This window comes from Neoarius graeffei, chromosome 1 (assembly GCF_027579695.1).
Source record: "Neoarius graeffei isolate fNeoGra1 chromosome 1, fNeoGra1.pri, whole genome shotgun sequence".
Lineage (NCBI taxonomy): Eukaryota > Metazoa > Chordata > Actinopteri > Siluriformes > Ariidae > Neoarius > Neoarius graeffei.
Window position 1 is genome coordinate 20,977,868 of NC_083569.1, and position 121,074 is coordinate 21,098,941.

At 43.1% G+C, this 121,074-nt stretch overlaps 31 non-coding genes and 3 pseudogenes across 31 annotated transcripts; 17 read left to right on the plus strand and 17 right to left on the minus strand.

Moving 5' to 3' along the window:
- The first annotated feature begins 14,622 nt into the window (after nt 1-14,622).
- Nucleotides 14,623-14,735, plus strand: LOC132896683 (U5 spliceosomal RNA). Its single transcript, XR_009656134.1, has one exon. It is a non-coding gene; the product is annotated as a U5 spliceosomal RNA (small nuclear RNA).
- An 8,986-nt stretch (nt 14,736-23,721) lies between these two features.
- On the minus strand, nt 23,722-23,896 carry LOC132898391 (U2 spliceosomal RNA; annotated as a pseudogene).
- Nucleotides 23,897-24,404: 508 nt separating this feature from the next.
- On the minus strand, nt 24,405-24,589 carry LOC132898649 (U2 spliceosomal RNA). The gene has a single exon (XR_009656568.1). It is a non-coding gene; the product is annotated as a U2 spliceosomal RNA (small nuclear RNA).
- Nucleotides 24,590-24,751: 162 nt separating this feature from the next.
- On the minus strand, nt 24,752-24,866 carry LOC132896075 (U5 spliceosomal RNA). The gene has a single exon (XR_009655922.1). It is a non-coding gene; the product is annotated as a U5 spliceosomal RNA (small nuclear RNA).
- Nucleotides 24,867-46,385: 21,519 nt separating this feature from the next.
- trnag-ucc (transfer RNA glycine (anticodon UCC)) lies at nt 46,386-46,457 on the minus strand. The gene has a single exon. It is a non-coding gene; the product is annotated as a tRNA-Gly (tRNA).
- An 87-nt stretch (nt 46,458-46,544) lies between these two features.
- Nucleotides 46,545-46,617, plus strand: trnav-aac (transfer RNA valine (anticodon AAC)). The gene has a single exon. It is a non-coding gene; the product is annotated as a tRNA-Val (tRNA).
- Nucleotides 46,618-48,160: 1,543 nt separating this feature from the next.
- Nucleotides 48,161-48,232, minus strand: trnag-ucc (transfer RNA glycine (anticodon UCC)). The gene has a single exon. It is a non-coding gene; the product is annotated as a tRNA-Gly (tRNA).
- Nucleotides 48,233-48,319: 87 nt separating this feature from the next.
- Nucleotides 48,320-48,392, plus strand: trnav-aac (transfer RNA valine (anticodon AAC)). The gene has a single exon. It is a non-coding gene; the product is annotated as a tRNA-Val (tRNA).
- Nucleotides 48,393-49,935: 1,543 nt separating this feature from the next.
- trnag-ucc (transfer RNA glycine (anticodon UCC)) lies at nt 49,936-50,007 on the minus strand. Its single transcript has one exon. It is a non-coding gene; the product is annotated as a tRNA-Gly (tRNA).
- Nucleotides 50,008-50,094: 87 nt separating this feature from the next.
- On the plus strand, nt 50,095-50,167 carry trnav-aac (transfer RNA valine (anticodon AAC)). The gene has a single exon. It is a non-coding gene; the product is annotated as a tRNA-Val (tRNA).
- A 1,543-nt stretch (nt 50,168-51,710) lies between these two features.
- On the minus strand, nt 51,711-51,782 carry trnag-ucc (transfer RNA glycine (anticodon UCC)). The gene has a single exon. It is a non-coding gene; the product is annotated as a tRNA-Gly (tRNA).
- An 87-nt stretch (nt 51,783-51,869) lies between these two features.
- trnav-aac (transfer RNA valine (anticodon AAC)) lies at nt 51,870-51,942 on the plus strand. The gene has a single exon. It is a non-coding gene; the product is annotated as a tRNA-Val (tRNA).
- A 1,547-nt stretch (nt 51,943-53,489) lies between these two features.
- trnag-ucc (transfer RNA glycine (anticodon UCC)) lies at nt 53,490-53,561 on the minus strand. The gene has a single exon. It is a non-coding gene; the product is annotated as a tRNA-Gly (tRNA).
- Nucleotides 53,562-53,648: 87 nt separating this feature from the next.
- On the plus strand, nt 53,649-53,721 carry trnav-aac (transfer RNA valine (anticodon AAC)). The gene has a single exon. It is a non-coding gene; the product is annotated as a tRNA-Val (tRNA).
- Nucleotides 53,722-55,264: 1,543 nt separating this feature from the next.
- On the minus strand, nt 55,265-55,336 carry trnag-ucc (transfer RNA glycine (anticodon UCC)). The gene has a single exon. It is a non-coding gene; the product is annotated as a tRNA-Gly (tRNA).
- An 87-nt stretch (nt 55,337-55,423) lies between these two features.
- On the plus strand, nt 55,424-55,496 carry trnav-aac (transfer RNA valine (anticodon AAC)). Its single transcript has one exon. It is a non-coding gene; the product is annotated as a tRNA-Val (tRNA).
- A 1,543-nt stretch (nt 55,497-57,039) lies between these two features.
- Nucleotides 57,040-57,111, minus strand: trnag-ucc (transfer RNA glycine (anticodon UCC)). Its single transcript has one exon. It is a non-coding gene; the product is annotated as a tRNA-Gly (tRNA).
- Nucleotides 57,112-57,198: 87 nt separating this feature from the next.
- On the plus strand, nt 57,199-57,271 carry trnav-aac (transfer RNA valine (anticodon AAC)). Its single transcript has one exon. It is a non-coding gene; the product is annotated as a tRNA-Val (tRNA).
- Nucleotides 57,272-67,844: 10,573 nt separating this feature from the next.
- On the plus strand, nt 67,845-67,917 carry trnaf-gaa (transfer RNA phenylalanine (anticodon GAA)). Its single transcript has one exon. It is a non-coding gene; the product is annotated as a tRNA-Phe (tRNA).
- A 10,705-nt stretch (nt 67,918-78,622) lies between these two features.
- On the plus strand, nt 78,623-78,735 carry LOC132896562 (U5 spliceosomal RNA). Its single transcript, XR_009656084.1, has one exon. It is a non-coding gene; the product is annotated as a U5 spliceosomal RNA (small nuclear RNA).
- Nucleotides 78,736-78,931: 196 nt separating this feature from the next.
- LOC132898216 (U2 spliceosomal RNA) lies at nt 78,932-79,096 on the plus strand (annotated as a pseudogene).
- A 2,756-nt stretch (nt 79,097-81,852) lies between these two features.
- trnat-agu (transfer RNA threonine (anticodon AGU)) lies at nt 81,853-81,925 on the minus strand. Its single transcript has one exon. It is a non-coding gene; the product is annotated as a tRNA-Thr (tRNA).
- Nucleotides 81,926-91,692: 9,767 nt separating this feature from the next.
- Nucleotides 91,693-91,868, minus strand: LOC132898981 (U2 spliceosomal RNA; annotated as a pseudogene).
- A 192-nt stretch (nt 91,869-92,060) lies between these two features.
- LOC132895890 (U5 spliceosomal RNA) lies at nt 92,061-92,173 on the minus strand. Its single transcript, XR_009655874.1, has one exon. It is a non-coding gene; the product is annotated as a U5 spliceosomal RNA (small nuclear RNA).
- A 374-nt stretch (nt 92,174-92,547) lies between these two features.
- On the plus strand, nt 92,548-92,619 carry trnad-guc (transfer RNA aspartic acid (anticodon GUC)). Its single transcript has one exon. It is a non-coding gene; the product is annotated as a tRNA-Asp (tRNA).
- A 2,735-nt stretch (nt 92,620-95,354) lies between these two features.
- Nucleotides 95,355-95,518, plus strand: LOC132896931 (U1 spliceosomal RNA). The gene has a single exon (XR_009656210.1). It is a non-coding gene; the product is annotated as a U1 spliceosomal RNA (small nuclear RNA).
- A 2,667-nt stretch (nt 95,519-98,185) lies between these two features.
- On the minus strand, nt 98,186-98,257 carry trnag-ucc (transfer RNA glycine (anticodon UCC)). Its single transcript has one exon. It is a non-coding gene; the product is annotated as a tRNA-Gly (tRNA).
- An 87-nt stretch (nt 98,258-98,344) lies between these two features.
- On the plus strand, nt 98,345-98,417 carry trnav-uac (transfer RNA valine (anticodon UAC)). The gene has a single exon. It is a non-coding gene; the product is annotated as a tRNA-Val (tRNA).
- A 1,696-nt stretch (nt 98,418-100,113) lies between these two features.
- On the plus strand, nt 100,114-100,186 carry trnav-aac (transfer RNA valine (anticodon AAC)). Its single transcript has one exon. It is a non-coding gene; the product is annotated as a tRNA-Val (tRNA).
- A 1,705-nt stretch (nt 100,187-101,891) lies between these two features.
- trnav-aac (transfer RNA valine (anticodon AAC)) lies at nt 101,892-101,964 on the plus strand. Its single transcript has one exon. It is a non-coding gene; the product is annotated as a tRNA-Val (tRNA).
- Nucleotides 101,965-103,628: 1,664 nt separating this feature from the next.
- On the minus strand, nt 103,629-103,700 carry trnaq-uug (transfer RNA glutamine (anticodon UUG)). Its single transcript has one exon. It is a non-coding gene; the product is annotated as a tRNA-Gln (tRNA).
- Nucleotides 103,701-105,006: 1,306 nt separating this feature from the next.
- LOC132898359 (U2 spliceosomal RNA) lies at nt 105,007-105,197 on the minus strand. Its single transcript, XR_009656497.1, has one exon. It is a non-coding gene; the product is annotated as a U2 spliceosomal RNA (small nuclear RNA).
- Nucleotides 105,198-117,356: 12,159 nt separating this feature from the next.
- On the minus strand, nt 117,357-117,541 carry LOC132898569 (U2 spliceosomal RNA). The gene has a single exon (XR_009656556.1). It is a non-coding gene; the product is annotated as a U2 spliceosomal RNA (small nuclear RNA).
- A 738-nt stretch (nt 117,542-118,279) lies between these two features.
- Nucleotides 118,280-118,351, plus strand: trnad-guc (transfer RNA aspartic acid (anticodon GUC)). Its single transcript has one exon. It is a non-coding gene; the product is annotated as a tRNA-Asp (tRNA).
- Nucleotides 118,352-121,074: the final 2,723 nt, after the last annotated feature.

Genomic DNA, 121,074 nt, shown 5'->3' on the forward strand with positions numbered 1-121,074 from the left:
GTGTGATCTGTCTAAGGAAAAAGTAGGGGAAAGAATTACTGCAGACTAACGGTCCAGCTGCTTGTTGAGCATGGAGAAAACCAGGAAATTGCTGGCACTAAATTCAAAAGGGGCATATATGCTGTATACTTAATAAAAAAAATGTAAAAAACCCTCAGTTTCAGCATTTGATATGTTGCCTTTTATTTGTTTGTTTGTTTGTTTGTGATTGATGCATGTCATGCCTTCGGGAATTCCATGCAATTCCATTGACATGTAATGAAATACATTTGTTAAATAAAGTGAAAATAAACAGTTACTGTATATTTGAATTAATTAACTGTTTATTAGTTCAATGCATGTGTAGCATTAATGAGCCTATAATGCTCCATAGAGAAGAAAATTATCGCACTGTCTGCTAATATCACATAAACTACAGAAGGTCCTTATACTATGAACTGTATATATATTATGAACTGTGTAATATTATCAGAACATTCAGCAACATGCGGAATTATCACACATGAGTAACTGTATTATCTACATTCAATATTTGTTTTAATGATTTGATTTAAATAATTATGACTCCATCTTTTTAATTTCTAATTAAAAGATGGCAGAATGCACAAGATTATTCACTGAGAGATTGATGCCAGAATTGATATGGCTGTGAAAGTAGGTGGAGCGAGATGTGGTGAGATGCAGTTTAGACAGTTACACAGAGTTACTGCCATTTATATCGACTGCAAGAGAGACACAGCAATCATGTTACTCTTCTTTGTTTTTATAGTCATTAATACCTTTGGTAAGTCATTTATATTATACACAAACTTCAGGTGGATGCTGGAGATTTGTACTGACACCTAAACATGATGATTTAGTTGGTTTAAAAAAAAAAGTCCCTAAATAATGAAAATAGAAATGTTGATGTTGTTGCAATGTCTTTACTGCAGGTGCTGTTGACAGCAGCATCACACCAGACCAAACCATTATATCTTCAGCTGAGGGCGGCAAAACCACACTGACCTGCACATATGATGACTCGGCTAGAGATCTCCACTGGTATCGACAAAAGCCTCAATCAGGACCAGAGTTTCTTCTGATGATTACTATATCTTCAAATTATGTCACTGAAGCTAAACAACCTGACCCAAGACTGTCTATCAGACTTCGTAAAAAGGAAAAGAAAGTAGATGTGGAGATCTTTCCTGCTGCAGTATCAGACTCTGCACTGTACTACTGCGCCATGGAGCCCACAGGGACACAAAACTCAAACACACTGTACAAAAAGTGCAGACTGATTTTTTTCCCTCAGGAGGGGGAGCTGTTTACCTGTTTCATTCAAATACAGTTTTCTGTCTGAGTTCCCAAAGTTTGATATTTATTTGCTTTGAATATCTACAGCCATCATCTTTGGTAATGCTTTCTTTGAACAATCAATGGGGGGAAAAGTTACACTTCCTATGACGATGTAACACAATGTTCAGACCTTAATATGAAGAAATAGTTTGAGATTCTGATTCATAATTTAACACGATGGTTTCCACCCTCATTATTTAACAGATTATAAAATAGCACTTGATCCAGTACACTGATGTTAGCAGTCAGCTTTCTCAGGCAGCTGTCTGTTCCTCCTATTGATCTGACGTCTGAAGAAGAAGAACTGACAGCCAAGTTAGCAGCTAACAAGCAATCTGTAACAGTCCCTGATGTGGCTGGAGCACAGAAGCACAGCAGGTGGGAGTTGATGTTCACACACACTCTTTATTGTTCCTATTTTCTTTGCTTTTCAGCTTTAATCTCATACAGTCACACACAACGCACACGTGTTCTGGTCGAGAGAGCTCCCCTTCTCTGCTCTCCCCCTCATTTTATACTCTGCCATCTCTGCAACACACACACACACACACACACACACACACACATTAACTGACAACAGGTGTAATGACGTGGCCACTCACCTTCCCCGACCCCGCCATACATGCACAAATTGATGCTTGGCCACGCCCCCGCTGCCACACTATCAAATTCAGTAAACACAAAGCCTTGTTTAATAGAAAAGAGCTCTCAGATGCAGTGTCTTGCAAAAGTATTCATCCCCCTGGTGTTTGTCCTGTTTTATTGCATTACAAGATGGAATTAAAATGGATTTTTGGAGGGTTAGCACCATTTGATTAGCACAACATGCCTACCACATTAAAGGTGAAAATTGTTGGCACAAACAATAATTAAGTTTAAAAAAAACAGAAATCTGGAGTGTACATACTGTAGGTCCCCCCCCCCCCCCCCCCAAAAAAAAAAAAAAAAAAACCTCAATACTTTGTCGAGCGACCTTTTGCTGTAATTCTCTATCGGAATCTATACTTATGACTTTTTGTTTATTCTATCAAAATAAATATATTATGGGGTGGCATGGTGGTGCAGTGGTTAGTACTGTCACTTCACGGCAAGTAGGTTATGGGTTTGAACCTTTCCGTTTGGAATTTGCATGTTTTCCCCGTGCCTGCGTGGGTTTCCTCTGGGTGCTCCAGTTTCTTCCCACAGTCCAAAGACATGCAGATTAGGTCAACTGGGGACTCTAATGCCGCTTTTCCACTACCAACGCGGCTGAGCCGTGCCGTGCTGAGCCAGGCTGAGTCAAGCTGAGCGGGGCTGTTGGAGTTGCATTTCGACTACAAGCGCGCTGAACCGTGCTGGCTGGAAGTGGGTGGACACATTGGGTGGAGTTAGCGAAAATGGGTGGACGTCACGTGATGTCGTGAGGCGGCGCAAACAGTGACATCAGTGAGCTTTTAAGCGGTAGTCTCACGACCCGGATAGTAAACAATAAACATGGAGGACATGGAGTCGTTAGTGTTGCTGGTCTTGGTGCTGTGGCTTGTTGTCACCGACAACGCCAGCAGATACTGGCAAGAGCGTATAGATGAGGCGAGGTGCATAAGGCTTCATAATTTTCGTAATTTGTAATTCTCCTTCTCCCGGGTTTACGGTGTTTACAGATCCCAGCGTGCTCGCGGAGCGTGTGAGGACACTCCTCCTCACCAATCAGTGCACAGGGGAGTGTCTGCTCACGCCCCCAGCCTCACTCAGCTCGGTTTGGCTCACTTCAGCCCCACTCCAAAACCGTGCGAGTTTTGGGGGCTAAGCAGGGCTGAAGCGAGCTGAGTCGTGCTGTTTTTAGATAGTCGAAACGCGAGCCGTGTCGGGCTGAAGTGAGCTGAAAAAGGGTAGTGGAAAAGGGCCATAACTTGCCCATAAGTGTGAATGTGAGTGTGAATGGCTGTTTCTCTGTGTTAGCCCCATGATAGATTGGCGATCTGTCCAAGGTATACCCCTCCACTGTCAACTGGTATTGGCTCCAGCTCACCCGACACCTGCAATGAATAAGTGGTATAGAAAATAAATGAATATATTATAGTGACTCATATTCGTCTATAACTCTTTTCCAACAATATTATCACAAATTTCAGCAAAATATGTACATTAACAGAATTAACATACATCATAAACTATATTATCCACAGTTAATATTTGTTTTAATGAATGTATTGTTACTCCATCTTTGTAATCCTGCTGCAGTATCAGACTCTGCACCGTCGTCCTGCACCCTGGAGCTCACAGTGACACAAAATTCAAACAGACGGCTTTCTCCAAACTCAGTCAGATTAGGCTGACGTCAGATTTAATTTAAACTTTATTATTGATATTAATGAGCCAATAAGAAGTCCATACAGTGTTCAACAGCAGCACTTCCTGGGTGTGCACTTCTTACAGATGTGTTCCCTCATGTGGAAAGTTCAGCACATACAGCACTATTATACAGAGTCCTCACAGAGCTGTGTTCAGAAATGGCTCAACCATACAATTTACTGTACACAGTGAGATACATCCCACTGATTCTCACTGTCGCAACAGGTAATTAACTTTCATCAGCTCATCATTACCTTAATTAGTACAATTATGAATTATTACAATATATTTTAACTGCTAAATTATTGTATTAATTAATACACGTTTGTTTTCATCTAGTAATTTCTTAATTTATTAGTCTGTATTTGGTTTAAAAAAATACTTCACTGATTTATTTATTTATATTCTCTTTTCCAACAGGCAGTTTTGCAGACAAAATTTGGCCGACAGATGAAGATGCCAAGATTGTCAGGAAAGAAACAGACACTGTTACTCTGAAATGTTCATATGAGTCAAGCAGTGAGAGCATTTTTCTTTACTGGTACAAACAATATCCGAACAGCGCACCACAGTTTTTACTGTATAAAGGTGCGAGGTTATATAGTTCTGAACAGAGCACTCCTGATGATCGTCGATTAGAGTCAAAAACAACCAGAGACTCCACTGAACTTACTATCAGAGGTCTAAAGCTCTCAGATTCTGCGCTCTATCACTGTGCTCTTAGAGATGTACCACAGTAATACAGAGTCATTGAAAGGCTTTACAAAAACATACAAATGGTATACATGAAGCTTCTAAAACCACAGATTAAAGATATTCCCTTTACCAACTTGTCAGTTAACCACAGACACAAACACCGTTTGTGGTACTGTAACATATGCAGCTGGAGGAAATAGAACAGAATAATAATGAGGGATTAACACAACAACTCCACATTAATCACAGTGAATTCACAAACCTACATATTTCATTCTCCAAAATATTTTAATGACACTTCCAGATCCATTGTGTCAGGTTTTGCTGGTTTGCACTGGAATAAAACTAATTAACTCTTTTCTGGGTTTCCCCATAACCTACTGTCATCAATTTTCATTTGTTCATTCATTCACTCATTCATTTGCTCATGTGTTTATTATGTATGTAGGTATATATGTATGAACAGATGTGACTTTGATCATACAGATACAAAAAAAATAATGAAATAGAAAAATAAGAAAATTCCCAGTGGAATTTGCTTTTCCTTTTTTCCATCGCAAGATTTGATTACACTGAACTTTGATGAATATGGGTCATGTATATCTCATCTCATTCATCTCATTATCTCTAGCCGCTTTATCCTTCTACAGGGTCGCAGGCAAGCTGGAGCCTATCCCAGCTGACTACGGGCGAAAGGCGGGGTACACCCTGGACAAGTTGCCAGGTCATCACAGGGCTGACACATAGACACAGACAACCATTCACACTCACATTCACACCTACGGTCAATTTAGAGTCATCAGTTAACCTAACCTGCATGTCTTTGGACTGTGGGGGAAACCGGAGCACCCGGAGGAAACCCACGCGGACACGGGGAGAACATGCAAACTCCGCACAGAAAGGCCCTCGCCGGCCCCAGGGCTCGAACCCAGGACCTTCTTGCTGTGAGGCGACAGCGCCAACCACTACACCACCGTGCCGCCCGTCATGTATATCATGTAAACAAAATTATGTGATTAAGGGATGATGACTCTAGACTTTTATCAAGCACTATTTTTTTCAGTTTATTCTGTGATTCAAATTTTCAAACATGCATTTAGGTGGATTGATCACACTAAATTTCCTATTAGGAACACCTGCACATTCTTGTAGTTATCTCATCTGCCAATCATGTGGCAGCAGCATAATACAAAAAAAAATCCTACAGATACAGGGCAAGAGCTTCAGGTAATGTTCACATCAAATATCAGAATGAAGAAAAAGTATCTCTGTGATTTTGATCATGGCATGGTTGTTGGTACCAGAAAGGCTGGCTTGAGTATTTCAGAGACTACTGAGCTTCTGGGATTTTCATACACACCAGTCTCTATAGATTACACAGGATGGTGAGAAAAACAAACAAACAAACAAACAAACTGAGTGAGCGACAGTTCTCTGGGTAGAAACACCTTGTTTATAACAGAGGAAAATGGCCAGATTAGTTTGAGGTGCAAGGAAGGATATGCTAACTCAAATAATCACTTTTTACAACTGTGGTGAGCAGAAAACCATCTCAGCATGGACAAAACACCAAACCTTGGGTTGGCTACAATAGCAGAAATCCACATCAGGTTCCACTCCTGTCTGCCAAGAGCAGGAATCTGAGGCTATCATGAGTTTTTGCACTCATTTCTAAGTCTCACATTTTTAAAAACTGTACATTGAGACACTACTATTTGTCTTTTGGATCCCTTGTTTTTTAGTCAGTCGTGGAACCCTTATTCAGCTCCAAGAAAAGAAAAAGAGGAGGGGATATTGATTTCCAGAAGTGCTTCATATGTCAACAAGACTGTGGAAGGAACAAGAATGACAAAACTTTACATCAAGCAAGTGAATCGGGAATGATGACTTTAAAGACCAAAGCTGAAGAACGCATAAGATACAAAGATGAGGAATATTTTGAGTTTTTTGAATATTTACAAAAGCACATGAATCTGGACCCCAATAGCATCAAGTGGCATAAAACATGCTATTCTCAATTCACAAATGCAACAGAAATAACAAGACTGAAAAAGCGGTTTGAAGCAACAAGGTCAAAACCCATGGCGAATGTGACTGGTCCGCCAACTGCATAAACAATTGTGACCCTGAGGATGAGCAGGGTATCTAGCGAAGAACATGCTCTTGGGTCAGTGATAATTAAGTGTTAGCTGTATAAATCTGTATAAAATGTACATTACTGAAGCTGTTTAAAAGCATATATTAGTGTTATTAATCTTCAGCCCTGTTAATATTGAAGACATTGCTATGATGTTCACAATAAACATTTCATACTTTGCAGAAATAAATGTTCTTGTATGTTCCTTAATTCTTAATTGGTGTCAGTACTGTTGATGTCACCAGTAAATTTATAAGCTGTTGAAACATGTGTTTAAACAACAAAATTCTTTATCTCTTTAAAAAACTTAATTTCATAATATCGTTATTCAGAAGCCATATTGGAATACTAACATGGCTGACATTTCATGAAAATGTAAAAACTATAATTTTGTCCTCTGTACAAGAAAGATTGTGCTTTGCAACATATTAATTGTTCTTCATTGCTCCCAAGATCTTATTTTGTTAAATTATAACAGTCATCTATGGCGGTTTCCAAAATGGCTGCCAAAGCAGAGTCATAGGCATTTTCAAAGATGCCAACCACCCTATTTCTACTTGTTAGGACCCCTTCTGACTAAAAAAAACAATTGGCAGCTTTTACCCCTACAGTAGATGTGCACGAAAGTGTTATGGAGCGCCCTATTGAGAAATAACCACCAGACTATGTGTTAGCGGAGCTCTGGCCCACGTGAGGGGAGCCCCATAGGCATAGAGTGTGGATACATAAAGAAACCCATCGGGTTGTTTTCTGATGGTTTCGGTCCTGTGTGTGCCTGCCACCACAGGAAACCCAACAACTAGTGGAGTGAGTAGTGAAGTGTGAAGTAGAGTAGTAGTCGGGACAGTATAGTAGTGAGTAACTTCTCGCTGTTGTTGCCCAACGTCGCTGTGTGTTGCGTACTCGTGTGCCTGCCATCACAGGCAACCCAATGATGGCGGGAAAATCTCCATGTACAACGTGCGCGCGTCATGCCTGAATTTTTATTTTTTTGGCAATTTTCGATATAAAACAAAAGTGGCTGGCTATGATATAAGAAAATTCTACAATGCAGAAACAGATGGGAGCTCCACTTTTAGGCAGTGCCTCAATCTATACAGTATATTGGTATTACCAAGACCAGCAGCTGTTTTTTCTCTCACTTTAATGAAATACTCCAGAAAATGTCTGTTATAAAATAAACAACCAAAATTATTTTGAATTTACTGTGAGATTACATTGCAGACTTCCAGTTTGAAATTGTGTGTATTTAGAGGAGGGTTTCTCTTTCCATCTCCCCAACCCCCTCTCTCTCTCGCTACACATGCGACTCCTGAGATACCAGTGACCTTGTCTTGCCACCATCGCCTTCTGGCTTCATCCTTCAGGATAAATTCTATATATGTAACATTTATATCCGGAATTTATATATTTCTGTCCCAACCAATATTTCTGATTGAAGAAAAAAAATCCCGCCCCGTGCGCGGGACACAAAGGGTTACTGTAGGTTTCCACTGGGCGAAACACCACGCCCAATTCACTCATGAATATTCACTCTGGGGGCGTGGTCACGAAAACAGAAAGCCCATGTCAATTAGCAAGTGCAGTTGCAGTGCAGTGAGCGGCTGCTTGCGAGCAAACTGTCCTTGAGGAACGCAGCATTAGATTAGCTTGTAAAATTAATCAGTGAACAACAGTCCGGATTCAGTGTGTAAAAACGACAACAGATGAACATGACTGTTTTCTAAGTTTGTGTGGCCTGTAAATAACAATCCAACTTGATACCGACAACAACTGGAGTTCATTAAGGTCACAAAGACATTATTAAATCATATCAGATTGTGCTAATGTTGGCTAATATCGCATCGAGTCTTGCTTGTGAAGTGCCTGCAAACTTTAGCAGCCCGCTAACCCTGAATTTGAAGCGCTTCAGTTAAGACCTGCAGAGCCCTGACCAAGTTCCTGTAACATGACACATGTAAACAACAACAACAACAGCCCGATGGTGATGTGGACATTGTTCGCGGCCCAAACACCTTTTAATCAAATCAAACATTTCCACGGAATCAGCAAAACAGCCTCCGCCTTCTTGATCAGAAATGTTTGGTTCCTCCGCCTCTCTTTTGAAAACTTTTTAAAGCGTGTTCTGAATTGAAGAAACACATTTTACACAATTTCCCTCGACCAGAACACTATGTGCGCTTCAGCAGAACCCTGTCCCTCCCTCCCCCCTCCGCTCTGGGCTCAAGGACACAACAGAAGGGCAATAATATAACAACAACCAATCAGAATTCAGATACATTCTGTTGCCAAGTAAAATTATAACCTTTCAACGTATCAAAAAAGTTCTCGAGCGCTCGTGCTATTTTACCGTTAGACCAATATTATGGTCTACCCATAATACTGAAATGTCATTATGTTGCAAGCGTTTGACTTTGGTACCGACCCAGAAAATTATTTCAAACTGAGCAAACCCAAAGGAAGTTTCTGTCATGGAGATGAGAGACAGCAGAGGAACGAGCCTAGCTATTTTTGAGTGGCTACCCTCTTTTGCCCTGTCATGGCAGCGCACCAGTGGCCTAATGGATAAGGCACTGGCCTCCTAAGCTAGGGACTGTGGGTTCAAGTCCCATCTGGGGGGTGAGGTCAGCAGAGTGGTGCAGTGGGAGAGTGCTGGGCCCATAATACAGAGGCCGATGGATTGAAACCATCCTCTGCTAGCTGGTGGTCTTTTTACTCCAACGTTTTCCAGAAGGCAGCTATTGCAGGCTCCAGACCCACAGAAAGTGAGAGGTCAGCAGCGGGACTGTGCCGGGCCTGGAGGTCGATGGATTGAAACCATCTTCTGCCGAGTCTGCCAACTTTTACTCCAACGTTTTCCATGACCCAGTGATTGTGGGTTCGAGACCTGTGTGGGGTGTGCAGAGTGGTGTACCGGAAGTGCGCTGGGCCCAGAGCCCAGATGCCGACACAGTCCACTGCTCTTTCTAGCCACTTTTCTTCCCAAAATTCCCAGCAGAGGCAATAAACGTCATCTATCTGTCTTACTAGAAATTTGGTGGCTGGCCTCGAAAATTGTCCATCAGGAGGCCTGATTTTCAGTGTTCTGTCACTAGTTTGCCATTGGTCAGTGCTTTCTATCACGCAGACAGGCACATAGGCTTTATGGGAGTGAAATAAGCCCCACCTCATCTGCCAATTGTTGTCACAGTATGTTACCCACGTCTACGACTCACAGATCAGAGCTCTTTGGGCAGCAAAGATCCTGGTCAGTGAATCAGGAAAAATCAGAGTGATTTCATGGTTTTCTAACTTTTTTCCACATGTTCTTCTTAAGCACAAGACATAAAACATATTTAATCAAGTGCCCTGAATTGTACACTTACAGTCGTTCATTTTCTGTACCCATGAGCTATCTCAGGGGTAACCCAGACACATTCAAACCTCTGGGCTATTCAGAGTTTTTGCTTGAGCTTCTCTAGGTCTTTGGACTGGGGCAGGAACCCAGAGCACCCAGTGCAACTCCTCACAGGCACGGAGAGAGCATGCATGCTCCAGACATAAAGGCTGCTGGTCAGCCAATAGGCTCAAGCCCAGACCCTGCTCGGTGTGAGTTGACACTGCTAACCACCGCAACATTATGCGGCCTATGTAAATTCAGTACAAAGCTGCACCAGTGTAAAATTGCTTGGCTGCGACTGGCAGTGTACATGCTTCCAAAGAAAAGTCTATTTACTTAAGTCGGGGTAAAATGCCTTGTAAGCAATTTGTGACTGGAATGAGGACATGCTGACATTAAAGCCAGACGTTGCAAGCATTTGACTTTGGTGCAGACCCAGCAAATTATTTCAAACTGAGCAAACACAAAAGAAGTTTCTGTCGCGGAGATGAGAGACGGCTGAGGGACGAGCCTAGCTATTTTTGAGTGACTGACCTTTTTCATGCAGTCACGGCAGAGCCCCAGTGGCCTAATGGATAAGGCACAGGCTTCCTAAGCCAGGGACTGTGGGTTTGAGTCCCATCTGGCATGTGAGGTTAGCAGAGTGGCGCAGTGGGAGTGTGCTGAGGCCAATGGATCAAAACCATCCTCTGCTAGCTGGTGGTCTTTTTACTCCAATGTTTTCCAGAAGACAGCTATTGCAGGCTCCAGACCCACAGAAAGTGAGAGGTCAGCAGCGGGAGTGTGCCGGGCCTGGAGGTTGATGGATCGAAACCATCTTCGGCCGAGTCTGCCAACTTTTACTCCAACGTTTTCCGTGACCCAGTGATTGTGGGTTAGAGACCCGTGTGGGGTGTGCAGAGTGGTGCACCGGAAGCGCGCTGGGCCCAGAGCCCAGACGCCGACACAGTCCGCTGCTTTTTCTAGCCACTTTTCGTCCCAAAATTCCCAGCAGAGGCAATAAACGTTATCTATCTGTCTTACTAGAAATTTGGTGGCTGGCCTCGAAAATTGTCCATCAGGAGGCCCGATTTTCAGTGCTCTGTCACTAGTTTGCCATTGGTCAGTGCTTTGTATCACGCAGACAGGCACACAGGCCTTATGGGAGTGAAATAAGGCCCACCGCATCTACCAATTGTTGTCACAGTATGTTACCCATGTGCACGACTCACAGATCAGAGCTCTTTGGGCAGCAAAGATCCTGGTCAGTGAATCAGGAAAAATCAGAGTGATTTCATGGTTTTCTAACTTTTTTCCACATGTTCTTCTTAAGCACAAGACATAAAACGTAATTAATCAAGTACCCTGAATTGTGCACGTACAGTCGTTCATTTTCTGTACCCATGAGCTATCTCAGGGGTAACCCAGACACATTCAAACCTCTGGGCTATTCAGAGTTTTTGCTTGACCTTCTCTAGGTCTTTGGATTGGGGCAGGAACCCGGAGCACCCAGTGCAAAGCCTCACAGGCACGAAGAGAACATGCATGTCTACACACAGGAAGTTGTATAGTTGAGCCATTTCTGAACACAGCTCTGTGAGGATCCTGTATAATAGTGCTTGTTGTATGTGCTGACCTTTACACATGAGAGAACACATTTCTAGAAGGCCACACCCAGGAAGTTCTGCTGTTGGAGCATAACTTTGTACAGATCATCACTTTACAGTATCAGTCACGGTGAACTAAATCACCAATACAACACAGAACAATCCCACTGTTGCTGATCAACTCACTGCATCCAACTTCACCTCTTAAATAGATCTTTTGGAGTTAGAGGACTGGGCTGTGTCTCAAGATTTAACATTTTGACAAAATTCTATCCCTCTTTACGGTTTTGTTTTACTTTACTGGTCCACAAACAAAGAATTATAATTATTGTCCTGTTTAAGTGGCAATTGGAGTAAATTATTATTATTATTTTAATCCTGAAAATAGTTCAGTGTCCAGTACAACCCTAAGTCAGAAAACATTTAGATTATATGTTGAAAATGAAACGTAGACTGAAAAAAAAGTAAATAATGTTTGACCTGTATTGCACTCAAAAAATTACAACAGCACAATATGTAATATTTTACCTCATGAATTTGACTGGGTTTTTTTTTTTTTTAATAAACATTTAAATTTTGAGTCTTACAACACATTTTCAAAAAAAGCTTGGACGGTCAAGCATTTGCGACTTTGTAATGTTGCTATTCCTTCACACAACACTTAAAAGATGTTTAGGTAGTGAAAACAGAAAACAGCAAGTGATGAAGTGTTTCAGGTGTTATTTTGTCCCATTCTTCCTGCAAACAGGTCATCAGGTGTGCAACAATATGAGGTCATCATGATCATATTTTTCAGTTCAAAATTCCCCACACATTCTCTATTGGGGACAGAGGGGACAGGCACCCTCTTCTTCCACAGCCATGCCTTTTTTAATGTGTCCAGAATGTGGATTTGCATTGTCTTCTTGAAATATCCTTGGAAAAGTTGTCATCTTGAAGGCAGGATATGTTGCTTCAAAATTTCAGTGTACTTTTCTGCATTAATGCTGCCATCACAGAAGTGTAAGTTACCTTTACCAAGGGCACTGACACAACCCCATACCATGACAGACCCTGGCTTTTGGACTTATGCCATATAAATTAATGTGACAAAACTTTAAATCGCACACACTGCAGTGGTAAATTACATGGGTAAACTCCATCCCAACAGAAGTGCCAAAGTGCGTGAGGTTTATCCATCCAGTGGCAGTTCTTGCTTGTATGGTGCCCTGAGCCAAATGGTAGAGCAGGAATCATAATCCAGAAACGAGCGAGGGTCAGTCAATCAGCAAACAATGCAACAGAGAGCAAGCAAAAGACAAGTTCGAGGATAAATGTAAACACGGGTCATACACTGGAAATCAGGCGGAAAACAAACAGCTCGGTAAAGTTAGACATGGGGGTACTAGACGATACTTTGCGAAGTGGGGAAGTGAGAGCTGAGTATTTGTAGGAGAGAGGAGGGTGTACCCCGTCTCTCACCCATAGTCAGCTGGGATGGGCTCCAGCTTGCCTGCGACCCTGTAGAAGGATGAAGCGGCTGGAGATAATGAGATGAGATGAGACATCTTAGCAGAGCTCCGGCCCGCGCGAGCAGAGCCCCAGAGGCATAGAGTGTGGATCCATAAAGAAACCCATCGAGTTGTTTTCTGATTTCTTGCCATGATGCATTTCATTGTACCACTTACCTTTAACTGACAAGCGTAAATTTATCATTTAAAGAAGTGGATGCTTGTTTACATATGTGATTTTCTTTCAGGTGGCATGGTGGTGTAGTGGTTAGCGCTGTCGCCTCACAGCAAGATGGTCTGGGTTCAAGCCCTGGGGCCGGTGAGGGCCTTTCTGCGCGGAGTTTGCATGTTGTCCGCGTGGGTTTCCTCCGGGTGCTCTGGTTTCCCCCACAGTCAAAAGACATGCAGATTAGGTTAACTGATGACTCTACAGTAAATTGACTGTGGGTGTGAATGGTTGCCTGCGTCTATGTGTCAGCCCTGTGATGACCTGGCGACTTGTCCAGGGTGTACCTTGCCTGTAGTCAGCTGGGATAGGCTCCAGCTTGCCTGCGACCCTGTAGAACAGGATAAAGCGGCTAGAGATGATGAGATGAGATGAGATTTTCTTTCAGCTCATCAACAACCAGTTGCTTTCTCTTTTGGATGAAATGATGCTAACATCATCTTGTGGTGACACTGAAAAATGTGGTATGGAAAGCATTTCCTGCTGTGGTCAACAGTGTTCCTGTCAATAGTCAAACTCCAGCTGATGTTTTCATATTTAATTTATAGGTACACATCTAGCAGCACGGTGGTGTAGTGGTTAGTGCTGGTGCCTCACAGCAAGAAGATCCGGGTTTGAGCCCTGTGGCTGGCGAGGGCCTTTCTGTGCGGAGTTTGCATGTTCTCCCCGTGGGTTTGCTCTGGTTTCCCCCAAAGACATGCAGGTTAGGTTAACTGATGACTCTAAATTGACTGTAGGTGTGAATGGTTGCCTGTGTTTATGTGTCAGCCCTGTGATGACTTGTCCAGGGTGTACCCCACCTTTTGCCCATAGTCAGCTGGGATAGGCTCCAGCTTGCTTGTGACCCTGTAGAACAGGATAAAGCGGTTCGAGATAATGAGATGAGGCCTACATCCATGACATTGGACAGATCACACAGCTCTCAACTGTTCCTTTTCAAAATTCAATACCCCCACCCCGCTTGCTTATCTTTCTTTCTTTCTTTCTTTCTTTCTTTCTTTCAAAAAAGCTCGTTGGTCAGACATTTCTCTGCCTGTGTGCAATCGTTAGCAAAGGTGTAAGAGATTGGCCCAGGCCACCTTACCCTCTACCAGCTTTCTGCACCTCCAATACAGTGTCACTATCCTGATCCAATCTTAAAGCCTCGGTTACAACCGGCCGTACGTGCTCCTACGGCCGGTCTACATGCAAAAAACGCAATAAACGCACAGAGGGCGCGCGTGTGACGTGCTGATTTTCAAGCCATAGACCGGCCGCAGAGGTTCTTTGTCATGTCAAACAAACTCTATGGGCACTTACATTTTTTTTCAGGTTGCAAGACAAACTTACGGCCAATGCGCGTCTTTCTCCATGAACAAAAAAAAACGCAGCGATTTGGGAAACGCCAAAAATCACACGGCCAAAAAATCGTACGTCCGGTTGTGACCTAGGCTTAAGTGTAGCTCAGGTTTCTCTTCATTGACGCATAAATCTTTTGTCTTTTATTAAAGACGTCTGTGGAGAGAAATGTTTATGAGAGAGATATTTCAGTGAAGCTGGCTTCTAAAGCTTCTTTTCAGAATTCCCAACAAAAACCACAAAATTGAATTTAAATTAAATTTATTTAAAACACAGTTTCCGTGGAAGAAAGAATAGTGTTGTCTTACTTTTTTTTGTCTTGAAACTATCGTATGATGTAGGTATTTGGTATATGCCTGGCTCTCACCCAGTGTTCCTATAACTGGTTCCAGATCCATTGTGACCCTGATCAGAATAAAGCCTTTATAATGATGAAGGAATTCATCTATCTATATATAAAAAACTAAAAACTCCTTCTCACCCCCGGGGGGGGGGGGGGGGGTATCCATGTCATCCTCAAGCTCGGGTCCTCTACCAGAGGCCTGGGAGTTTGAGGGTTCTGCGCAGTATCTTCGATGTTCCTAGGACTGCGCTCTTCTGGACTGAGGCTTCAGATGTTGTTCCTGGGATTTGCTGGAGCCACTCTCCCAGTTTGGGGGTTACTGCCCCAAGTGCCCCCACTACCACGGGGACCATGCAACCCTTGACCTTCCACATCCGTTCCAGCTGCTCTTTCAACCCTTGATACTTCTCAATTTTCTCATGTTCCTTCTTCCTGATGTTGGCGTCAGCTGGGATCGCCACATCTATCACCACCACCCTCTTCTGCTCTTTGTCCATCACCACTATGTCCGGTTGGTTAGCCAGGATCTGTTTGTCAGTCTGGAAGCTGAAGTCCCACAGAACCTTGGCCCTGTTGTTCTCAGCCACCTTCTGTGGTATGGCCCATTGGGACTTGGGTACTTCTATTCCATACTGGTTGCAGATGTTCCTGTATACTATCCCAGCCACTTGGTTGTGCCTCTCCATGTACGCTGATCCAGCTAGCATCTTACACCCTGCTACTATGTGCTGGACTGTTTCAGGGGCTTCTTTGCACAGTCTGCATCTTGGGTCTGATCTACTCTGGTAGATCCTGGCCTCTATGGCTCTTGTGCTTATGGCCTGTTCTTGTGCTGCCATGATTAGTGCCTCTGTGCTGTCTGTCAGTCCTGCATTATCCAGCCACTGGTAGGATTTCTTGATATCAGCCACTTCCTCTATCTGACGGTGGTACATGCCATGTAGGGGTTTGTCTCTCCAGGTTGTCTGTTCCTCCTCCTCCTCTGCACTCTCATCAGGGTTCTGCTGCCTGAGACATTCACTTAGCAGTTCATCCTTTGGGGCCATCTTTCTGATGTATTCTCGGATTTTCGATGTTTCATCCTGGACCGTGGTCTTGATGCTCACTAGCCCTCGGCCTCCCTCTTTCCGCTTAGTGTATAGTCTCAGGGCGCTGGACTTGGGGTGGAACCCTCCATGCATGGTGAGGAGCTTTCTAGTCTTGATATCTGTGGCTTCTATCTCCTCCTTTGGCCAGTTTATGATGCCAGCGGGGTATCTGATGACTGGTAGTGCGTACATGTTGATGGCTCGGACCTTGTTCTTACCATTCAGCTGACTTTTCAGGACCTGCCTTACTCTCTGGAGGTATTTGGCTGTGGTTGACTTCCTTGTGGCTTCTTCATGGTTTCCATTAGCCTGTGGGATGCCAAGGTATTTGTAGCTGTCTTGGATATCACCTATGTTGCCCTCTGGTAGGTCAATCCCCTCAGTCCGGATCATCTTGCCTCTCTTTGAGACCATCCGGCCACACTTGTCCAATCCGAATGACATCCCTATGTCATCGCTGTAGATCCGGGTGGTGTGGATCAGCGAGTCTATTTCTCGCTCGTTCCTGGCATACAGCTTGATGTCATCCATGTAGAGCAGGTGGCTGATTGTTGCCCCACTATGGAATCGGTACCCGTAGCCGCTCTTCGTGATGATCTGACTGAGGGGGTTCAGGCCTATGCAGAACAGCAGTGGTGATAGCGCATCTCCTTGGTATATGCCGCACTTGATGTTGACTTGGGCAATGGGTTTTGAGTTGGCCTCTAGGGTTGTCTTCCACATTTCCATTGAGTTCTGGATGAAGGTCCTTAGGTTCCTGTTGATCTTATACAGTTCCAGACATTCCAGTATCCATGTGTGTGGCATTGAGTCGTAGGCTTTCTTGTAGTCAATCCAGGCAGTGCACAGGTTGGTCTGTCTCTTCTTACAGTCTCGGGCGACTGTTCTATCGACCAGTAGCTGGTGCTTGGCTCCTCTGGTGTTACTGCCAATTCCTTTCTGTGCCTCGCTCATGTATTGAGCCACATGCTTACTCATTTTTGCCGCAATGATGCCTGACAGGGCCTTCCATGTTGTGCAGAGACAGGTAATTGGCCGGTAGTTGGATGGGATGGGTCCCTTCTGGGGGTCCTTCATGATTAGGACTGTCCTGCCTTGGGTTAGCCATTCTGGGTGGGTTCCATCCCTCAGCAGCTGGTTCATCTGTGCTGCTAGGCGTTCATGGAGTGCAGTTAGCTTCTTCAGCCAGTACGTATGGATCATATCGGGGCCTGGTGCTGTCCAGCTCTTCATCTTTGACACTCTTTCTTGGATGTCTGCCATTGAGATGGTTACTGGTTCTTGTTCTGGGAGGTTGCTGTGGTCAGCTCTTAGGTCCACTAACCATTGGGCATCGGTGTTGTGTGATGCCGTTCTTTCCCATATGTCTTTCCAGTATTTTTCCACCTCAGCTCTTGGTGGGTCTGACCGGTTGTTGTTCCCCTGCCACTGAGAGTACACCTTGGCTGGTTCAGTGGAGAACAGCTTGTTTATTCTCCTGGCCTCTCCCTCCTTGGTGTATCTCTTCAACCGGGTGGCCAGAGCTGTTAGTCGCTGTTTGGCAGTTTCGAGTGCCTCTGGTATGGAGAGTGAGTTGTACTTCCTGGGTGCCCCTTTATTCACCATGTTCCCTTTCTGTAGTTCAGCTAGCTGGCTAACTTCTCTCCGTGCTGCCTTTATCTTGGCCTCTAATCGTCTTTTCCATGGTGGATACTGTTTATGTCCCAAGCCCACCTTGTGTCCAAGCATCTCCATGATTACTGTTGCTGTACTGTGTATCAGCTTGTTGGTCTCAGTGATGGTTCTTGTGGAGATTGTCTTCAGAGCAGCATTCACACCTACTAGTAGATCTTCTGAAGGTACTTGGCAACTCAGCTTCGGTATTTGTCGGGGGCTCCAGGTTTCCAGTTGGGTCACGATCTTCCTTCTCAGGTCAGCAGCTCTTGTGTTGAGGCTTGGTACCCAATCTCTGGTTGTGGGGATGATGACATCTCCCCGCTGACCTGTCTTCCTGGCTCCCCCTTGCCATAGCATCGTTGTTGTATTTCATTAATCTCTAGTTGTGATAGTAGATTTCGATTACGGATGTTGGAACACTGGGCTAATAGCTGTTTCTTTGTTAGCCTTGATTGTGGGTTTCGAAGTATCCAATGATCCCACATTCGCTGCATGTATCCCCTCTCTCTGGGACTGCTCATATAGTAGCATTCCAGCAACTCCGTATTTTCTGTCCTCGTCCATCGATGTCTTGTTCCAGTAGCCCATTTCTCATCAGTTTGCCCTGGTTCCCTAGCAACTGACGCAGACCTTGTTGACCCGGGCGACGTCTGAGCCGGTATGACTCTATCAGTTATGTCTTCACTCATTCCTGAGGTAGGCCGATATATCATGAGGGGTCTTGCCTAAGGACCCTTACTGGATGATGTTTTGCCCCGACCGGGATTCGAACCCCGATCTCCTGCGTCGTAGTCAGTGAGCATTACCATATATATTTACCATATATATATATATATCAGTGGGGGCTGGTAGTCTTTCAAACAGGGGAGGCTGGTCGGTTACGATATTTCCAGATTTTAAAAGAAAAAACATCAATTTTGCCCATACTCTTGCCTCTGATCTGGCTGATTGTTGGCAGGGTCACAAACTGTGAAATAACAGGTTCTTTTGGCCCATTAGCCTACTGTCCAATATACATGATGGTGGTGTTGGGGGGGTATATTTTAACATTTTATATTTTAAAATTGTGGCATGTTGTTTAAAAATTGATCATTACTGAAAGCAGCTCTTTGTCAGGAACCTCAGCAGTAACAGCAGAGTGTTCTGGAATAAGCACAAACACTGACCTTGGGGAGCCAAACATAGAGCTGAGTGCCACATTTCATTCAATGACACTTTCCCTATATTTTACTTATTTTGACTGAGAAATGTTTTATTGACAATTTTGATAACCCTTCACTTTTAATCCAGGTCTGTAGTGTGAAATGTTCTCGGCTGTGTTTTTGTTTAAAAATGTTTTCAAAATTGCAGCTGTGTTTAATTAATATCCAGAAAAAATATATATTCCAATATAATATACTCAGCATAAACATTTTAAATAGATTCTATATTTTTGGTCCATCCATGACATATTACTAAAGTAGCCTATTTACTGTTGTTGATGTGGGTCACTTGCTGTTAGCCAATTCACTTTCTCGTACCAGGAGAGCTGAAAGGAATGAGTATTATTCCCTACCTTTTTCACCAAGTCAATTTGAGGCGTTGCTCTACCCTGCTCTTTAATTTTAATTTTTTCCTCGAAAGGAAGACTGGCAAATGGCTTTGCCAAAATTAAATCAGCAATGCTTGGCATCCGTGCGCAGCTTTCTTGCTAGCTGACTAGCCCCCTCAAGTTCAGTCACTCAAATAAACGAAATTTCTGGAACTAAGATAGCAAACTTGACAACACTATATTTACACTTTATTTACAATGAAAATATATACAAACTAAAAAAGCTGGTAGAAACCGTATGTAATGAATGAAATCGAAATGTAAGCTGATCTCTTACAATACACCACAGCACTTGCGAATCCGCATGGGACTGAACTGAAATTCAACGCTGCCTGTCTATATTTGAAACGAGCTGTCAATCAAAGAAAATATCCGGCCGCTTTCACCAATCACCAGTCTCCTCACGGAAAGCTTTGCCATGTCCCTCCCATGTGAGGCTGGGAGTCCGTGGGGCGGGCGTTTTCGCAGTATTTGTCCAATAACCGTCTTGCATTTTGAGATTGAAAAGCGCATAGCTCCCAAATGCCATTGAAGTCCACTGAGGCTGGGCTGCATCGCGCTGTCACGAGGGGGAAAAACTCACGCACACATTAAAGTTATAACGGAATGGTTTCGCACTGTAGTTGGGTTGAGCACATATATTTCTATGATTCTGGATCTGAAACAGCAATGTTATAAGGTCGGCTAAAACATATGCCTAGCGCAATTCATACTACACGATGTTCGTCATTTTTAGAGGAGGCTGAGCCTCCCTCGTTGTCTTAGAGCAATCACCCGTGATATATATATATATATATATATATATATATATATATATAGGTGCCAACTTCATGTCAACATTGGGGGGGTCAGAATTATGTTCTTGCACCGTGACGTCATGACATCGGCAGTGTATGTAGTTGAATATCAAAGACTCAGTTGTAAGTCATTTTCATTCATTACTATTCACCATTGCAAGTGGGAAGCGCCCATTTTAACGATAACTTATTATGATGCATTAAAAAATCTCACGACTTTAAACATTGTATGAAACACAATTTATTCAATAAACAAATTTAGTTTCATGCAATTTTCTTTGAGATGAATTCGGCAGACAACTGTACATGAATGTAGTTTCTGTTAAGAGTTAATGGATATGACAAAGTTAATTTTAATCTTACTTACAAACTTTAACAACACATCTCTTTCATGGCGACGGAAATTAACAAGTAGGCAGTGAGAAAATCATATTCATGAACATGAGAAAATCATATTCACCCTAATAGCCCATCAGCCCTAAAACTTCGCAAAAACATCACTCCTTCTGTCACAAGCGCTGAACTCATTGGTAATTTTTTTCAAATCAATGTGGTCTGTATGTTCCTTGTGTGTGTAAAGAACAGCCAAGTAATTCAGTCTCGGAGCAGTCATGGTGCTCCGCAGGTAGGTCTTAAGTCTGCGCAAAGCACTAAAGGACGTGTAAATTTTGCGTAGTGCAACCTGTCAATCACTCACTGCCAACCATTGGAATATTGCAAGTGGAAAAGGGGGCGGGTCATGTCCGATCATAACATTTTAGGTGACGTTTCTATAGATTACTTATTTTGCATTCAAAGCTAGGCTATTATTTGTTTAGGTGGTTTCAATTGTCAGTTAACATGAGTTCATCTGTACTGTTTACTACTTTTTTCATTATTGGGGTGTTTTTGCCCCCCCAACTTTATCTTTGGGGGGTCAAAAAGGTCCGTGCCCCCCGCAGATGGCGCCAGTATATATATATATATATATATATATATATATATAAAGTTGTGTGTGTGTGTGTGTGTTTATAGTTATTAGAATCATGTGAATACAGAAACCATTAATCATGTGGTCATGTGATGTCACCTGCATGTTGTAGGTAGCTGTGTGTACTCATTTTTGTTGTTGTACATGTTGGAAACACAAAAGTCAAATTACGTTGCCAAACTATTTAAAGAAAGTGTTATGTATGAAGATTACTGAGCCAAGCTTCCATCCTGAAGAAATAAACCTTCCTTATTTCATATGAGTAAAATAGGGAAAGGAATTATTCTAATCAAAATTAATAAAAACCTGGCAGGAATGTTTTGATTTAAATGTATGTAATTCACAAGGCGTGTCCCTGTATGTATTATTTTCCTGCAAATCAAGCATTTGTTAAAGTAAAGGGATTTTCAAAACACTCCATCGAGACTTTATAGTATGATGTACCGTAAATACAACAAAGATGAGATGGATGAATAAGAAACCATCAGTCACATTTGCTTTGTTTTGTTTTATGATCCGATTTGATGATACACTATTTGATGATACACTATTTGATGAAGTATATGTAAGGCCATTGTTTCATTTATTTAATTTAAATAATAATTCTGTGATTAGGGATGGTCCAATCTTTTTTGAGCGAGCACGCAAGCTTTACTGACAACATATTTGCATCAGCAAGCATTTGTTAGGCTGCAGCTTCAGGGCACTAAGCAGCTGCTTATATTGTTTTTAAGGTTGAGTGGGTTTGTATGTGATTATATAATTTGTTTAATACCAAGGTTAAGGATTTTTAAAGGTTAATGTGAGCCTCAAAATCAACACAAGGCTGCAGCTGTTGCAGTTATCAAAGGCATGGACTTATCCTAATAAAAGCTAATCTGCATATCTAAAAGTCAGTTCAGTGTAATTAGATTTGTACAGTGCTTTTAATAATGGACATTGTCACAAAGCACCTTTCCAGAAATATATCAATTCCAGATATAAAATTTAAATTTATAAATGTATCCCTAGTGAGCAAGCCAGAGGCGACAATGACAAGGAAAAAGTTCCTGAGATGATATGAGGAAGAAACCTCCATCTCCGCGACAGAAACTCCTTTTGTGTTTGCTCAGTTTGAAGTAATTTGCTGGGTCTGCACCAAAGTCAAACGCTTGCAACATCCGGCTTTAATGTCAGCACGTCCTCATTCCAGTCACAAATTGCTTACAAGGCATTTTACCCCGACTTAAGTAAGTAGACTTTTCTTTGGAAGCACGTACACTGCCACTCGTAGCCAGGCGATTTTACACTGGAAAGCACAGCTTTGTACTGAATTTACATAGGCCGCATAATGTTGCGGTGGTTAGCAGTGTCAACTCACACCGAGCAGGGTCTGGGCTTGAGCCTAGTGGGTGACCAGCAGCCATTATGTCTGGAGCTTCCATGTTCTCTTTGTGCTTGTGAGGCTTTGCACCGGGTGCTCCGGGTTCCTGCCCCAGTCCAAAGACCTAGAGAAGGCCAAGCAAAAACTCTGAATAGCCCAGAGGTGTGAATGTGTCTGGGTTACCCCTGAGATAGCTCATGGGTACAGAAAATGAACGACTGTACGTGTACAATTCAGGGCACTTGATTAATTACGTTTTATGTCTTGTGCTTAAGAAGAACATGTGGAAAAAAGTTAGAAAACCATGAAATCACTCTGATTTTTCCTGATTCACTGAGCAAAATCTTTGCTGCCCAAAGAGCTCTGATCTGTGAGTCGTAGACGTGGGTAACATACTGTGACAACAACTGGTAGATGCGGTGGGCCTTATTTCACTCCCATAATGCCTATGTCCCTGTCTGCGTGATAGAAAGCACTGACCAATGGCAAACTAGTGACAGAGCACACAGGAGAAAGAACTTGTGTGTAGACATATGGATATACACATATACGGTAATTAATTAATTATATGATATAGTCATAGAGAATTGATATCTGAAGAGTTGAAGTAATGAGTAATATATATATATATATATATATATATATAAGGAAGCTCGATAAATAATTTATATTGACTAAAGCAGAGGGGTGGGATTAAATAAGTTTTTACTTCAGCCCACTCCTTTTCGGACATGTAAACTCAAAACTGCTTAGTGCGTCCTTGTTTGTATTTTTGTCTTGTTTTCTTTTGTTTTGATATATTATTATTACCTATATTATTTAAGGTTTATTTTCTAATTTAGTGGCTTTTTACGTGTTATTGTTGCAAATGCTGTTTTGTTTTTCTTATCTGCTTATTTATTCATTGTTTGTTTACGTTTGAAATAAACTATCAGCATCATCAGCATCATCACTGCAACTGCACTTGCTAATTGACACCGCGACCACGCCCCCAGAGTGAATATTCATGAGCGAATTGGGCGTGGTGTTTCGCCCAGTGGAAACCTACAGTAACCCTTTGTGTACCGCGCACGGGGCGGGATTTTTTTTCTTCAATCAGAAATATTGGTAGGGACACGCCCATACCGCCCACACCCAATTCTATACCTGTGTTGTTGAGCATGGAGAAAACCAGAAAATAGGGAAAAAGTTAGGGCAGGCAAAATAAAGATTTTTTTTTCTTTTTTTAAATAAGGTAACCATTCCTAAATCTACTATAATACCATATAAGCATATAGAATAATAAAAAATATCTTATTTTAATTCTCGACTCTAAAAAAAAAAAAAAACATTTACCAACTTCACTTAAAGAGCGTTAAATAAGAATAAAAAAATGATCTTTTTTTTTGAGCAAAGGCATCATTCTTGAAGATACTACAGTATCAGGTTGATAGGAGCAAACTCCTACTCCCTGTCTTAAAAAAAAAATTCTGCTTGAAACAACATTTTCGTTTACAGAACATATCAGATATTAAATTAATAAGAATAGATACCATACTTGATCTTAACCAAAAAGCCGAAAAGCAACAATTTGCTATAGTCAATGGTTTTAAATATACCACTTCTACATATTAAAATCCAGAAAGGTAAACACAGCTAGACTCCGCCTCCAACAGCTGGATCCTTTTGAAGAGAGACATCGCCTTGTAGAGTGTATGTGGGGAAGCTTCCATGCAAAAAGATCAATAGTTCTAACACTTGATAACCAAAAATGTTCAGCTCTGCCAGAGCAAAGCCTACAAAAATACGTTCAACTCGTTAACATTTCTCTCCCATACCGCCCACACCCAATTCTACACCTGTGTTGTTGAGCATGGAGAAACCAGAAAATAGGGAAAAAGTTAGGGCAGGCAAAATAAAGATTTTTTCTTTCTTTTTTAAAATAAGGTAACCATTCCTAAATCTATTATAATACCATATGAGCATATAGAATAAAATAAAAAAAATCCTATTTTAATTCTCTACTCTAAAAAAAACATTTATCAACTTCACTTAAAGAGTGTTAAATAAAAATAACAAATCCTTTTTTTGGGCAAAGGCATTATTCCTGAAGATACTACAGCATCAGGTTGATAGGAGCAAACCCCTATCCCAGATCCCTATCCTAAAAAAAAAAAAAAAAATTGTTTGAAACAACACTTCCATTTACAGAACATACCAGATATTAAATTAATAAGAATAGACACCACACTTGATCTTAACCAAAAGACCGAAAAGCAATAATTTATTGTAGTCAATGGTTTTAAATATACCACTTCTACATATTAAAATCCAGAAAGGTAAATACAGCTAGACTCTGCCCCCAACAGCTGGATCCTTTTGAAGAGAGACATCGCCTCGTGGGAGATGCTTCTATGCAAAAAGATCAATAGTTCTAATGTTCAGCTCCGCCAGAGCAAAACCTACAAAAATATACTGAACTCATTAACATTTCTCTCCACGGAAAACTTTAGTAAAAAGCAAAAGATTTATGCGTCAATGAAGAGAAACCTGATCTACACTTAACACTGGATCAGGTTAGTGACACTGGATTGGAGGTGCAGAAAGCTGGTATAGGGTAAAGTGGCCTGGGCCAATCTCTCACACCTTTACAGCTTTATTAGCCATTGCACACAGGCAGAGAAATGTCTGACCAACGAGCTTTTTTGAAAGATAGATAGATAGATAGATAGATAGATAGATAAGCAAGCGGGGTGGGGGGTGTTGAATTTTGAAAAGGAACAGTTGAGTGCTGTGTGATCTGTCCAATATCACGGATGTAGACCTAAAAATTAAATATGAAAACATCAACTGGAGTTTGATTATTGACAGGAACGCTGTTGACCCCAGCAGTAAGTGCTTTCCATACCACATTTTTATTGATAAATGAGGGTTATTGTGTCATCCTCATTAGTATAGTGGACAGTATCTCCACCTGTCACGTGGTAGGACAAATCCAAGAGGTAGGATAACTTTACAGAACACCAGGGTTCGATTCCCCAACGGGGAGGCTTTAAAAATTTATTAACTTGTACAGCAGGGGGATGGAGTGGTTCACACTTGCCCCTTTTCCACCAAAGCAGTTCCAGGGCTGGTTCGGGGCCAGTGCTTATAGACTGGTACCAAAATCCAGAATTGTGACACCCAACGGCATTTTTGAGACAAAGTCGGCAAACAGTCTTATTTTGTCAATTTGGGTGTGCCGAATTCAAATCTGCAATATGCCGAGCTCTATCTGACCTCTGTTGACCTCTAGAGGTCATTGAACTTTGGGCCTGTAAACGTCTCAGCTGAACCCAGTTTCTCAGCTTTCTAAGGAATGAAATGTACTAAAATGATTAATGAAGTTAGCAAATGGCCTTGTTTGTTAAATGTTTGGGTGCTGAATTCATTTTTCATTTGTAAAACGACATATGACCTCTGATAACCTCAAGGTCATTAAACTTGGCCTATAGGCCTATGCATTTAACGGCATTTTTAAACTGACTTTACTCCCCCAAAAAGAATATGAACAGACAAAAAACAAATAGAAAGGAACAAATACGACATTAAATGCCAGTCCATGTACGTGACTTACTTTTCACAATGAGAATGCCTAGGCGATCACCTTACATAACATTGCATTACATTTAGCGGTTATTGTTTATACAAAGCTACTGAAAAAAGGACAAATTCAGCAGCATACAAAATGTGGGGGCATACAGGGTATACAGGTTAATCAGGGTTAGTATATATGAGAGTTTTTTTCTTTGTTGTTTGTTTTTTGTTTTGTTTTGTTTGTTTTAAACGGGGTAAAGCCTTTACAAAAAACATATATATCATCATAATAGTTTCATTTAAGTTCCTTGAGCACCCAATTGGATATTCGAGGCACTTTTAGTTTTCACTGTGTACAGTCAGATTCTTTCCTTTGTATATCCCAGTATGTTAAGAAGTCAGGGTACTGGATCAGCCCCTCTGGAGCAGACAGGGTTAAGATTAGCAGAGCTGAAGTTTGAATCTCTAACCTTCTGATCAGTAACCCAGAGCCTTAATCAGTGAGCCACAACTTCTCTTTAACATACCCTTGACATATGCATTCAGAAATTTGTAATTACATTTTGTAAAGTTTTCTTCTCTGTCCATGTTTATGTGGTAAATGTTTTCTTTGTCTATCTAATGGTAAAGATGATGAATCACTCGGTTTCGTTCATTTTAGATACCGTTTAGGTACCGTTTATTAACATATCCCCGGTGAGACACTGCACATGTTACAGAGTCAAAACATCACACATTCACACATGGTAGGAAACCATTAATAACAAAAATTAACACAAATAATATTTGTATGAGAACATAACTCAACACCCCCACTTGTTCTCATCTTCACAAACCATACACAACCATTATCAAGTATATCTAATTTCCAAACAGGAAATTTTTAAACTGCAGGATTCTAACTTTTGGTACAGATTTAGTGAGTATGTCTGCAACCATGTTTTCTGTTGGACAGTATTTAATAGTTATTCTTCCTGCCCTAAGTACATCACTAATGAAATGGTATTTCACATCAATGTGCTTACACCTTGACCTATGTACTGGATTTTTACTCAGTGCTATGGCTCCCTGATTGTCACCATAAATTGTTGTACAATTGTAAACATTTGAGTCCAAATCATTTAATAACTGCATTAGGTAGATGCTTTCCTGAGTTGTGTTTGCTAAGCCAATATACCCAGCTTCACAAGTTGACAGTGCCACTGTGGGTTGTTTCTTAGACTTCCAAGATATTGCATGGCCTTGTTTTGTCAGACTGAAACAGTAACCTGTGGTACTACATCTGTCCTCTACAGAGGATGCCCAATCCGAATCACTGAATGCTGACAGACTCAAGTGTTCATCTGTTTTCTTGAAACATAGTTCATAGTGAGAAGTACCCTTCAAGTATCTTAAAACATGTTTGGCTGCCACCAAGTCTTGTACTTTAGGTTTTGCTAAGGATTGTGACAGTTTACTGACAATCCAACTGATGTCAGGTCTGATGCAAGTGTAGCCCAGGCTTCATAAGTTGTTAAGGAAAGGAAGATAAATAAATAAATATGAGAGAGACAAAGCCTGTTATTTAGGGTTATTTGTGTATGAATGTGATAGCCGGTATTTTTAGGGTTAATTATGCTCCCGAGAGCAGGTAGCGTCTTGCGTCACGATGTCACAGCCAACCGCGTTGCAGTATGCGCTCAGCATTCTGGAGAGGAGACACAGACGGAGGAGAAAACGCGCTGTCCGGCTGGGTTTGAGCACCCCTCTAGCTGAAAGTTGCCCATAAGTTGTTAAAAAACCCGAGCAAAATCGTCAGAATTCATACCGGCTGAGTCCACAGAGTTTACGATCCATGTTTCCTGCTCGGCGGTGAGTTTATTTTCTATTTTGAAGGAATGGGCGTCGAGTAAAAGCGGGTTAGCCACGGAGCTAATTTAGCAGCTAACTGCTAATGTACTGCCTCGTGTGTGTTAGCCGTTAGGGTAATTGCCAAGGTGAAGGTCAAATGTGATTTTAGCTAACAGTGGGCTACTAATTCAGTTAGCGGGTAATATTGTGAGTTAGCCCAGACAAAATGCCAGGCTAGTGGGTGTGTGTGCCATGTGTGTATGTCAAGTACTGTGTATGTATCATGGGCGTGAATGTGTGTGTGGGTGTACATGCGCCAGGTGTTGTGTGAGCATGGTGTGTGGAGAAAAAAAAAAAGGAGAAACTTACCTTATTTGATCATTTATTCAAATGATTGATGAAAAAAGATAGATTTGAGTTGTTTTTGATAATTTTCTGTTTTATACTGATAAAATAGACCTAAACAGAAAAGAAGAAATATATTTTATTTCTTTTTGATAAATTATTTGAACTTATATAGGTCATATTTATGTTTTATTTATTTTTTTTCACTGAGGATTCATGACCTGTAGAGTTTATTTCACTGAACAAATTGAATATAACCTGTCTCACAGGTCAGGTTTTTTTTTTTTGGGACCTGATTCGGTGACGACGGATGTGGGAGAACATTGTCGATGCCAGTAGAGAGAAGAGACTAGCAGTACTGAACCACGAGGTTTCCTGGCCACCTGCTAGAGAGATGGATCCATGGAATCGGATGTCAAGCCAGAGCTGAGGACAACGAAACGCACCTTCGGTGATGGCGGTGTGGTAGGACAGTGAAAGAACATTCGAACTAAAGGGCCCCAACGAAATATTGACTGAGCTCAAAGAAACAAAAAAAAAGGGGGGAGTGAAAGACAAATAACAAAATAACAAAGACATAATAGACTGACTAGACATAAGACACTTTTTTTTATTATTTTTTTATTTTATTATTTTCGTGCGCACTTTATTTTTCATATATATATATATATATAAAGGGTGTTATTTCATTCTCATGTTGTTCTTCATTGAGAATACATTTTCCCTGAGAACTATATTTTGTGTGAGTGTGGTTAATGTTGATGTACCATCCTGGGCTCCACGAGCGATTCTCTGATCTTCTGTAATTGGTCCTATTGTAGAACTGAGACTGAACCTGAAACCTATAACCACGTATCCTCACCAGACAGGGGTTACAGTAAGTAAAGTGGCGAGCCAGCCAGGAGCCCAGTAGGTGACATCAATATTGCTCTGTTTCAACATGGATGTTATCCAGAAGCATAGTGTTAAAATACCCAATGCAGTCATTGTTGATGGGATAACCGGATTAGCCCAATATGAAGAAGTGATTGACTTCCTTAAGAAGTATGGTGCCATCCAGCGCACTGTTTTGATTGATGATGCATCTTCTGATTTTCACAGATTTTCACCTGGTCGTCGAGTTCTCGAGTGGCTCAGCTGTAGAAAGTTTGGAGCCACTCTTACCATACAGATACATGTTAAAGAGTGATCCCAATGTTGTGTATGATGTTCAGGCCTTAAGTAGTGTTTACACTTCCAGGCTAGGTGCCAGTGTCACCAAAACTTACCTGACAGAGCTAAAAGAGCTGGCAAAGCTAAGCGGCAAAGACTACGAGGCAGTCTTAAAAGAAATGATGATGCAGATCAGTAGTGATATTGAGAGCATGCAACCTGCAGATGAACCGTCGCTTTTAGCACTTAGTGAGACCCCTGTGGGATCTCCATGACCCACCAGTTTTCCAGGTCTCCCTCAGAATGGCAACGATGTAACCATCGCTACATCGGCACCAGTTACCGATGAAAGACGAGTCCCATCCCTTTCAGTGAGTGATGTTAATCCACCCGAGATTCAGAAAGTCGTGGTTGAACACATTGTGAGGAGGGAAGACACAAGCCTTTTCTCATCGTCCCCTGTCCGACTTCGCTCTTTTTCCGGGAAAACTCCTAGGCCTAATAGCGAAGTAGATTATGACACTTGGCATTCGCACATTGAACTTCTCTCGAACGATCCCAGCATGTCTCCTCTTCAAGTCTCACGCAGGATCCTGGAGAGTTTGCTTTCACCTGCAGCAGATGTGGTTAAAGGTCTATGCTCCAATTCACTGCCTTCCGCTTACTTGCAACTGCTAGATTCTGCTTTCAGAGTAGTCGAGGATGGCGAAGAGCTGTTTGTTCGATTTATGAATACTCTCCAGGACCCTGGTGAGAAGCCGTCGTCTTACCTGCAGCGGTTGCAGCTCGCGCTTAACCAGGCTGTTAAGAGAGGGGGGGTTGCACTGGAGGAAGTAGGTAAACGCCTCCTTAAACAGTTTTGTAGAGGGTGCTGGGACTCTGCTCTGCTCTCTAGTTTACAACTGGAGCAGAAGAAAGATTCTCCGCCTTCATTCTCAGAGCTCCTTCTAATGCTATGTACTGAGGAGGACAAACAGGCGACCAAGGCTAGTCGCATGAGGAAGCATGTAGGTCCCACAAAGCACAGGGTGCAGCTTCAGTCACAGAGTAGCTGTATTTCAGAGCCAACAGGGAGCCCAGAGACCAATCTTAGTAGTATTGATGATCTCAGAAAGCAGGTAGCTAGCCTCCAGAGTCAGCTAACCACCTTAATGACTCAGAAGTCCAAAGGGTTCGGTGACAGGGGTGCTACAGGGAACATACAAGGTAAGGTGTTAGTATCACGCAGTTCCAGACCAGACATGACAAAGCAACCAAGAAAGAACTACACAAACAAACCCAGACCTTGGTATTGCTTCAACTGTGGGGAGGACGGACACATATTGCCATTTTGTACCAATGACTCGAACCCGACTTTAGTGACTGAAAAGAGGAGACTGTTAGAAGAGAGACAGCGTGTGTGGGAACAACAGAACAACCCTAACTTACCTTTAAACTAGGCTCAGTCCCTGTTGTGGAGCAGACAGGGGCTGAAGAGAAGCAGCCACGCTCCTCAAAGAAGCACAAGGTTCAGATATGCACCACATCAGGACACTCCAAAAGGGGCCACTCTTTTAAGCTTCCTTCTGGATTGGTAGGTACCAGAAGTATAGCTGAAGTAACCATCAATGGTAAGTTGAAAGTTAACTGTTTACTTGACACGGGTTCACAGGTCACCACCGTTCCCCATTCGTTTTATAAACAGCACTTGGCTGAGCAAGAGATTAAACCCTTGCACGATCTCCTTGAGGTAGAGGGAGCAAATGGACAGTCCGTACCCTACCTTGGTTACATTGAAATGACAGTTGTTTTTCCACAGGCTTTCCTTGGCATATCGAACGAGGTACCTACCCTTGCTTTGGTTGTGCCCAATGTCCGGGCCAACTCCCAGTCTCTTGTCCTGATAGGTACCAATACCATGGATGTCCTGTATGACATGTACTCTGACGGAGAGTCAACCAGCTGTCAGTCAACCCATTATGGCTATCAAGCTGTGATCAAGGTCCTTGAGCTCCGACACAGACAGGCTACCGATAGCCATGGCATGGTGAAACTACAAGGCAAAAACCCAGAGGTCATTCTGGCTGGAGGGACCATTGTCCTAGAGGGTATCGCTGTAGCTAGCAACTTCCAGAATGAGAAGACTGTTGTCATTGAGCACTCATCTTCATCTTCCTTGCCTGGCGGGTTAATAGTGCAAACTTGCTTGGTTGACCTTCCCAAGCAGCGATCCTTTAAGTTGCCAGTCATTGTGAGTAATGTGTCAGAACATGATGTTGTTGTCCCTGCTGGGTGTAAACTTGCAGACATCAGTACTTACCAGAGTATCTTGTCCCAACAGCACAGTGTAAATGCACCAACTGATGCCGAGTCACCTCAGAAGTCGAATTTGCATTTCAACTTTGGGGAATCCCCAATCCCACCTGAGTGGAAGGAGCGGATCGTCCAGCAGCTCCATAGCATACCGGAAGTGTTTGCGCAACATGACTTGGATTTCGGGCGAACAGATAAAGTGGCACACCTCATTAAGCTCTCAGATGAGACGCCTTTTAAGCAGCGGCCTCGGCCTATTCATCCAGCTGACGTTGACGCTGTTTGTAAGCATATCCAAGAACTTCTGGATGCTGGAGTAATTCGAGAATCAGAGTCACCCTTTTCATCCCCAATCGTGGTGGTCAGAAAAAAGGATGGGACCGTCAGACTCTGCATTGACTACCGCAAGCTCAACCTGCAGACGATCAAGGATGCGTACGCGCTTCCTAAGCTTGAAGACACCTTCTCTGCGCTTTCAGGTTCCCAGTGGTTTTCCGTGCTGGACTTGAAGTCTGGTTATTACCAGATTGAAGTTGAAGAGATGGACAAACCCAAGACAGCATTCGTATGCCCCCTTGGGTTTTGGGAATTTAACCGGATGCCGCAGGGCGTGACCAATGCACCAGGTACCTTTCAAAGGTTAATGGAAAAATGCATGGGTGACATGCACCTGAGGGAAGTCTTGGTCTTCTTGGACGATCTGATCATCTTCTCAAACACCTTGGAGGAGCATGAAGCCTGCCTCATGAAGGTTCTTGGGCGCCTTAAGGAGTTTGGCCTGAAGCTGTCACCTGGGAAGTGTTTTTTTTTCCAGACGTCTGTCAAGTATCTTGGACATGTCGTCTCCAGGAACGGGGTTGAGACTGACCCAGAGAAAATCACTTCTCTCAAAACTTGGCCAGTCCCCCAGAACCTGCGAGAATTGAGGTCATTCTTGGGATTTGCTGGGTACTACAGGAGGTTTGTGAAAGGGTACTCTAACATCGTGAAGCCTCTGCACGGCCTAACATCTGGTTACCCGCCCCTGCGCAAGAAATCCAACTTGAAGCAAACAACCGATCCGGCTTACCACAACCCAAAGGAACCCTTTGCAGGTCGGTGGACACCTGCTTGTCAGCAGGCGTTTGAGCAGGTCATTGAAGCACTCACTACTGCTCCTGTCTTGGGCTTTGCAGATCCTCAGAAGCCGTACATGCTTCACACTGATGCCAGCACCAGCGGCCTTGGTGCCGTTCTTTATCAAGAACAGGAAGGTCAGCTTCGCGTCATAGCATATGCGAGCAGAGGGCTATCATGGAGCAAGAGCAGATACCCAGCTCATAAGCTGGAATTCTTGGCACTTAAGTGGTCAGTCGCTGAAAAATTCTGTGACTATCTTTATGGCAATCATTTCACCGTGGTTACTGACAGTAACCCATTGACATATATTTTAACCACTGCAAAACTTGATGCAACAAGTTACAGATGGTTGGCAACATTGTCTACCTTTTCATTCAAGCTTGTGTACAGACCGGGCAAACAAAACTCAGATGCCGACGGACTCTCTCGCAGACCCCATGGCGAACCGACAGACGATTACAAGTCGCAGAAAGAGAGGGAGCGGATTTGTCAGTTCACCAGAGATCATCTCTCTGACCCGGACAACATCAACGCAGTTGATCAAGCTGTTGTTACAGCTATTTGTGAGAGGCAGTTTGTCTACAGCGACAACTTTGACATCCATGATGGCGCTGCTTTAGTTGAGACTCTTACCACCTCCACGAGAGCTGTACCTGAAATCTACAGCAAGGAGAATCAGTTTGGAGGGTTGCCTGCCATCCCTCACTTGACTGAGGCCGAGTTGGCAAGTAAACAAAGGATAGATCAGTGTTTAAAACATGTCATTTACCAACTTGAGTGTGGGGAGAAGCCACCCCCCACGCTACGGAAGGAGCTCCCGGAGCTTCCGCTCTTGTTGAGAGAGATACCGCGTTTTGAGCTCCTTGGAAATGTGCTGTACCGGAGGAGACAGGTTGGCATTGAGACGTCTTACCAGCTGGTCTTACCAGCTGAGCTTCGTGACATGGTCTTGACAAGCTTACATGATCACATGGGACACATGGGGGCGGATCACACCTTAGATCTTGTAAGAACGAGGTTCTTTTGGCCTAAAATGGCTTTAGATGTTGAAAAGAAGGTGAAAACGTATGGCAGATGTGTGCGCCGAAAGGCATTGCCTGAGAAAGCAGCACCGTTAGTCAATATCAACACTACGAGGCCTCTTGAGTTACTTTGCATGGATTTTCTCTCTTTGGAACCCGACAGCAGTGGAACGAAGGACATCCTTGTCATCACAGATCACTTCACGAAGTTCGCGGTCGCCATTCCCACGCCCAACCAGAAGGCCAGAACTGTGGCGAAGTGTCTGTGGGACAATTTCATTGTACACTACGGGTTCCCAGAAAGACTCCACAGTGATCAGGGACCCGACTTTGAGTCTCGCACGATCAAAGAACTTTGTCAAGTTGCCAGCATACACAAGGTAAGGACAACCCCGTACCACCCCCGTGGTAACCCTGTTGAGCGATTCAATCGCACCTTATTGAACATGCTCGGTACACTGAAGAACCAAGAGAAGTCCCGGTGGCGTGAGTTCGTAAAACCCTTAGTCCACGCGTACAATTGCACAAAAAATGAGGTGACGGGGTTCACACCATATGAACTCATGTTTGGCCGCCAGCCCCGCTTACCGGTCGACCTCGCCTTTGGTTTGCCGGTGCAGGGTGGTAAGCACCCATCACACTCTCAGTATGTACAGACTCTCAAGTCTCGTCTTCAGGAAAGTTATAAGATGGCGACAACAAATGCTGCAAAAACAGCAAGCCGGAACAAGATAAGGTATGACAGGCGTGTCACAGCTTCAGATTTGGATGTTGGAGACCGAGTGCTCATTAGAAATGTCCGCCTACGGGGAAAGCACAAAATATCTGACAAATGGGAAGCGACCGTCCATGTTGTGGTAAGTAGGGCTGGAACACTCCCGGTGTACACTGTTAAACCCGAGAACAGGGAGGGTCCTTTAAGAACATTACATCGGGACTTACTGCTTCCGTGTGGATACTTACCAACAGAGGACAGATACCCTTCTTCCCAGTCCTCTAAGAGAAGGCCATCGACTCGTGAAAATCCTTCCCCAGAAGAACCAACCCTCTCGAACGATGAGGAAGACGAGATCATTCCAGTCTATTGGCCCCGGGATCCTTCTCGGGATCAGGTCCCAACTTTACAGAGCTCAGCTCAGTGTACTCCTGAGGTATCCACAGAGCAAGATACCCACCATCTGACGCTTCCACTTGATCCACCTGATCATGTTGTTGAGAGTCCTCCAAATGTTCAGCGTGTTGATTTACCTGAAGTTGACAGCAGACCTGTTAGGCCCAACTGTACTACAGACGTCCCCCTGGTACTTGACCAGCCTGATGGTCATTCAAGTGACATTGAACATTCAACTACGGACGTAGCTGCAATGGCTGAACCAATAGATTCGACTGAAAGCGACTGTCATGACAGGCAGAGTAACGAACATCCAGACATTTCAGATGATGCTGTTGACAATGAGACAGTAGGTACATGTACATCTGAAACACAGGAACAGGTTAGCTCCATCAGACGGTCGACTCGGACGAGAGACCAGCCTGACCGACTTCAGTACGCAGAGCTAGGAAGTCCCTTATTAGCTATGATGCAGGCGTTCCTCCGTGGCTTACCCACATTGGTTGACACTGCCTTGAGTGAAAGTTTTGTAGGCTCCTCTTCTTTAGATTCCCAGGTAGTAACTGCACAACCTTTACCATGCCACGGGACGGGCATGAGGTCAAGGGGGGAGAGTGTAGCCCAGGCTTCATAAGCTGTTAAGGAAAGGAAGATAAATAAATAAATATGAGAGAGACAAAGCCTGTTATTTAGGGTTATTTGTGTATGAATGTGATAGCCGGCATTTTTAGGGTTAATTATGCTCCCGAGAGCAGGTAGCGTCTTGCGTCACGATGTCACAGCCAACCGCGTTGCAGTATGCGCTCAGCATTCTGGAGAGGAGACACAGACGGAGGAGAAAACGCGCTGTCCGGCTGGGTTTGAGCACCCCTCTAGCTGAAAGTTGCCCATAAGTTGTTAAAAAACCCGAGCAAAATCGTCGGAATTCATACCGGCTGAGTCCACAGAGTTTACGATCCATGTTTCCTGCTCGGCGTTGAGTTTATTTTCTATTTTGAAGGAATGGGCGTCGAGTAAAAGCGGGTTAGCCACGGAGCTAATTTAGCAGCTAACTGCTAATGTACTGCCTCGTGTGTGTTAGCCGTTAGGGTAATTGCCAAGGTGAAGGTCAAATGTGATTTTAGCTAACAGTGGGCTACTAATTCAGTTAGCGGGTAATATTGTGAGTTAGCCCAGACAAAATGCCAGGCTAGTGGGTGTGTGTGCCATGTGTGTATGTCAAGTACTGTGTATGTATCATGGGTGTGAATGTGTGTGTGGGTGTACATGCGCCAGGTGTTGTGTGAGCATGGTGTGTGGAGAAAAAAAAAAAGGAGAAACTTACCTTATTTGATCATTTATTCAAATGATTGATGAAAAAAGATAGATTTGAGTTGTTTTTGATAATTTTCTGTTTTATACTGATAAAATAGACCTGAACAGAAAAGAAGAAATATATTTTATTTCTTTTTGATAAATTATTTGAACTTATATAGGTCATATTTGTTTTATTTATTTTTTTTCACTGAGGATTCATGACCTGTAGAGTTTATTTCACTGAACAAATTGAATATAACCTGTCTCACAGGTCAGGTTTTTTTTTTTGGGACCTGATTCGGTGACGACGGATGTGGGAGAACATCGTCGATGCCAGTAGAGAGAAGAGACTAGCAGTACTGAACCACGAGGTTTCCTGGCCACCTGCTAGAGAGATGGATCCATGGAATCGGATGTCAAGCCAGAGCTGAGGACAACGAAACGCACCTTCGGTGACGGCGGTGTGGTAGGACAGTGAAAGAACATTCGAACTAAAGGGCCCCAACGAAATATTGACTGAGCTCAAAGAAACAAAAAAAAAGGGGGGAGTGAAAGACAAATAACAAAATAACAAAGACATAATAGACTGACTAGACATAAGACACTTTTTTTTATTATTTTTTTATTTTATTATTTTCGTGCGCACTTTATTTTTCATATATATATATATAAAGGGTGTTATTTCATTCTCATGTTGTTCTTCATTGAGAATACATTTTCCCTGAGAACTATATTTTGTGTGAGTGTGGTTAATGTTGATGTACCATCCTGGGCTCCATGAGCGATTCTCTGATCTTCTGTAATTGGTCCTATTGTAGAACTGAGACTGAACCTGAAACCTATAACCACGTATCCTCACCAGACAGGGGTTACACAAGTCATTGCATAGATCAAGCTTCCAACAATTTCTCTGTAATCTTTGGGATTTTCTATTTCAGTGTTGTTTTCTTCTACATTTCTGTTACATTCCATTTTCAACTCATTTGGTGTAGCTCTAGGTTTACAGTCGGACATTCCGAACCTCTCAAGCATTTTGATTATGTATTTTTCTTGACTTATTTTGATTTCTCCTTCTTTTTGTTCAAACTGGATGCCCAAAAAGTATGATATTTGTCCTAAATCTTTCATATTAAATTGAGACTTCATTGTTTCCTTGAACCTGTTTAGCTGATCCTCACTACTTGCTGCAATGATCAAGTTGTCTACCCAGATGATTACTATGATTGTGTCATTTTCAATCTGTTCCCTGTATACACAGTGATCTACCTGATTTCTCTCGAAGTTGTTTTGTTCCAAATGATCGCTTAAAAGTTTGTACCAATTTCTTCCAGGTTGTTTGAGGCCATAGAGGGATTTTTTCAACTTGTACACTAGTTTCCCTCCTGTTTCCGTTGCCTCTTCGAAACCCTCTGGTTGATCTAAATAGATCTCTTCTTCAATGGGGGCATGTAATATGCCGTTTTCACATCCATCTGATGTACAGAAAAATCATTCTGTGCCGCTGTTTGCATCAGTGCTCGCACTGAGTGAGATTTGCTGTAGGAGCAAATGTCTCATGGCTATTCCTTCTGTTTGTTTGTATCCTTTAGCAATATATCTAGCTTTGAAAATTTTTCCTGTGTCTGCATTTTCTTTCAAAGCATAGACCCGTCTCCCCCCCACTGTGTTTCTATCCTTTGGCAAAGTCACCAATTCAAATGTGTCGTTTTCTTTAAGTGAAGCCATTTCTTCCTTCATAGCCTGTTCCCACATAGAAGCTTCAGGTGACATGATGGCATCTCTATATGTTTGGGGAATCCCGAACACTGCCCTGTAACAAGAATCAACATTTGCATTGGTTATCTTATCTTTGGAGACTGTTACGTAATCTTGTAAGTATTTTGGGGGTCTCTTTTCCCTTTCTGAATGGTATTGTTTTTGGTTGATTGTTGTTGGTGTCCCTGCAAAGTTTCCATCAATCTCTTCAACTTCAGTTTCTGTGGTGTCATCATCTTTTGATTCATCTTTGTTGTCTGTGTTTGTGGTCTCACAATTTGCATCTATGTCCTGGTTCTCACTTTGTGATTTGTCATTTCTGCTCTCACTATCACGTATCCTATCTCTGTATTTTGGGAGCTCGTAGTCATCATCATCAGTTTGAGTCTGCTGTTCAATATTGTTCTTCCTGATAAATTTCACTAATCTGTTTTGAAACCTTCCTGGTTTCTGGATTGTATACTAAATAAGCAGGGCTGTTCCTGCTATAGCCTATGAATATTCCCCTGTCACATCTAGGATCCAATTTGTTATGATCGTGTTTGTACGCATAGCAGTCAGACCCAAAAATCCACATTTTTGAGAGGTCTGGCTTCCTTCTTGTTAACAGGAAATATGGAGTATTTTGTGTCCTGTCACTAAAACATCTGTTTCGAATGTGAGCTGCAGTTTGGATCGCATAAGGCCAGAGTGTTTTTGGTCACCCTTTCTCTAGTAGCAGGCACCTTCCCATTTCAAAAACGGTCCGCCACTGTCTTTCGGTTGTACCATTCTGATGAGGGGAGTAAGGCGATGACGTTTCATGCCTTATTCCTCTTTCTCGCAGAAGTGATTGGAACGCATTGCCTGTGTTTTCTGTACCGTTGTCAGATTGAATACATTTAACTGTACCGTACAGTGCTGCATCTGCAAGGAATTTTTCTGTGGCTAGAGTTGTGTCGCTTTTATTCTTAAGGAAGTAAACAGACACTGCACCTGAATAATCATCTGTGAATGACACTGCATATTTATATCACTCATGAGATATTGGCTCAATGGGGCCGACTAAATCTGTGTGTACAAGATCTAGAGGTGTAGTAGCTTTTGCATCAGGCTTCCTGTTTCTGGTGTTTATGAATTTTCCCTCAATGCATACATTACAGTCTAGTTTCGTATTTCCAGTGATTTTCATGCCTTCTACCACTTCAGGCAATTTCAACACATCATCAACATTACAGTGCCCCATTATCTCATGCCATGTTTTAACATCACAAGTTAGATTAACTTTGTCCTGGGACATCATATCATTAACTGATGCACTGACATTGTGTCTAAGGTGATTTACCGTGGACAAGTAATACAGCCGCTCATGTGCTCATGAACACACTTCCATCTCTGTTTATCAGTTCATTCCGTCCCTCTTCAAAGATCACCTTGGCCCCATCATTGGTAGCAGCTTGTACAGAGATGATGCTCTGGGGGTATGTTGGTATGAACAAGGCCTTCTTTAGTGTGACTGTGACAATTCTCCCTCCCACGTCCTGTAGCAGCACCTCTGCGTCTCCTCGTCTCAGTGCAATGTTGTTCATTCTCGTTCCATCTGCCAATTCCATGTAGTGGGCACTTGGGTTGAAATTCTCCTCAAACATCGTGAAGATGTTCATGTCTGTAATAATGTGAGAGGTTGCTCCACAATCCACCATTAATCCGTTTTTCTTGATGTTCTCAGGGAAAGTTGTATGACTGACTGTAAACACAAATGTTTCTTCTTTATCACGTTGTTGTCTTTCAGCAGTTTGTTTTGCGTCATCTTTGTGCTGGTCACTATTTCGGTATGTCTCGTCTGGGCTCACGCTAGCCGATCGCACGTCCGCAAATTGCGAAGTTTTATTCCAATTTGCGAAAAGAAAATCATCTGTATTCACATTTTATGCGAAAGTCATTTAAAGTTTAAGCAAAATCCATCAAACAATTGCGATTTCTCAAGATAAACAGTACCTTTCAGGGCCTGAATTTGGGCGCGGGATTGCGGGTATCGCGCATATATATTTTTTTAATTCCCACACCTTTAACGATTCTAATGTGAGAGATTCCCGCACACATTACTGCATTGCCTGACAACGTCAATCTAATAATGGATCAGTGTGAATGCGCGACTACCTTCTGTTCTCAAGGTTACTTGAATTGAACCCTCCTTTTACTGACTGACCCCCCTCTCACCCCGTAGCCTACTCAGAAAAAAAAAAACAGCAGACACAGACAGTTCACACACACACACACACACAGATACAGCGCGCGCACTCTTCCTCTCTTGGACTTTAGTGGTAAAACAAACATGGACCGCTGGCTAAAACGTACAAGTGCAGTGGCAGAAGTTTCCCCTGCTAAGAGGAAAACTCCTGAATCCGATGGTGGTAATAGCAGTGTGAGTGATACCGTTGAGAATACACAGGACGAGACCGCTAACGTTAACGTCGACGTTGCGAAGGGGATTAGATCAGAGCATGGCTATAAGAAAAAAGTATTTACAAGGAAAAGCAAAGGACGCTGATGCTGACAAAATGGATGACCACTAGGAGAAAGAGTAGGAAAGACTACATATGTACAAGAATCCTGCACTCAGCAAAGATGAATTGTTCAGTGTTGAGAACAATTTGATTTTTTTTTAAATTAAAGATGGCATATGACACAGGAGACAGGGCTATATGGTATAAGAGAATCCTGAAAAGTCAACAAAGACTGTTGTCATGTTAACGTTCTATATGTGGACTGAAACAAAGTTTGTAAATTCATTCAGTGTTAAGAACAATTTGATAGTGTTTTCTTATTTTAATTGTAGACATTAAACAGAGGACAGGGATGATCAGATCAGACATGAGAATAGAAAAATGATAAAGTTGATAAAAAAGATGATATAAAAATGTTATAAAAGGAAAAAGCAAAGGTCACTGATTAAAGAGATGGTCACTAAAAGAAGAGACAAATAACACAAACATAGTTAAGAGAATCCTGAAAAGTCAGCAGACTGGTTTAAGTTAGATTTTAAGTTAGACTTGTTGTGTCAATAAATTCATTGAGTGCTATTAAGAACAGACTGATTTTTTTCTTTTTTTATAATTAAACAAAGCAGTGACACTTAAAGAATAGTGCATGAAGATGAGGAAGAAGCAGCTGTGTAAAGCAACACTAAGGAGGTTGTAAAATTAGCTTAATTAAAAGGCACACAACCTTCCAAACTCTTCCTAGAGTCTTACTCGCACTGCTAGAAAAAGGCTATTGGTGTTTGATGGCATAATACAGTCAGTCAGCAATGTCACGCTGTAAAGGATCTCTTTCATTTTGTGGTGGTTTTCTACCCTCCACCCGAAACTGAATAGTCCATATCTTAGACGGCTGGTGGGAATAATACTTGCATTTATCCACCCGGCCTTTGTCTGACAATGCTATCCAAATTTGGAGATATCAAAATGAAAAGTCTACTAAAAAGGATACCTCAAATGGTGACAAAAGGTTACATACTGTAGAGATCTTCAATCTGAGTAGTGGCAGAAGGTAAGACCTAAGCTATTTAAGCCCACAAGTAGCGTTCCCCATAAACTGTATAAATCCCCCCCAAACTGTGTAAATCCCCCCATTTGAGTCACTGAGGGGGGGAATTCCCCCCCATTCTGAAAAATGAAATTCAGGCCCTGCCTTTCGTGTCCATCTTCGATGTTTTGATTTATAACCAACGCCCCCGAGTTTTGAAGCTTCTTATTGGTTGACTGCAAATTACGTCTTCCAATAGCATCGGACCTTACATATAAAATGATCAATTTCCGAGTTGCGCTGATAATGTCGGCAATTCTCGCTCATTAGTGAACAAGATTATAGCGAGGTTTGTTCCAAATAAATTATCTGACTTTACGTATGACAAAAACGTATCTAAAAAGTGAGATAACATATTAGAATATTCTGTTAGCTTTCTCAGTTAGGGATAAAAACACGATATAACCATTCTAAAGACGTATTTTCTACATAATATCAACCCTGACAGAACTTTGGAAGAACTCACAGATGAACCAGGATATATTGACCAAGTGTACTTTGTTTTCAGAGCGTTTTGACGCACATGGTTCAAAGTTTTGACTGCAAGTGTTTCATTTGAGAAATTAATGGTGAATATCATTATATTTGGGTTATGAGATTAATTTATAAGAAACAACCATTGATTTTAACTCCCTGAGCTCCCTTCATCCTACCCATAAAGACACCCCCCTCCCCCTAAACACACACACACGGATCCCAATTATATACACACACACACACACACACACGCAGGCCAGTCAGCATACTACAGAGGGTGACTAAGGGCTAAAAGGTGCATAGATAGCAAAGAATGCAAAGCACATCACACCAGATGTTAGATATAATTATAATGAAAAATATGGACTCCGTAAACCAGATTAAGCGGGTTAAATTAAACACACAATTTCATTACATATATACAGTTGATGAAATGATCAAAATAAGAGGATTCAAGAATAAATAAGCATGCTATGAACATAAATCAAGAACATGGAAAGACAAAGGCAGGAAACAAGCTTGCAAACACGATTGAAACACCAACAAACTACAATGACAATTCATTTTTCAATATTATGTCAGTGCAAGAAACATTTAGAAGTATAACATATCTTGCTAAAAAAAAATTACTTTCCTAAAAAGAAAATTGTTCTTTTAGCATTTCTTGCTAAGAGAAATTGCAAATTGCTAAAGAAAAATTTGAGTCTTTAGCACTTTTCACTAAAACAATTTGGGTCCTAGAGTTAGCACAGTTCATCATTGTGTGTAAAACTTTTATGGTAACTGCACCAGTTGTTACGTTCGTGTCTTTCTGCTGTTTGTTTCGCCTCATCTTCGTATTTGTCCCTTCTCCGGCATGTCTCGTCACTGTGAGTTGAACTTTTGTGATAGTTGCACCACTTCTGCATCCCCCTTTGTCGGCAGTTGCGCGTTACGTGACCTCGGTTTCCACATCCGCAGCAGGTCACTGTTGAGATGTCATCTTTGGCTTTACATTCAAACTTTTCTGTTTCTTCAAAGTTTCGCAGTTTGCCTTTGAACTGTATGAATATCATTTCTTCGCTGCTCTGTGTTATATGAATGGCGAAGGATTTGTAGGGTTCTGGGAGGCCCTTTAGAATCATTGCTATAATCAGTCCGTCACTTATTACCTCTTTCGCGTTTCTCAAGGAAGTCACTGCTTTCTCAGCTCGAATAATGTAGTCTGTTACTGTCTTGTTAGTATCTTTCTTTAATGATGTTAGTTCGGTGTACAGGGCTATAATTCTAGGCTTGCCCGGGCTGGCGTAATGACTCCGAAGTATCTGCAGAGCTTTTCTGCCATCATCTGTGGCCTCGCGCATTATGAGTGACAAACTTTTATCGTCAAGAAATTGAATCAGTTCAGCGTAGCACTCCTCATTCTTATCTTGGTCGATGGCATCAGCAGTGGACAGTATGGTTTCTTTCAAACCCAGCATTCTTAAATGTCCAAGGAATTTTACTTCACACAGTTCATACTTGTTTTCATCTCTGTTGAAGACTAACCTTTCCCATTTTCCTCCTGGAGAATTGGCGCGCCTGGGCCCATAACCTGTAGAGTTTTCTTCTCTGTCCATGTTTATGTGGTAAATGTTTTCTTTGTCTATTTAATGGTAAAGATAATGAATCACTTGGTTTCGTTCATTTTAGATACCGTTTAGGTACTGTTTATTAACATATCTACAACCCCGATTCCAAAAAAGTTGGGACAAAGTACAAATTGTAAATAAAAACAGAATGCAATGATGTGGAAGTTTCAAAATTCCATATTTTATTCAGAATAGAACATAGATGACATATCAAATGTTTAAACTGAGAAAATATATCATTTAAAGAGAAAAATTAGGTGATTTTAAATTTCATGACAACAACACATCTCAGAAAAGTTGGGACAAGGCCATGTTTATCACTGTGAGACATCCCCTTTTCTCTTTACAACAGTCTGTAAACGTCTGGGGACTGAGGAGACAAGTTGCTCAAGTTTAGGGATAGGAATGTTAACCCATTCTTGTCTAATGTAGGATTCTAGTTGCTCAAATGTCTTAGGTTTTTTTTGTCGTATCTTCCGTTTTATGATGCGCCAAATGTTTTCTATGGGTGAAAGATCTGGACTGCAGGCTGGCCAGTTCAGTACCCAGACCCTTCTTCTACGCAGCCATGATGCTGTAATTGATGCAGTATGTGGTTTGGCATTGTCATGTTGGAAAATGCAAGGTCTTCCCTGAAAGAGACGTCGTCTGGATGGGACCATATGTTGCTCTAGAACCTGGATATACCTTTCAGCATTCATGGTGTCTTTCCAGATGTGTAAGCTGCCCATGCCACACGCACTAATGCAACCCCATACCATCAGAGATGCAGGCTTCTGAACTGAGCGCTGATAACAACTTGGGTCGTCCTTCTCCTCTTTAGTCCGAATGACACGGCATCACTGATTTCCATAAAGAACTTCAAATTTTGATTCGTCTGACCACAGAGCAGTTTTCCACTTTGCCACAGTCCATTTTAAATGAGCCTTGGCCCAGAGAAGACGTCTGCGCTTCTGGATCGTGTTTAGATACCGCTTCTTCTTTGAACTATAGAGTTTTAGCTGGCAACGGCGGATGGCATGGTGAATTGTGTTCACAGATAATGTTCTCTGGAAATATTCCTGAGCCCATTTTGTGATTTCCAATACAGAAGCATGCCTGTATGTGATGCAGTGCCATCTAAGGGCCCGAAGATCACAGGCACCCAGTATGGTTTTCCAGCCTTGACCCTTACGCACAGAGATTCTTCCAGATTCTCTGAATCTTTTGATGATATTATGCACTGTAGATGATGATATGTTCAAACTCTTTGCAATTTTACACTGTCGAACTCCTTTCTGATATTGCTCCACTATTTGTTGGCACAAAATTAGGGGGATTGGTGATCTTCTTCCCATCTTTATTTCTGAGAGTCGCTGCCACTCCAAGATGCTCTTTTTATACCCAATCATGTTAATGAACTATTGCCAGTTGACCTAATGAGTTGCAATTTGGTTCTCCAGCTGTTCCTTTATTGTACCTTTAACTTTTCCAGCCCCTTATTGCCCCTGTCCCAACTTTTTTGAGATTTGTTGCTGTCATGAAATTTCAAATGAGCCAATATTTGGCATGAAATTTCAAAATGTCTCACTTTCGACATTTGATATGTTGTCTATGTTCTATTGTGAATAGAATATCAGTTTTTGAGATTTGTAAATTATTGCATTCCATTTTTATTTACAATTTGTACTTTGTCCCAACTTTTTTGGAATTGGGGTTGTACAAGGCACCAGCAGGTACTCATGTGCACGGCACAATGTTGCCCACGCAAATGAAAACAAACACATAAAAAACTCACTTCCCATAGATTGCACACAGGTCAAAATAAGAGTCCCCGATGAGACATTGCACATGTTGCAAAGTCAAAACATCACACATTCACACATGGTAGGAAACCATTAATTACAAAAATTAACACAAATAATATTTGTATGAGAACATAACTCAACATTTTCCCTTTCACCTAACAAGCAAATAGACGCTCCTGAGAAACCTGGCAGAGCCATGCTTTGCCTTTTGAGCTTCTTCTTGAGGCCCAGGCAAGAGCTAACACATGCGTGGTTTCCGTATTGTATTGGTTACCACGTTCACTTAACACGAGAGCAGTCCGCGATTCGAAACTGGGCGGAAACGGTGCTGGTTTTCTTGAACTTGGCAGCGAACAAATGTTGAGCTGCCATCTCTGCTCCGTCCGTGCCTTGTGGAACAATCCCAAAACGAGACGCTGAAAAAGCTTCACGTGATGCTATTCGACTACATGCAACGCGGGCGGGAAGTAGAAGGAGCAGCCCTCGGTCACCTCGTCGGCAAGGCAGTGACGAGCAACTGATCCGTTCCTGCTGTTTCCTCCCAAGGGCCTCGCCATGCTCTCTGCCTTTCATCAGAGCAAAGAAGTGTTAAAGAGTGTGCGTTGGCCAGGAATCAAACTCATGTCAACTGTTTGGAAGGCAGCTATGCTAGCCACTATCACACCAACACTGTAGGCCTACCGTGGGGACACAAGCCTAAGTGCCAAGCTTCTGTATTTGTGGCCAAGGCAACAGCTGATAGGTCCCAGAGCTGCGGTTTCTGTAGTGTAGTGGTCATCACGTTTGTCTCAGACATTAAAGGTCCCCGGTTTGAAACAGCACTAGGTTGGTTTGTTTATTTGTTTTTTGAACACGGCAGTGAGTGACTGCTGAGCTGTGATCTCCGCTCTGTCCGTTTTGTTGCCTTGCCGCCAACGAAAGACAAACACGCAGGTGCCCGTCTCCTTCAAACACACCCAGGTTTGCGCAAACCGATGCTATTCGACTACATGCAACGCGAGCGGAAAGCAGAAGGAGCAGCCCACGGTCACCTCCTCGGCAAGGCAGTGACGAGCAACTGATCCGTTCCTGCTGTTTCCTCCCAAGTGCCTCGCCATGCTCTCCGCCTTTCATCAGAGCAACGAAGCGTCAAAGGGTGTGCGCTGGCCGGGAATCGAACCCGGGTCAACTGCTTGGAAGGCAGCTATGCTAGCCACTATACCACCAACGCTGCAGGCATACCCTGGGGACACATGCCCAAGTGCCATTGCTCCTGTATTTGAGGCCCAGGCCACAGCTGATCGGCCCCAGAGCTGAGGTTTCTGTAGTGTAGTGGTTATCACGTTCGTCTAACACACGAAAGGTCCCCGGTTCGAAACCGGGCAGAAACAGCCCTGGGTTGCTTTATTTATTTATTTACTTTTTGAACTCGGCAGTGAGTGACTGCTGAGCTGTGATCTCCGCTCTGTCCGTGCCAACTACGGAAGCAAGTATTTGCTTTTGACCAGCCAAGGTATGGACACATTTGCTGAACAAATCTTAAACAGTGACTCTACAGTTCTCTGTTTGTGGACAAATATACACCTGTCGCTTGTTGCCAACGAAAGGAAAACACGCAGGAGCCCGTGTTGTTCACCGCTTCATGGGTCGAACGTACGCAGGGGCAAACTGATGTCATTCAAACCTGCAAACAAGTACTTACGTTGCTAGTGGAAAGACCAGTCCTCAGTCCCCTCCTTGGCCCGTCCAAACAAGGCATTTGATTTCTTCCCGTGATGATGTTGCAGCGCTTTTCGATGCTGAACCTTGTCACGCTCGACCACCAGCTCATCTCCACGATGCCAAGGCCGTGCCCCTATTCTCGTGACAATTGTTTAAGTGTGACCCGCGTTCTTCTTGAGGCCCAGGCAAGAGCTAACACACGCGTGGTTTCCGTATTGTATTGGTTACCACGTTTGCTTAACACGAGAGCGGTCCGCGATTCGAAACCGGGCGGAAACGGTGCTGGTTTTCTTGAACTTGGCAGCGAACAAATGTCGAGCTGCCATCTCTGCTCCGTCCGTGCCTTTTGGAACAATCCCAAACCGAGACGCTGAAAAAGCTTCGCGTGTTTTCTGCTGTGCAGTGGTTTCCCCTTGCACCTAACAAGCGAATAGACGCTTGTTGATGCTATAGACGCTGGCAGAGCCATGCTTTGCCCTTTGACCTCTGCTTTCGTTAACGTCCAGTTATCGCCTTGCTAAGATCAGGTACTCTCGAAACAGCCAGAAAGACAGACCCTTAACGTGACCGGATTGCTTTCTGTGGATTAGTGGTTGTCGTGTTCTCCTACGTGCAGACGACCGTCGGGACAAAACCTCGTTTGAACGGTTTCCCTGCCTCTCTGCTTTTCCGTCAAGGTCCGTGACGGCTGCTTTAAAAACAGAATCGGGCGTTATCTACATGTCTGTCGACTGTGGAAGCATGGACATTGCAATTCGTCACGGCGAGGTGGTGTTCTCAAATACCACTTGGTTGCTCGTTTACCGAGTGAGGTCAGGTCAACAGGGCTGCACACGGCATCAGAACGCTGCAAATTGGCATTGACTCTGGAATGCTTCATCCTGTCTCAACGAGTATTTGCCGGCCAACATTCAGACACGTTTGCGTATTAACTCTCAAACCGTGACTGTGCAGTTCTCCGTTTGTGGAAAACAGGCAAAGTAGCTTGCCGCCAACGAAAGACAAACACGCAGGTGCCCGTCTCCTTCAAACACACCCAGGTTTGCGCAAACCGATGCTATTCAACTACATGCAACGCGAGCGGAAAGCAGCAGCCCTCGGTCACCTCCTCGGCAAGGCAGTGACGAGCAACTGATCCGTTCCTGCTGTTTCCTCCCAAGTGCCTCGCCATGCTCTCCGCCTTTCATCAGAGCAACGAAGCGTCAAAGGGTGTGCGCTGGCCGGGAATCGAACCCGGGTCAACTGCTTGGAAGGCAGCTATGCTAGCCACTATACCACCAACGCTGCAGGCCTACCCTGGGGACACATGCCCAAGTGCCATTGCTCCTGTATTTGAGGCCCAGGCCACAGCTGATCGGCCCCAGAGCTGCGGTTTCTGTAGTGTAGTGGTTATCACGTTCGTCTAACACACGAAAGGTCCCCGGTTCGAAACCGGGCAGAAACAGCCCTGGGTTGCTTTATTTATTTATTTACTTTTTGAACTCGGCAGTGAGTGACTGCTGAGCTGTGATTTCCGCTCTGTCCGTGCCAACTACGGAAGCAAGTATTTGCTTTTGACCAGCCAAGGTATGGACACATTTGCTGAACAAATCTTAAACAGTGACTCTACAGTTCTCTGTTTGTGGACAAATATACACCTGTCGCTTGTTGCCAACGAAAGGAAAACACGCAGGAGCCCGTGTTGTTCACCGCTTCATGGGTCGAACGTACGCAGGGGCAAACTGATGTCATTCAAACCTGCAAACAAGTACTTACGTTGCTAGTGGAAAGACCAGTCCTCAGTCCCCTCCTTGGCCCGTCCAAACAAGGCATTTGATTTCTTCCCGTGATGATGTTGCAGCGCTTTTCGATGCTGAACCTTGTCACGCTCGACCACCAGCTCATCTCCACGATGCCAAGGCCGTGCCCCTATTCTCGTGACAATTGTTTAAGTGTGACCCGCGTTCTTCTTGAGGCCCAGGCAAGAGCTAACACACGCGTGGTTTCCGTATTGTATTGGTTACCACGTTCGCTTAACACGAGAGCGGTCAGCGATTCGAAACCGGGCGGAAACGGTGCTGGTTTTCTTGAACTTGGCAGCGAACAAATGTCGAGCTGCCATCTCTGCTCCGTCCGTGCCTTTTGGAACAATCCCAAACCGAGACGCTGAAAAAGCTTCGCGTGTTTTCTGCTGTGCAGTGGTTTCCCCTTGCACCTAACAAGCGAATAGACGCTTGTTGATGCTATAGACGCTGGCAGAGCCATGCTTTGCCCTTTGACCTCTGCTTTCGTTAACGTCCAGTTATCGCCTTGCTAAGATCAGGTACTCTCGAAACAGCCAGAAAGACAGACCCTTAACGTGACCGGATTGCTTTCTGTGGATTAGTGGTTGTCGTGTTCTCCTACGTGCAGACGACCGTCGGGACAAAACCTCGTTTGAACGGTTTCCCTGCCTCTCTGCTTTTCCGTCAAGGTCCGTGACGGCTGCTTTAAAAACAGAATCGGGCGTTATCTACATGTCTGTCGACTGTGGAAGCATGGACATTGCAATTCGTCACGGCGAGGTGGTGTTCTCAAATACCACTTGGTTGCTCGTTTACCGAGTGAGGTCAGGTCAACAGGGCTGCACACGGCATCAGAACGCTGCAAATTGGCATTGACTCTGGAATGCTTCATCCTGTCTCAACGAGTATTTGCCGGCCAACATTCAGACACGTTTGCGTATTAACTCTCAAACCGTGACTGTGCAGTTCTCCGTTTGTGGAAAACAGGCAAAGTAGCTTGCCGCCAACGAAAGACAAACACGCAGGTGCCCGTCTCCTTCAAACACGCCCAGGTTTGCGCAAACCGATGCTATTCGACTACATGCAACGCGAGCGGAAAGCAGCAGCCCTCGGTCACCTCCTCGGCAAGGCAGTGACGAGCAACTGATCCGTTCCTGCTGTTTCCTCCCAAGTGCCTCGCCATGCTCTCCGCCTTTCATCAGAGCAACGAAGCGTCAAAGGGTGTGCGCTGGCCGGGAATCGAACCCGGGTCAACTGCTTGGAAGGCAGCTATGCTAGCCACTATACCACCAACGCTGCAGGCCTACCCTGGGGACACATGCCCAAGTGCCATTGCTCCTGTATTTGAGGCCCAGGCCACAGCTGATCGGCCCCAGAGCTGCGGTTTCTGTAGTGTAGTGGTTATCACGTTCGTCTAACACACGAAAGGTCCCCGGTTCGAAACCGGGCAGAAACAGCCCTGGGTTGCTTTATTTATTTATTTACTTTTTGAACTCGGCAGTGAGTGACTGCTGAGCTGTGATCTCCGCTCTGTCCGTGCCAACTACGGAAGCAAGTATTTGCTTTTGACAAGCCAAGGTATGGACACATTTGCTGAACAAATCTTAAACAGTGACTCTACAGTTCTCTGTTTGTGGACAAATATACACCTGTCGCTTCTTGCCAACGAAAGGAAAACACGCAGGAGCCCGTGTTGTTCACCGCTTCATGGGTCGAACGTACGCAGGGGCAAACTGATGTCATTCAAACCTGCAAACAAGTACTTACGTTGCTAGTGGAAAGACCAGTCCTCAGTCCCCTCCTTGGCCCGTCCAAACAAGGCATTTGATTTCTTCCCGTGATGATGTTGCAGCGCTTTTCGATGCTGAACCTTGTCACGCTCGACCACCAGCTCATCTCCACGATGCCAAGGCCGTGCCCCTATTCTCGTGACAATTGTTTAAGGGTGACCCGCGTTCTTCTTGAGGCCCAGGCAAGAGCTAACACACGCGTGGTTTCCGTATTGTATTGGTTACCACGTTCGCTTAACACGAGAGCGGTCCGCGATTCGAAACCGGGCGGAAACGGTGCTGGTTTTCTTGAACTTGGCAGCGAACAAATGTCGAGCTGCCATCTCTGCTCCGTCCGTGCCTTTTGGAACAATCCCAAACCGAGACGCTGAAAAAGCTTCGCGTGTTTTCTGCTGTGCAGTGGTTTCCCCTTGCACCTAACAAGCGAATAGACGCTTGTTGATGCTATAGACGCTGGCAGAGCCATGCTTTGCCCTTTGACCTCTGCTTTCGTTAACGTCCAGTTATCGCCTTGCTAAGATCAGGTACTCTCGAAACAGCCAGAAAGACAGACCCTTAACGTGACCGGATTGCTTTCTGTGGATTAGTGGTTGTCGTGTTCTCCTACGTGCAGACGACCGTCGGGACAAAACCTCGTTTGAACGGTTTCCCTGCCTCTCTGCTTTTCCGTCAAGGTCCGTGACGGCTGCTTTAAAAACAGAATCGGGCGTTATCTACATGTCTGTCGACTGTGGAAGCATGGACATTGCAATTCGTCACGGCGAGGTGGTGTTCTCAAATACCACTTGGTTGCTCGTTTACCGAGTGAGGTCAGGTCAACAGGGCTGCACACGGCATCAGAACGCTGCAAATTGGCATTGACTCTGGAATGCTTCATCCTGTCTCAACGAGTATTTGCCGGCCAACATTCAGACACGTTTGCGTATTAACTCTCAAACCGTGACTGTGCAGTTCTCCGTTTGTGGAAAACAGGCAAAGTAGCTTGCCGCCAACGAAAGACAAACACGCAGGTGCCCGTCTCCTTCAAACACACCCAGGTTTGCGCAAACCGATGCTATTCAACTACATGCAACGCGAGCGGAAAGCAGCAGCCCTCGGTCACCTCCTCGGCAAGGCAGTGACAAGCAACTGATCCGTTCCTGCTGTTTCCTCCCAAGTGCCTCGCCATGCTCTCCGCCTTTCATCAGAGCAACGAAGCGTCAAAGGGTGTGCGCTGGCCGGGAATCGAACCCGGGTCAACTGCTTGGAAGGCAGCTATGCTAGCCACTATACCACCAACGCTGCAGGCCTACCCTGGGGACACATGCCCAAGTGCCATTGCTCCTGTATTTGAGGCCCAGGCCACAGCTGATCGGCCCCAGAGCTGCGGTTTCTGTAGTGTAGTGGTTATCACGTTCGTCTAACACACGAAAGGTCCCCGGTTCGAAACCGGGCAGAAACAGCCCTGGGTTGCTTTATTTATTTATTTATTTACTTTTTGAACTCGGCAGTGAGTGACTGCTGAGCTGTGATCTCCGCTCTGTCCGTGCCAACTACGGAAGCAAGTATTTGCTTTTGACCAGCCAAGGTATGGACACATTTGCTGAACAAATCTTAAACAGTGACTCTACAGTTCTCTGTTTGTGGACAAATATACACCTGTCGCTTGTTGCCAACGAAAGGAAAACACGCAGGAGCCCGTGTTGTTCACCGCTTCATGGGTCGAACGTACGCAGGGGCAAACTGATGTCATTCAAACCTGCAAACAAGTACTTACGTTGCTAGTGGAAAGACCAGTCCTCAGTCCCCTCCTTGGCCCGTCCAAACAAGGCATTTGATTTCTTCCCGTGATGATGTTGCAGCGCTTTTCGATGCTGAACCTTGTCACGCTCGACCACCAGCTCATCTCCACGATGCCAAGGCCGTGCCCCTATTCTCGTGACAATTGTTTAAGGGTGACCCGCGTTCTTCTTGAGGCCCAGGCAAGAGCTAACACACGCGTGGTTTCCGTATTGTATTGGTTACCACGTTCGCTTAACACGAGAGCGGTCAGCGATTCGAAACCGGGCGGAAACGGTGCTGGTTTTCTTGAACTTGGCAGCGAACAAATGTCGAGCTGCCATCTCTGCTCCGTCCGTGCCTTTTGGAACAATCCCAAACCGAGACGCTGAAAAAGCTTCGCGTGTTTTCTGCTGTGCAGTGGTTTCCCCTTGCACCTAACAAGCGAATAGACGCTTGTTGATGCTATAGACGCTGGCAGAGCCATGCTTTGCCCTTTGACCTCTGCTTTCGTTAACGTCCAGTTATCGCCTTGCTAAGATCAGGTACTCTCGAAACAGCCAGAAAGACAGACCCTTAACGTGACCGGATTGCTTTCTGTGGATTAGTGGTTGTCGTGTTCTCCTACGTGCAGACGACCGTCGGGACAAAACCTCGTTTGAACGGTTTCCCTGCCTCTCTGCTTTTCCGTCAAGGTCCGTGACGGCTGCTTTAAAAACAGAATCGGGCGTTATCTACATGTCTGTCGACTGTGGAAGCATGGACATTGCAATTCGTCACGGCGAGGTGGTGTTCTCAAATACCACTTGGTTGCTCGTTTACCGAGTGAGGTCAGGTCAACAGGGCTGCACACGGCATCAGAACGCTGCAAATTGGCATTGACTCTGGAATGCTTCATCCTGTCTCAACGAGTATTTGCCGGCCAACATTCAGACACGTTTGCGTATTAACTCTCAAACCGTGACTGTGCAGTTCTCCGTTTGTGGAAAACAGGCAAAGTAGCTTGCCGCCAACGAAAGACAAACACGCAGGTGCCCGTCTCCTTCAAACACGCCCAGGTTTGCGCAAACCGATGCTATTCGACTACATGCAACGCGAGCGGAAAGCAGCAGCCCTCGGTCACCTCCTCGGCAAGGCAGTGACGAGCAACTGATCCGTTCCTGCTGTTTCCTCCCAAGTGCCTCGCCATGCTCTCCGCCTTTCATCAGAGCAACGAAGCGTCAAAGGGTGTGCGCTGGCCGGGAATCGAACCCGGGTCAACTGCTTGGAAGGCAGCTATGCTAGCCACTATACCACCAACGCTGCAGGCCTACCCTGGGGACACATGCCCAAGTGCCATTGCTCCTGTATTTGAGGCCCAGGCCACAGCTGATCGGCCCCAGAGCTGCGGTTTCTGTAGTGTAGTGGTTATCACGTTCGTCTAACACACGAAAGGTCCCCGGTTCGAAACCGGGCAGAAACAGCCCTGGGTTGCTTTATTTATTTATTTACTTTTTGAACTCGGCAGTGAGTGACTGCTGAGCTGTGATCTCCGCTCTGTCCGTGCCAACTACGGAAGCAAGTATTTGCTTTTGACAAGCCAAGGTATGGACACATTTGCTGAACAAATCTTAAACAGTGACTCTACAGTTCTCTGTTTGTGGACAAATATACACCTGTCGCTTGTTGCCAACGAAAGGAAAACACGCAGGAGCCCGTGTTGTTCACCGCTTCATGGGTCGAACGTACGCAGGGGCAAACTGATGTCATTCAAACCTGCAAACAAGTACTTACGTTGCTAGTGGAAAGACCAGTCCTCAGTCCCCTCCTTGGCCCGTCCAAACAAGGCATTTGATTTCTTCCCGTGATGATGTTGCAGCGCTTTTCGATGCTGAACCTTGTCACGCTCGACCACCAGCTCATCTCCACGATGCCAAGGCCGTGCCCCTATTCTCGTGACAATTGTTTAAGGGTGACCCGCGTTCTTCTTGAGGCCCAGGCAAGAGCTAACACACGCGTGGTTTCCGTATTGTATTGGTTACCACGTTCGCTTAACACGAGAGCGGTCCGCGATTCGAAACCGGGCGGAAACGGTGCTGGTTTTCTTGAACTTGGCAGCGAACAAATGTCGAGCTGCCATCTCTGCTCCGTCCGTGCCTTTTGGAACAATCCCAAACCGAGACGCTGAAAAAGCTTCGCGTGTTTTCTGCTGTGCAGTGGTTTCCCCTTGCACCTAACAAGCGAATAGACGCTTGTTGATGCTATAGACGCTGGCAGAGCCATGCTTTGCCCTTTGACCTCTGCTTTCGTTAACGTCCAGTTATCGCCTTGCTAAGATCAGGTACTCTCGAAACAGCCAGAAAGACAGACCCTTAACGTGACCGGATTGCTTTCTGTGGATTAGTGGTTGTCGTGTTCTCCTACGTGCAGACGACCGTCGGGACAAAACCTCGTTTGAACGGTTTCCCTGCCTCTCTGCTTTTCCGTCAAGGTCCGTGACGGCTGCTTTAAAAACAGAATCGGGCGTTATCTACATGTCTGTCGACTGTGGAAGCATGGACATTGCAATTCGTCACGGCGAGGTGGTGTTCTCAAATACCACTTGGTTGCTCGTTTACCGAGTGAGGTCAGGTCAACAGGGCTGCACACGGCATCAGAACGCTGCAAATTGGCATTGACTCTGGAATGCTTCATCCTGTCTCAACGAGTATTTGCCGGCCAACATTCAGACACGTTTGCGTATTAACTCTCAAACCGTGACTGTGCAGTTCTCCGTTTGTGGAAAACAGGCAAAGTAGCTTGCCGCCAACGAAAGACAAACACGCAGGTGCCCGTCTCCTTCAAACACGCCCAGGTTTGCGCAAACCGATGCTATTCGACTACATGCAACGCGAGCAGAAAGCAGCAGCCCTCGGTCACCTCCTCGGCAAGGCAGTGACGAGCAACTGATCCGTTCCTGCTGTTTCCTCCCAAGTGCCTCGCCATGCTCTCCGCCTTTCATCAGAGCAACGAAGCGTCAAAGGGTGTGCGCTGGCCGGGAATCGAACCCGGGTCAACTGCTTGGAAGGCAGCTATGCTAGCCACTATACCACCAACGCTGCAGGCCTACCCTGGGGACACATGCCCAAGTGCCATTGCTCCTGTATTTGAGGCCCAGGCCACAGCTGATCGGCCCCAGAGCTGCGGTTTCTGTAGTGTAGTGGTTATCACGTTCGTCTAACACACGAAAGGTCCCCGGTTCGAAACCGGGCAGAAACAGCCCTGGGTTGCTTTATTTATTTATTTACTTTTTGAACTCGGCAGTGAGTGACTGCTGAGCTGTGATCTCCGCTCTGTCCGTGCCAACTACGGAAGCAAGTATTTGCTTTTGACAAGCCAAGGTATGGACACATTTGCTGAACAAATCTTAAACAGTGACTCTACAGTTCTCTGTTTGTGGACAAATATACACCTGTCGCTTCTTGCCAACGAAAGGAAAACACGCAGGAGCCCGTGTTGTTCACCGCTTCATGGGTCGAACGTACGCAGGGGCAAACTGATGTCATTCAAACCTGCAAACAAGTACTTACGTTGCTAGTGGAAAGACCAGTCCTCAGTCCCCTCCTTGGCCCGTCCAAACAAGGCATTTGATTTCTTCCCGTGATGATGTTGCAGCGCTTTTCGATGCTGAACCTTGTCACGCTCGACCACCAGCTCATCTCCACGATGCCAAGGCCGTGCCCCTATTCTCGTGACAATTGTTTAAGGGTGACCCGCGTTCTTCTTGAGGCCCAGGCAAGAGCTAACACACGCGTGGTTTCCGTATTGTATTGGTTACCACGTTCGCTTAACACGAGAGCGGTCCGCGATTCGAAACCGGGCGGAAACGGTGCTGGTTTTCTTGAACTTGGCAGCGAACAAATGTCGAGCTGCCATCTCTGCTCCGTCCGTGCCTTTTGGAACAATCCCAAACCGAGACGCTGAAAAAGCTTCGCGTGATTTCTGCTGTGCAGTGGTTTCCCCTTGCACCTAACAAGCGAATAGACGCTTGTTGATGCTATAGACGCTGGCAGAGCCATGCTTTGCCCTTTGACCTCTGCTTTCGTTAATGTCCAGTTATCGCCTTGCTAAGATCAGGTACTCTCGAAACAGCCAGAAAGACAGACCCTTAACGTGACCGGATTGCTTTCTGTGGATTAGTGGTTGTCGTGTTCTCCTACGTGCAGACGACCGTCGGGACAAAACCTCGTTTGAACGGTTTCCCTGCCTCTCTGCTTTTCCGTCAAGGTCCGTGACGGCTGCTTTAAAAACAGAATCGGGCGTTATCTACATGTCTGTCGACTGTGGAAGCATGGACATTGCAATTCGTCACGGCGAGGTGGTGTTCTCAAATACCACTTGGTTGCTCGTTTACTGAGTGAGGTCAGGTCAACAGGGCTGCACACGGCATCAGAACGCTGCAAATTGGCATTGACTCTGGAATGCTTCATCCTGTCTCAACGAGTATTTGCCGGCCAACATTCAGACACGTTTGCGTATTAACTCTCAAACCGTGACTGTGCAGTTCTCCGTTTGTGGAAAACAGGCAAAGTAGCTTGCCGCCAACGAAAGACAAACACGCAGGTGCCCGTCTCCTTCAAACACGCCCAGGTTTGCGCAAACCGATGCTATTCGACTACATGCAACGCGAGCGGAAAGCAGCAGCCCTCGGTCACCTCCTCGGCAAGGCAGTGACGAGCAACTGATCCGTTCCTGCTGTTTCCTCCCAAGTGCCTCGCCATGCTCTCCGCCTTTCATCAGAGCAACGAAGCGTCAAAGGGTGTGCGCTGGCCGGGAATCGAACCCGGGTCAACTGCTTGGAAGGCAGCTATGCTAGCCACTATACCACCAACGCTGCAGGCCTACCCTGGGGACACATGCCCAAGTGCCATTGCTCCTGTATTTGAGGCCCAGGCCACAGCTGATCGGCCCCAGAGCTGCGGTTTCTGTAGTGTAGTGGTTATCACGTTCGTCTAACACACGAAAGGTCCCTGGTTCGAAACCGGGCAGAAACAGCCCTGGGTTGCTTTATTTATTTATTTATTTATTTACTTTTTGAACTCGGCAGTGAGTGACTGCTGAGCTGTGATCTCCGCTCTGTCCGTGCCAACTACGGAAGCAAGAATTTGCTTTTGACCAGCCAAGGTATGGACACATTTGCTGAACAAATCTTAAACAGTGACTCTACAGTTCTCTGTTTGTGGACAAATATACACCTGTCGCTTGTTGCCAACGAAAGGAAAACATGCAGGAGCCCGTGTTGTTCACCGCTTCATGGGTCGAACGTACGCAGGGGCAAACTGATGTCATTCAAACCTGCAAACAAGTATTTACGTTGCTAGTGGAGAGACCAGTCCTCAGTCCCCTCCTTGGCCCGTCCAAACAAGGCATTTGATTTCTTCCCGTGATGATGTTGCAGCGCTTTTCGATGCTGAACCTTGTCACGCTTGACCACCATCTCATCTCTACGATGCCAAGGCCGTGCCCCTATTCTCGTGACAATTGTTTAAGTGTGACCCGCGTTCTTCTTGAGGCCCAGGCAAGAGCTAACACACGCGTGGTTTCCGTATTGTATTGGTTACCACGTTCGCTTAACACGAGAGCGGTCCGCGATTCGAAACCGGGCGGAAACGGTGCTGGTTTTCTTGAACTTGGCAGCGAACAAATGTCGAGCTGCCATCTCTGCTCCGTCCGTGCCTTTTGGAACAATCCCATACTGAGACGCTGAAAAAGCTTCGCGTGTTTTCTGCCGTGCAGTGGTTTCCCCTTGCACCTAACAAGCTAATAGACGCTGCTGAGAAACCTGGCAGAGCCATGCTTTGCCCTTTGAGCTCTGCTTTCCTTAACGTCCAGTTATCGCCTTGCTAAGATCAGGTACTCTCGAAACAGCCAGATAGACAGACCCTTAACATGACTGGATTGCTTTCTGTGGATTAGTGGTTGTCATGTTCTCCTACGTGCAGACGACCATCGGGACAAAACCTCGTTTGAACGGTTTCCCTGCCTCTCTGGTTTTCCGTCAAGGTCCGTGACGGCTTCTTTCAAAACAAAATCGGGCATTATCTACATGTCTGTCGATTGTGGAAGCATGGACATTGCAATTTGTCATGGGGAGGTGGTGTTCTCAAATACCACTTGGTTGCTCATTTACAGAGTGAGGTCAGTTCAACAGGCCTGCACACGGCATCAGCACGCTGCACATTGGCATTTACACTAAATGTCACTTGAACAGCCTTGAAGGACACACCCCTTAGGAGGCATGCTTTGGTTTTAGTTTTGTTGCAGAATAACTAAAAAAAATCGTTAAAAACGTGTTCCAATTTGCAAAACAGACGAAGCCAGAAATGGCAACTAACTTTTAAGCATTTCGCATATGATGCCACTTCTTTGAACAAACAGTAACTTACCAGGAACGCGTTCATGTAATGGTGGACTCAAAGAGCCAAACTTTACCAAATAAACAGAAAATGTTCCTGGTCTCGTATTAAAATACAATTTAGACAGTAAACTATTAAACATGTCTAGTCTTATCAGGTATAATTCCCAGGGGTAATATAATTTTCAGAAGACTGGCACTTTCCCGGAAACAAAGGGTTTGGGATGTGACAGCTTGCTTGACCGAAAGGAGCATATAGTTGAGACAGTCTGTTCATATGAGTTCAGAAGCTACAAACAAAGGCTTCCGAGCTTCCACTGAGATTTAAACTCACATCACTGGAGTCAAAGTCCAGGGTGCTAACCATTACACCATGGAACCAAGACATAGCCAAAGAGTTGTTTTCACTGTCAAACCTTTGAATGATATAATGAAATTCCAGCAACACATGAACACATGATTGAAGGTTTTACCTGAAATCGTCAACCTGTTGGAAAAAAAATTCTCGGAACCCTGACTGCTGGCTACATGGTTAATCATTCGTTGTTGTTTGTATTAATTTCTAGTTTTGTAATTTATCAATCAATGTCAACAGGCAATTGACATTGTAACCACATGATAATCCAAGTCAAACGTCACATGTCGTTCCATGAACTAAAACTTAATATTTTTACATCTAAAAACATAAAATACCTACTGACATTGTAATATGTGGCAGATATTCACAACAAACTGAAAAAAAATACAAATTTATCTGAAAAGCCATGCTAGCTGAAGCTTCCATTTTCACTCACGTGCAGGCAAAACTCCCGACAAGCATTCACTAAATGCAAACCATGAGCATAAAACCCATGGCCCGTTAATAACCCGCGATAGCAAATATCAGGAGTGGGATTCAAACCCACACCTCCAGAAAAGACTGCAACCTAAACACAGCACCTTACACCACTCAAAATCTAGGTTATACTTAACCAGGTAAGTGACACTGTATTGGAGATGCAGAAAGCTGGTATAGGGTAAGGTGGCCTGGGCCAATCTCTTACACCTTTACAGCTTTATTAGCCATTGCACACCGGCAGAGAAATGTCTGACCAACGAGCGTTTTTGATGGAAAGAAAGAAAGAAGGGGTTGGGGTGTTGTGTGATCTATAGCCTCGGTCACAACCGGCCGTACGTGCTCCTACGGCCGGTCTACATGCAAAAAACGCAAGAAACGCACGGAGGGCACGTGTGTGACGTGCTGATTTTCGAGCTGTAGACTGGCCGCAGACCGGCCGCAGAGGTTCTTTGTCATGTCAATCAAACTCTACGGGCACTTACGTTTTTTTCAGGTTGCAAGACAAACTTACGGCCAACGCGCGTCTTTCTCCATGAACAAAAAAAAAAAAAAACGCAGCGATTTGGGAAACGCCAAAAAATCGTACGGCCGGTTGTGACCTAGGGGAGAGAATTACTGCAGACTAACAGTCCAGTAGCTTGTTGAACATGGAGAAAACCAGGAAATGGGGAAAAGGTCAACCCAGCAAAGAAAGAACTTTTTTCTTTACTTATTTTTTTAACAAGACAATTTCTAGATCTACTACAATGTCATGTGAACAGATAGAATAGAAAAAGCTCTATTTCCACTCATTACTTTAGAAAACTCATTTATTATCTTTATTTAAAGAATATATCAAATAAGAAAACTGTTTCTTTGTATTTAGAACAAGGCACTATTCCTGGAAATACTATAAAACCAGGTTGATGAGTGGAGCAGAAGAAGCAAACCCCAACTCTAGCTCTTTGGTCTAAAAATCTATTTAATATAACATTGCCAGTTAAATAACGTCAGATATTAGTGATAAAAAAAAAAACACTATGCTTCATCTAAAACAAACAACGACTTACTCCTGTCAATGGCTTTAAATATACCACTTCCAAATATTAAAATCCAGAAAGGTAAACGCAGCTAAACTCCACCCCCAACAGCTGGATCCTTTTGAAGAGAGACATCGCTTTGGGCGTGTGTGTGTGTGTGTGTGTGTGGTTTCCATGCAAAAACCTTGATATTTCTAACATTTGACCACCAAAAATGTGCAGCTCTACCAGAGCAAAGCCTGCAAAAATAAGCTCAACTCATTAACATTCCTCTCCCCGGAAATCTGTAATATATAGATTGAGGCACTGCCTAAAAGCGGAGCTCCATCTGTTTCTGGGTTGTATAATTTTCTTATATCATAGTCAGACTCTTGTTTTATTTCTTTACCATTATAGTTACTAGGTATATTGTTTCCTTATGTTGTACAAAACAGACACAGAAAGAGAATAGCTCTGGCCTGATGAGTAGAGTCAGGGCACTGATTTTATTTACAAATTCGATTTCACCATTGCTGAGACAAGAATACAAAATAAAAACATATTGGAAAAATAATATCATATTGAAAATTAAATATAATACAATGAATCCACTGCCTGGTACGAAACCCCGGGATAAAACCCCAGTGGGATTAGAACCTCCCGGGAACGGGCTCCTCATCCGAATGCAGCACATGTAGCTCTGGGGATTCGAGCTTTGACTTTGAAAAGATGATAGAGGTTTTGTTAAAAAAAAAAAAAGTGCAATTGAGGAAATATTTAAAACACTCAGCATCGGCATTATCAGCATACTAATATTAAGAAATTGTGTTCTGAAACTATAAAGACCATTAAAGAGTTTTCTAGAGTTATAGTTTGTTTGTAAAAGATGAAAATATTGTTTTAGAAGTGTGCACGTTTTGCACGAACCAGTGGAAACTCAGGCATGGTTCCAGAGAGCAACGAGCAGGCTAGGAAGGGCAGTTTGGGGGGGCTTGCCATAGTTAGTTGGACAAACCCTCAAACACAGCAGGGGAATTAGCTCAAGTGGTAGTGAGCTCAAGGCCCACTTTCTCCAAAACAGCAACTGCCAGCTTGCTTTTAACAGAGAAAAATTTTCTTGTCATATTGCAAACCATCTGAATCATCTGCACTTTCAGCCAAGTCAAGATCAAATTTCTTTCGCCACATTCAAAGCAGCACATCTGTGAAAACAGTCAGTATTTGGATTAAACCCACAACCTTGGCACTGTTTGCAACAATGACCAAATCAACTAACTGCACACTACTTTTCTGCTGATATGCTCCTCTCATGAGCTCTGAAGGTGAGCTATCACAGATTCCTTTCACTCTGCTTGTCTTTATTTCTTGAATTGCTGACTGACCTCGGTATCTCCAACTCACATTTTTCCACAGGGTTGTCATATTCCCACCATCCACTATGAAATTCTAACTCTCGCTCGAGTGCAAAGTCAGCTTAGACAGCTTTTACAAACTGAAAATATGATGCTTACCTGCTTGTATTCTTAAATCTGCTGGTGAAAAGCAAGCTGCTGTCCTGAAAAGGCACTTTTCACCACCTTCCATCCAACTGCTCTCATTGAACAATGAAGCAACAAATGCTTCCTGAGGCATGCCCCAAAAGTGTGAGAAGCATGCCAGGGACTCCATGTGAGGAGATTGGGTTGTTTTAGAGGCAAAACCCTTGAAGATCACCAACTGGTATTCATGCAAATGGGAATCAGAATACACTCCCCCAGAATAAAATCCAGTTCTGGGCAATCGCTCACTTGAAAATAAACAAACAACCAATGGAAACTCAGGCATGGTTCCAGAGATCAATGAGCAGGCCAGGAAGGGCAGTTTGGGGGGCTTGTGGTAGTTGCACAGCAAAATCAAAAGTGTTAGATTTCCAGTGTTGGTGTTGTTCGTTAAAAATACAGTGTCAATTCAACACTTGTTTAGTCTAATTCAACTATGTGAGAGTTAATTGCTCAAAAGAGTTGGTGTTAATCCAGGGAGTTAAATTTAAGCAACTCTGTTAAGTGTTGATTTTAAAATCAACACTTAACAGAGTTGCTCCCAGCATTCCAACATATCTGTGACGTGTTTGCCTAAAGAGTGGGACGACTCAGAGCGGGGACAGCGGACGACAGCTTTCTCTTCGCTTCCTTCGACTGTACCGAGTGTCTTTGTGTAAGTAAGTCAAAGGTATTATGTCTATTTAATAATACTTTCTATGCAGTAGCATTTTATATGTGCCGAAAATAAGTAGCAGGGAGTCCTGGCTGCAGCTAACATTGTGACTAGGCAAGTCCCATGTTAAGGTTAGCATGATTGTTATATGTTATTTTTTGATGGGTACATTAATGTTCCTTTTGCACAAGAGTGTCGATGAATATATGTAGTTTGCTTGACGTAACTATACATGTTTGGATAATGTGGTATATATGTACAACTGCACATTTTTTGTGAGGGGTTTAAGCTAGCTAAAGTGATGTAGCACATGCACCAGGCGTTGCGTTAGCGAACATTCTCTGTCAGAAAAATCAATTGGGGAAAAAAAATAGCTATGGTCTAGTCTTGATGAATGATGCTGTTGGCTTTACATGGCAAAATGTCACGGCAGCTGAGTGTCAAGCTATGGAGTAGAGAGCCGGGGCTGGACCGGGGGGTTGAGCTCCTGCTTGCCAAGGGGCAGCTACTGAAAGTCTGGCAAGCTCTGAGAGCCGGGTGGCATGTTGCTGCTGGAGGAATACACACACACACTAGGCCACCACACCAGCCACACCAAGTCCTGCTCTAAATCTGGAGCTTTTTATGGGCGGGAGTTTATTTTTAAAAAAACTTTTTCGGGATTAAAAAAAAAAAAAACTTTAATCATAACTTTAGCTTCTCAATCTAATGTTAGCCGGAGCTAACACCGGAGTCACACACCCCCTCAGCTGCTGCCATAATAATAAATGTCTGAAATGCGAAATGAGCTTATTTAACTTAACAAGTTACACACATACCTGTCAACCCTCCCGTTTTTCCTGGGAAATCCCTTATTTTGACTTATTTCCTGCTGTCTTCCCGTTTTTTTTATTTTCCCGAAAATATCCCGTATTTTCACATTATATAAAAGTCCCGTATTTTCACAATATAAAAAAGTCGGTAGGTCCAGAATTCATGACGCGCCTCTGACAGGAGTTTACAGCAGGAAGTCGGGCCATGAATTCATGTCCCCGCCCTCTCCAGTACAGCAGGTGGCAGTCTAGTAATTACATATTGATTTTAATTGCATGTCTGTGAAGAAGACTGTCAGAACCATAGCGCTAGTCTGACCAAGGTCACTGCTCGGAACTTCTCACAAAACTAAAAGATGGTCGTAATTCTTTCCTCAGGCAGGGCTTGAAGTGGGCCAGAACGCACCGGAACTGTGTTCCTGCACTTCTTTATTTTCACCGGAGTGGCAGCGCAGTTGTGTGCGAAGTTTCCCCATTTGTTTGTCTGGCACTGCCTCAACCACAGGCTTGAATTAGCAGTTGGGGATGTTTTAAAGCAGATCAATGGCATGAACAACTTTAAGATCTTCTTCGACAAGCTGTACAGCCTTTATCACGCTTCGCCAAAAAATCAGCGCGAGCTGAGCAGCTGTGTGCAGCGCGTTGAGCAGCGCCTTCTTGTTATTGGCCGCGTCCTTTCCGTGTGCTAGGTCGCATCCAGTGAGCGCACCGTGAGAGCGGTTTGGTGATTAGTGAACTTAGTTAAACTTAAAGGTGTTTATGTATGTGATTAGTAAACTTAAAGGTGTTAAACCCTCTTTTGCTTTTCTTTTAGTGCAATACGTGCACTAATTACTCATTTTTTTTATTTTTGAAACTTAAAGTAATGTTGTGTTGACTTGTTTTTATTTTAGTTTAAACTTAATATGATGCAATGTTTTTCTGTTGTTCTTAAGGTTATCAACCTAATCAAGCCCTAATCAACCCCTTCATCACCTTTGAACTTAAATAAAAAAAAAAAAGGGGGAAAACTGAGTGTTCCTTGTGTGACCAAAGCTCTTTTGAAGTTGGGGCACAAAACTGGGGAAAATCATACACAACTTGACAATATGGTTGTGGTTCTTAGTTCTGATTTGTTTTTACTCCAGCTATCTACAAACTAAGACACTTCGTTCAAAAATAATATCTCAGAGAGTCATTGTGAAAACACATCTGTTCAAACAACAAATACTGTAGCGCAACAACAGATGAAAAGAGTAGAGCATTGTCCTTATGAGCCAAGTTTTGCAAAATGTGTGAAGGCAATGATGAAAAACTGTGAAGTTTTCAATTAAAAAATTTGAACTTATTTGAATGACCGGGATGGCATTGTCAGAAAATCAGGGTTCCTGCACTTCTTTTTTTCCCACTTCAAGCACTGTCCTCAGGGAGCGAGTTTCAGTAGACTCTACACTAGAGACATGAATAAAGAAAGGAGCGAGGCAAAACCAAAAAAGGTGTATTGCCGCTACTTGCCCAAATGGCAGGATGAATTTAATTTTGTGAAGAAAAAAATGTTGTTTTTTTTTTTTTTTAATACAGAAAAGCCGTTCTGCATGGACATTCATTGAAGCCCTCATTGTTTTTTAATGGTTATTTATGAGCGTTTAGGGGTTACAATAATGTAAGTCTAGGTTGCTTTATATAAAAGGTATGTCCAGTGTTAGGTTCAACCCAGTTAGAAGGTCAATCGGTCAACTTATTTCTCGGGACCCCCGCCCGTACCACCTGCAGAATTCTGGGACGGAACACCGCAAAAAAACAGAGAACCAGAGATCAGTTTAACTGCTGTTTATTCACAGTATTCTCGCCAAAGATGAAAGATTACAAACACCTTTTATAACAAATCATAATCTCTCCAAACGGCTATTGTGTCTGTCAAATGTGTGTGTGTGTGTGTCTCTGGGAGGGTGTGAGTGAGTGACATCATTTTGATATCTGTGTCTATGTGCTAGGTCAGCAAATCACATCTTAATTCCATATGTATGTGTGTGTGTGAATAAAACGAAACCTTCAATCATAAGCAAAATAATATTTCAGCAATTCAGCAATTTCATTTACACACGTCAAAGCATGCGAGATGTTTTTACGACAATGTTTTAAACAAAGACTATGTTTGGTCTAACAAAGAAGTGTTCTTCTCCGAAGGTCAGGCTACACAGGAACAGTTTAAAATCACTGCCATAGTATATGCAATAGTCCAAAATAATAAAGGATCTTAAAAAGCTCTAAAATATAAAATCTTAACTCTTTGTTCAGCAATAAGGCTACCATTACATCCAACATTAAAGTGTGTGTGGGTCGATCTGACATCAAAACAGACCTTGGCGTCGTTCAGACACATCTCTGATCAAAAATACACATTTCATAAACAAAATGTTCCCAAACAATGTCCAGCCGAGACAGAAGGTCATTTTTAACTGAACCTTAAGTTAATCCTTAATTTTATCACCATTTTAATAAATTACTGCCTTCTTGGTCAAGAATAATACTTATATAAACCTAACATCCAGAAATATTGATGTCACTGTCTAAGCAGAGGGATCTGGCTTCTTTAGACGCTGTCTTCTTAAAACTGAATAAAAATTTTAAAAAGAGCCAAATGAGCCAGTCTTTTGAACGGCTCTTTTCAAAGAACGGATCACAAAGATGCGGATCCCATCAAAGAGCCATAAATCCCATCTCTAATCTGCGCTCTGATATCGCACGGGTCATCCAGGTACACTGGCATTGTCTCTAGAGGAAATGTCGGTGGAGAGGTGGTGTTTAAAAAGGGTGTGGTTAATCGGAAACCTCGGGTTAACCAAGAACATAACCTGAGATGAGCAGGTTTGAGATGCAGCGTAAGTTGCCATGGCAGCATACCTCGGTTTGAACATAGCCAACTTTTGTAGTATGGGTTAATCGGGAAGTTACGCTGCACGTGATCAAGTTACTCTCGAAGTTACCCTGGTAAGCCAGAAAACCTGCTTCGTAGTACAGGGCCCAGGTGGACAGGTTATTTTGGATGAATATGATAAAATGAAAACATTGACGGATAGCACAAGGAGACAGTTGGGAAACCTTCTTGTGACTGACATGGTTGAAATTCATGCGTAAAACTTCTCATCTCATCATCTCTAGCCACTTTATCCTTCTACAGGGTCACAGGCAAGCTGGAGCCTATCCCAGCTGACAGGCAGGGTACACCATGAACAAGTTGCCAGGTCATCACAGGGCTGACACATAGACACAGACAACCATTCACACTCACGGTCAATTTAGAGTCACCAGTTAACCTAACCTGCACGCCTTTGGACTGTGGGGGGAAATCGGAGCACCCGGAGGAAACCCACGCAGAGAACATGCAAACTCTGCACAGAAAAGCCCTCATCAGCCACGGGGCTCGAACCCGGACCTTCTTGCTGTGAGGCGACAGTGCTAACCACTACACCACCATGCTGCCGTGTGTAAAGCTTAAATGTCCATATTTGTACTTTACTTAATATAGAAATTATTTTAAAAAGAGCACACTCATTTTACGACATTGCATATTAGTAAAGCAATTTATTACTTCATTTTTCCTATGATAGAAATAGATATTAAGTGGCTAAAACATGATACAAAAACTAACAATTTGAGAAAGACTAAAACTCACTGAAGCTAACAATAGTAAAAATTTGTATCTTTTAAACTGAAGGAAATGTAGTAGTAATGTCATGTTTATGTTTCAGGAGGAGCCCACCTGTCTCTGTGTGAAGTAAATATGCTTTGGGCATCATCTCTCTATTTCCCAGCCTCAGAGATCCATACTCAGACAATGGATATGTAAGTTTGTAAATGAAAAGCTTGTATGTCAATTTTTGTAGTAGTAATATGTTCTGAACTTACGCTACAATTTATTGTTTTTAATATTACAGGAACACTTCTATGACCCACAGAGTGGATCCGGCTATCAAAACCTCTCTCTGTGTGTGTGTGTGTGTCCACTTATAAGGGAGATCATTACCCAATTGGCACTGTGGATAACAGTGAAATAATCAGGACTGCATGATTGGGGGGTAACAGTGAAATGAGCGAGCACAGAGAACACATTTACCTCATTATTTGCTCATTCTTTCATGTGAACTTTTGTTCATTTAAGTAAAAACATGCTTGGAATAAAACAAATTGCCAACAACATAAAAGAGTTTCATTAATCAATTAGCACTATATATATGTAATACTTCCAGATGATACTATAGATCATTTTAATCACTTTATATTTAATTAGATTTTGGTTAAAAAGGAACACCATGTGACCTGACCGATTGGATTTAGCAACTACTAATGTTTATATCAGGGAGGCGACCACTCAGATGGTGGCATTCTCTTGCCGAAATAGCTCAGTAGGGAGAGCGTTAGACTGAAGATCTAAAGGTCCCTGGTTCAATCCTGGGTTTCGGTGTTGAGGACTGTGGTGTGTGTTCATTTAATCCTTTGACCAAGGGGCTGATTGATTTTTTTTTTTTTGCCAGGACGCTGTCAGTATATGCCAGTAATTTGGTGGTGAAAGCAATTTGCCCTTTGTTCCATGGTGTAATGGTTAGCACTGTGGACTTTGACTCCAGTGGTCTGAGTTCAAATCTCTGTAGAGCCTTTGTTTGCAGCTTGTAACATACACATATTGTCTCAACTACAGGGTCCTTTTGGTCAAGCAAGCTGTCATGTCCCAAACCCTTTGTTTCCGTTAAAGTGCTCGTCTTTTGAATTTGCATTACCCCTGGAAATTATACCTTATAAAACTAGGCATGTTTAATAGTTTACTGTCTAAATTGTATCTTAATACAAGACCGGGAACATGTTCTGTTTAGTTGGTAAAGTTTGGCTCTTTGAGTCCGCCATTACACGAACGTGTTCCTGGTAAGTTACTGTTCATTCAAAGAAGTGACATCATATGCGAAACGCTTGAAAGTTCGTGGCATTTCCAGCTTCGCCTGCTTTGCAAAGTGTAGCACATTTTAAACTTTTTTTTTTTTTTTAATTCTGCAAGAAAACTAAAACCAAAGCATGCCTCCTAAGGGGTGTGTCCTTCAAGGCTGTTCAAATGTAGCCAATGAAAAAAGTACAGTTTTGATGCATTGTAGCCCAAAGTCAGCAGGACACTTGCGGAATGAATGGGTTTGATTTGTACCAACAAAGAGAGGTAACTTCAAGCCGACAGGACAGTTTGGTGTCTGCTCCATACATTTTGAAAAAGGTAAATTTGTGAGGTAGAGTCACATTGAAGGATTTGAGCGATGTCTGGTATGTGGAGCAGTTCCTACGATTTGGAAACAAAAGTCAGAAGCGCCATCCCAAAGATCTCACCGCACGGTAAGTGCTAAGCTTGCGTTTAGCCTGTGACTTGAATTTATAAGTTGTCCATTGGCTCACTGGGGTATGTGCCCCAATATATATCTGCTGTGATCCAGTAAAATTTCCTGATCACATTTCAGAAACAGTAATGTATTTGGCACTGCAGGATCAATTACTGTTATTTATTTTTTTATTAGAACCCCAATGCTGTAGTTGAAGGAGAGGGTGTAAAGGCTGTTTGTGTTTGATGCAGTATTTGAAGAAGGAGGAGCTGCTGCTTGTACACCAGTAGACACAGATGCTCCAGCTGTTTTGGCTATAGCACACTCAGATGAAATACCAAAAGGAGAAGAGAGAGGTTGTTGAGAGAGTTTATTGTGTTTCCAGGCAGTATTTGACGGAAGATGGATATGATGTAATAGTAGCTGAAGGTACAGTATTAATTGAAGAGCGTACATTTTGCTCATGTTGTGAGAGAATCTCTTTCAGAGCCTATAAATACAGAAAAACCCCAATGAGTTAGTTGAGAGAGATAACAGGATGGTGTGTCCATTCATTTTATATAGAAATCATGCTTTTAGATACAATATAACGTCGCACCTATTTCAGTGGACAAAAAGGCAATGACAAGATTCAAAAATACACAGGGAAGTTTCTCACAAAGTGATAAATTATAAATTAATCTTGCAATGGCCTTTTCCTTCACACCAATTCCATGATTATTGTAGGGACTTTACCTTAAAATTTCAAACAGGCTCAATTCACCTTAAAATCAGCTCTCTGTAAAGGGACACCACAAGAAGGTCATAGGGTTTGGAATTTTGGGAAAACAATATTTTATGGTTGCAGAGATACGATGATTTTAGTAAAAAAATAAATAACAGTAATTGCCCCCCCCCCCCCCCCCCCCCTTCACATTGTAGCACAAAACAGAAAGGGTCTACAGGGTCAGGTCAAGTCAAGTCAAGTCAAGTTTATTTGTATAGCGCTTTTAACAATAAACATTGTCGCAAAGCAGCTTTACAGAATTAGAACAACTTAAAACATGAGCTAATTTTGTCCCTAATCTATCCCCAATGAGCAAGCCTGTGGCGACGGTGGCAAGGAAAAACTCCCTCAGACGACATGAGGAAGAAACCTCGAGAGGAACCAGACTCAAAAGGGAACCCATCCTCATTTGGGCAACAACAGACAGCCTGACTATAATATTAACTGTTTTAACATGAGGACAGTTTCGTTGATGTTATAACTCTTCATTGATGGAAAATTGAGTGCAAAACTGTTCATGATAACTGCAGTCCTAAAGTTAGCAAGACAACTGTAGTCCTCAGCCATAAAAGCATTACTGTAAGAGTCAAGAGCATCCTCCAGGTATAACCCTCAAATATCCTCATGGGGCCGTCCTTCACAGGAGTGATGCGATAAAACTCCAACCAGACACAGGGCACCATGATGGATCAAGCAGGTCTGAGGGGCAGAAGAGGCCAGCATCTCAATCCCAGGACCAACATGTAACTCAGAGGGACAGATTGGGGGGAAGAGAGAGAGAAAGAAAACACATGTTGTTAGGTATGCCCTAAAAATGACAAGTATTAAATCTGTGTGGTAGGCTCGCAGAGACGAGAGTCTTTACATCAGGCATAACACACAACAATGGCATGTTAATATGGTAAAATATATATTATGACCTGCTCTGGCTGGATGCTTGATTGGGTGATGGGCGCACACTCCTCAGCAATGATGAGATGCAGATGGGACCCTTAGGGCTGGCCAAGACAATTCAGTTACATTTCACCGGGTCTGGGACATGCGACAGAAGTCTGACGGCTGATTCCCTGCAGGCTACGATAGCCAGTCGAGGTCTCCACCCTCTCCACCAAAAGATTTCCTGTTGACTCCATGTAACTCAGAGGGACAGATTTGGGGTGGGGGAGGGGGGAGGGAAAGAAAACCCAGGTTGTTAGGTATGCCCAATGTCACCTGAATAAGTAGGAGCAGTATACATATTGCACCGAGTACAAGCAGGGACTCCGGCAACTAACTAAGACAGCATAACTAAAAGGAGAGAGCCAGAAGGTAACACAGGCATGAGGGAGCCCCGGGACATAAAGCAGCCAGCCACTACACCATCAACAAACTCGAGTGAGCAAGTGAGTGGGGACTGACAGCATCCATACATCCCAGTTTACCAAAACACTCTATGTCTGAGGACCCTCTAGATCTACACCTTTACCTCATAAACACCATTAACAAAAGGCTTGACTAAACAGATATGTTTTCAGCCTAGACTTAAATGCTGAGACTGTGTCTGATTCCTGAACATTACTTGGAAGGTTGTTCCATAACCGTGGGACTTTGTAAGAAAAGGCTCTGCCCCCTGATGTAGCCTTCACTATATGAGGTACCAGCAGATAGCCTGCACCTTTTGATCTAAGTAGGCGTGGTGGGTCATAGAGGAGCAGAAGTTCACTCAGGTACTGTGGTGCGAGACCATTTAGTGCTTTAAAGGTCAATAGTAGTATTTTATAATCAATACGAAATTTGATTGGGAGCCAATGCAGTGTGGATAAGACAGGCGTGATGTGGTCATATTTTCTAGTTCTAGTAAGGACTCTTGCTGCTGCATTTTGAACTAACTGGAGCTTATTTATGCACTTATTGGAACATCCAGACAGTAAGGCATTACAATAATCCAACCTGGAGGTAACGAAAGCATGGACTAGTTTTTCTGCGTCATGCAATGACATTAAATTTCTTATCTTTGCAATATTTCTGAGATGAAAGAAAGCTATCCGGGTGATGTTATCAATGTGAGTTTCGAATGAAAGACTGGGGTCAATAATCACTCCGAGGTCTTTTACTGCTGCACGTGAAGAAACAGAAAGGCCATCCAGAGTCACTGTGTAATCAGAAAACTTACTTCTAGCTGTATGTGGTCCTAGCACAAGTACTTCAGTCTTGTCAGAGTTAAGCAGAAGTAAATTAATAAGCATCCAGTGTCTAATGTCCTTAACACATTCCTCAATTCTATTAAGCTGGTGTCTCTCATCAGGTTTTACAGAGACATACAACTGTGTGTCATCAGCATAACAGTGGAAACTAATACAATGTTTATGAATAATATCGCCCAGAGGTAACATATATAGAGAAAAAAGCAGTGGACCCAAAACAGAACCTTGTGGAACACCAAACTTTACCTTGGTACGTCTAGAAATATCACCATTTATATCAACATACTGATAACGATCAGTTAGATAAGACCTGAGCCAGGAGAGGGCCATTCCCTTAACTCCCACAACATTTTCTAGTCTATCCAGAAGAATGGAATGATCAATAGTATCAAATGCAGCACTAAGATCAAGCAACACAAGTAGCGAGACACAGCCCTGATCAGACACCAACAGTAGGTCGTTTACTACTTTAACCAGTGCTGTCTCTGTGCTATGATGAGGTCTAAATCCTGACTGATACATTTCATGGATGTTATTCCTATGTAAATATGAGCATAACTGCTGTGCCACAGCTTTTTCAAGGACCTTGGAGATAAAGGGGAGGTTTGATATTGGCCGATAATTGGACAGCTGACAGGGATCAAGGTCAGGTTTTTTAATCAGGGGTTTGATAACTGTTAGTTTAAAGGATTTGGGTACATAGCCAATCATAAGAGAAGAATTTATTATTTTTAGAAGCGGTTCAATTACTCCAGGCATTATCTGTTTGAATAGATGTGTAGGTAAGGGATCTAGTACGCAAGTTGAGGCTTTTGATGTAGATATTAATGAAAGTAATTCAGTTTCTTTTAGGGGAGTAAAACATTCTAACTGATGATCCGATACAGTTATATAGTTAACTACAAGGTCACTTTCATTGTCTGACCTTAAATTAGTAGTTTGAATTTTTTGTCGGATATTCTCAGTTTTGTCATTAAAAAAATTCATGAAGTCGTTGCTACTACATACTGCAGGTGTGCATGTGTCGATAGTGGACTTATTCCTGGTTAATTTTGCTACAGTATTAAATAGGAATCTAGGATTATTTTTGTTATCTTCTATTAGGGAGGAGAGATATGTTGATCTCACAGCACTAAGAGCTTTTCTATACTTCAGGAAACTCTCCTTCCAAGCTAATTTGAACACTACCAATTTTGTTTGACACCATTTACGTTCCAATTTTCGAGTGGTCTGTTTTAATGTGCGAGTGTCATCATTATACCAGGGTGCTAATTTTTTGTCTCTGACCATTTTCCTTTTTAGAGGAGCTACATTATCTAAAGTATGGTGGAATGTTGACTCTAAGCATTCAGTTGCCTGATCAAGTTCTGCAGGGGCTGACAGTGACCCAATCAAAGTTGACAGCTCTGGGAGATCATTTATAAAGCTCTGTGCAGTAGTTGACGTGAAAGTACATTTAATACAGTAGCGTGATGAGGTGCATATATTATTACTCAGACATAGTTTGAATGAGATGAGATAATGATCTGAGATAACTTCAGACTGTGGAAGTATGACTATATTGTCTACGTTTAATCTGAATGTTAGTATTAGATCAAGGGTGTGACCACCATTATGGGTCGGTCCTATGACATTCTGCTTAATCCCGACTGAATCTAAGATGGACACAAACGCTGTTTTTAAAGGGTCTTCTGGGTTATCGAAGTGAATATTAAAATCTCTGACAACTAAAACTTTGTCTAAGGAAATAACCAGATCTGAGATAAAATCTGCAAATTCAGAAAGAAACTCAGAATATGGCCCCGGGGGCCTGTAAATAATAAGCAATGGAATTAACTGGGTAGACTTATTTTTTGAGGCTACATACATTATATGAGTATGAAGAACTTCAAATGTATTAAATTTATAACCAGGTTTTTGTGTTACACCTAGATAATCGTTATAAATAACCGCGACGCCGCCTCCTCTGCCAGTTAGGCGAGGCTGGTGTATATAACTGTATCCAGGAGGACTCGCTTCATTTAATGCTATATATTCATTTGGCTTAATCCATGTTTCAGTTAAACAAAGTACATTAAACTCCTGATCAGTAATGAGTTCATTAACCATTAGTGCTTTAGATGTAAGAGATCTAATATTTAATAGCCCCACCTTTAGATCAAAGGTGCTGGCAGCAGCTGTACAGTCAGTATGATCTAATTTTATATTGATTAGGTTACTGAAAGAAACTCTCTGAAAATTTCTACCTTTTTGTTGAGCTCGGGGAACAGACACAGTCTCGATGTAGTGGACCATGAGTGACGACTCTGTGCAGCTAGCAGACAGTCGGTTTAGCCTGTTTGTCTGCTCCCTGGCCTTAGCTCTGGATTGTCAGAAATTAACTAGGCCTGTTCTGAGACTATGACCTATGCTGCAGGAAATGAGAGCAGCACCTTCCCGAGTGGGATGGATACCGTCCCGCCCTAACAGGCCAGCAGTGCCCTCAAAATTAGCCCAATTATCTATAAAGCCCACACTGTTTTCAGAGCACCACCTGGACAGCCAGCAGTTCAGCGACCATAACCTGCTGTAAGCTACATCATGCATTGGGATGGGGCCAGAGCATACTACAGCATCGGACATCGCCTTCGCTAATTTAAACACCTCTACAAAGTTACTCTTAGTAACCTCAGACTGACAAAGGCATATATCATTAGCTCCTGCATGGATAACTATCTTTGAGAACCTGTGCTTGCCTAGGACCCTAAGATTACCTGCTATGTCCGGCGCCCTGGCTCCCGGTATACACCTGACTAAAGCTGCTGGTGCCCCTAAAGGCTGAGCTAATTTCACGTGCCATATGATAGAGTCCCCTATAACCAGAGCTCTTTCAGGTTTCTCAGTGGGTGCATCACTAAGGAGAGCAAACCTGTTCGGCACGTGACACAGAGAGGAGTGGTGCTCCTGTGGGCGAGCCTCAGCGGTAGCTTTGGCTCTATGCTTATGCCGCCGAGTCGTAACCCATTCGCCCCGCTGTAAGGGCTCTAATGCTGGAGTTGGGGGATTACTAACTCCACCTAGGGCATCCAGACTTTCCCCTACAGAAACTACACTGTTCTCACGCTCACTAACCTGCTCTAAAGCCTGGACACGCGCTTCTAGCACTGTAATCTTCTCCATCAGAGAGCTAACTAATCTGCACTTATCACAAATAAAGCTAATAAAGCTATCGCTAGTGACGGAGGAAGAATGACTAAAGATCCTGCACTCAGCACACTGAACAAGCTGAAGGTGTGCCATGATGAAAAGATTCACGTACCTTAAATGAAGATCTGTTGATATTAAAGCAGATCCGATGTGGATGGCCTCCGCTTCCTAAGGGTCCTAATTGATTCTGTTAGAACCAGAAAAGGTTGGTAGTTTTATGAGCAACTTAGTTTTGGAGGTGAATCCGAACAAATTCCTGCCTGTTGTGTGCCACCTGCTCCTGCAGCTCCAGCACTGTAAAGTGAGAGTAAGTGTCTATTTACTGCCATTATTGAGCCTTCTGCCGAGCAAGTGAGCTTACAAAGATGACAATTACAAAGAGACACTGCTGTATCATAACTGTGAAAGTTGAACACCAAATCAGGAAAAAAACAGCAAACTATGATTTGTACCATGTATTAACTTCCTGGGTTCCAGAAAACAGCAGGCGCAGCTGTTGCTCTTCTTCTTCACGAGTGACTTGGCTTGTGTATTCGTCCGCCTCTTTCTCCGTGGCTATAGGTTCTAAATCATTCTCAAACAACAAACCAAAGACTGAGGACGGATTTGAAGAGCTTTCGTGTCTTTTTCAAAAGACTCAGTATCAAGAACGCACGCCACTGCAGAGAATAGGATACAGTCCGTGTGAAAACAAAAGAAGGTTCTGGTGCAAATGACATCACGCGTGCAGTGCCGCTGATCTGTAAATCGCTGCGATCTAATAATGGCGGACAAGCTTTTAGTGATTTTTCAACGCAAAAACCTTCTTTTATTTATCCACCAACTTTACAGTGTATTTGCGCACATCACACACAGAAAACCAGGGATATTTTTAATATAACTTTCATTAAACTCATGCTTTTAGAATGATGCAGCCAAGTGAAATCCATGTCCCCAGCAGTTCAGATCAACCATTTAAGGTAAAACCTGGGCTCGTTCGGGATTTGAACCCGGGACCTCTCACACCCGAAGCAAGAATCATACCCCTAGACCAACGAGCCAAACAACCCACAAAAAGTTGTGTCTATGCTGCTGAAATTGCATTATATCCTTCAAAGGTTAATCTTCAAAAAAGATTTTTGCGTCTGAATTCTGTTCCAAAAATCACTAAAAGCTTGTCCGTCATTATTAGATCGCAGTGATTTACAGGTCTGTGGCGCTGCACGTGTGATGTCATTTGCGCCAGTGCCTTCTTTTGTTTCCACACGGACTCTATCCTATTCTCTGCAGTGGCGTGCGTTCTTGATACCGATTCTTTTGAAAAAGACACGAAAGCTCTTCAGATTCATCATCAATCTGTGGTTAGTTGTCTGAGAATGATTTAGAACCTATAGCCATGGAGAAAAAGAAGGACGAATACACAAGCCAAGTCACTCGTGAAGAAGAAGAGCAACAACTGCGCCAGCTGTTTTCTGGAACCCGGGAAGTTAATACATGGTACAAATCATCGGGGTTTTTTGTTTGTTTGTTTTTTGTTTTAAACTGATTTGGTGTTCAACTTTCACAGTTATCATAAAGCAGTGTCTCTTTGTAATTGTCATCTTTTTAAGCTCACTTGCTCAACAGAAGGCTCAATAATGGCAGTAAATAGTCACTTACTCTCACTTTACAGTGCTGGAGCTGCAGGAGCAGGTGGCGCACAACAGGCAGGAATTTGTTCGGATTCACCTCCAAAACTAAGTTGCTCATAAAACTACCAACCTTTTCTGGTTCTAACAGAACCAATTAGGACCATGTAGACCCTTTCTGTTTTGTGCTACAATGTTAAGTAGAGAGGTGTGTGTGTGTTGGGGGAGTTAGCGCGCAATTACCGTTATTTCTTTTTTACTAAAATCATCGTATCTCTGCAACCATAATCTTTTTTTCAAAATTCCAAAACCTATGACCTTCTTGCGGTGTCCCTTTACAGAGAGTTGATTTTAAGGTGAATTGAACCTGTTTGAAATTTTAAGGTAAAGTCCCTGTGGCCCTCCTGCAACCTGCTGGTGGGGAAGCGGGTGATGGTGCCCTTGCACGCACTCTAAAAGCTGGTAAAATCTTCGCTGCAGGAGGCCCTGCATGCCCACAATCAGAGGAGGGGGCCGGGGTCACAAGCAGGGGGGTCCCGGCCACCACAGTACTTGGCTCTCATAGATGCCCACCAAAGAGATGTGAAAAACTACAAGGATGGAGCAGTGGGCAAAGGGTGAGGATCTCTGCTGGGTCCTGAAGTGGCAGCTATGTGCATTCTGGGGGTCAGGGGGGAGCCAGCTTGAGAGTGGCTCACGGTCCTGTATGACAGAGAATTTTATTGTTTTATTGTTTTTTTGTATTTATTTTCATTGGCTTTGCATTCTATGCTTGTTTATTTATTAATTTGTTTTTTAATTTATGAGTTAACAAAATCTATTAATATTCTGTATAAAACTGGTTTGTATATATGGGTGTGTGTGTGTGTGTCCATGCAAAAAGCTCGATATTTCTAACATTTGACCACCAAAAATATTATCTAATCTATCTATCTATCTATCTATCTATCTATCTATCTATCTATCAGAAACACTTATTGGTCAGACATTTCTCTGCCTGTGTGCAATGGCTAACAAAGCTGTAAAGGTGTAAGAGATTGGCCCAGGCCACCTTACCCTATAGAGGATGTGCAGTCACGTGACCCGCACGTGTGTACTCTGCCCACTCCGCCACATTGGACGGCATCAGGATAGTTTACCTTGCGCAAGCGTAATGGATCCAGGCAGTAATCCCCAAGAAAATTCGGAAAATACCCCATCTACATCGCGCGATTACTTGTCTAAGTTTGTTCAGCATCTTGAAGGTGATGTGAGGCAGCGTTACGTAGAAAAGTGTTCCAGGTTGGGCATTTGCTCATTTAGTAATTTTAATACATAATTTACTTTGATGAAATTATTCAGACACTCCAACGCCCCCCCTAAAAAAAAATCGGATCTGCGCGATTCAGCCATGAAAAAGGCGCATCCGCCGTTTACATCCCTGTTTAAACTCATAGGTTAACCAACTTTAACCGGCTAATGAGGCTCGATGGTCGGTCAAGATTTTTTTTAGTTTTCGCCATCCCTACTATGGATTGGCCTTTCAAAGGCATATATGAGCCAAAAAGATAAAACATTGTCATAGACTAGGCCAGGGTAGTAGGGCTAGGCATAGCCATTTTAAACGTTAGAGACTGTCTAGTTTCTAAGTATGCAGTTATCATTCAATCCGAAAATCAACTTTACAGATGTACTAGGAGTATTGAATTAGAAGATTGCACCTACCTGATATGAAGTGTTCACTACAAATTCAGCTGGTAGAACTGGGGTACCAGTTTTCTCTTCGCACAGCGGACACCCATTTTGCGCGTCTCTCCTCGTCTGCGGGGAATCTATAAAATGACAGGCCCTCCTTTTGGCCCTGTCTATTTGTACAACTAAATGCTGAACAAGATATAACCATTCTCGAAAGATCGACTCCCACACACTTGATAATTAGAACGGGTTCGTCTAAGTTCTATGCGCGGCCATGCCGTCCAAAATGGCAGATAAACAAATATCACGTGACCTCGTGACGTCACGTGCACGCTCTCTATACCAGCTTTCTGCACCTCCAATACAGTGTCACTAACCTGACCCAATGTTAAGTGTAATTCATGGTTCTCTTCATTGTCGCGTAAATCTTTTGTCTTTTATTAAAGATTTCTGGAGAGAGGAATGCTAGTTAGTCCAATGTATTTTTGCAGGCTTTGTTCTAGTAGAGCTGTATAGTTTTGGTGGTCAAATGTTAGAAATATTGAACTTTTGGCATGGAAAACACACACAAGCCCCCAAGACAATGTCTTTCTCTTCAAAAGGATCCAGCTGTTGGGGGTGGAGTCTAGCTGTGTTTACCTTTTTGGATTTTAATATTTTCAAATTTTGGAAGTGGTATATTTAAAGCCATTGAATATAGAAAGTTATTGCTTTTTGATTAAGAGCAAGTATAATATCTGCTCTGATCACTTTAATATCTGATATGCTCTCTAAATAAAGATGTTGAACAGGGAGCTAAAATAGGGGCTTGCTCCTTCTGCTCCACACATCAATCTGGTATTGTACTATCTTCAGGAATGGTGCCTTTGTTTAAAAAAATAATGTTTTTGTGTGTCATTTTAACATTTGATGTGTTTTCTGACTGACAATAATATACCGGTATAAGGCATCATTATAAATCCTTAACGAACTATTAACAAACACTTAACAAGTCATTAATAACTCATTAATTAACAGTTTACTAATGATCTATTAACTAGTTATAACGGATAGTTATTATAAAGTGTTACCCAATATTCATAATTTCACACAATGAACAGGCATGACATGGCATCATGCAAACTTCATAACACAATCACACCGTGTCAAGCAATGGTGACACATAAAAAATAACCCCACACAATGAACAGGTGCAATTTTGTTAACCACCAACAGTGACTTTAGTGGGTACATTTTACTTTTTTCCGATTTATTGATACTCATTACAAAATGACATGGCATCATGCAGTCTTCATAACACAAAATCACACTGTGTCAAGCAACGACACATAAAAGAGAACTTCACACAATGAACAAGTGCAGTTTTGTCAACCTACATGCAATGGTGGTACTACAGTAACATTTACAGGTTAGTATAACAAATAGATTTATAGATATAACTCCTTCTTACATTGGTGCCACCACAATTTCTACCACTTCATAACTTTTATCCCCCTTTCCTTCACAATCCACCTGGAATAACATCCATCTCTCTCCATTGCTTTCCTTTCTACTATTCCTTCCCCATACACTGATTTCCCATCTTACTTTCCAGAAAACTGGCAAAGACCAGACAAAATAGGGAATCAATAAATATCATCAGAGCAGACGACCTCATTCTTGGCATTACAGTAAGGCAGGCCTACTGGGTTTGAATTAAATGATAGCTAACATTAAGCCATCTGATATATATAATTTGCCAAGTCTGGTTTCTCAGTATTAACCCTTTATTTACATCCCAAACAAATTATTTTTACTTGTTGTAATGTCAGCAGTCACCATTTTCACCAAAAAAAGGAAATGCTAAATCTGTAAAAACATAATATATATATATATATATATATATATATATATATATATATATATATATATATATATATATATATATATATATGCCTGTATCACTTACAGTAAGTCCATTATAACATCTGTTTTTTAATTACCCATTTACTAACTTTATGTGAATAGAAATCATATATTTGCAAGGTATTATCAAGTTAAGTTTAAAATGAGTCATTTAAGTACATAGAGAACATAAAAAGCCAGAAATATTTTACACTATTGCTACAGAACATGAGAATATTTATAGCTTATCTACATTCCAGAACTCAGCTCACAATCTCTCATTTCATTGAGATTACTAAGCTGCTAGCAGTTTTTTTTATGTCCAAACTACATCAAGAAGTAACACATTGCCTAAGGATTCAAAGACAAAACACAAAAATAAAAGCAGTTATTGGTAACACATATTATGACCAGAAATAAAGCAGAATGAGCATTTTCTAAGAGCATGCATATTAAGCTACCTTCAAATGTGTCCACATGTTTATGATGCAATGAACTCTTCATCATTTGATGTTCCATATTAATGAATAAGTAAAAAACAAATGATACTTCAAATTCAAAATATTATATTTGACATGTGCAGGTTTCAAATTTTGTCTTATAAAATCTTTTATTCAAATTAGGAATCACTTATCCCAGCTTTTTATTGAAGAGTTGGTATGTGGACACATTGTTATTAAGCATTAGCATATTAGCACAAAGCATATTTACAGGATCGGTGCAAGGATGAGGAATCTGTTGTGGTATGTGGTTGTGTGTGGAGAGTGCATGGACAGATAAGCATCATACATCAGACATTTCAGTAACTCCATAACTAACAGGTTCACTAGTTATCTACAATTTGTAAGAAATAGTTATATTCTTAATTATGGCAGACATCTGAGACAAGCATGCAAACATACAGATCGGCAAAAATAGACACACAAAGAAGCGACTAACTTGCTGAAATATTTTTGCAACAAATCTCACAGAGTTATGGGACCCCAACAGAAAATCAGTCACCTTGTTAAACACTTTTTTTCATCAATCTTGAAACAAGCATACTCTTAGATAAAGAATCTATAGAGTAACAAACTCCTTAAAGCAGAAAGTTATGTCAGTTGAATAGACTGAGCAGCACACCACCTCTGAGGTTCTAACTGATCCCACTCAGTAGTTTAGGTCCTTTTAGGGTTAAATGGGTATCTAATGTATGAACCCTGCTTTTGACCTGAGTAAAAAGGTTGCGTGCCACAAATAACACCTATTATGGATATAATAATTGCATATTAATGATGTAATAATTTTATACCAATTTCCTATATGTGGTTTCAGGGCTCTTTTTATGTGCAAAGTTCCCCTGCATAATTAACTATGAAACAGTAGCCTACAAACATTACAAGAAGTCCAAATTTATGAATTTATATCTGAACTTGTATATTATTACCAAAAACAAGACTTGGTAAATTTTGCAAAGTAGCCTCCAAATATAAACAAATACCACCTGACTATGTGCATTGATGGAGACTTGAGTGCAAAGTGCTTTGCAGAAATTGAACACCAAAGACACCTTCAGGTCCTCAGTCTCATCCACAGTGATCTCACTGATCTTCAAACTGTCCATATGAGGCCATTCTCACCAGCAGAAAGTGGTCTTCAGGTGATGAGAAATCATGAGCAGCACTTGCTCACCTTCTGGTGTCAGTGTTCTCAATATCCCCTCTTTTATCTGGATCATCTTTCCACTTTCAAAATACCCCTCCCAGGCCCCAGTGAGAATTGAACTCACCACCCCTGGTTTACTAGACCAGTGCTCTCACCACTGAGCTATGGAGCCTTAACTCTCTCACAGTTGCTGAAGCTTGGGGCCACAGCAGAACCCTGAAACCCCTGCACTGATCCTCAAAACAGCCCACAGAAACTGCTGTAACATCACTCACAACTTTAGTTCCTAGCTGCAGTTAGCTGCTGTTTACTATTTGCCTCACAAAAAAAGGACACACATTTTAAATAATGCAGTGTGTTAATCGTAGAGTGGGCTGTGGACTGTACATTCTGGCTACTTTCTCAAGTATTTTTCAAATTTTTACATAAAAAATAGATTTTGACTTAGTTTCTAAGAGTTTGTTTCCGGAGCATATAGCCAAAACTATTCATGATACGGATTTGAAACTTGGCATACATATTAACAAGGTGATGTAAATGTGCCTTTTCATACTAAGAAATTTGAGAAATTTTAATTGTTCATGTTTCCATGGAAACAATTTCAGACTTTGTCTCTCAGGTTAGTCTGAGGGGGAGGTTTTGTTTCTGGAGCAGAACTTGAAAACTATGAGTGATAGGCTCTTGAAAGTAAGTGCCTGATTACATCTGAGTAGTTTGCCATGATCATATAATGGTTAGTACTCTGTGTTCTGGCCGCAGCAACCCTGGTTCAAATCCGGGTCATGGCAAAAGAAAAAAGCTACCTGAAGAGGCGTAATCTTGGGTTTACTGTCATTTGCACAGTTTTTATCACAATTCTTGATTTTTGCACTATTAATGCACAGTCACATGTACAAAGTGCATATATAGGTATTTTTTTTATCTGTATATTGTAAAGTCAGCTTGTTCTTTTTTTAAATTCTATTTTATGTTGCACAGTGTTTCTTTTTCTTTTCACATGTTTGATAACTTGCTGCTGCAACAAAACAAATTCCCAGCTTGGGAGCTATCTATCTATCTTAGTGATTACACAGCCTGATAATCACAATTCATTTTTTTATACCCCCACTCCAAAGAAGGGGGGATAAACTGGTTTACCTCCATCTGTCCGTCTGTATCTCGGTCCATCCAAAACACCCTTTTTCTCAGCAACCACAAATCATAGCCACTTAGTACCAAACTTCAGCTCGGGGTTCTATACCGTGTATACCGTTTTCAGGTCTGTCCCACATCGACTTCCTGTTTACCAAATGAATGTATTTACGAAACATATAGGGTGGATTTACAAAATTTTTGAAACACTTTTCTCAGCAACTACAAATCACAACTGCTTGATATTTGGTACTGAACTTCAGCTTGGGGTTCGATACTGTGTATACCATTTTCAGGTCTGTCACACATCAACTATCTGTTTACCGACTGAATGTATTTATGAAATATATAGGGTGAATTTAGACGCTATTTCAAGAAGCAAAATGCTATTTCAAAATGACAGTTTACCAGGATGCTATTTGAAATACCTGGGGAGAACACTGCTCTTTACTTACTTGTTTCTGGGTTAATTATTTGTTGAAGTCAACATTCATAATAAGTGTCCTATTCCTTCAATTGCTTGTATTCTGATATAAGCGAGAGCGAGGGGATACGTAAGTGAGCAGTAGCTCACAGTTGATATTGTTTTGTAATTCATTTATTCAAATTGTCATAAATATGTATCACGATTTATCATTGCAATATATCATTACATGCTGTGTAAATATTATCATAAATAATGTTACACATGCAAACATTTGTATAAAAGCACACCCATTTGATCTATATAGGCCTTTAAAAGCGGGTGACTGGGAATATTGTGTGCTGGATATTGGATATACACGTGTGGCGTGTAATGAGAGAAGAGCAGGGCTCACCGACTCCACAGCCACACTGGGGGCGATCCTCTCATCGATCTCCTTCAGCTTGTCAGCAAACAGCTGTCTGTCCTCTGTGGCGATGATGGACTCTACAGGTGTGCCCAAAACCTTCACACCATACTGCTGCAGCACGCCAATCTGAAACAGCACCACTCCTACCACAGGGTATCATAGGTCGTAAGTTTAAGTATCCAGAACTAGAGCTGCGGCTACAATCATCGACACCTTAATGATATTTTGGCCATTGCAAAAGTAGAAGAGACTTTCAATACATAAATTGTGCATGAATAGTCACTCAAACTTCCACTGGAAAAAAATAAGTTGATTCACGATTACTTAGCGTGTCAGATGATGTGACACCATTCCACAATTATTGACATCGAGATGAGAATTATTTTTTTAAATGGTATGTGGAATTAAGTTAACAAAACAGTTTTTATTTAATTTTTTTATATAGACTTGTATTAAGTCCAAAATATGTTTTATATAAATATATCGAAGTCAGTGCTTAGGCAAATGAAGAAGTAATCCGAACGTTTGTAAACAAATGAACTGATAATGTTTAACCTGTGTCAGAAAATCTTTTTGTTCCACTTTCTACCCACTTTCTAAGTATTTTTGTACATCACATTTTGTTAAATCACTCACTGTTGTTTGTATTAATTTCTAGGTTTGTAGTTTACCAATGAATGTCAACAGGCAATTGATATTATAACCACATGAAAATCCAGGTAAAAGGTCGCATGTCAGTTCTCGAACCAAAACTTTATATTTCTATATCTAAAAATATAAAATGTCTGATATTGTAATATATTGTAGATATTTACAACAAACTGCAAAAAAAATTCAAAATGGAATAGAAATATTTCAAGCATGTAATTTATAATACATATATAAATATATATATATATATATATATATATATATATATATATATATATATATATATATATATATATATATATATATATGCTAGGAATTTGATTTTGGTCTAATTCTATTTATTTCAATCGGATTCCAAATACTCTCTAAGCATTCCATTCTGTTATGAATCAGGAAAAAATTATGATAAATCACAACACTTATATTTTTTAAAGTACTTCATCTGCTTCAACAATGCTACACAAAGATTGATACATAACAGTTGTAAATGTCACTTAATTCCACAGGGTGTTGATAATGGTGGACACCGGTGAAAGTGATCACGATGATCAACACCTCACATGACTTCTCAAACGCGTGATAAGATACAAAATGCCGACTGTCAAATGAAAGAGTAAGAAACAAAGTAGGTTTCGACAAAGATATCATGAAATATCGGTGAATTTGATAAGTAAAAACATGTCCATGATCTTTCCACCATACTTACATGCGATGAGAGCATTCGGGTTTTCCTCAACTTGCTCATCGTGCTGAAAAAAATTCCATCTCAGATAATGAGCTGTGTCATCAGACGACAAGATCAAAGGGTGAGGGGTGTCTTCCGGTTGATTTATTAATCAATAAAAACTGTTGTAACTGAAACTCACCTTTGTAAAATTGTTTTCAATTGGTAAATCTGAAAAGGTGTCAGTAATTATGTACTGTTGATAATTGTAGCTGCCACTCTGTATCTACACATGTAGAGATATAATTCAGAACAGGTCTCACCACAGTTTAGTGCCGTTTGTCTGCCCATGGAGAGCAGGATGCCATCCGGACTCTCGGCTTTGACCACCTCCGTCACAAATTGGGGTGTTATGGCCAAGAAGTAGACTTTGTCTGCCTGCTTGGTTCCCACATCGTTAGTCTGCACCAAGGCGCTGGTCGGGTTCATGAGCACCATCTTCAGGTTCTCCTCCTGCACACAGTGCAACATGGTGGATATTTACTCTGTTCCAGTGCAACAGGTCTAATTAGCAAAAGCTGCATTTCCTCCACAAACTCCATCATGGCAATAAAAGATCATACTAGCATCAAATCTAAAATTCTAATTCTCGCTAGTGTGCAAAGTCAGCTTAGACAGCGTTTACTGATATGCTGCTCTGATGAGCTCCGAAGGTGAGCTATCACAGATTCCTTTCAGTTTGCTTGGCTTTATGTCTGGAATTGCCCACTGACCTCTGTATCTCCAACTCACATTTTTCAACAGGCTTGTCATATTCCCACCATCCACTATGAAATTCTAACTCTCGCTCATGTGCAAAGTCAGCTTAGACAGCTATTACAAACTGAAAATATGATGCTTACCTGCTTGTATTCTTAAACCTGCTGGTGAAGAGCAAGCTGCTGTCCTGAAAAGGCACTTTTCACCACCTTCCACCCAACTGCTCTCATTGAACAATGAAGCAACAAATGCTTCCTGAAGCATGCCCCAAAAGTGTGAGAAGCATGCCAGGGACTCCATGTGAGGAGATTGGGTTGTTTTAGTGGCAAAACACTTGAAGCTTACCACCTGGTATTCATGCAAATGGGAGTCAGAATACACTCCCCCAGAACAAAAGTCCGCTTCTGAGCAGTCGCCCACTTGAAAATAAACAAACAACCAATGGAAACTCAGGCATGGTTCCAGAGAGCAATAAGCAGGCCAGGAAGGGCAGGTTGGGGGGGGGGAGCTTGCGGTTGTTAGTTGGACAAACCCTGAAACACAGCAGGGGAATTGTCTCAAGTGGTAGAGTGCTTGCTTAGCATGTAAGAGGTAGTGGGATGGATGCCCATGTTCTCCAAAACACCAACTGCCACCTTACTTGCATATTACAGAGAAAAACTTTTTTGTCATCTTGCAAACCATCTGAATCATCTGCACTTTCAGCCAAGTCAAGATCAAATTTCTTTCGCCACATTCAAATCAGCATATCTGTAAAAACAGCCACTATTTGGATTAAATCCACAACCTTGGCACTGTTTGTAACAATGACCAAATCAACTAACTGCACACTACTTTTCTGCTGATATGCTCCTCTGATGAGCTCCGAAGGTGAGCTATCACAGATTCCTTTCAGTTTGCTTGGCTTAATTTCTTGAATTGCTGACTGACCTCAGTATCTTCAAATCACATTTTTCAACAGGCTTGTCATATTCCCACTATCCAGTTTGAAATTCTAACTCTCGCTTGAGTGCAAAGTCAGCTGAGACAGCTTTTACAAACTGAAAATATGATGCTTACCTGCTTGTATTCTTAAACCTGCTGGTGAAAAGCAAGCTGCTGTGCTGAAAAGGCACTTTTCACCACCTTCCAGCCAACTGCTCTCATTGAACAATGAAGCAACAAATGCTTCCTGAGGCATACCCCAAAAGTGTGAGAAGCATGCCAGGGACTCCATGTGAGGAGATTTGGTTGTTTTAGTGTCAAAACATTTGAAGCTTACCACCTGGTATTCATGCAAATGGGAGTCAGAATACACTCCCCCAGAACAAAAGTCCGCTTCTGAGCAGTAGCCCACCTGACAATAAACAAACAACCAATGGAAACTCAGGCATGGTTCCAGAGAGCAACGAGCAGGCCAGGAAGGGCAGTGTTGGGGGGCTTGTGGTTGTTAGCTGGACAAACCCTTAAACACAGCAGGGGAATTAGCTCAAGTGGTAGAGCACTTGCTTTGCATGTAAGCGGTAGTGGGACCACTGCTCACATTCTCCAAAACACCAACTGCTGCCTTGTTTGCATTTTACAGAGAAAAACTTTCTTGTCATTTTGCAAACCATCTGAATCATCTGCACTTTCAGCCAAGTCAAGATCAAATTTCTTTTGCCACATTCAAAGCAGCACATCTGTGAAAACAGCCACTGTTTGGATTAAACCCAAATATGTATCAAAGCTCCCCGGGCTCCACAGAGCCCAAATATCTATCATCCAGCTCCCCAGACTCCCCCCTGCTGATTAAAGCTATCAGCGGGGGGGAGCCCAGAGAGCTGGATGTGAGCTCCATGGAGCAACAGGTATCTGCTTTCCTGCAGTCCGAGGGAATTCACCTGGACTGCGATAACATTGAGGCTTGCCACCCGCTACCAAGGAGGAACACCAGCGACAAGCAGACCATCATCATGAGGTTTGTCAACAGGAAACATAAGACCGCACTATTAAAGCATGCGTACAAGCTAAAGGGATCCAGGGTCTACATAAACGAGCATCTGGCCAAACAAAATGCAGATATAGCCAGGAATGCACATGCCTTAAAGAAACAGAGGAAAATCCAGAATACTTGGATGACAAACTGCAGGGTGTTTATTAAGCTAAACGGTACACCTGAGGAGGCCAAAGTATTGGTTGTTAAAAATATCGAGGACCTGGAAAAGTATCAGTGACCATCATGAGCGGGACCATAAGCCACACATCTCAGAGGATTACAGAACAGGATTTACTGGAACTACAATCATTTGTGTACACTGATCACAAATCACAGGATTTGGAATATGATATAGACCGGGACAATAATTTCTTCTCTGCCATTAACAACAACTGCTGTTATTACACTGATGAACAGTTCAATCAGACCATTAAAGCTGATGGCAAACTCTCAATTATCCACTTCAATAGCAGAAGCATGTATGCAAATTTCAATCTCATCAAGGAATATCTACATCAGTTTTCGCATCTGTTCAGCATCGTAGCAATATCTGAAACTTGAATACATAACGTCAAAGGCACGGACTTTGAGCTGGAGGGCTATGAATTCAACTACATAAATAGACAAAACAAGAGTGGAGGGGGAGTGGCCATATTTGTGGATAGGGACTTGAAATTCAGTGTGATGGAAAGTATATCAACAGTAATTGACAACACACTGAAATGCATAACAGCTGAAATTTGCAGAGAGAAACATAAAAATGTAATTGTTAGTTGTATACAGTGGTGCTTGAAAGTTTGTGAACCCTTTAGAATTGTCTATATTTCTGCATAAATATGACCTAAAACATCATCAGATTTTTACACAAGTCCTAAAAGTAGATAAAGAGAACCCAGTTAAACAAATGAGACAAAAATATTATACTTGGTCATTTATTTATTGAGGAAAATGATCCAATATTACATATCTGTGAGTGGCAAAAGTATGTGAACGTCTAGGATTAGCAGTTCATTTGAAGGTGAAATTAGAGTCAGGTGTTTTCAATCAATGGGATGACAATCAGGTGTGAGTGGGCACCCTGTTTTATTTAAAGAACAGGGATCTATCAAAGTCTGATCTTCACAACATATGTTTGTGGAAGTGTATCATGGCATGAACAAAGGAGATTTCTGAGGACCTCAGAAAAAGCGTTGTTGATGCTCATCAGGCTGAAAAAGGTTACAAAACCATCTCTAAAGAGTTTGGACTCCACCAATCCACAGTCAGACAGACTGTGTACAAATGGAGGAAATTCAAGACCATTGTTCCCCTCCCCAGGAGTGGTCGACCAACAAAGATCACTCCAAGAGCAAGGCGTGTAATAGTCGGCAAGGTCACAAAGGACCCCAGGGTAACTTCTAAGCAACTGGAGGCCTCTCTCACATTGGCTAATGTTAATGTTCATCATCACCATCAGGAGAACATTGAACAACAATGGTGTGCATGGCAGGGTTGCAAGGAGAAAGCCACTGCTCTCCAAAAAGAACATTGCTGCTCATCTGCAGTTTGCTAAAGATCACGTGGACAAGACAGAAGGCTATTGGAAAAATGTTTTGTGGACAGATGAGACCAAAATAGAACTTTTTGGTTTAAATGAGAAGCGTTATGTTTGGAGAAAGGAAAACACTGCATTCCAGCATAAGAACCTTATCCCATCTGTGAAAGATGGTGGTGGTAGTATCATGGTTTGGGCCTGTCTTGCTGCATCTGGGCCAGGACAGCTTGCCATCATTGATGGAACAATGAATTCTGAATTATACCAGTGAATTCTAAAGGAAAATGTAAGGACATCTGTCCATGAACTGAATCTCAAGAGAAAGTGGGTCATGCAGCAAGACAACGACCTTAAGCACACAAGTCACTCTACCAAAGAATGGTTAAAGAAGAATAAAGTTAATGTTTTGGAATGGCCAAGTCAAAGTCCTGACCTTAATCCAATCGAAATGTTGTGGAAGGACCTGAAGCGAGCAGTTCATGTGAGGAAACCCACCAACATCCCAGAGTGGAAGCTGTTCTGTATGGAGGAATGGGCTAATAGTCCTCCAAGCCGGTGTGCAGGACTGATCAACAGTTACCGGAAACATTTAGTTGCAGTTATTGCTGCACAAGGGGGTCACACCAGATACTGAAAGCAAAGGTTCACATACTTTTGCCACTCACAGATATGTAATATTGGATCATTTTCCTCAATAAATAAATGACCAAGTATAATATTTTTGTCTCATTTGTTTAACTGGGTTCTCTTTATCTACTTTTAGGACTTGTGTGAAAATCTGATGATGTTTTAGGTCATATTTATGCAGAAATATAGAAAATTCCAAAGGGTTCACAAACTTTCAAGCACCACTGTATATAGAGCTCCAGATTCTAGTATTGAGGTCTTCAATAACTGGATAGAGGAAATGTTTTTAAAAGTGAGTCACAAAACAGTTTTCATATGCGGAGACTTCAATATTGACCTGCTCAATCCAAATAAACACAAAATGACAGACAATTTTATCAACACAATGTACTTTTTCCCGAAAATTACTCGACCCAGCAGAATCACCTCACACGGAGCCACCCTTTTGACAATATATTCACTAACAGTATTAATGACAATTTAGTAAGTGAACTATTGATAAATGATATCGGTGATCATTTACCAGTTTTCTCAGTTTATGAAACAAAATTTGGGAATAATAAACCAGAAAACACAAAACTTTTCAGACGACTTAGATCAGAGGAATCAATTAACACTTTTAGAAATGACTTGCTGGCACAAAATTGGGATGAAATATACCGACTAAAAGACATAAATAAAGCATATGAGGAATTCTTGAGGATATTTATATCATCATATAATAAAAATTGTCCAATTGTTCAATAAAGTAAAAAGTCAAACATACAGTATGTCCATGGATTACAAGGGGTTTACAAAATGCCTGTAAAAAGAAAAATACATTGTATAGAGAGTTCATAAAGCAGAAAACTAAAGAGGCAGAGGATAGATATAAAAAATATAAAAATAAATTAACTAATATTATAAGGGCTGCTAAGAAAGAAAATTATAAGAAATTATTAAATGATAACAGAAATAATCTCAAAGTATTTTGGAGCACTTTGAACAGTATTATAAAAAATGGGTCAAGAAAGATCTTTAAATTATCTAAGGTACTTTCTTAATAATGACAAAGATGAATATAATATGGATGTGGTAATTAATAGTTTCAACCATTACTTTGTATAGGACCAATCTTAGCAGAACAAATCCCGGGTCCAAGAACATCTGTTGAAAACCTGAGCAATTTGATAAATAAAAAATATTTTTCAATGTTCCTTACAACAGTGGAAGAAAAAAAGTTGTTTTCATTTACAGAACATATTAGATTAATAACAGATAACACGCTTGCGCTTAACCCAAAGGCCAAAAAGCAATAATTTACTGCAGTTAATGGTTTTAAATATACCACTTCTACATATTACAGAAAGGCAAACACAGCTAGACTCCGCCTCCAACAGCTGGATCCTTTTGAAGAGAGACATCGCCTTGTAGAGTGTATGTGGGGATGCTTCCATGCAAAAAGATAAATAGTTCTAACACTTGATAACCAAAAATATTCAGCTCTGCCAGAGCAAAGCCTACAAAAATACGTTCAACTCGTTAACATTTCTCTCCCATACCGCCCACACCCAATTCTACACCTGTGTTGTTGAGCATGGAGAAAACCAGAAAATAGGGAAAAAGTTAGGGCAGGCAAAACAAAGATTTTTTTTCTTTCTCTTTTAAAATAAGGTAACTATTCCTAAATCTACTATAATACCACATGAGAGTATAGAATAAAAGGCCCAAACTACTATTTCTATTTTCTACTCTAAAAAGCCCAATTATCAGATAAGAAAAAATAAACTTTTTCTAGAACAAAGATAGAGGTACTACAACATCAGGTTAATACATGAAGCCGAAAGAGCAAACCCCTATCCCCACTCCTTGTTCCAAAAAAAATCTGCTTGATATAACGCTCTTGTTAAGAGAACAAATCAGACATCAAATTGATTAGAATAAATATTACACTCGAAACTGGTTAAAATGTGGAAAAATGATAAACTACTTCAGTGAATAGCTTTAAATATACCACGTCCACATATTAAAATCCAGAAAGGTAAACACAGCTAGACTCCGCCCCCAACAGCTTGATCCTTTTGAAGAGAGACATCGACTTTTGGGGCGTGTAGGAGATGCTTTAATGCAAAAAGATCAATAGTTCTAACATTTGTTGACTAAAAACGTTCAGCTCCGCCAGAGAAAAGCCGAGAAAAATATACTGAACTCATTAACATTTCTCTCCATGGAAATCTTTAGTAAAAGGCGAAAGATTTATGCGTCAATGAAGAGAAACCTGAGCTGCGCTTAACACTGGATCAGGTTAGTGACACTGGATTGGAAGTGCAGAAAGCTGGTATAGGGTAAGGTGGCCTGGACCAATCTCTTACACCTTTATAGCTTTATTAACCATTGCACACAGGCAGAGAAATGTCTGACCAACAAGCTTTTTTGAAAGAAAGATCGATCGATCGATCGATAGATAAGCAAGCGGGGTGGGTGGTGTTGAATTTTGAAAAGGAACAGTTGAGTGCTGTGTGATCTGTCCAATATCACGGGTGTAGGCCTGTAAATTAAATATGAAAACATCAGCTGGAGTTTGATTATTGACAGGAACGCTGTTGACCCCAGCAGTAAGTGCTTTCCAAACCACATTTTTTACTGTTAAATGAAATCATCCTCGTTAGTATAGTGGATAGTATCTCCGCCTGTCACGCGGAAGACCGGGGTTCGATTCCCTGATGGGGAGGCTTTAAAAATAACTTGTGTAGCAGCGGGATGGAGTGGTTTGCACTGTCGCCTCACAGCAAGAGGGTTCTGGGTTTGAGGCTGGTGGGGGCCTTTCTGTGTGGAGTTTGCTCTGCTTAATCCCACAGTTCAAAGACATGTAGTTCAGTTAACATGGGGTGGTGTTGGGCTGAAATGCTCTTGAGCATGTATATATGAATGATCACATTTTGTGTCAATTGAATCTTATTAATAGTAACAGATCTTGATAAATCCAGTGACTATAGACCATACTTTAATATGCCTAATGTTAATGTCAATTATGACTATTATAAATTGCCAATGGTAGACCCTCTGATGATGTTCTAATAATATTCTAAGTCTAGTAAAAGTCAGACAAAAAAAAGTTTTCTGTGTTTTTAGCTTTTAGGTAAATATCAGAAAATTGAGTTAGCTAATTTAATGGATGCCCGCTAACATATCTTTGCGCATGGAGCGTTAGCAAACCTCCCTCGTGATAGTGAGAACTGGCAGCCTGGACTTTTCCATTGGCTCGCACGCTCGACCCCCAATCCAATGTTGCTTTGGTCGGCCAAAGTTATGAGGTTGCTGTGGGGTACTAAGACTAGACTAAATAACAAAATTAAATGATTCAGACATCCCTAGTCTCCCAGACGCTCTGGGAGTCTCCCCAGGAGCATGTAGACAGAGACACGAAAGGCAGGAGAAACTTGATCTAAGTCTTATTTGGAAAGTTGTAAATTAAATTGTAATGTGGTGCAAGGACAACAAACTCCATCTGAACGTGGAGAAGATGAAGGAGATTGTTATGGACTTCAGGAGAGAGCACACCCAGCATGCTCCCCTATCTATCAACGGTGCTGCAGTGGAGAGGGTGAGCAGCACCAAGTTTCTGGGTGTGCACATCTCTGAAGACCTGTCCTGGAACAACAACACCGCATCACTGGCCAAAAAAGCCCAACAGCGTCTGGACTTCCTCCACAAACTGAGGAGAGCAAGAGTCCCGGCCCCCATCATGCACACATTCTAAAGAGGCACCATCGAGAACATCCTGACCAGCTGCATCACCGTGTGGTACGGCGCCTGCACCGTGTCCTGCTGCAAGACTCTGCAGCGCATCGTGAGAGCAGCTGAGAGGATCATTGGTGTCTCTCTCCCTTCTCTTATGGATATATATAACTCCCGCCTCACCCTCAAAGCCATCAGGATTGCAGGTGACCCCACCCATCTCACAGCCTCTTCAGCCTGCTGCTGTCGGGGAGGAGACTGCGGAGTCTCTGGGCCAAAACCAGCATGCTCAAGAGCAGTTTCTTTCACCAGGCAGTCAGGAGGCTCAACTCCCTCCCCTCTCCTCTCCTCTCCTCTCCTCTCCTCTGCCCCCTGCCACAGATTCTGCTCGCACACCCCCCTTCAGCATCTGATATGTCATCCTCACAGTCCCCCCCCCCCCCCCCCCAACACACACACACACATACATCTCATCGTTCATTAACACACTGAACTCAGGGACTGCACATCTCACTTTACCTCGCCCATTTGCACTATTCCGCACTACCTCACCTTAACAGCTGCTAGTTTGTTTATACTGCTTATTTCATGTTTCATGTTTACCTGCTATACCTCAAGTGCCCTTGACTGTTTGGTTATTTGTACCAATTTATATGTGTGTGTGTGTATGAGTGTTTAGTCTAGTTCATATCTTGAGTGTTTATACTGTTTATATTGTCTGTTTGAGTGTTTAGTCTGTCTTGTTCTTATCTAGTGTTTATACTGTTTATTTATACTGTTTATACAGTTTGAGTGTTTAGTCTATGTCTAGTTCCTATCTAGAGTGTTTATACTGTTTATATTGTTTGTTTGTTTTTTTCAATTATTCTGTTTTTATTTATTGCATTGCCAGTTTGCACCGTGGGTCAGAGAGGACTGATATTTCATCTGTGCTGTATGTCGAGCATGTATAGCATATTTGACAATAAAGTTGACTTGACTTGACTTGACTAATGACTGGCTATTGCTGATATGTGGTTTGATGTTGTGACATGTAAGTAAGTTTAGCAAACAATTGATTTGATTGATGTAGATTTATGGTGTGAAATGTAAAGAACTATTGTTAATATGTGAATTGATGGTGTGAGATGTAAACAAGTAATGAAATAATAGTGCAGATTGATGAGATGTAAATAACTATTGCTAATATGTGAATTGGTGGTGTATATTGTGAATAAGTTTTACAAATTACAGTGTAGATTGATGGTGAAACATAGGCTTAATAAGTTAGCAATATGTTCACTGATGTGAGATATAAATAAGTAGGCCATAAGTTGATAAAATATGTATTAAACCAATGGTGTGATAAATAAAAATGTTTTGAGAGATATTGACCACTGTGAGTGTAAGGGCTCCTCCTCCTTACAAAAGCCAATTAAACCACTGTCTGAACCAATGGGTTTTTGACCAAAATGCTCCGAACGGATCAAACTTTGGTGCACGAACCAGAAGGGAACCCGTTCCCTGTTGGTGGAAAAGGGCTACGTGTAGGTCGGTGCAAAGTCTTGTCGGGTCCATATCTTGTCTGACCAGTAGAGGGAGCGCACATGAAATCACCACCAGTGTCTTGTGATAACTTGGAAGAGGGGGGGCCAAAAATTATGCAAAACCCTGCTCGGACGCTTTGCCTGCCCTCACGGAGCAGCCTACACCCTTGCAGGGTTACATCTCAGCCAGGTAAAGAATCTTATATTTACCTGACAGGGGCAATACCATGATCAAAAAGGTGGTTTGCACAAAGTGAGACCTAGCCATTATCCTCAGTCTGTGCTAACCTTTATGAATTTCTCAAATACAGAAACCTCAACTGCATAATTTCTGATAGTGGGGGACTGTGTTCGTGCTCTCCTCTTTTGCATAAATCTGTTGGAATCAAAGATAGAGCTGTTTGTCTTTTTGAAGTTTTTCTTTTTTTTTAGTGTGCAGGTGTTTTATATCAAGAGCTACTGGCTGCTTGAAGTTTTTGAGGAGCAAGGAGGGCTGTGTTCTTAAGGTTAATGTGTGGAAAAAATCTCTCTGGTTCTGTGTATTGCTGGGTTTCTGAACACTAGGAAACAGGTTTTGTTCAGGCTTTTTTTTATCCTCAATACCCAGCTAGCATTTCCACGAGTTTTGAGCAGGAAATGGTTGTTGAGGATGCACCGTGGATGGAGGGAATTTCACTGGGGTTGTGCAGATCTTTGTGAATTTCTCACATGCAGGAATATCAACTGTATAATTTCTGAAAGTGGGGGAATGCGTTCCTGCTCTCTCCTCTTTTCCATAACCCTGACAGAGTCAAAAATAGAGCTGGTGGCTTATCTATCTATCTTTATTCGTCACATGCACTTCAAGCACAGTGAAATTCATCCTCTGCATTTAACCCATCTGAAGCAGTGAACAAACACACACACACACACACACACACACAGAGCAGTGGGCAGCCCAGAGCGCCCGGGGAGCAGTCAGGGGTTCGGTACCTTGCTCAAGGGCACCCCAGCCCAAGGCCGCCCCACTTCAACCTAACTGCATGTCTTTGGACTGTGGGGGAAACCGGAGCACCCAGAGGAAACCCACGCAGACACAGGGAGAACATGCAAACTCCACACAGAAAGGCCCCCGCTGGCCGCCGGGGTCAAACCCAGAACCTTCTTGCCGTGAGGCAACTGTGCTAACCACTACACCACCGTGCTGCCTATTTATTTATTTCCTTCCTTCTTTCCCCTCCCCTGACGTTGTGTGCTGGAGTGCAGGTTGCACGATGTGTTTGAAGTCTTATGAAGACAAGTGGGCTCAGGCACCAAAACGCAGCATGTGGAGAAAATGTAGCTGGCTCCGCATGTTGTTGTTATTTTCACTCTGCTCGCACGGATTTCCGACCACCAGGGAATGTGTTCTTGAACGGGTTTAGGTCAGGCTTCTGGGAACCTTGGCATGAGCAAGGGTCTCCATGAGTTTTCAGCAGAAATTTGTCATCAAGAATGCGTCATCGACAGAAGGCATTGCACAGTGCGCAGCAGAAGTAAACAGTAGTCCAGAGATGGTGGATCACATTGCTTGCCTGGAAGCTTTGTTCTGTTATTTCTTCCCTGGTGGTCAGAAAGCTGTGCGAGCAGAACGAAAACACCAGCAACATGCGGAGCCAGGTACATTTTCTACACATGCTGCACTTTGGTCCCTAAGCCTCCTTGTCTTCATAAGATTTGCAGACATAGCAGATATTTGCTTTCTTCTGTAGTGGCTGCCACATTCGCTTAACACGAGAACGGTCCCCGATTCGAAACTGGGCGGAATCGGTGCTCATTTTTTTGAACTTGGCGGCGAACAAATGTCGAGCTGTGATCTCTGCTCCGTCCGTGCCTTTTGGAACAGTCCCAAACCGAGACGCTGAAAAAGCTTTGCGTGTTTTCTGCTGTGCAGTGGTTTCCCCTTTCACCTGACAAGCGAATAGACGCTCCTGAGAAACCTGGCAGAGCCATACTTTGCCTTTTGAGCTCTGCTTCCCTTAACGTTCAGTTATCTCATCTCATCTCATCTCATTATCTCTAGCCGAGTTATCCTTCTACAGGGTCACAGGCAACCTGGAGCCTATCCCAGCTGACTATGGGCGAAAGCCGGGGTACACCCTGGACAAGTTGCCAGGTCATCACAGGGCTGACACATAGACACAGACAACCATTCACACTCACCTTCACACCTACGGTCAATTTAGAGTCACCAGTTAACCTAAACTGCATGTCTTTGGACTGTGGGGGAAACCGGAGCACCCGGAGGAAACCAACGCGGACACGGGGAGAACATGCAAACTCCGCACAGAAAGGCCCTTGCCAGCACTTCCAGTTATCGTCTTGCTAAAATCAGGTACCCTTGAAACAGCCAGAAAGACAGACCCTTAACGTGACCGGATTGCTTTCTGTAGCTTAGTGGTTGTCATGTTCTCCTAGGTGCAGACGACCGTCGGAACAAAACCTCATTTGCACGGTTTCCCTGCCTCTCTGGTTTTCATCAAGGTCCGTGACGGCTGCTTTAAAAACAAAATCGGGCACGATCTACATTTCTGTTGACTGTGGAAGCATGGACATTGCAGTTCGTCACGGGGAGGTGGTGTTCTCAAATGCCACTTCGTTGCTCGTTTACGGAGTGAGGTCAGGTCAACAGGGCTGCACACGGCATCAGAACGCTGCAAAGTGGCACTGACTCTGGAATGCTTCATCATGTCTCAACGAGTATTTGCCGGCCAACATTCAGACACATTTGCTTATTGACTCTCAAACCGTGACTGTGCAGTCCGCTGTTTGTGGAAAACATGCAAAGAAGCAGCTTGCCGCCAACGAAAGACAAGCACGCAGGCGCCCGTTTCCTTGAAGCACGCCCAGGTTTGCGCAAACCGATGCCATTCGACTGCATGCAACGGGAGCGGAAAGCAGAAGGAGCGGCCTTGGCAAGGCAGTGACGAGCAACAGATCCGTTGCTGCCGTTTCCTCCCGGGTGCCTGGCCACGCTCTCTGCCTTTCATCAGAGAAACGAAGCGTTAAAGGGTGTGCGTTGGCCGGGAATCGAACCCAGGTCAACTGCTTGGAAGGCAGCTATGCTAGCCACTATACCACCAACACTGCGTGCCTGGCCTGGGGACAGATGCCTAAGTGCCATTGCTTCTGAACTTGAGGCCCAGGCAACAGCTGATCGGTTCAAGTGCTGAGGTTTCTGTAGTGTAGTGGTTATCACGTTCGTCTTACACACGAAAGGTCCCCGGTTCGAAACTGGGCAGAAACAGCAGTGGGTGGGTTTGTTTATTTATTTATTTATTTTTTGAGTGACTGCTGAGCTGTGATCTCTGCTCTGACCGTGCCAACTACGGAAGTGTTTGCTTTTCACCAGCCAAGGTATGGACACATTTGCTGAACAAATCTTACACAGTGACTCTCCAGTTCTCTGTTTGTGGACAAATATACACCTGTCGCTTGTTGCCAACGAAAGGAAAACATGCAGGAGCCCGTGTTGTTCACCGCTTCATGGGTCGAACGTACACAGGGGCAAACTGATGTCATTCAACCCTGCAAACAACTACTTACGTCGCTCGTGGAAAGCGGAAGGAACAGTCCTCAGTCATCTCCTTGGCCCGTCCAAACAAGGCATTTGATTTCTTCCCGTGATGTTATTGCAGCGCTTTTCAGTGCTGATCCTCGTCACACTCGACCACCAGCTCATCTCTACGACGCCAAGGCCGTGCCCCTATCCTCGTGACAGTCGCTTAAGCGTGATCTGTGTTCTTCTTGAGGCCCAGGCAAGAGCTAACACACGCGTGGTTTCTGTGCTGTAGCGGCGGCCACGTTCGCTTAACACGAGAACGGTCCCCGATTCGAAACCGGGTGGAATCGGTGCTCGTTTTCTTGAACTTGGCGGCGAACAAATGTCGAGCTGCCATCTCTGCTCCGTCCATGCCTTTTGGAACAGTCCCAAACCGAGATGCTGAAAAAGCTTCGCGTGTTTTCTGCTGTGCAGTGCTTTCCCCTTTCACCTGACAAGCGAATAGACGCTCCTGAGAAACCTGGCAGAGCCATGCTTTGCCTTTTGAGCTCTGCTTCCCTTAACGTCCATTTATCGCCTTGCTAAAATCAGGTACCCTCGAAACAGCCAGAAAGACAGACCCTTAAAGTGACCGGATTGCTTTCTGTAGCTTAGTGGTTGTCATGTTCTCCTAGGTGCAGACGACCGTCGGGACAAAACCTCGTTTGCACGGTTTCCCTGCCTCTCTGGTTTTCCGTCAAGGTCCGTGACGGCTGCTTTAAAAACAAAATCGGGCACGATCTACATTTCTGTTGACTGTGGAAGCATGGACATTGCAATTCGTCACGGGGAGGTGGTGTTCTCAAATGCCACTTCATTGCTCGTTTACGGAGTGTGGTCAGGTCAACAGGGCTGCACACGGCATCAGAACGCTGCAAAGTGGCACTGACTCTGGAATGCTTCATCATGACTCAACGAGTATTTGCCGGCCAACATTCAGACACATTTGCTTATTGACTCTCAAACCGTGACTGTGCAGTTCTCCGTTTGTGGAAAACAGGCAAAGTAGCTTGCCGCCAACGAAAGACAAACACGCAGGTGCCCGTGTCCTTCAAACACGCCCAGGTTTGCGCAAACCGACGCTGTTCGACTACATGCAACGCGAGCGGAAAGCAGAAGGATCAGCCCTCGGTCACCTCCTCGGCAAGGCAGTGACGAGCAACTGATCCGTTCCTGCTGTTTCCTCCCAAGTGCCTCGCCATGCTCTCTGCCTTTCATCAGAGCAACGAAGCGTTAAAGGGTGTGCGTTGGCCGGGAATCAAACCCAGGTTAACTGCTTGGAAGGCAGCTATGCTAGCCACTATAACACCAATGCTGCAGGCCTACCCTGGGGACCCATGCCTAAGTGCCATTGCTTCTGTATTTGAGGCCCAGGCAACAGCTGATTGGTCCAAGAGCTGAGGTTTCTGTAGTGTAGTGGTTATCACGTTCGTCTAACACACGAAAGGTCCCCGGTTCGAGACCGGGCAGAAACAGCGCTGGATTGGTTTATTCATTTATTTATTTTTTGAACTCGGCAGTGAGTGACTGCCGAGCTGTGATCTCTGCTCTGTCCGTGCCAACTACGGAAGCAAGTATTTGCTTTTGACCAGCCAAGGTATGGACACATTTGCTGAACAAATCTTAAACAGTGACTCTACAGTTCTCTGTTTGTGGACAAATATACACCTGTCGCTTGTTGCCAACGAAAGGAAAACACACAGGAGCCCGTGCTCTTTCTTCACCGCTTCATGGGTCGAACGTACGCAGGGGCAAACTGATGTCATTCAAGCCTGCAAACAAGTACTTACGTTGCTAGTGGAAAGACCAGTCCTCAGTTCCCTCCTTGGCCCCTCCAAACGAGGCATTTGATTTCTTCCCGTCATGTTGTTGCAGCGCTTTTCGATGCTGAACCTTGTCACGCTCGACCACCAGCTCATCTCTACGATGCCAAGGCCGTGCCCCTATTCTCATGACAATTGTTTAAGAGTGACCCGCGTTCTTCTTGAGGCCCAGGCAAGAGCTAACACACGCGTGGTTTCCGTATTGTATTGGTTACCACGTTCGCTTAACACGAGAGCGGTGCGCGATCCGAAACCGGGCGGAAACGGTGCTGGTTTTCCTGAACTTGGCAGCGAACAAATGTCGAGCTGCCATCTCTGCTCCGTCCGCGCCTTTTGGAGCAATCCCAAACCGAGACGCTGAAAAAGCTTCGCCTGTTTTCTGCTGTGCAGTGGTTTCCCCTTGCACCTAACAAGCGAATAGACGCTCCTGAGAAAGCTGGCAGAGCCATGCTTTGCCTTTTGAGCTCTGCTTTCGTTAACGTCCAGTTCCCGCCTTGCTAAGATCAGGTACCCTCGAAACAGCCAGAAAGACAGACCCTTAACGTGACCGGATTGCTTTCTGTGGATTAGTGGTTGTCATGTTCTCCTACGTGCAGACGACCATCGGGACAAAACCTCATTTGAACGGTTTCCCTGCCTCTCTGGTTTTCCGTCAAGGTCCGTGACGGCTGCTTTAAAAACAAAATCGGGCATTATCTACCTGTCTGTTGACTGTGGAAGCACGGACATTGCAATTCGTCACGGGGAGGCGGTGTTCTCAAATACCACTTGGTTGCTCGTTTACGGAGTGAGGTCAGGTCAACAGGGCTGCACACGGCATCAGAACGCTGCAAATTGGCATTGACTCTGGAATGCTTCATCCTGTCTCAACGAGTATTTGCCGGCCAACATTCAGACACGTTTGCGTATTAACTCTCAAACCGTGACTGTGCAGGTCTCCGTTTGTGGAAAACAGGCAAAGTAGCTTGCCGCCAACGAAAGACAAACACGCAGGTGCCCGTGTCCTTCAAACACGCCCAGGTTTGCGCAAACCGACGCTGTTCGACTACATGCAACGCGAGCGGAAAGCAGAAGGATCAGCCCTCGGTCACCTCCTCGGCAAGGCAGTGACGAGCAACTGATCCGTTCCTGCTGTTTCCTCCCAAGTGCCTCGCCATGCTCTCTGCCTTTCATCAGAGCAACGAAGCATTAAAGGGTGTGCGTTGGCCGGGAATAGACCCCGGGTCAACTGCTTGGAAGGCAGCTATGCTAGCCACTATAACACCAACGCTGCAGGCTTACCCTGGGGACCCATGCCTAAGTGCCATTGCTTCTGTATTTGAGGCCCAGGCAACAGCTGATCGGTCCAAGAGCTGAGGTTTCTGTAGTGTAGTGGTTATCACGTTCGTCTAACACGCGAAAGGTCCCCAGTTTGAGACCGGGCAGAAACAGCGCTGGATTGGTTTATTTATTTATTTATTTATTTTTTGAACTCGGCAGTGAGTGACTGCCGAGCTGTGATCTCTGCTCTGTCCGTGCCAACTACGGAAGCAAGTATTTGCTTTTGACCAGCCAAGGTATGGACACATTTGCTGAACAAATCTTAAACAGTGACTCTACAGTTCTCTGTTTGTGGACAAATATACACCTGTCGCTTGTTGCCAACGAAAGGAAAACACGCAGGAGCCCGTGCTCTTTCTTCACCACTTCATGGGTCGAACGTACGCAGGGGCAAACTGATGTCATTCAAGCCTGCAAACAAGTACTTACGTTGCTAGTGGAAAGACCAGTCCTCAGTCCCCTCCTTGGCCCCTCCAAACGAGGCATTTGATTTCTTCCCGTCATGTTGTTGCAGCGCTTTTCGATGCTGAACCTTGTCACGCTCGACCACCAGCTCATCTCTACGATGCCAAGGTCGTGCCCCTATTCTCGTGACAATTGTTTAAGGGTGACCCGCATTCTTCTTGAGGCCCAGGCAAGAGCTAACACACGCGTGGTTTCCGTATTGTATTGGTTACCACGTTCGCTTAACACGAGAGCGGTGCGCGATCCGAAACCGGGCGGAAACGGTGCTGGTTTTCTTGAACTTGGCAGCGAACAAATGTCGAGCTGCCATCTCTGCTCCGTCCGCGCCTTTTGGAACAATCCCAAACCGAGACGCTGAAAAAGCTTCGCCTGTTTTCTGCTGTGCAGTGGTTTCCCCTTGCACCTAACAAGCGAATAGACGCTCCTGAGAAAGCTGGCAGAGCCATGCTTTGCCTTTTGAGCTCTGCTTTCGTTAACGTCCAGTTCCCGCCTTGCTAAGATCAGGTACCCTCGAAACAGCCAGAAAGACAGACCCTTAACGTGACCGGATTGCTTTCTGTGGATTAGTGGTTGTCATGTTCTCCTACGTGCAGACGACCATCGGGACAAAACCTCGTTTGAACGGTTTCCCTGCCTCTCTGGTTTTCCGTCAAGGTCCGTGACGGCTGCTTTAAAAACAAAATCGGGCATTATCTACCTGTCTGTTGACTGTGGAAGCACGGACATTGCAATTTGTCACGGGGAGGTGGTGTTCTCAAATACCACTTGGTTGCTCGTTTACGGAGTGAGGTCAGGTCAACCGGGCTGCACATGGCATCAGAACGCTGCAAATTTGCATTGACGCTAAATGTCACTTGAACTGCCTTGAAGGACACACCCCTTAGGAGGCATGCTTTGGTTTTAGTTTTGTTGCAGAATAAATAAAAAAAATCATTAAAAACGTGCTCCAATTTGCAAAACAGACGATGCCTGAAATGCCCACTAACTTTTAAGCATTTTGCATATGATGTCACTTCTTTGAACAAACAGTAACTTACCAGGAACGCATTCTTGTAATGGTGGACTCAAAGAGCCAAACTTTACCAAATAAACAGAACATGTTCCTGGTCTCGTATTAAAATACATTTTAGACAGTAAACTATTAAACATGTCTAGTTTTATCAGGTATAATTCCCAGGGGTAATATAATTTTCAGAAGACTGGCACTTTCACGGAAACAAAGGGTTTGGGACGTGACAGCTTGCTTGACCAAAAGGAGCATATAGTTGAGACAGTCTGTGCATTCAGAAGCCACAAACAAAGGCTTCAAAGGTTCCACTGAGATTTGAACTCAGATCACTAGAGTCAAAGTCCAGGGTGCTAACCATTACACCATGGAACCAAGACATAGCCAAAGGGTTGTTTTCACTGTCAAACCTTTGAATGATATAATGAAATTCCAGCAGCACATGAACACATGATTGAAGGTTTTACCTGAAATCGTCAACCTGTTGGAAAAAAAATTCTCGGAACCCGGACTGCTGGCTACATGGTTAATCATTCTTTGTTGTTTGTATTAATTTCTAGTTTTGTAATTTATCAATGTCAACATTCAGTTGACATTGTAACCACATGATAATCCAAGTCAAACGTCACATGTCGTTCCACAAACTAAAACTTAATATTTTTACATCTAAAAACATAAAATACCTACTGATATTGTAACATGTGGCAGATATTCACAACAAACTGAAAAAAAATACAAATTTATCTGAAAAGGCATGCTAGTTGAAGTTTCCATTTTCACTCACATGCAGGTAAAACGCCCGACAAGCATTCACTAAACGCAAACCATGAGCATAAAACCCATGGCCCGTTAATAACCCGCGATAGCAAATATCAGAAGTGGGATTAAAGTCCACACCTCCAGAAAAGACTGCAACCTAAACACAGCACCTTACACCACTCAAAATCTAGGTTATTCTTAACCAGGTTAGTGACACTGTATTGGAGGTGCAGAAAGCTGTTATAGGGTAAGGTGGCCTGGGCCAATCACTTACACCTTTACAGCTTTATTAGCCATTGCACACAGGCAGAGAAATGTCTGACCAACGAGCGTTTTTGATGGAAAGAAAGAAAGAAAGAAAGAGTTGGGGTGTTGTGTGATCTGTAGCCTCGGTCACAACCGGCCGTACGTGCTCCTACGGCCGGTCTACGTGCAAAAAACGCAAGAAACGCACGGAGGGCGCGCATGTGACGTGCTGATTTTCGAGCCGTAGACTGGCTGCAGAGGTTCTTTGTCATGTCAAACAAACTCTACGGGCGCTTACGTTTTTTTCAGGTTGCAAGACAAACTTACGGCCAACGCATGTCTTTCTCCATGAACAAAAAAAAAAACGCAGCGATTTGGGAAACGCCAAAAAATCGTATGGCCGGTTGTGACCTAGGGGAGAGAATTACTGCAGACTAACGGTCCAGTAGCTTGTTGAACATGGAGAAAACCAGGAAATGGGGAAAAGGTCAACCCAGCAAAGAAAGAACTTTTTTCTTTACTTATTTTTTTAACAAGACAATTTCTAGATCTACTACAATGTCATGTGAACAGATAGAATAGAAAAAGCTCTATTCCCACTCATTACTTTAGAAAACTCATTTATTATCTTTATTTAAAGAATATATCAAATAAGAAAGCTGTTTCTTTGTATTTAGGACAAGGCACTATTCCTGGAAATACTATAAAACCAGGTTGATGAGTGGAGCAGAAGAAGCAAACCCCAACTCCAGCTCCTTGGTCTAAAAGTCTATTTTATATAACATTTTCAGTTAAATAACACGTCAGATATTAAAGTGATAAAAACAAACACTATGTTTCATCTAAAACAAACAACAAAGAAACAACAACTTACTACTGTCAATGGCTTTAAATATACCACTTCCAAATATTAAAATCCAGAAAGGTAAACACAGCTAGACTCCACCCCCAACAGCTGGATCCTTTTGAACAGAGACATCGCTTTGGGCTTTGGGTGTGTGTGTGTGGTTTCCATGCAAAAAGTTCAATATTTCTAACATTTGACCACCAAAAATGTGCAGCTCTACCAGAGCAAAGCCTGCAAAAATAAGCTGAACTCATTAACATTCCTCTCCCCGGAAATCTGTAATATATAGATTGAGGCACTGCCTAAAAGCCCATCTGTTTCTGGGTTGTAGAATTTTCTTATATCATAGCCAGCCTCTCTTGTTTTATTTCTTTACCGTTATTGTTACTATACTGTTTCCTTATGTTGTACAAAACATACACAGAAAGAGAAGAGCTCTGGCCTGATGAGTAGAGTCAGGGCACTGATTTTATTTACAAATTCGATTTCACCATTGCTGAGACAAGAATACAAAAAAAAAAATAACATATTGGAAAAATAATATCATATTGAAAACTGGGGCGGCATGGTGGTGTAGCGGTTAGCGCTGTTGCCTCACAGCAAGAAGGTCCGGGTTCGAGCCCCATGGGCGGCAAGGGCCTTTCTGTGTGGAGTTTGCATGTTCTCCCCGTGTCCGCGTGGGTTTCCTCCGGCTGCTCTGGTTTCCCCCACAGTCCAAAGACATGCAGGTTAGGTTAACTGGTGACTCTAAATTGACCGTAGGTATGAATGAGTGTGAATGGTTGCCTGTATCTATGTGTCAGCCCTGTGATGACCTGGTGACTTGTCCAGGGTGTACCCCGCCTTTCGCCCGTAGTCAGCTGGGATAGGCTCCAGCTTGCCTGCGACCCTGTAGAACAGGATAAAGCGGCTAGAGATAATGAGATGAGAGATGAGATGAGATATTGAAAACTAAATATAATACAATGAATCCGCTGCCTGGTACGAAACCCCGGGATAAAACCCCAGTGGGATTAGAACCTCCCAGGAACAGACTCCTCGTCCGAATGCAGCGCATGGCGCTCTGGGGATTCGAGCTTTGACTTTGAAAAGATGATCGAGGTTTTGTTAAAAAAAAAGTGCAATTGAGGAAATATTTAAAACACTCAGCATCGGCATTATCAGCATACTAATATTAAGAAATTGTGTTATGAAACTAGAAAGACCATTAAAGAGTTTTCTAGAGTTATAGTTTGTTTGTAAAAGATGAAAATATTGTTTTCGAAGTGTGCACGTTTTGCACGAACCAGTGGAAACTCAGGCATGGTTCCAGAGAGCAATGAGCAGGCCAGGAAGGGCAGTTGGGGGGGGGCTTGCCATACAGGGAGTGCAGAATTATTAGGCAAGTTGTATTTTTGAGGATTAGTTTTATTATTGAAAAACAACTATGTTCTTGATGAACCCAAAAGACTCATAAATATCAAAGCTGAGTATTTTTGGAAGTTGGAGTAGGGCTTTCTTAGTTTTAGCTATCTTAGGAGGATATCTGTGTGTGCAGGTGACTATAACTGTGCATAATTATTAGGCAACTTAACAAAAAACAAACATATACCCATTTCACTCATTTATTTTCACCAGAGAAACCAATATAACAACTCAACATTCACTAATATACATTGCTGGCATTCAAAAAAAACAAAAAAAAAAAACAAATCAGTGACTAATATAGCCGCCTTTCTTTACAAGGACACTCAAAAGCCTGCCATCCATGGATTCAGTCAGTGTTTTGATCTGTTTGCAATCAACATTGCGTGCAGCAGCAACCACAGCCTCCCAGACACTGTTCAGAGATGTGTACTGTTTCCCCTCCTTGTAGATCTCACATTTGATGAGGGACCACAGGTTTTCTATGGGGTTCAGATCAGGTGAACAAGGAGGCCACGTCATTAATCTTTCTTCCTTTAGACCCTTTCTGGCCAGCCATGCTGTGGAGTACTTGGATGCATGTGATGGAGCATTGTCCTGCATGAAAATCATGTTTTTCTTGAAGGATGCTGACTTCTTCCTGTACCACTGCTTGAAGAAGGTGTCTTCCAAAAACTGACAATAGGACTGGGAGTTGAGCTTGACGCCATCCTCAACCCGAAAAGGTCCCACAAGCTCATCTTTGATGATACCAGCCCATACCAGTACTCCACCTCCACCTTGCTGGCGTCTGAGTCGGACTGGAGCTCTCTGCCCTTTGCTGATCCAGCCACGAGCCCATCCATCTGGCCCATCAACACTCACTCTCATTTCATCTGTCCATAAGACCTTAGAAAAATCAGTCTTGTGATACTTCTTGGCCCAGTCTTGACGTTTCATCTTGTGCGTCTTGTTCAGTGGTGGTTGTTTTTCAGCCTTTGTTACCTTGGCCGTGTCCCTGAGTATTGCACACCTTGTGCTTTTTGACACTCCAGCGATGTTGCAGCTCTGAAATATGGCAAAACTGGTGGCGAGTGGCATCTTGGCAGCTTCACGCTTGACTTTCCTCAGTTCACGGGCAGTTAGTTTGCGCCTTTTTTTTTCAATGCGCTTCTTGCGACCCTGTTGACTATTTTGAATGAAGCGCTTGATTGTTCGATGGTCACGCTTCAAAAGCTGGGCAATTTTAAGAGTGCTCCATCCCTTTGCAATATATGTCACTATTTTTTACTTTTCTGAGTCCGTCAAATCCTTCTTCTGACCCATTTTGCCAAAGGAAAGGAAGTTGCCTACTTCTTCTTCTTCTTCTTTGTTGTTTAATGGGCGGGTGGCGCACAACATTTTAGGCGCATTTTCACCCCCTACTGTCTACTGCTTCTGAGCCAGAGTTTCACTTTCCCCTTAATACTAATGAGTTACATGTGTGTGGTGTAGAGTGATGCTTATTCAAATTCTGTTCAATAAACCTGATTCTTTAAGAAAAATTAAAAGTGTTTTCTGTCTGATACCTGTGAGGATGTTCTTAAGACTAAGTTCCTTTCGCTGAATCCTGAGTTCATGAATTATGTGTCTCCTTTGCAATGCATACCTGCTACAGTGAATTAAGACATGCTCAACTGACTCCTGCTCATTGCACTGCGCGCAGAGGCCTGATGGGTGTTTTCCAATGAGATGGAGTGATTTATTTAACTGGGTGTGACCTATTCTAAGCCGGGTGATGATTCTCTCCTCCTTTGTGCCTCCCAACGCTACCCGTCCCCTTAAACCCACTGTTTCCTGCAAGGTAAACAAATGCCTCCCCTTAACTGCCCTTTCCCAGTATCCCTGCCACTCTTTAATGAAGTACTCTTCAATGATTGATTTACTTTTGGATCTACTTAAAGTTACATTCATTATAGGGCTGTCAGATACCACTGCCTGCTTAGCCAGCTGGTCAGCTTCTTCATTACCTCCTATACCCCTATGTGCTGGAACCCACATAAATGAGACCTTTGAGTTTCTTTTATGAAGCCTGTACAGGGTTTCAAAAATCTCAACTATTAAATCCTGTCTGCTAGTAGACCTGAAAGATTCAATTGCCTTCAGTGAGGAGCGTGAGTCAGAGCATATTATCACCTCCATCACTTGGACACTTTCCAGCCACTGGAGAGCTGCTAGAATTGCCAATAATTCCACTGTAAACACAGCCAGATTATTTGATGTCTTCTGTTGTACTGAGATATGCAGAGATGGGATAACAAATGCAAATCCTGTGCTACCCAATTTGGGATCTTTTGAACCATCGGTGTACACTGGTACACAAGAGCCATAAAATATTCTTAGTCTTTCATCCACGACCTGCTTTACATCTGCAGGTGGTTTGCTTGACCTTACTTTATCTAGGATACTGAAGTCCACTGAAATCGTTGGAAACAGCCATGGAGGGGTAACAGATAATGCCACACTGGGGGAGAACTGCTTCTGGGTGAAGAGCATCGTTTCTGCTATGCTACCGCTTCTCCATGCAAAACACTCTTGCTTCGCCCTCTCACTCTCCCAACACGGCTGCAGGGTACCAACTGTGGGGTGGAGAGAAACTGAGTGCCCTCTGAGGTTCACCCAACAGTGCATCATCAGTTGCCTCCGCCGCAACTCTAGGGGCATTTCTCCCACTTCCACCTGAAGTGCTGCTACTGGGGACGTCCTAAACGCCCCACAGCACAGTCTCAGGGCTTGCGCCTGGATCACCTCCAACTTCTTTAGGCTCGTTATTGCCGCTGAATCATACGCCACACATCCATAGTCCAGTACAGATCTCATTCTCATCTCATCTCATTATCTCTAGCCGCTTTATCCTTCTACAGGGTCGCAGGCAAGCTGGAGCCTATCCCAGCTGACTATGGGCGAAAGGCGGGGTACACCCTGGACAAGTCGCCAGGTCATCGCAGGGCTGACACATAGACACAGACAACCATTCACACTCACATTCACACCTACGGTCAATTTAGAGTCACCAGTTAACCTAACCTGCATGTCTTTGGGGGAAACCGGAGCACCCGGAGAAAACCCACGCGGACACGGGGAGAACATGCAAACTCCACACAGAAAGGCCCTTGCCGGCCCCGGGGCTTGAACCCAGGACCTTCTTGCTGTGAGGCGACAGCGCTAACCACTACACCACCGTGCCGCCCAGTACAGATCTAATTAGTACTATATAAATCTTTTTCAGGGCCGACCTGCTGGCTCCCCAGTCCACCCCCAATAGACACCTCATCACATTTAGGATTCCCTTACATTTTGTAACCACATGCAATATATGAGTGTTCCATGTTAACCTAGAGTCCATCCACATACCTAAAAACTTAAACTCTTTAACTTGCTCTATTACTTGATCATACATTCTTAGTAGTATCTCAGTGTTCCTCTTCTTTGTGAAGAGCAAAACTTTAGTTTTTTCAATCGAGAACTTAAAGCCCCATGCGTATGACCACTTCTCCACTAAATGAATGGCCTCCTGCATTTTTGATACAATATACTTGATATTCCACCCCCGCTTCCATAGTGCCCCATCATCCGCAAATAGTGAGCGACCAATACCATCATCAACCTGTCTGAAAACTTCATTTATCATTATAGAGAATAAAATTGGGCTAATCACACTCCCTTGGGGAGTCCCATTCTCCACTGGATATCGCCCTGACAAAGCTCCTCCTACTCTAACTTGGATAAATCTTTCAAATAAAAAATCCTTAATCCAGTTAAATGTGCGTCCTGATATGCCAATTTCACTTAACCTGATCATAAGGCCTTCCTTCCATACCATATCATATGCCTTTTCTACGTCCAGGAACACGGCTATGACTGACTCCTTGTTTGCCTGGGCTTTTCGAACATCTGTCTCCAAACATATGACCGGGTCCATAGTCCCCCTCCCCTTCCTGAACCCACTTTGATACACTGACATCTTTCCCTTATGCTCCACATAATACACTAACCACTCTGTAATCATTCTCTCCATTATCTTTCCCATGTGTGATGTAAGCGCAATGGGTCTATAATTACTTGGGTTGGAGGGGTCCCTACCTGGCTTCCTGATAGGGACAATAACAGCCTCCTTCCAATTTGTGGGCAAGATGCCCATCTCCCACACCTTATTATAGAATTCAAGGATCTTCATCATGACCCTTGGTCCCAGCTGTTTGAACATGCTATAGCAAATATTGTCTTTCCCAGAAGCCGAGTTACCAGACCTCCCTATCGCTCTCTTTAGCTCATCCAGGGTGAACAAGGCATCCATAGTACCCCCATTTCCCTCCCTCCATCTAAACATGTCAGGGTAAGCTGCTTTCGTTTCCCCACATCCCCGTTTACCCAACTCTGTCAGATTGTCAGAGCTATGTATTTTAATCAGAGCCTTGGCTATCATCTCAGCCTTCTCTTCATCATTCACTGCTACTTCATCTTGTAATTTAAGTACAGGGTACTGCCTCTCTTTACGAATCCCCTTCATACTTTTAATTGCTCCCCAAACCTCCCCAACCGCTGTTGATCTGCCCATCCCATCACAAAATTTTCTCCAACTTTCTCTTTTTGCCTTTCTAACCACCCCTCGTGCGATAGCTCTTGCCTTTTTATATGCCATTAATTTATCAAAAGTTAAAGCATCTCTTAAAACACCCAGTGCTATATTCCTCTCTTTGATTGCCTTACTACATTCATCTGTCCACCATGGTACTGCCTTTCTATTCATTTTTCCACTACTTTTTGGGATACACTGCTCTGCCGCCTCAATTAAAATTGTTCTTATTTCATTATCAGTGGTTTCAGTGTCCTCATTAACCTTTACTTTATCAATCTCCATTTCAATTATGTATTTAAAAACACTTCAATTTGCCTTACCAAGTATCCATCTATTCCCAATCCCCCCCTGTGTTGCCATCCCCCTTAATACAATTCTGCATTCTACTGGAAAGTGGTCACTACCAACTGTTGTATCCTCCCTCACCTCCCATTCACAACGGCTTGCAATGTTCCTACTCACCATAGTTAGATCAAGGGCTGACGTGTTTCCAGTGTGTACATCTATCCTGGTTCCCCGCCCATCATTAAGACAGACCAGGCCCCTCTCCTCCATCAACTGTTCCACCACACCCCCATTTAGCTCATTTCTAGTGCTCCCCCATAAAGTGCTGTGTGCGTTAAAATCACCACATAATACAATCTTACTACCCCCCATACCCTCTATGGCCAACAGCTTATTCAAATCCAGTGCTTTGCATGGGTTGTAATAATTAATAACACTTAGCTCACCTTCTCCTGTCCAGATTTCTATTGACACATACTCTTGGTTCTTTCCTATCCCAGCTTCCTTAAATGAGACATCCTCCCTTATAAATGAGGCACACCCACCTCCACCCCCCTCTGCTCGGTCACATCTAACACCCACATATCCTCTAATTCTGAAATCTAAATTTGGCCGCAACCATGTCTCCTGAACACACACCACCTCAGGTTTACTAGGCAAATCATCAATAAATTTCTTCAGTTCCTGCCCATTGGCCAGTAGACTCCTAGCATTCCATTGTAGGATAAGAACCATTACAAGGGCTATCAAGTACCTGACTTCTCCGCTCTAGTCTGATAATACAGCTCCTTGTTTACATCCTCCCATGTCAAATCCTTCAGCCCTAGATTACACACTGCAGCTTTCACTATAATTTGTGTCCTCTCTGATTTGGACTTCACTTCCATTGTTGAGTTCAAGACCGCCACGATAAATGTCACTAATTTCTTCAAGTCAATTATGATCTCCTGATTTAGCCTATCCGGTTCCTTCCTAGGTCCTTGGCTGTTTCGGATAGCTTCCCCACACCCTCTGATTGGTCTTACCATTCTAGCTGCCACCGCATATGTGATCTTCTGTTGAACTCTCACCTGTTGGATTTCCTTCTGCCTTTTTAATTCATCACAACCTCTAAACGCTACACTGTGATCCCCCCCCCACAGTTGCAACACAGAGGCTTCTCTCGCGCACACTCAGAGTACTCATGATCTTCCCCACATCTAGCGCACCTGCGTTTCCCATTGCATACTTTTGCCACATGGCCAAACCTTTGGCATTTATAGCACCTTACTGGCCCAGCCACATATTCCCGCACCTTATAGCTTAGAAACCCCAAGAACACATTCTGTGGCAATATTTCATCCTCAAATTCCAGCAGGATGCCTTCACTGTCTCTTCTTTCTCCATCCCGAGTTACTTGCATACGCTTCACCCCTCTTATTCTCCCCCCTTGCAGGTTAGCTCTTATCTCCTCCATTGGCATTTCCACTGGGACTCCCCATATTACCCCTTTTTTAAATCGGCCCTTCACACCAACATAGCTAGCACTAACCACTTTTCGTTGCTCTATGGACTTCAAACCAAATGCACGTTCACTTTGTTCCCTATCTCTGCATATGATCAGCAAATTCCCGTCATTTAAGACCACTCCTCGAATAATGTCCCCCACCTCTTTCCTTAGTACCTTTGTCAGTGTGACAGGATTCATAGTTTTGAGTCCTCCCTGCTCCTCAAATCTTAAGATGACCTTAAACTCAGTGTTTGTTTCCTCTCTACCGTGTGTGCTTGTGATTCTTATCTTCCCTACACTACTCTCTGCCCTGAACCCTCCACTGCCTCGTACCTGTTCCACCTGGCTTCCTGCCTGTCTGAATTCCATTGCCTCTTCATTGCCACTTGTCTCGCCTCCCCCCCACTCTGGCTCATCCGCAAGACAGATTAGCTTATCAACCGCAGCAGCAGCGTTTTTCTTTCCTTTTTTCTCCATTGAGCTATCTGTAGCTCCATCCGCATTACTTTTCCTCTTCCCCGTCGTTAGGCCAGTTTGGTGTCGCTGAATCATACGCCTCGGAAAATAAACTTTCAAAAGCCTCTCTCCACATGCAAGACCTCTATAGACACCAGGAAGTTGCCTAATAATTTTGCACACCTGATATAGGGTGTTGATGTCATTAGACCACACCCCTTCTCATTACAGAGATGCACATCACCTGGTATGCTTAATTGGTAGGAGGCTTTCAAGCCTATGCAGCTTGGAGTAGGCCAACATGCATAGAGAGGGTAATGTGGTCAACATACTCATTTGCCTAATAATTCTGCACTCCCTGTAGTTAGTTGGACAAACCCTCAAACACAGCAGGGGAATTAGCACAAGTGGTAGAGTGCTTGCTTAGCATGTAAGCGGTAGTGAGCTTGAGGCCCACATTCTCCAAAACAGTAACTGCCATCTTGCTTGCTTTTAACAGAGAAAAACTTTCTTGTCATCTTGCAAACCATCTGAATCATCTGCACTTTCAGCCAAGTCAAGATCAAATTTCTTTTGCCACATTCAAAGCAGCACATCTGTGAAAACAGTCAGTATTTGGATTAAACCCACAACCTTGGCACTGTTTGCAACAATGACCAAAATCAACTAGCTGCATACTACTTTTCTGCTGATATGCTCCTCTGATGAGCTCCGAATGTTAGCTAACACAGATTCCTTTCAGTTTGCTTGTCTTTATTTCCTGAATTGCTGACTGACCTCAGTATCTCCAACTCACATTTTTCAACAGGGTTGTCATATTCCCACCATCCACTATGAAATTCTAACTCAATTTTGTGTGCAAAGTCAGCTTAGACAGCTTTTACAAAGTGAAAATATGATGCTTACCTGCTTGTATTAGCAAGAAGGTCCGGGTTCGAGCCCCGTGGCCGGCGAGGGCCTTTCTGTGCGGAGTTTGCATGTTCTCCCCGTGTCTGCGTGGGTTTCCTCTGGGTGCTCCACAGTCCAAAGACATGCAGGTTAGGTTAACTGGCGACTCTAAATTGACCGTAGGTGTGAGTGTGAATGGTTGTCTGTGTCTATGTGTCAGCCCTGTGATGACCTGGCGACTTGTCCAGGGTGTACCCCGCCTTTCGCCCGTAGTCAGCTGGGATAGGCTCCAGCTTGCCTGCGACCCTGTAGAAGGATAAAGCGGCTAGAGATAATGAGATGAGACCTGCTTGTATTCTTAAACCTGCTGATGAAAAGCTTGCATCTGTCCTGAAAAGGTACTTTTCACCACCTTCTACCCAACTGCTGTCAATGAACAATGAAGCAACAAATGCTTCCTGAGGCATGCCCCAAAAGTGTGAGAAGCATGCCAGGGACTCCATGTCAGGAGATTGGGTTGTTTTAGTGGCAAAACCCTTGAAGCTCACCAACTGATATTCAAGCAAATGGGAGTCAGAATACACTCCCCCAGAATAATATCCACTTCTGGGCAATCGCTCACTTGAAAATAAACAAACAACCAATGGAAACTCAGGCATGGTTCCAGAAAGCAATGAGCAGGTCAGGAAGGGCAGTTTGGGAAACTCCCGGTATTTAGTTGGACAAACCCTAACTCGCTGCTGGGGATTTAGCTCAAGTGGTAGAGTGCTTGCTTTGCATGTAAGAGGTAGTCGGATCGATGCCCACTTTCTCTAAAGCAGCAACTGCCACCTTGCTTGCATTTTAGAGAGAAAAAACTTTCTTGTCATCTTGCAAACCATCTGAATCATCTGCACTTTCAGCCAAGTCAAGATCAAATTTCTTTCTCCAAATTCAAAGCAGCACATCTGTGAAAACAGCCACTATTTGGATTAAACCCACAACCGTGGCATTGTTTGCAACAATGACCAAATCAACTCATTGCACACTATTTTTCTGCTGATATGCTCCTCTGATGAGCTGTGAAGGTTAGCTATCACAGATTCCTTTCAGTTTGCTTGTCTTTATTTCTTGAATTGCTGAGTGACCTCAGTATCTCCAACTCACATTTTTCAGCCAGCTTGATATTATTCGGGCATTACGAGCCCAATTGTAGTAAAGGAAATTGGGAGCTGCCTGACCCCCACTGTCTTTTGACATCTGTAAGGTCTTCATCCTTCTCCGAGGTTTCTTTCCATGCCATATAAATTTTGACAGAGATCTTTCAACATCTAAAATGACTTTCCTATTCATCTTAAGTGGCAACATTTGCATAGGGTATAATATCCTGGGAAATATATTCATTGTAATCAAACTTATTCTACCCATCCAAGACATCGGAAGATCAAACCACCTGTTAAGGTTATCTTTAACAGATGTTACAATTGCTTTCAATTTTCGTTTATACAGCTCTTTAATGTCTGCTGAAACTCTGATGCCCAGATATGTAAAACCTGAGGTTGACCACCTGAAAAGGAAACTGACAGGAGTTACCCAGTCCCCCAAGTCACCCAACGGTAAGGCCTCCAACTTGTTATAGCTAATTTTATACCCTGAAATCAGGTCAAATTGATTTATGATCGATTTTAAAGTAGGGATGAAATTCTCAGGGTTATTAATGAACAGTAATATATTGTCAGCATAAAGCAAGATTCTGTATTCAACCTCTCCTAACTTGCACAGTTTTGGGTTGCCACAATCGCTCAGATCGTGAGAAACATCTGTACTTCTACCGATTATCTAAAATAATTGAAAATCAGGGGGAGGAAACCAGAAAATTGTCAAAGGAGCGTCATCGTCTCTGGCTTGCCAAACTAAACCAAGATCTGAGCAACAAAAATCCACACAACATAAGAGCGTGTTCAGTTCACTTTGTATCAGGTATGAGTTTTTTTTTTTTAAGTTTTGATCAATGCCTGAAAATTAAACATGACACCATATTTCTACTGTCTAGCTGTGATGGTGCTTCTGTATGTTCTCTTGAGAGGAAGCTAAAGTTAAAAATCACAATCAGCCATCTGCTGTCAGCTGAGGTAGGCCCACAGGGGATATGCACTCATGATCTACAGTATATCACTGTACATGTAATGTACACAGTACACACCTTTGCTTTCACCAGACATTTGTCACCAAATTTCCATGCTTTTCAATCCCTGACCCAGCCACAGCACATCTGGTAATAAGCTTCTAGTCCCTTGAAACACTTCAGATCCTCAGCAGTGTGGGGACTTAGCAAAAAAAAAAAGTAGTTGATGATGTGTGGGTATGTCACAGCCAGCAGCAATGCGCTGTCTTCACTCAGCTCCTCTCCCATTTCATATGGTTCAAGACTATTGATTAACTGCAATTTTGCCATATAGCAGACTCTTACACTGAGCTCTAGGCTTTCTCCATACTTTCTAGCAGCTTCTGTCTTCTTATTACAAATTTTTTTAGTCAATACTATTACAAAAATCAAGATTTTTTTCTTTTCTGCATGAAATGCAAGCATTGCTTGTTTATGGAAATCAATATCTCTAATATTGCACACATCCAGAACTTTCATGGTTTGGTGGCATCGGTGAGAACACTGTATTGGAGGTCCAGAAAGCTGGTATAGGGTAAGGTGGCCTGGGCCCATGTCTTGCACCTTTGTTAGCCATTACAAACAGGCAGAGAAATGTCTGGCCAACAAGCGTTCTTGATAGATAGATAAATAAATAAAAAAGAAGGGGTGGGGGGTGTTGTGTGATCTGTTTAATGAAAAAGTAGGGAAAAGAATTACTGCAGACTAACAGTCCAGTTGCTTGTTGAGCATGGAGAAAAGTTAAACCAAGCAAAGAAAGAATTTTTTTAAGATAACTATTTCTAGAACTACTCCAACACCATGAAGATGCATAGAATAGTAAAAGCCAGCCCTAATACTAATTTTTCACTGTAAAATATCTAGCTACTCTTCTTATAAGAAAAACATACCAAACATTGAAATCATCTACTAAAAAAAAAAAAGGTATCTTTCTTGAACAAAAACTCCATTCATGGAGACACTTCAATACTATAGAACAAGCCCCTATTTAAGCTCTGTTATAAAAATTTGCTTAATATAACATTCTTATTTACAGAACATACCAGATATTAAACTAAAAAAAACAGATACCATACTTGATCTTAGCTAAAAAGCAATAGCTTACTGTAGTCAATAGCTTTAAATAAACCACTTCCAAATATTAAACTCCAGAAAGGTGAACACAGCTAGACTCCGCCCCCAACAGCTGGATCCTTTTGAAGAGAGATGTCACCGTGTGTGTGTGTGTGTGTGTGGTTTCCATGCAAAAGGTTTGATATTTCTAACATTTGACCATGAAACATGTCCAGCTCTACCAGAGCAAAGCCTGCAAAAATAAGCTGAGCTCATTAACATCCCTCTCCCCGGAAATGTTTAGTAAAAGATTTGCGGTCAGTGAAGAGAAACCTGAGCTGCACTGAACACTGGATCAGGTTAGTGACACTGGATTGGAGGCGCAGGTTTGGTCTTAACACTGGTGGGGACAGAAACCCAATGCCAACCCCCAATGGCGCCAACTTCCGGTCAACATTAGAGTCACAATATTTTGCCCCGTTGTGTTCCACCAAAAGAGATCCATCATCTCTCCAAAGTCCAGACTTCTAAAATTTGAAGTTCAGAATTGTACTAACTCATGAATAATAATAATAATAATAATAATAAATTCATTTGATTAATTGCAAATCTTGCATGTGATGATTAACTCATTCTACCAATTTGCAAATGTATAACGCATTGACTGTCGGGAGGGTGTATGTTCCTTTCCCTCATAAACGGAAGTGAACCCTGTCATACGGTGATTTCTACACTTTGATCTGCGCTGGTTTCTACGTTAGATTGATAAATGAGGGTTATTGCGTCATCCTCGTTAGTATAGTGGACAGTATCTCCGCCTGTCACGCGGAAGACCGGGGTTCGATTCCCCGACGGGGAGGCTTTAAAAATTTATTAACTTGTGCAGCAGGGGGATGGAGTGGTTCACACTGTCGCCTCACAGCAAGAAGGTTCTGGGTTTGAGCCCAGCGGCTGGTGGGGGCCTTTCTGTGTGGAGTTTGCATGTTCTCCCTGTGTCAGCTCTGGTTAACCCCACAGTTCAAAGACATGTAGTTCAGTTAACATGGGCTGGTCTCAGGCTGAAGTGCCCTTGAGCAAGGCACTGAAAGGAGATGCGCAGAACCATGGCCTCACTTCTTGTTTTTAAATGCCTTGAGACCTCAAGAATGGCATAGGGATAGTTTTAAGCGGTAATCTATAGATTGAGGCACTGCCTAAAAGCCCATCTGTTTCTGGGTTGTAGAATTTTTCTTATATCATAGCCAGCCTCTCTTGTTTTATTTCTTTACCGTTATAGTTACTATACTGTTTCCTTATGTTGTACAAAACAGACACAGAAAGAGAATAGCTCTGGCCTGATGAGTAGAGTCAGGGCACTGATTTTATTTACAAATTCGATTTCACCATTGCTGAGACAAGAATACAAAAAAAAAACCATATTGGAAAAATATACTTTTGAAAACTAAATATAATACATTGAATCCGCTGCCCGGTACAAAACCCCAGGGTAAAACCCCAGTGGGATTAGAACCTCCCGGGAACGGACTCCTCGTCCGAATGCAGCACATGGAGCTCCGGGGATTCGAGCTTTAACTTTGAAAAGATGATCGAGGTTTTGTCAAAAAAAAGTGCAGTTGAGGAAATATTTAAAACACTCAGCATCGGCATTATCAACATACTAATATTAAGAAATTGTGTTATGAAACTAGAAAGACCATTAAAGAGTTTTCTCGAGTTATTGTTTGTTTGTAAAAGATGAACATATTTATTTTAGAAGTGTGCACGTTTTGCACGAAGGTCTCAGGTCCTTATTACACAGTTATCAAAATGAATAATGCACATAATACAGTATGTTGAGACAGAATTAACTCCAGTGATTGGCCATCTGGCTGTATTTTTAGACAATTTCTGCAGGCTGGAATCTTTGGGCTTCTTTTCATCCAAAAGAGTAAGTAACTGGTTGCTGGTGAGCTGAAAGAAAATCAGATATGTAAATAAGCATACACTTCTTTAAATGATAAAATTACGCTTGTCAGTTAAAGGTAAGCGGTACAATGAAATTCATCATGGCAAGAAATCAGAAAACAACTCGATGGGTTTCTCAAGACTCAGTTGTTGGGTTTCCTGTGGTGGCAAAGAACCAAAACCATCAGAAAACAACTCGATGGGTTTCTTTATAAATCCACACTCTATGCATATGGGGCTCTGCTAGCACTGGCCACTAGGCGGTGTGTCTGACTGGTAATTACTAACACTGGCCACTAGGCGGAGTGTATGACTGGTAATTACTAACACTGGCCACTAGGCGGTGTGTCTCATCTCATCTCATCTCATTAGGGGTGTTCACACGGCAACTTTTACTCCGGTGTAGCACCGGGGCTGCCCCGGTAGAGCGTTCACACGGTACAAAGTTATACCGGTGTAGCCCCTGAAAGCTGCTTAAACCGGTGCAAATCTAACCCTGCTCGGGAGGTGGTTTAAGAAATTTACTCCGGAGTAAATGCTAGTTTGCGGGGCAGCACCAATATAAAATGGGACGTCTGAACGCTACAGGGGTAGACTCGCTACGCGTGAGGAGAGTTGATTACATACGGGCATTGCATAACTTGCATCCTGGTATTTTGCGCTTCCAAAATGGCGAATATCAACAACAACAGAACTGCGTGTCTTCCAGTGTTGCCAGATTTGGCAGTTTTAAGTGCATTTTGACGGATTTGAACATATTTTGGGATGGAAAACGTCAGCAATATCTGGCAACACTGGTGTCTTCATCCACGTTGTTTTCCCGGCGCTTGGTGATGCCATGACAACCGGGAAAAAGAAGTACATTTTCACGCATGCGCATATTTCATTTCCGCATTATTACTATCGGAAATGATAGTAATAATGATAGGAAATGATAGTAATAAAAGGAAATATCAAAACTTTATTACTATCAAAGGAAATGATAGTAATAAAGTTTTTGCTACTATAACACGGTCGCAGAAACTGCTGTGTGACCGCAAGTGGGGCTGCACCGGTGCTAACACGCTTCTCTCTAGTAAGCAGGGTTGTGACGTGTGAACGCTGCGCAAAATTTACACCGGTGTAAGATATATCGCAACAAAATACATCGGTGCAGCATCGATGCAAATATGTGCCATGTGAACACCCTAATTATCTCTAGCCGCTCCATCCTTCTACAGGGTCGCAGGCAAGCTGGAGCCTATCCCAGCTGACCACGGGCGAAAGGCGGGGTACACCCTGGACAAGTCGCCAGGTCATCACAGGGCTGACACATAGACACAGACAACCATTCACACTCACATTCACACCTACGGTCAATTTAGAGTCACCAGTTAACCTAACCTGCATGTCTTTGGGGGAAACCGGAGCACCCGGAGGAAACCCACGTGGACACAGGGAGAACATGCAAACTCCACACAGAAAGGCCCTCGTCGGCCACGGGGCTCGAACCTGAACCTTCTTGCTGTGCGGCCACTACACCACCGTGCCGCCCCTTCCTATAACTAATTTGAATATTCCCGGCTACTTTTTTGAATACGTTCCGACACCTTTAGCTTCTGGAGGTGTTGGCATGTATATCAGTTCGAATCTTAATTA